General features: G+C 38.4%; 7 protein-coding genes across 25 annotated transcripts; 6 read left to right on the plus strand and 1 right to left on the minus strand.

The window, feature by feature from the left end:
• Positions 1-1,680: 1,680 nt before the first annotated feature.
• On the minus strand, positions 1,681-10,164 carry letm2 (leucine zipper-EF-hand containing transmembrane protein 2). Of its 2 annotated transcripts, XM_039677097.2 has the most exons (12): positions 9,733-10,065; positions 8,748-8,784; positions 7,634-7,704; positions 6,831-7,278; positions 5,583-5,726; positions 5,146-5,283; positions 4,853-5,056; positions 4,368-4,487; positions 3,454-3,573; positions 3,089-3,193; positions 2,882-2,947; positions 1,681-2,114 (listed from the first exon to the last, which is right to left on the minus strand). In XM_039677097.2, the coding sequence occupies exons 3-12, from the start codon at positions 7,678-7,680 to the stop codon at positions 2,061-2,063; spliced, it is 1,446 nt and encodes a 481-aa protein (XP_039533031.1). In that variant the 5' UTR covers positions 7,681-7,704; positions 8,748-8,784; positions 9,733-10,065; the 3' UTR covers positions 1,681-2,060. The 2 variants fall into 2 exon arrangements, with proteins under 2 accessions (XP_039533031.1, XP_039533030.1); XM_039677096.2 differs by lacking the exon at positions 8,748-8,784 and having other exon boundaries at positions 9,733-10,164.
• A 992-nt stretch (positions 10,165-11,156) lies between these two features.
• On the plus strand, positions 11,157-35,909 carry nsd3 (nuclear receptor binding SET domain protein 3). Of its 6 annotated transcripts, none has more exons than XM_039676478.2 (24): positions 11,157-11,493; positions 12,045-12,088; positions 12,798-13,825; positions 13,940-14,099; positions 14,438-14,592; positions 14,674-15,276; positions 16,453-16,570; positions 16,667-16,758; positions 17,361-17,406; positions 17,529-17,659; positions 17,854-17,979; positions 19,475-19,601; positions 19,820-20,017; positions 20,096-20,275; positions 23,872-24,021; positions 25,876-26,032; positions 27,057-27,259; positions 27,396-27,508; positions 28,964-29,233; positions 30,459-30,575; positions 30,662-30,803; positions 30,882-30,988; positions 31,167-31,371; positions 32,622-35,909. In XM_039676478.2, the coding sequence occupies exons 3-24, from the start codon at positions 12,845-12,847 to the stop codon at positions 32,909-32,911; spliced, it is 4,671 nt and encodes a 1,556-aa protein (XP_039532412.2). In that variant the 5' UTR covers positions 11,157-11,493; positions 12,045-12,088; positions 12,798-12,844; the 3' UTR covers positions 32,912-35,909. The 6 variants fall into 6 exon arrangements, with proteins under 6 accessions (XP_039532412.2, XP_039532418.2, XP_039532415.2 ...); XM_039676484.2 differs by having other exon boundaries at positions 23,998-24,021; XM_039676481.2 differs by having other exon boundaries at positions 12,801-13,825.
• Positions 35,910-36,635: 726 nt separating this feature from the next.
• On the plus strand, positions 36,636-41,187 carry plpp5 (phospholipid phosphatase 5). 5 transcript variants are annotated; one of them, XM_089126374.1, is made up of 8 exons: positions 36,636-36,908; positions 37,970-38,088; positions 38,285-38,393; positions 38,501-38,591; positions 39,383-39,446; positions 39,759-39,883; positions 40,426-40,596; positions 40,676-41,187. In XM_089126374.1, exons 1-8 carry the CDS (start codon positions 36,750-36,752, stop codon positions 40,843-40,845), a joined length of 1,008 nt encoding a protein of 335 aa, XP_088982500.1. In that variant the 5' UTR covers positions 36,636-36,749; the 3' UTR covers positions 40,846-41,187. The 5 variants fall into 5 exon arrangements, with proteins under 5 accessions (XP_088982500.1, XP_039532637.1, XP_039532636.1 ...); XM_039676703.2 differs by having other exon boundaries at positions 36,681-36,843; XM_039676702.2 differs by lacking the exon at positions 36,636-36,908 and adding an exon at positions 36,953-37,201.
• A 1,297-nt stretch (positions 41,188-42,484) lies between these two features.
• On the plus strand, positions 42,485-50,320 carry ddhd2 (DDHD domain containing 2). 2 transcript variants are annotated; one of them, XM_039676700.2, is made up of 17 exons: positions 42,485-42,627; positions 44,543-44,710; positions 44,820-45,016; positions 45,090-45,179; positions 45,265-45,379; positions 46,072-46,161; positions 46,329-46,470; positions 46,558-46,766; positions 46,892-46,956; positions 47,502-47,630; positions 47,726-47,812; positions 48,004-48,141; positions 48,453-48,608; positions 48,683-48,788; positions 48,876-49,019; positions 49,111-49,252; positions 49,329-50,320. In XM_039676700.2, exons 2-17 carry the CDS (start codon positions 44,581-44,583, stop codon positions 49,402-49,404), a joined length of 2,016 nt encoding a protein of 671 aa, XP_039532634.2. In that variant the 5' UTR covers positions 42,485-42,627; positions 44,543-44,580; the 3' UTR covers positions 49,405-50,320. The 2 variants fall into 2 exon arrangements, with proteins under 2 accessions (XP_039532634.2, XP_039532635.2); XM_039676701.2 differs by lacking the exon at positions 42,485-42,627 and adding an exon at positions 42,634-42,727.
• On the plus strand, positions 50,078-80,787 carry tacc1 (transforming, acidic coiled-coil containing protein 1). 6 transcript variants are annotated; one of them, XM_089126486.1, is made up of 14 exons: positions 50,078-50,214; positions 56,372-56,408; positions 66,742-66,845; positions 71,065-72,064; positions 73,389-73,449; positions 74,737-74,896; positions 75,546-75,598; positions 75,933-76,055; positions 76,300-76,376; positions 76,486-76,529; positions 76,636-76,796; positions 76,885-76,991; positions 78,706-78,826; positions 78,934-80,787. In XM_089126486.1, the coding sequence occupies exons 2-14, from the start codon at positions 56,398-56,400 to the stop codon at positions 79,000-79,002; spliced, it is 2,091 nt and encodes a 696-aa protein (XP_088982612.1). In that variant the 5' UTR covers positions 50,078-50,214; positions 56,372-56,397; the 3' UTR covers positions 79,003-80,787. The 6 variants fall into 6 exon arrangements, with proteins under 6 accessions (XP_088982612.1, XP_039532638.2, XP_088982611.1 ...); XM_039676704.2 differs by lacking the exon at positions 56,372-56,408 and adding an exon at positions 63,978-64,194 and having other exon boundaries at positions 50,160-50,320; XM_089126485.1 differs by having other exon boundaries at positions 50,162-50,320; positions 56,298-56,408.
• A 23-nt stretch (positions 80,788-80,810) lies between these two features.
• Positions 80,811-84,201, plus strand: LOC120482403 (uncharacterized). Of its 2 annotated transcripts, none has more exons than XM_039676711.2 (3): positions 80,811-81,444; positions 82,532-82,672; positions 83,554-84,201. In XM_039676711.2, exons 1-3 carry the CDS (start codon positions 81,396-81,398, stop codon positions 83,766-83,768), a joined length of 405 nt encoding a protein of 134 aa, XP_039532645.2. In that variant the 5' UTR covers positions 80,811-81,395; the 3' UTR covers positions 83,769-84,201. The 2 variants fall into 2 exon arrangements, with proteins under 2 accessions (XP_039532645.2, XP_039532647.2); XM_039676713.2 differs by having other exon boundaries at positions 80,827-81,444; positions 82,559-82,672; positions 83,554-84,186.
• Positions 84,202-84,514: 313 nt separating this feature from the next.
• On the plus strand, positions 84,515-110,448 carry loxl2a (lysyl oxidase-like 2a). Of its 2 annotated transcripts, none has more exons than XM_089126489.1 (14): positions 84,515-85,162; positions 86,673-86,960; positions 87,814-87,989; positions 96,871-97,079; positions 98,293-98,509; positions 99,591-99,774; positions 102,310-102,461; positions 102,555-102,722; positions 106,302-106,467; positions 107,920-108,160; positions 108,271-108,386; positions 108,683-108,819; positions 108,897-109,008; positions 109,732-110,448. In XM_089126489.1, exons 2-14 carry the CDS (start codon positions 86,693-86,695, stop codon positions 109,794-109,796), a joined length of 2,211 nt encoding a protein of 736 aa, XP_088982615.1. In that variant the 5' UTR covers positions 84,515-85,162; positions 86,673-86,692; the 3' UTR covers positions 109,797-110,448. The 2 variants fall into 2 exon arrangements, with proteins under 2 accessions (XP_088982615.1, XP_088982614.1); XM_089126488.1 differs by having other exon boundaries at positions 84,515-85,157.
• The last annotated feature ends 31,751 nt before the right edge of the window (positions 110,449-142,199 follow it).

The raw sequence follows: 142,199 nt of genomic DNA on the forward strand, positions 1-142,199 counted from the left end.
TGGAGGACAGTGGTGAGGCTTGTAACTTCGTTCCAAATTGATAAAAACACAAAATAAGTAAAGGACCCCCAAACATGATGATTCCTTACAATATAAAAGGCAATTATATGGTTTTATGTAGAATGTGAGCAAATATTGAGTGTAATAGCCTATTCAGATTTTGTTTTTAGTTCACATAACTAAACGCTTCGGAGACCGTCAACGGGTCGTGGTAATTGAAAGATTGTGAAGGAAAAAGGATATTCCATTGCTTTAACATTCGATGACAAAACTTACTTGCAAGTGAATGTTTACATTTTGTGTTCTCTTGCAAAAGTTCTTTGGGAAACGCAAAAGGTTTGCGAGCGAAACTCAAAGTTTCTCGTTTGAACACGAACGTTTTATGAGCAAACGCAGTTTCTCCAGAAGACAGACGTTTTATGTAAATGCAAATCGTGAAATCTTTTTTTTTTTATCACCCCCTCACTCTGGCTCTATAATATGTAGATTTGTTTTCCATTTCTTTCTAATAGCAGGGCCGAATGAAAGTAATATAAAATATAGTAGTTTTTGGAAAAGGACCTTACTTTTTTTTTTTTAATTAAATTATAAGTTTCCAATAATAGCATTAACATGCTAATTTTGATAGCCCTAAAAATGCATTTAGTAAAATCTCAATTTCCACAGACCCCAGTTTGGAAGAAAAAAAAAACAAAACAAAACAAAAAAAAAACAATCATGCATGTGGAGGTCAGTTAAGAAAAATCATAATTTTTTAAATATTTTAAGCTTTTTTTAATTAAATGTTTTTAAAATAAAAAATAACCAATTAATTGCAAATATGTGTAAATTTGACCCTTTAAATTGTCAATTTTGGAACCAAAAATGTAGCATTTGTTTAAATAACACTAAATAAACAAGTGTAATCGAGGAGAGGTATGAACATCTTTACTTCTTGACTGCACAGTGGTCAAAGATAGTAAGCAGCTTTAGGCAAAGAGAGTTGGTTTAACTCAATTTTCAATTTTACACAATTGCTCAACATAAAAAAAAAGTGCACCGGAACAGAATGGGACAACAAATTCAGTTAGAATTACAATCGAAAGGCAGGCTATGGGATAAACAAAGTAAACATCTGGGGGATTCAATGCTTTTTAAATGAAAAATTTACAGTATTGCCATTAAATATTGTTTTCCCTCGCTGGGTTTATCCAGTGCAACATGAATCACAATAATCCAAACATAGGAATCCAAAAACAAACATTTCTCTTTGGGGGAATTTTGAATATTTTTCACCACAAGCGAAACGTAAACTTATGACTCCAGTAGTCATTTGGCTTTTCCGCCAAGGAAAATGTAAATGCATGATTCGAAGAGGGACACAGCATACCAATGAACAACTTAAACACTTAACTTAAACCTTTTTTTGTGCCAAACTGCAGTCTGCTGTAGGCAGCCCTGGCGTAATTACTACACCGCTAATTGCATCCCCTGAGGGAGTGAACGTAAAATTCCCTTGGGAAAGGGAATTTGAAAATTTCAAATAAAAAAAATACCCTCATACTTGGCCATTTACAACTCATCTGCCAAACTAAATCCAGAATGCAAACATGTGCATTCCTCATATTAAAATAATGATTTCTTTCATCTGTTAGCCAATGCACATGGCACAGCCGACTTTATGAAGCAGTAGCACTTATGTAATATGCAGGTATTGTACAATTTATTTACACATTTACATAATGAAGTTAAGCATAAGGAGGCAAATCTTACAAGTTCCTTATTCTTTTCCTGGCTGGTGTGAGTCTTGATGCTTTTTCCATTGCAAATGTACAGAATTCGTCAAATCTTCAGATGTAAACATGTCACGGATATCAAGATGGAGTGATGTCTAAAGTCTAACATGAACCATTTTACTCCTTTTTGGAGGACCAGATGTCGATGAAGAATGTGATGCGGCCGGTCCATCAGGTCCGTGTGAAAGTTCCTGGACTGCCAGAGAGATGATTCCTCAGCAGAAGAGGACAAACACGAACCATCACCCTGTTCTCCGACAGAATGATTGGAGCATGGAGCACCTCTCATATCCCATTGGCGCTCATCTTGGATTTCTGTGACAACTCTGCCTCTTTAGCCTGATGGGAGAGAACAGAAAGCGTTGATGTCCAGCAGCTTATAGAACTTCTGAACTCCTTTCTGGTCTCATTAAAAATCACCGTAGAAGCTACTTTCACACTAAATCTAAGTCTAAAACAGTTAAATATGAGCTATTAAACATTTATTTATATATATATTTTAATTAAACATTCTATGGAGGCCCAAACTTGTAGGAGAATATATATATATCAGAATAAAACAAAAATAAACAACTTTTAACAATTTAATTCCTGAATTTATTTTGGTATTGCTTCAATTTTCTGTGATTTTGAAATTATGTAATTTTTTTTAATTTCCTGTATTTTTGTTTATTTCTTATATTTATTCCTTTATGTAAAAAAAAAAGTTAAAAACAATACATATAAACACTTAATACATATAATACATAAACACAGAAAAAAGTAATAACAATAAATTTTTTCCTAATATTAACATTTATTTATTTGTGCGTGTGTATATATACACAAATGTTAAATTAAACCTCTTAGAATATTACAAAAACTGCAAACTGCCATTGAAAATATTATGTTTTAATAGTTGATAGAAATTCTAAATTATTTCCCAGAGGAAACCTTTTTTTAAAACATCTATAAATGAAACTTCTGCCTAGTAACATAAAAGCAGGAGAGTCCAGTAAAATATGCATAATATTGAAAGTTATCTTGCAAAAACCACACATTGATGACCCTTCACCAATCAATAAACACGCATATTTATGTGTTCATCACAACATCTTGTAACTTACATGTATTAACTGAGCTTCGGGTGATGGCATGTCCAACCCTCTAGGTTTCTCCAACAATTCTTCTGACTGCAATACAAAAGAAGTTTTAGAAATATCATAAATTAAACCTTTTTTGTAAGCATTTCTCCTCTTGGTTATTGTTATGCAATTCCTGATTGGCTTAGATGTATTTGAAGACATTGATTGGTGACATAATAAGAGTCCTACCTTTCTGTCTTTGATGACAGGAGCGGAGTCCACCAGCACCTCCACTGAGGAGGACAGTGGGTTCCCTTTGGCAGTGGTTTCAGCCTCCACAGGAGGAGTGGCTTTCTGTGAAACAGACAGAGAGACAGTGGTCAATGCACATCAATCCATAACAACCATTAGCATACAATGATAACATATCAGCCGTCGCTTATGCAGCGTTTTGCCAGTCTGCATTTCCTCCCGATTAAGGTCCAAGCATCAATTAGTTAAGGTTTCAAAGGTCAAAGGAAATTTGTTGCAAGAACTGGGGCCACAGCTTTTAAAGCAGATAGTGAGCAGTTGACAACCTCTGGTTTAGATATACATGTATATTGAGTGTTCACCTCCAATTTGGGCACCGGTGGGATGATCGGAGGTTTAGGAGTGAGGTCCGTCAGGTACATTGCACGGGAGAGCAGCAAGAGGGACGGTGGGACATTCTCTTTCAAGTGCAGGTCCAGCCACTGAGAGACGAAGAACGCAAAAAAAGATGCACAAATCATCAATGATTCAAAGCAAAAAGAGAGCAGTGACACAAAACAGTATTTGAATGGAAAACATCATACATTTTGCTGTGAGCATTGCAGCATTATGATACCATGCCATCCATTCTATGTCAAATCAACCAAATTTAGAAAACTGAGGGCCTTTAAAATGAAGATACAAAAAAAAATCTATTTGTTAAGAACCAGAAACTAAAAGGATATCAAGATAATATCTAATACTTCTTGAGTTACAGGCATGCAAACTAGAGGCAACAAACACAAGTGCTTTTTGCAGATTTTGAACTTTTACCGTTGGCATTTAATGAAAGATTGCTAGAGTTAACACATTTAGATAACAGACCTACCAATTTCTGTGCAAAAATAAAATAATGATGCTGCCATCTTTCTAAAGACATTTTTACTTTCCCTTTAATTTGGCTCCAAATCTCAGGAGAAATATGTCATTTTGACCCCAAAATAGTGGATTACCCAGTAAATATACATATGTGACATTTAATATTTTGGCTTTCATTACCATTTATGTTTTTCTTTCTAAAGAGAAAATATTGACAAAATACAAAAATTTGGCACAGTTGACACGGAATGATCCAATAAGGAACACATTTAAGCGGGTAAATATAAGAGGATTATTTCAAAATCTGTCATATGTTTCACACTTCCAATTGGTCTACACTCTTTAGTTGGAACACAGTCATACATATCCTCCAGTAGGCAGTTTTATAACCTAGTCAGACTGGTCTGTGCACACACACCTGCTGTAGCTGCTGTCGGAGCTGATCCGTGGTCAGACCCAAAGACCTCATGCCACGACTCCTGCAGGCAGCTTGAAGCTCTGCTACATTCATTGCAGGCACACCCTCTGTGGCAATTACCTACACAGACAAACAAACAGCTGAGATCATCTCCTTAACATACTCAACCCATTCCTTTAAGGTCTAAGTGGCCATTTACACTGAACGTGTTCCAAACCTGTATGAAGAATTTCTTTTGAAGAATGTTGGTAACCAGACAGTTTACCAACATTCTTCAAAATATATTATTTTGTGTTTAACAGAAGAAAGATCCTCATTCAGGTTTGGAACAACATACAGCTGAGTACATTTCTGGGTGAACTATCCCTTTAAGACGTATGGCTCAGTCACTCACAAGCCTAGAGGTCACAGCAACATGTCGAGTCATAAATTCAGCTTCACAACCACTGTAAAGGGTCAATAGCGGTTGTCTGTGTTTGTCTCACCTCATCGTCCGCCTTGATGGTGCGCAGCTGCATCATCAGCTGGAAACGTAGCAGGTTATTGGTGCCGATTGGCTGCAGCTCCAGAAGTTTGCACAACGCCACCAGCTGCGGCCGCTCCAGATGCTCCAGCGTCAGCTCGTCCTCAAAGAGCTTGGAGAACTTCACGATGTCTTTAGTGCTGGGCTGTTCACCCGTGTGCCGCACCTTTAGCAGACGAGTTAGAAGAGTCAATCGCATCCAGAATAATTTCACTACATAGGAAATGGAAAAATGGCTTTGATGGTCAAACTAACCTGCTGAACGTAAGTGGAGAACCTCTGAGTCTCGTCTCCTACAGCTGCTTTATTCCTCCTGGCCATCTCAGCAATGGTCTCCTGCAAGAACTTGGCCAGCTCCAGTTTAGCAGCAAGTCCCTTCTTCTGTTTTTCCTCCTGGAAGAGCAAAAACAAAAAAATCAGCACTAACAGTTGCATTTTGAATCAGCAAAAAAAACTTCATGAAAATGGTTACTTTGATTCAATGGTTTACAAATCAATTACATCAATTTATGTTTACTGAAAGAGGCCCGATAAATCAAAACGAAGCCGTTTCATTAGTTTATTTGCAGATTCATTTTACACATGTTATTGTTATTCATGCAAGATTTGTTATTCTCGTGTGTCATGATTGAGGTCCAGTTAATCAAACTGAAGTCCTCAACTTTTGCTGTCATTTAAAAAATAAGACACACCTTCTTGGACTCGGTCTCAAATGTGGAAGGCAACATTTCTGGGAAGAGTTTGAGGAAAACGGGGAGCAGAAACTCCATGAACGGAACGATGATGAAGACCATGAAAGGCAGGAGCCGGAACAAGTCGGCACATGTTCGCATCAGCTGTGGAGACAATTGGGAGAAGTTTTATTCGAATAGTCAAAAACAAAATCAATATGGGTGAGAGAGACTGAGAAAAGCTCTTCCGGCCTAATCCAGCTGAGCTTTCTCTGAGGTGTAAAGCTTCTTGGTTCTGCAATCCTATGTGTCACCTTACATTATAAATCCTTGACCAAGCCCTGGTTTGTTCTAATAGGATTACCAAACAGTATTACTTTGTCATAATACTCTAATAACTAATGACACACTTTCACCTATCAAAATACTTACATCATCTTATATAAAGTAGTTGAGACTCACCAGAGAAAAACAAATAATTTGTTACATTTGTATAGCTTTTTCTGGGATCTCAAAGCGCTTCACATATGAAAGGGGGGAATTTTTATTCTTTATTATCTGGAATGCTATGCAAGTTAACATTTAGAACCATATTATAGATATCAGACTGTACCAAAGTCATTTTCTTTTTTATAAGAGCAGATAATGAAAAATATAAAAATATTTTTGTTGCAAAACCATGTTTTTTTTTTTTGGCAACATTGTAATACCATGATGATATTCTTTGAAGTACCATGGCATATTATGCAAATAGCATGGTGAATAAATATGGTAATCATGGTATCATTTCTGTACATGAAACATTGTTGTACCCATTATACATTGACATTTATGCATTTTGCAGACGCTTTTATCCAAAGTGACTTGCAATGCATTTCAAGGTACATTTGCATTCTTAGCAGTTCTTGCTTCCCCAAGGAATCAAACGCATGACCTTGGTGGTGCACTCAACTGTTTGAGCTACAGGAAAGCCTATGTTATTTATTTCTTTATATTGATGTGGATTTATTAATTGTGAAGTTAGTAAGTGTAATATAAGATGTAGCCTAAGTACCAAAAACTTAATATTCCTTATGATGGTGCCAATTTCCCACAATGACTTCATCTCTCAAATCTGGAATTTCAAAACCATAATTTTGTTTCCAGTTCATTTTGTTATCACTGTTATTCAAATTCAACTCACGCTTGTATATCATGGCAGTGCAAAGAAATATGACAAATCGGACAGATTGCTTTTATTTAAATTCCAATATTTCGTCCCAAACGTACCCTCCTCCTCTCCCTCCTGGTGAGCAGCTGCCCGTGCAGTAACCTCCAGACCATCCTGCCAGCGATTTTGGTGTCGATGCCAAGAAGACGGAAGCCATGATAGTAATGCTTGAGCTCATCCAGAACTCTCTGTCCCAGAGACTTCCTTGGCACTGCCGGTGGGGCTGGCAGTGGTTGAGTGGCGGTGGCAGCCGGGACAGCGTCACCCTTGATGGGTTCAGAACCCCCAGCGGTGTCCTTCGCCTCTTGTAGCCACACACAAGAGCTGTGGAGGGGACGTGCAGCTACGCACCCAGGGCGGATCAAGCTGGATGTGTAACAGGGGTACAGAGGCCTTGGACACCTGGGTGTGACGGCAGCCTGTCCGACGAACTCTGAATGATAGCGCACGCATGCAGTCGACCGAAGCGAAACACTGCCATGTCTTTTAGAAAGCAAGTAGGATCCTCTGAAAGAAAACGAGAACGGTGAGGTGTTAAAGCATGGAAACTTTTTCATGGTAACTTTATAATTACATGCCCAAGAACGAAAAATCCAGCTTCAGGAACAACATTAATCAACCTAGAAAAGTATTCACATGCCTAAAATGACTTTGCTAACTTTACAGGTCAAATATATTTTGAATGCAATAATTAATATATATGCTTGAACAAAAAAAAAAGGCGAAATAATTGTCTATGGTAACTGACAGCGCTGTTTTGAGCCAGAAAATTACTTAAATCAGATGACTTAGACATGTGAAGTGATTGTTTTTGGGATAGGACACAAATGTTTTGTACCAATAACATAAATGATGACCTCACCTTGATCTTGTTACAGCGAGAAGCACTTGTGAGCTGAAAACTGCCATGTTGTGACTTGAAATTGGGGTGTTCTGCAGAGAGAGAGAGAGAGAAAAAAGGGCCAATTTTAAAATTTCAGGATGTGTGCTCTTTTCTTGGATAGTAAAATACATGGCTAAATCTTTACAGGTATTAATGTAACGTTATATTTTGTATTATTTTAATGCAAACACTAATGGTAAAGATTGATTGTGTCTGTCAAAATAAAATAAAAAACACTTAGGTGTAATCTAGACTAGTTCAATTGTGAGATTAAAAACCAATGAAATGGTTGTCACTATAAGAGTTATTGTTGCTATATTCATGAATTTACCAATAGAAAATAGCAGATTCACAAATAAATGTAAAGTCATGAATGTAATGTATACAATTAGATTTACAAATATTTAAGAGTTTTAAAATCTGATAAACTTGGGGGACAAATCCTGTAAAACTTTTTATTTTAGTTTCATTTCAAATATATATATTTTTTTTATTAAAGCACATATTCACAATGTTATATTATCTACATCATACACAGGAGTATAATGTAGAACCACAAGGAAATGTGTACAGTTTGGACATAATGTGCTCTTTTTGTTTTGGAACATACAGCAATAACAAAACAAAACACACACACACACAAAAAAAAAAACAAAAACAAAAAAAAAAAACAATCCCTCTTCCCTTCCTACCCAGCCTTATCCTACCGTTTAAACTTTTTATTTTAGTTAATCTACTTTGTATTTTAATGCTTGTCTTTCTGTGGTGCTTAAAATGTTTTCGTGAAATTACATTTTATTACAAATAAGTGTAGGTAGGGAGTTTCACAAAAGAGATTTAATGAGATGTGCACCTACTATCAGGCTAACTACGGATAAAATCTGATTGTCTGAAGTATTTATGAGGAATAGATTACCTTTAATTTTTGTGAATTTGGTTCATTTATGTGAAACTTATAATTGCTATTTTTACTTGTGAATCTGTGAAAATTAATTCACAAAAACTGAAAAAGGTCATGCATCACTGCTGTATCAAAGGGATAGTTCACCAAAAAAAAAAAAAAAAAAAAATCTAAGTTTTCTAATTTACTCACCCTCAAGTTGTCCCAAATCTGTATGAATTTCTTTCCTCTGTTGAACACAAAAGCAAATATTTTGAAGAATATTGCCAGACAGTTTATGGACCCCATTGACTTACATAGTAGAAGAAAAAAAACATGGAAGATACCGTCCACTGTCTGGTTAGCACAATTATTTAAAACATCTTTTTGTGTTCAACAAAAGAAAGAAATTCTTACAGGTTTGGAACAACATGAAAGTGACTAACTGAAAACTTTTCATTTTTAGGTGAAGTGAACTTCTCTGCTGCAACAAAGCACGCTGTCGTGACGAAGCGGCGGTCGCGAGCACTGCACACAAATACTGACTCACGTGTTTCTCTTCGTCGCTAAAACAGAACACAAACATGGAGACCGACCAAAGTCACAGGCCATATTTAACTCAATACAAGTGACGTTTCATTTTACCCAAAGTTTAGATCTCAAATAGCAAAGGAATATGCATTGTAACGTTATAATATTTAGGTAACATTTACGGCCATTATGACACGGACTCGCAAAATTAAACTGCACTTAAAAAAATGCGTATGTCAACATTAACTACCGTCTCAACTTCCTAATATAATTACTCAAGAAATGTAACGTTTTAAACTATCCTAACTGTTATATAAAAAGTGTTGCGTAAGTAAAACAATGAACTTTTATGACAGGCGCTGAAGGCCACAGTAACGTTAGAGGCCACAGATTCACGATCATCAGCTCTAAACAGTAACGTTAACTTACCAGTCCAGAACCACTTCAAACTAACGTTATTAACTTACGCATTCTGATCTATGGAGACAGTCGACATACACAACATCGATCAACTTCACCACTAAAAAGCGAGAGGTTGCTTAAAAACAAATAGTTAGAGACAACGGATGGACTCGATAGGGTAGAGATGGTCTACGTGAGACATTACTGCATTAACGTTAAACAACAACGTTAACATTAACGTTAAATTACTAGCAGCTACAGTTACCTGTGAAAGAGGGTCCGTGTAGGGCGTTGTGATGGATATTAGGCTGTAACCATTGAATATACTGTCAGATCGGATGACGGGGGAGAAAAATGCTCGGCTCGACAGCGCTCCTCCTGCAGCTGAGGGTCAAATTTCCTCGGAAGCGATGGTACGGGAGAAAAACGGACCTTTTGCGGGATGTGATACTCCATTCACGACGGTATGTCACTCCTTTACGTTTAAATCTAAATAGACTTATAAATTAATACATCCGAGGCTTCCGAGTACTGTAATGTTTTGATCGGAATATAAAATGGCCTGTCGAGTAGCCTCTGACGCCCCGGTGATGCCGAACGTCCTAACTGAGGAGGATCATCCGATGAGAGGAGCAGCGTGATAGACATCCACAAGCACAAATAAACGAGCTCTACGCAATGGCAAAGCTGGCCAATCCACTGCACGGGGCGGACAATGGAACTTCCCATGACCTCATCCGTGATGACGAGGGCACAAGAGCTTCCACACCACCTGATCTTAGTTCAGCTATAGTGCAGAGTTGCCATGGCAACAGTCATGTTCGCAGTACCTAGATCAGTGCTAGCAAGGCGTTTTTTTTTTTTATTCACATGGTTGTTAGGTATTTGTGCAGAAGATGGCGCTACAATCCTTATGGGAAGGAAAATAAAATCCTAAATAATATTGTTGTTTGTTCTTATTTTTAATTGTACGATCACATTACATTACACATTTACGGTAATACAATCTGACTACTTAGTGATTACTTTTTGATTACTTATTTAGCCCTACCTCGTTTATCACATTCATTTGAATACTAATCTTGAACCATATATTTATAAAAAAAAAAAAAAAAAAAAAAAGTCAAGAGTGTGAAGTGCATTAATTATTATATTACGTGTGGGTTTCCCAGACTGGGGGTTATTTATATATACAAGTATTTAATTTCTGGAATCTGATTATGTAATACAGATTGCATGTAATGCGCGCGCATGTGTGTGCAAACTGCCCAAGATTAATTAACAAAAAATCGGTAAAATTAAACTGGTAGTTATAAATAGTCTAGGCCTCATTTAATGAATAAAAGTATTTTCCCTTTCTTTATCCATAATGCATAAAAATATCTTAAATGTTTATATAAATTCACATGTTATAATAATGTGCAGTGAATTATTGTATGCTCTAAAATAACAAATATTGTCAAATAGTTCTGCTATAATATTAAAATTATAGTAAAATTGAAAATAAAAACGATATTATAGTTTAACTCTGTAATTCGTCCATTACAGCTTAATGCTTTGGTGTCAAGTAATAATAGTGTAATCATCTCACTTACGTGGTTTTATTTTGTTGTTATCATAACATAAGAAAAAGAAAAAACTACTCGTCCCAACATGCCCCTCACATCTTGCTGCACAACCAATGGGGGAGATTTTATTTTGGCGCTGAGACAGAGGCCTCAAGCAGAGGGGCTTTTGTTACAGCTAGAGGGAGGGAGACGGCTATAATAAAATATATGGGAGCCAAATTTCCCTAGGTCTGCAGGAGCATCCCGCAAAAAAACGGGGCCTCTCCCGATTCCACAGCCACACATCCTATTATGGGGATCGACATACGACTGATCTAGCCCCATTTTCTTTCCAAACAACGGAATAGACTAAAAAAAACGTGGAGTCATAGGTCTTTGTGTTGATATATTTATGTTAGCTAACTGCTGCAGGAATCCAGTTTATTTGGTGTATTTGTTTAGAATGGAACACGCTGAAGGTACAGACGCTTTTATTCTACCGCTGTTTCAATGCTTCGTTTCATAATATCGCGTTGAAACCAAACAAGCGCTGCATGCATTTCTGCTTTTGGTTACAGTAAAGCAATGGTTTTCATCGCACCTTTTTCCTGATGGGAATGTAATATGGCCAATTTGATTTAAAGGGGCACGGGCAGCCATGTTGGCATGTTCGCATTCACTTCTTCAGTTTTTGAGGCTCTCCGCTTGATGCAATTGACTAAGAAACATACAATTTTGCATCAAAACGAATTTTTAAAATATTCCCCAGTGATAAACCATAGATGTACGTGTGTTAATGTTTCCCCATGTAGCGTTACACACATTAGCACATCCGCTAACGCCGCCTTTCATGTAATGCAGCGACATAACACGGGTCCGCTTTACAATGCTGGGAAAACAGGATTTGTTTCTTTAACTACACAATAACTTAATTTTGTTTATTCGTGGCCCATATAGCATTTACACTAAGTTGTGTGTGTGTGTGTATACATTAACAGTATGCTTATATCGGCTCTGTTTTGTTATCCAGAAAACGCTAGCAGGCTAATGTTAGCCAACTGCTGGTCATTGCAGGTTTGTTTCTTTGACATGAAACACAATTTTACAGTATGGTTTGTTTATAAACAGTCTTTTATTGTTATGTGGCATTAAGTGGTGTGGTTTATGTGCTAAATTAAAGTATTAAACTGGTTTTATTTCTGTTCTTACTGGACAGACAAAACAAGCAAAATAGACAAAATAAACATTGTTTTGATGGCAACGTTAATTATTTTTGGCCAGCTGGCATAGTGTACTTCTAATTAAAGAGAGAGAACCTTATAAGTTAATGAGAAATTCAAAAGATGATTTAATTACATTCAAATTATTGTAATGCATTGTTTACAAATAAATAGGGAGTAGCGGGAATGTAGTATGAGGAAAATGGTATTGGACATGTTTGATTTGAAATACATATGCCAAACAGGCTGTGTGATTTCAATATAATCTTTCTAATTTAGGTTTCCTCTCTAAATTCTGGGAAAGGCATAACTTGGAGTATACTAGTCTAGTAGAGTAAACTTTATCCCTTGGGAGGGAGATTGCAGCGTTGCAGAAGCACCTAGTTTTTTGCATAGCATTAACCACAAATTCTTGACCCATTTTGGCTTAAAATAAACATATTAAATAGTTTAGTAAACATTATTGCCTGGAGCAGTGTTTCACAAATGTGATAAGATGAGGTAAAGTTTTTTTTTTTTATGTGTCATAAACACATTTTGTCTGTTTCTCCTCATTATATCAGCAGGCCCTGTAAGAAAAAGGGAAACTTAAGGATGCTGGAGCAGAACAATGGATTTCTCCTTCTCTTTCATGCAAGGGATCATGGGAAACACAATTCAGCAACCCCCTCAGCTTATTGACTCCGCCAACATCAGACAGGAGGATGTCTATGAAGCCATCAGTGACCCAGGAGATGATGGAGGACAGCAAAACTTTGAGTCTCCTTTGGAGCCAGGCTTTTCTTACCCTGCTGAAGACCTCCCAGTTATTACAAACGGTTACCCAACGGGCGTAGGTACCTATGAGCAACAGGCCAAGTTTGCCTTGTACTCTCAGTTCCCCAATGGCTCAGCCAATGGCTACGGTGCCATACGAAACTATGGCGATCACAGTTTGCTGCTCGGTGAGGGCACTGTATTGAGACCCCCAGTGGTCCAGGAGAAGCCACCAACACACATCTCACCTCCGCCTCATCCCCATCATCATCACCAGCCTCATCATCCTCCTCACCATCACCACCATCAGCAGCAGCAACATCACCCACATAACCCTTCACTGTTACCTCACCACCATCACCCGCCTCCTGTCTCTCACTTAATGCCTCACGTGTTGCCGCCCCCTCCTCCCTTGCTTTTGCCCTCTTCTCCACCCCTCCTGTCACCCCAAGAAAGCACCGTCTCCAACCCCACTGTTCAATCTACCAACACTCCAAAAAAGACCAGCTCCCCAGAGATCAAAATAAAGATCATTAAGACCTACCAGAATGGCAGGGAGCTGTTTGAGTCCTCACTGTGTGGGGACCTGCTGCAAGAGTTTCAGTCCGGCGAGGCTTCAAGTAGAAGACATGAGCAGAAGAAAGAGAAGAGGAAAAAGAGAAGCAGCAGGCATGGTGCTTGTCACGAAGAGGAGGTCCAGCAGCCATGCAAAGTGGAAGAACGTTCCAGTGTTGTCCACAACCCCGCACAGCTCAGCGAAGGTCATGTTGCTTTCAGAGAAGAGCAACCTTCTTCAACCCTCAAAAGCCCCAAAGCAGAACCCAAGGAACAGAAAGTAAGTTTTATATTTTTAACATGTATATAATTGTTTCCACTTAGGAAGATGTGGAAAACGTCTTGTGAATCTCTTGTTTACGTTCATCCAAGACGTTCTTGTGTTCTTGTTTAGGTTGAAAAGCACTTTCCTTCGGTCATCACTAGCACTGGCTCTTGTCAAGAGTATGAGATCGGTGACTTGGTGTGGGCTAAGGTCGGGACGTATCCTTGGTGGCCGTGCATGGTGTCATCAGACCCTCAGTCAAACGTTCATATACGTCTTAATACGAGAGGTAACTTATCTACTACAAGTACATATTGTTAAGGTTGTTATACTCTACATAAATCTATCTGAAGAGATTTTAAAACACTTGGTATCATACACTTGCCGACTTTGAAAATGGTTACATAGAAAAACTGGGCTTCGTAAGGCTAATTCACACTGTGAAACCTGCCAACTCTGATTGTCTCAAATCTGCAGACTGGCTCTGAATTTCGCAACTAGTGTCAACTCCTTCAGACTGTAAATGGGGAAATTTGAGAATAGTCATGTTGGGCATTTCAATTACTAATTCTACTGGCTTGCTTAAAATTTATGTTTCTAATATCTTGCTTCTATGGTTCCTGAAAGGTGTTAAGGAATTCCATGTGCAATTCTTTGGGAGTGTCCCTGAGAGGGCCTGGATACATGCGAAAAGAATTGTGGTTTACCAGGGTGAGAGCCAATTTGAGGAGTTGCAGGCAGAAACACTCCGGAAGACAACCAACCCAACGGAGAAACAAAAGGTATCCCATACCTCTACATTGGGTGCCCTCCTCTCTATGGTCCTTTCAGAGTGCTCATTCTTTGGTTTGTTTATTTTATAGTTGCTAAAGCCTCAGTCACAGAAGGAGCGTGCCCAGTGGCAAGTGGGTGTGGGTCACGCTGAAGCCGCACTGCAGATGACACGAGAAGAACGCAACGAGACCTACACCTTCATCTACATTGACAAGGAACCAGGTGCTGCTGCTGGTGCTGCTGGTGCTGCTGCTGCTGAAACTGAAAATGAAACTGTGACCTCACCTAGGGCGACTGGTAAAAACCGGCCTGAACGCAAGCAAAGACGCTCTAAAGGCAGTGCCGGATCCAAAGAGGAGCCTTTGCCTCGTCGGCAGCAGCCGCGGAGGCAGTGCAGCATCAATAGTAGTGGGGAACCATCATCTCCCAATCAGAGAGAGGTTGATATGGACCAAGAGCAACCCCGTAGCCCACCAAAACCAGATCCCCACCCACAGGAACCCACCCCACCTCCAGTCAGGACACCTTGGAGGACCGCTGCAGCCCGCAAGCTCCTCCCACTCTCCATTACCATGAAGAAACTCAACGTGGAGATCATAAAGTGCGACTGGCAACTCCCAAAGCAAAAGGTGGACTTACCTAAGACAACAGAGAGTGAGGAGAGGCCCAGCGATCAGGTTCAGTCACCTGAGGTAAGAACGGAAAAAATGCTCATGAACGTGAGGAACTCTGCTACTACAGGAAGTAATATCATGGCACCATCAATCACTGTCATGTCAGTTTCATAAAGAAAAGTGTCAATCAAACGTTGAAACGTAAATTAAAAAATGTGTAATTTAAATAGCTACAATTTCTTCAGTCTGAACACTAGTTCCCCACAAGTTACTACCACTATGCCATAAAGTAAAAATGTGAAATGTCTAATGAAATGTATGTTTGGTCACTTTAGTTCAGGGTTCAATTCTTACTACTACCTATTAACTATGACTTGAGCCTCAAACTCCTAATTTCAGCTTATTAATAGTTATTTAGGTAGTTGTTGAGTTTAGGTATTTGGAAGGATTAAGGGATGTAGAATATGGTGATGCAGAATAAAGTATTAATATATGCTTTAGAAGTTTTTGAGAATTGGGCCTTAAAGTTTTACCGGTTTTTTTTTTTGTTGTTGTTTTTTTTTTCCACAGCAGATACTTGCAGATATTGTGACTCTCAACAAACTAAAACCAATCAAAAAAATGTGTAAATTAAAATAAAGCTTAAATAAAATAAATATATATAATAAATTAAATATATATATATATATATAATATTTGACTTAAACTCAAAGAAATAGATGAACTAACTAAAATAAATTGAAATAAAAATAAAGCTTGCTAAATAGAAAATAAAAATAACATAATCATCAAAAATTAAAAAAAAAAATCTGAAAATATAAAAACAAAAGGGAACAGAAAATATTAAAATACTATAGTAAATGAATACTAATATAACACTGGCTATTTGCATACTAAATTTATAAGTTGTTATTGCACATTTTGCACCCACATTTGCCAATATACAGTAAGCTAGCTTGCACATCTGACTCATTCAAGCCAGGGTATTAAATTGAAGCTAGTCTAGAATAAACGTCCACATATTTGCTTTGTAACATTGCTTATCCAGTATAATGTATTAAAAGTTTGTTTTAAAATGTTGTTAATGTACATGCAAAGCTATTATAGCCTACAATTTAGTTAATTACTAAGCTGCAACTAGCTAACCCGAAATAATGGCTCTTTGCGCTCACTCTTCATGCATGCTGCTTAAGAAGAAATTGCACCTTTTCTGACAAGCAGTCGTTGGTAAATTCTCAATCTATTCCACAATAGGGCTCCAGTGATAAAGCAGAAGCAGAGACGTGTTCCAGTGAAGAGGAGCGAGCTGCGTCTCCCTCAGGCTGGAGTGACCAGGAGAGATCTGAGCACGCTTCAGCAGAGCAATCCACAGGTATTTGAGTTACTCAAACTCCCTTTGACAGTGATATTCAGGTGTCCTTCAAGTTCAAGTCTGATCTATGAAAACATCCTGTGTGTGTGACGCCAGAGAGAAAACAGCAGCGCCGGTCTGTGCGAAGCCGTTCCGAGTCAGAGAAGAGTGTGGAACCAGTGCCAAAAAAGAAAGTGAAGAAAGAACAGGTAGAGTGCATACATTTGTACCATTATTTAAAATTGAAGAATGCAACAAACCCAGTGCATTTATTTAGTTTCACTAAAGGAATGATCCAAATCAGATAACGATGCAAACCTGTTATTTATATATTTCTTATCTATTATATGTTTTTTGAAGAACATTATTTGCACAGAACAATTCCCCGTCTTACGGGCAAGTCATGGATAATACAGCAGACTACTACAGTCTGACTGACTGTAGTCAGCGTCACAGCATCACTCCACCACTACAATCCAGACACTTGAATTGGCTCTTAAAATAATGAAAGAATTTTGTACAATATTATTACTGATGTCATGACTGAAAGAAAATTTAAACAAACACCACTTTTAAAGAAAACGAAATTTTTGCAACATTTATTGTGTCTGGTAAACAGCCCTGACTTTTGTTGTAATTGGCTAAACTTGCAAAAAAGATGCAGTTTGGGCTAAAAATATGCACAATTAAATTAAATGCAATTCAAGTGCAGTGCAGCGATAACTCTGGTCATAATACCAGCAGAAAAGTGACATAATTAAAGGGGAAAATCTTATAACAAACATGCCTTATGTTTTTTTTTATTCTGCAGGCTGAAACAGCACCTCAGATGGATTTCAGAACAGGGTCGCAAAAAGGTGCTTGGCACTGCAAGATGAATTTTACATTTGTTTTCTTAGATGTAATGTTTTAAATGGTCAGCCTATAACTTCTTCATTTCTATCAAACCCCCACCACTAACGCTACTTGAATCCTGTAGGTGCCAGTGAGATCTCAGACTCGTGTAAACCACTGAAGAAACGCAGCCGAGCATCTACTGATGTGGAGATGGCCAGCTCACTCTACAGAGATACTTCTGATTCTGACTCCAGGGGCCTCAATGACCCACAGGTCAGGCTAGACTCAAAAATGCAGTCACAGTACTAGCAGGACCTGTTGATTGACACCTGAGTGATACTTTTCATCTTGGGTTACACAGTTGTTATGACAAATTTGTTCAATTAAGTGTTTGGCATGTTTAACCAAATGTCATATGGGCTTTGGCTTTAAAGTCACATTTTTGCATCCATTTGCATCCCTTGTAGACCGGATTTGGGAAGCGCTCGGACAGTCCGGCTACAGTAGATGCTGACGGATCTGATGCGCAGTCCGTGGACTCCAGCCTGTCCCGTCAGGGAGGAAATTCCTCAAAAAAGGACACAGTCTGCCATGTGAGCACTATATACACTGTTTATATAACATTATATATAATGACACAATATACTGTTCAAAAGTTTGGGGTCAGCTTTAAAATTATATTGTTTTTTTTTTTACATTTTTGAATGAACTCTCTTTTATGCCCACCAAGGCTGCACTTATTTGACCAAAAATACCGTAAAAAAAGAGTAATATTGTGAAATATTGTTACAATTTAGAGCTGTTTTCTATATTAATTTTTCCGCATCATTTGGCCGGATTCACATATAGCGCCTAAAAACGCGTAGAAAACGCTGGGCGCGCCGCATTCTCCTTTTTCCAAATAGCTTGTGTGGTTGCGCTCCGGTTTGGTTCTTGTCACGTGACCTACTGTGCACTTTTATCTCAATGCGGAGCGGTGCAAAAACGAGTGCATCGCACCGCGACCACGTCGCTTCCATTATGAGCGCTCATACCGCGCGCCTACATTTGAAATAACAAACTTGAGCGCGCAAAAGACGTGAAATGTGAGCAGGCCCTTACTCCAGTCTTCAGTCACATGATCCTTCAGAAATCGTTCTAATATCCTGATTTGATGCTCAAGATTTATTTCTTCTTCGCATCAATGGTGAAAACAGTTGTGCTGCTTTCTATTTTTGTGGAAACTGCGATGCATTTTTTTTTTTCTGTATTATTTAAATAGAAAGTTCAAAAGAACAGCAATCATTTCAAATGTCTGAACTGTTGGTCAGTTTAATGCATCCTTGGCCTGCTGAATAAAATACTTAATTTAGAAATGGACTAACCCCAAACTTTTGAACAGTACATTATATTTTATTTTACTGTCACTGTATCTCATCTAAAATGTCTTTAGGTGATACTTTAATTGAAAGATGACTTCATTCTGTTGTTTATCGGTGCTTTAAAAAGTTATCACTAGGTTTTGCAACAGCTATTTTTTGTGGCTTTGAGTTAGAGGTCGCAGCTGATCAGCATCCTATGGAAGCTTGTTTTCACCATGGAATAGAAATTAAGTAATTGTGACTTTTTTTTGTCTCGCAATTTGTTACTTTACATCTTGCAATTCTGCAGTTTATCGCAGTTTGTTATTATATAAGTTCGGTCACTCTTTAGATTAGGGTTAGTTGTTAAGTTTAAGTATTGGGTGGGATTAAGGGATATAGAATATGGTGATGCAGAATAAAGCGTTGACATGTGCTATATAAGAACTAATAAACAAACATCCTAGTAATATGCATTCTAATAAGCAACTAGTTAATAGTGAGAATTGGAATTGCAAGGGAAACGTCAGAATTGGGAAATACAAACTCTGAATTACTAAAAAATAAAGTTGAGCGATATAAACTATTAGCAATTGCTTAAAAAAAACATAATGGTTAAATTTAACAATTGCAAAATAAAGTAAATTTGACAAGCTTGCATAGAAATGTAAAATAGTATAAGATTTTGAGTGACTCTTTCAGGTGTGATAATAATCTGTTGTGGTGGTGCTTCTTTACAATCTCATAGGTGTGTGAAACATTCGGGGATTCTTTGGTGAGCTGTGAGGGAGACTGTAACAGGCTGTTTCATCCAGAGTGTATGGGATCTAACAGTGGAACAGAGGGTGAACTGTTGTGTCCAGAGTGTAAGACAGGTGAGCAATACATCTGATTTGTGATCAGATTTTCAAAAGCTGTAATCATTTAAACAACCCACCAATAACATTGACAAAAAAGAACTCTGTTGCAATACAATGTCTTAATGTGAATAGATTCAAAAGGTTATTATGTCATGCATTTAATTTTTCTCTGAGAATTCAAATTTTAGTTTTCAAATAATTTTTAATCTGTTTTTCACCGTCACTTTCTCCAGGTTCTCACCCTTGTTTCTCCTGCAAGGGCACGGAGGGTGATGTTAAGCGGTGTTCGGTGAACGGTTGTGGCCGTTTTTACCACGATACCTGTGCCCGCAAGTTCACTGGCACCACCACCGATACTAGAGGCCTCCGCTGCCCTCAGCACAGCTGTGCCACATGCTGTCTCGACAGAGACCTTCACAAAGCTTGCAAAGGTACACCACATATATATTGAACTTATTCACTGTATTTTACAGAAGCATTTTTCTGAAACATTTTTCTTTTCTTTTAAGGCCGTATGATGCGATGCATCCGCTGTCCGGTGGCGTATCACACAGGAGACGGCTGCGTGGCGGCTGGCAGTTTGTTGATAACACCCCACATCATCATATGTAGCAACCACTCCAGTTCCAGGAAGAACGGACACTTTTCCTCACCTGTAAACGTAGGCTGGTGTTTCATCTGCGCTCGAGGTACGTTTAGCCTGACATTCTCCAGTCCTTGCATAATAGCTAATGTCAGAATTACTGAGTTGATTAGATTTGTGTGTTAATTGCATTACACTTTAAATGACATTTAAATGAGCTTGTTAAAACATATATGCACTTAGGGAATGCAACACTTTTTAACAGTCTTCACACCACATTAGAATTTTAATGTTCTCTGGTGTCATCCTTTGCAGTGTTCAATGTTCCTTCTCTTTAAGAGTAGGACACTAATGTGACCTCTGACCTTCTCTCTTGTCATCTAATCCTTTACTGTTAGATGTACTGTGTGTTTGTGATCCATCAGATCTTGTTTGTTTCCTACTAATTAATAACTTCTGGGGAAGGACTGATTGAGTTCAAAATATAATATCTAATTTTGAACTTTTAACATAAAAAAATTAAAAATCATTAATAATTTAAGACATTCCAGTTAAGACATTCCATCTGGCGAAATATGTCTGCCGTCGCATCATCCAGGTGGATGCTGCACAATGGTGGTGGTTGAGGAGATCCCCCCTTCCATAATATGTAAAAGCACTTTGAGTACCTAGAAAAGTGCTATATAAATGTAACTTTATTATTATTTATTATTATGGTTTAATTTAATAAATGGGTATTTTTAATGCACTGATTTTGAATAGTGTTTTGTTGCACATGTAAATACACTCAGCGTTGGTTTCTTAGAATATACACAATAGTGAAAATCACTGATTGCATCTTCAAGTTTTGAAATTATCAGATTCAGACACCTTCCCACTTTTGTAGAAAATATCTAACACTAATTTCTCCAGGAACTAATTGGTAATGCTAAACTGAATTTGTATGTGTTGGCATGGGAGCAGCTGCATGTCATTTGATCTTTAAAACCAATATTTGTCCATTATACAACCTATGTCATTTAAAGGAATTAAATCTGTCATTTACTCACCCTCATGTTGTTCCAAACTCGTTTCACTTTATCTCTGAAATACAAAAAGAAGAATGTTGTGTTTGTTGTTTTTTACCCCCTTGTTACTTTTGCACACAAATAGAGTGCCGAAGTGATGACGTCACTTTGTAGGACAACTCAGAAGCTAGCAGCGCATAATCACAAAAAATAAGATCTGTGTTTAACAAAGAGTTGTGACCCTTACACGTTTTGTCTATCAAGATAATCTTTACAAGTTAATCCAAAATGTATACATTTTGAAGCCTATATAAAGTTTTTAAAAAACACAAAAATACACAATAAAGTTTAAAAAACCACAAGCAAATTATAACTGTGTGTTCTATGTCATAGATCAAAACGTGAAAATATGTAGAGGCTTTGTTCACCACAGACCTTATTTCAGGCGATTTAGCAAAAACCCATTCAAAAATCCCATAGAGTTTAGAGTGCGGGAACCCGGAGTCCTAAAATGTTAACTCGCGTCCGCGTTTTGGCCTACAGAGTGACATCGTAACTTCGGCACTCTATTATGTTTATGGGAGCGACAAGGTCGCCTGTAAATTTCAGGACTCACAACTAGAGCCAGACCGATTTATCGGCAGGCCGATATTAGGGATTTTCCAAACTATCGGTATCGGCACTTATAATAGTGAGTATTAAAAAAAAATTCGGATAAATGAATATTAAAAAAATAAATAAAATGGACGAAACATGCTTCAACCATGTCATGAGTGTTGGGGTTGTATAGTTTGTCCACCAGAGGGCACTCTACACTGTCCCTGTGGGCAACACTCGTTGCTTGAATAACAATTATAAAAACTGATGGGGATGTTAGGGAAATCTGTTAATGTTTTGTTGCGTTTTTCTGAAATAAAAAATAAAATAAAAATATCGGCCGATATATCGGATTTTAAAACCAACAAATATTTTTTATCGGTATCGGCCTTCAAAATCCTTTATCGGTCGGGCTCTACTCACAACTAGGCTTGCCGTACACCGATTACATCAGTGTTTCCCAACCCTGTCCCTGGCGACACACCAACACTGCGCGTATTCTTTGTCTCCCTAATCGAACACACCTGATTCAACTCACCAGCTCATTAACCCATCTGATTATGAGCTGATGAGTTGAATCAGGTGTGTTTTAGATTAGGGAGACAAAGAACACGCGCAGTGTTGGTGTGCCGCCAGGAACAGGGTTGGGAAACACTGGATTACATAGGCCGTTTCTCAATATGCCTTCTTGTCTGTACTTGTGTTCTTGTGGACTTGTAAAACGTCATCAGTCGCGGCCCAAGTACTGTCCCAATACACAAGTTTGCATTTAGGCAAGAACGGTTAAAAATCCCGGATGTGTTCTTGACACTCCCATTTTACCGAGGATGCATCGGTTGGTAACTTGTGTGAACTTGACGGCAGAAATATCCCATAATTCATTTCGTCATTCGCGGAAGGAGCGGGAAGGAGAGAGAGGCAGGTCAAAAGTTACCTGAATATTACCGAATATTACCAGCGTTTTTTTCCCGCCGTTGGCTAGTGATGTACACAAACAAACAACAGAAGCAGAATTAAAATGAGACAGGTGTTGCTTTATTGTTATGAATATACATTACATTGTAGTGTATGTAGAGTAGGCTTGGGTGATAAAGCCTGGCTGTATAATAATTCTCGTTATGTTTGGGCACTGCAGACGACGTCTGTGCGGGGGTACTATTGCGCAATACCAGCATGAACACATCGTCTCAAACTGTCAGCAGCGTTCTGTGTGCTCGTCACCTCGTGAGTTCGTTCTTCCAAGAACAACTAGCAAGAGCTTTCTTCCCAAGAACACAAGTCCATTCTTTGCATTCTTGGTTTTGAGAAACGGCCATAATGTGGCCACCGCAGCCCCGCCCCCTCTCTCATTTGGCTTTTTTATAAAAAATAAAAACCATTTTGTTCAGTTGGACAAGAAACTCAACAATTATAAACTGGTAGCATCTGCTCCACACAGCACAAGGTGCAGAGTCGCAACTGGAATCCGATTTCACTTATCATGTGATGAGAATAAGGAGAGAGATTACTGACAAAATGATGGCAGAGGATTTGCTGCGCAACAGATCCTGAGCATCGTTGACAAATATCTTATCTTGTAGCCTAAAATGTGTGGTCAGTATTGGCGTTCCCTATACACAGAGGACGTGTTATCGGCAATTTGAAAGCTAAATCGATATCAAAGATATCGGCTCCTTGATACCCACAAATGGTTATAACAGTTTGAATGTAGCCCTAGTTTCCCAAGTCTCCTGAAGCCATATCTGTGCGAAACTGGCTCAAATTTAAGTCTTTATTCACTGAAAGATAGGTTTGGAGCAACATGAGGATGAATAATTAACTCAATTTACATATTTAAATGAATTGTTCATTTAACATTTGGCTAGCATTTGAAAGCAGAAACCTGCCAGAAAGAATTGTTTTTCCAGAACAAATTTTATCCAGCAAATCCCTAAAGCTCCCACTCTAACACTGCAGTATTCCTCTTTAGACTCTCCTTTTTTGTGTTCTCTTTTCAGGACTACTTATTTAATCACGTGTCATTTTTTTTCCTAATGTGTGTTTTCTGGAATCATGGGTAGTTTCATTACTCATGACTTTTCCTGTTTGTCTCGTGTAGGGCTTTTAGTGCACGACCATACTGACACCATATTAAGTTCATATACCTTTAAGTCGCACTACCTTCTGACTGAGTCAAATCGTGCTGAGTTGATGAAATTACCTATGATTCCTTCTTCTTCGTCAGCTACCAAAAAGAATATTGGGAAAGGTAAAATCATGTTTTCTTGGTTTATGTAGTTTGCCATCTGTATGCTTTCACAGCTGTCTTATTGCTACTTTTTATTTTTGGGGTCATTTTATTGCTTTTTCTTTTACACCATCACGCTGCTTCTAATGCACATAGTGGGCTTGAAATAACACACAGCAAGAAATATCTTAAATTTTCATAGTTCTTTACTTTAAAATCAGATTGCAGCCTTTTAAAATTAATTTGGATTGACATTTTTTGGGATAGAAGGAACCGTAAGTCAAATCTTTGTCTACCTATAAATGCTTCTAACAGACTCATGGGAATTTAACTAGGTTATGATATGTCATGTAATTCATGTTATTCTGAGTCCGTAACACAGTTTTGGCTCAGCATTAATTGCTTGGCTTGTTTTGCTTGAGCACAATTGTACCCTACCACCCTCTGAACATAAACATATTTTGGATGGCAATTTTAATAGAACCAACGGCAGGGTCCCGGAAGTAAAAAAATCCCATTCATTTTTTCCATAGAGAAATTTATTTTTTTAAAGATAACTTCTACATCTTGAGTTCCAATGATGCTTCTGTTAAAGCTAGTCAGTGAGATATCAGTTTAAGTCATTTACTCACCCTGGTGTTTTAAAGCTGTCTGGCGTTTTTCCTCTTTGTCGCCATCTCTGTTTGATATCTGCAATTTCAGTCATTCGCATCAACTTTACGTGAGTACTTCAATACCCTTGACACGGCACAGCGTGGATGAACACAATATTTGAGGAGAGTGGGCAGCTGTCAATCACCACGCCGATGTGGATACTTGCATTCAGAATCACAGATTATTGTTTTTGGAAGTATGACAAACATAAGAATTTTCACCGGAAAATCTAAACTAGTAGGAAACCACTTTTGTTCTGGTTCTGACATTGCAGGAAATCGCACTGATTAAATCAAAAAATCGCTTATAAGTTATCATTTCACGCAAAACCATGCAAATTATACTTTGTTCTCAAATTGGTAATGTTACCAACGTCAGCATTGTGTGCGAGAAAGAAAAAAGAGCATACTGCATTAGAACAACACTAGGGTGAGTAATGTGAATGTAAAATGTATAGTTTTTGTGCTTTTAATTAGTTTGTATATTGTACCTTTCAAAAATATATATGTAATTTGTGATGATTCATGGGATGAGTTGTTCCATTCCCTCATAAATTAAATACTAAATCTTTTTTTTTTTTTGCTTAAGTGAATATGATGTTGCGATTCATTTAAAGCTGGTTGGTTTAGTAAGGTTCAGAACTCTTTAAGATTTTTTTGTTTTAAAATCGATCTGGAGAAAATGAATCGGAAAAACACTCCCGGAACCAAAGCGGCTGGAAAAGTGGACACTCGCCTTCCTTTGCTGTCCATCAGCCCTATTTTTCTTGTCAGTCAAACCAAGCATTTTAAATGACACCATCCAAAATACATGCTCTATTGTACGGCAGGTGATGTTAATGCGGACAATCAGTCAGTTTGCATCACGGCATGTTTCCCATAGTTCCCCTCCCCCTCTGATCATTCACTATTGGCTGCTTATTTAATCACCTGGCACAAAAAAGCACATTAACAATGGTGAAAGGTGTTAGTCATCAAACCCTGTCTTATGAGCCTGTCAAATTAAACTTGAAATTGGCATTTAGAATCTAAACGTATGCGTTGAAGCACTTCAGAGACGTATGTTGATCTCAGAGGAAATATAACTGTCTGATTCTGACATGCTCATGGAATGAGGTTTGTGGAATACCGCCTTATTGGGAATGGACAAGCATGTGGTGATACTGTGGGCCCGTTTATTCGATTCTGTGTTTATGTGTGTGTGTGTGTGCTTGTCAAAAAGGAGGAAGACTGTTGTGTTGTGAGGCCTGTCCCGCCTCATTCCACCCCGAGTGCTTGAACATGGAGATGCCAGAGGGGACGTGGCTGTGTGGGGAATGCAGAGCGGGAAAGAAGCCTCACTATAAGCAGATAGTCTGGGTCAAGCTGGGCAACTACAGGTACGTCTGTTCAGCTGTTGAAAGTCTCCGTGTCTACTTCAGTGTATTTTACTAAACTAAAGGCATGCTCATGGCACAAAAATATATATATATTTTTTTAAATTGCACCAAAGATATTCACACAAAATCAGATGCACAATAATTTATAATATAGTAAATAAATTAACATTTTTATATGCATAAAATGCATAAAAAAAATCTTGGGTTCACCACGATTTTAGTTTTTAAAATTTTTGTTTTTAAAATTTAGAATTAGTGTGAATAGGTCCATAAAAATGGCTTAGTGGAACCATTTTCTTTTTAAACAGTTCCTATCTTTTAAAATAACTGTGTTTCACAGGCACAGCTGTGATATTGCTATTGAAATTTGCTATTGCTAGTCAGAGGCACAGGCAGAATCCTACAGGTGCGTCTCAGAAAATTTGATTGAAAAAAATATCTGTCGTCATTTATTTAAAAAAGTGAAAATGCAATATATTTCAGACTCATACCACATTAACTAAACCGCCACCGCATTGAAGACCAAGTATTGAGTCCATAAATGAACATTGTACTTTTCAGAACATTTTTGAACTGTATTGTAAATACTTTTTTTTTTGATTGATTGATTGATTGATTGTTCTTAGGAAATATTCAAATATTTTAAGAGACTGGATTTTTTTTATTTTTAGGATTCTGCAATCCATAATCATCTAAATTAAAACAAAAAAAATGGCTTGATATATTTCACTTTGTTTAATGTATCTGGAATATATGAAAGTTGCACTTTTTTGAGTTAAATTATAAAACAAATGTACTTTTCCACGATAGTCACATTTTTTGAGATGCACCTGTTAAATGTAATGCCCCTCTGCCTATACTCATCCATACACGCCTGTATTGAGCTTGGACAAACATTTGGATACTCCTTCGAGTGCAACATCACCAGTTTTTTGTTTAGTTTCCAAGAATATAATGTCTAAATTTCAACTGTGTGACCAGTGAATAAGTTGTATACTTAATGTTGATGTTGAACCATGTGTAGGTGGTGGCCCGCTGAGATATGCAACCCTCGCCTGGTTCCCTCGAACATCCAGAGCCTCAAGCACGACATTGGCGACTTTCCAGTCTTTTTCTTTGGATCACATGACTATTACTGGATAAACCAGGGCAGAGTTTTCCCATATGTTGAGAGTGATAAGAACTTTGCTGAGGGGCAGGTTGGCATCAATAAGACATTTAAAAAAGGTGAGACACTAGACTAATTCAGTGGAGTTTTATTAGTCTTTTTTATTAATTAGCCATATAATGCATGTAAAGGTGATGACTTGAATAAATGTTAAGCTAAATTGACTTATAAATGTTATTTTTTGTGTGTGTAAAGCACTTGAGGAGGCAGGAAAAAGGTTCCAGGAACTAAAAGCACAGCGAGAAACCAAGGAGGCCCTCGAACAGGAGCGCAACTCTCGCAGACCCCCACCATACAAACTTATCAAGGTACTGGATCTAGCTCAAATACTCTATCTATGCAAAAATGTGTTGCTCTCTTTGAAAAGCTTGCAGTGTCTTTCAGTAGATGTTAGTGATATCATATATAACTATATGATATCACTAATATGATATCACTATATAATATAACTATTTTGGCTGGCAAGTTCTTTTAATTTTAAATAGCCATGTTGTAATAATGTAATTTTTTATTTTTGTTTTGATAATCAAGTGACTTATGAAATGAATTTTTTTAAATTGTATTTAAAGGGAAAGTTCACTTTGAAATTAATTTTTGGTATGTTTTAGCTTACCTCAAGGGCATCCAAGATGTATGTGTCTTTGTTTCCACAGCATTTTCAATTTTTACATTTTTTGGTCAAAACGGTGTTGTCTGTCAGTCATATAATGCCGTTTTAGGGGGTCCACCTCAAAGAGCATGCACAGAGAAGTCAAAATTAAACATGATTTAATGACTCGTGAATATAAGTACACATTGATGGCCTAAGACACGAATTTGTTGTTTACACAGAGATTTCGGAAGTTTTACCTCTCACTAAACATATTTAGATATATATCTAAATATGTTTAGTGAGAGGTAAAACTTCCTCTAAACATATTTAGATATATCGAAATCATCTTCCATTGCGATTACCCATATATCTAAATATGTTTAGTGAAAGGTAAAACTTCCGAAATCTCTGTGTAAACAACACGTGACGTAGACACGCGAGAGGTCACTTCCGTCGTAACGTCTGGAGACGGTTCAGTTCGGTTCAGTTGGACATCTGATTCAAATCAGTTCGACGGCTGTTAACAAGAGGTAAAAACTATATAGATACTGTTCGTTTTCTCACACAAACCGCTCGTTTCGTGTCTTAGGCCATCAATGTGTACTTACATTTACGAGTCATTAAATCATGTTTCATTTTGACTTCTCTGTGCATGCTCTTTGAGGTGGACCCCCTAAAACGGCATTATATGACTGACAGACAACACCGGTTTGACCGAAAAATATCAAAATTGAAAATACTATGTAAACAAAGACACGTACATCTTGGATGCCCTTGAGCTAAGCTAAAACATGTCAAAAATTAATTTCAAAGTGAACTATCCCTTTAAAAAAATTCTATTTTTTTTTAAACATTGTCAAAATATTTAGCTATACAGTTCATAGTTTGCTCCGTAACACTTTACAGTAAGGTTTCATTTGTTAACATTACTTAACTACATTAGTTAACATGACCTAACAATAAAAAATATTTCTAAAGGATGTATTAATCTGTTAATGTTAATCTCCACATTAAATAATACGGGATTAAAATGAAACGTTGTATCTGGTAACATTAGTTAATGAACCCGAACAAACAATGAACAGTTGTATTTTTATTAACTGTACAAAAAAAAGCAAACATCATATAACAAACTAAAGTTCTGTATTCTTGTCCTTGTTTCTTACCTCAGTCCAATAAGCCAGTTGGGAAGGTGCAGTTGCACTTCGCTGACCTCTCAGAGATCCCACGTTGCAACTGCAAACACTCAGATGAACGTCCGTGCAGCCAGGACTCTCAATGCTTGAACCGCATGCTGCAGTACGAGTGCCACCCGCAAGTCTGTCCTGCAGGTGACCACTGCCACAACCAGTGCTTCTCCAAACGCCTCTACCCTGACACTGAGGTCATTAAGACCAGTGGCCGAGGGTGGGGCCTAAAGACCAAGCAGGACCTCAAGAAGGTGAGAGTTTGGATGTCTGAGCATATAGTCGAATAGCACTAATGGCCTGGATCACAAAATTCAGAATTTAATTCAGAGAAGTTATAAGTTCAAATATTAAGAACGTCTGTGAAAAAAATATTTAGTCACTATAGGAATTTACAACAGTTAAGATTTTATTTATAAGTATGCTCCAGGTGTATTATAAACCAAAACTATTTAAACATTGTCAATTGAAATAGTTCAAATAAAATGTTAGATAAAAAAAAAAAAAAAGATGAACAACTAGATTTAAAAGGATAGTTCAGCCAAAAAATATAATAAATATTCTGTAATTTACTCACACTCAAGTTGATGTCAACAGTTGATGGGTCCCATTGACTTCCATAGTATTTTTTCCTTCACTATCGAAGTCAATGAGGTCCGTCAACTGTTTGGTTACCGAATTTTTACAAAATGTCTTCTTTAGTGTTCAATTGAGGAAAGAAATTCATACAGGTTTGGAACAATTTGATGGTAAGTAGATTATGACAGAATTTTCATTTTAGGGTGAACTATCCCTTTAAGTTTAAGTTGAACCACTAAAATGATTACCTGGACAGAAATTCAATTTAATAATTTTTAAAAATTATAATGGTAAATAATTGAAAAACAAAAACAAAGGTCCAAATGAAAACTAAAAAAATAAATAAATAAAAGCTAATGCAAAATATTAATAAATAGTACTATAGTAATAAATAATTAGTAATAGTATGTCAAAATACTAAAATAATACTGTTTTGCTCAGCTCAAAGATATTTAATAGGTCAGAAATTGCTGTTTTTGCTGCTGAATTTGCTGTTTCAGAATTGTGAGTAGAATCTAGTATTTTTAAGTAAATATAAGAAGAATACTCTCATTTTATTTATTTATTTTCGAGATGGTGGCCTGCTTTTCAGCACAAAAAAAACATGGAAAAAACAAACAAATTGCAATTTTATGTATACATCCTTCAAATAGCCCAATATCAGAATATCACATTTTATTATTATTATAATGAATTATTTTTTTGTGTCTAAGATGTAATTTAATTTATGTAGAACAATTAATCAAGGTATTCTTACTTTTTTGGAATGTCAAAAATAATCAGTGTGAAATATTTGATGTGAAAAGCTTTTTGTGAATATTTTCTACTTGATTAGTTTGACCTTCATTATGTGTCAGATGTTTTTAACTGATCTTTTGGGCATTGTTTGGTTGCATTTAGGGGGATTTCGTCATGGAGTATGTTGGGGAACTGATTGACTCAGAGGAGTGCAAGCAACGAATAAGAAATGCTAATGAGAATCATGTGACCAACTTTTACATGCTGACCCTCACAAAGGTACCGCTATTTCATGTCCACTTTGTGCATGTCACATTATCACGTCATCTCAGCTGTATTAAAGTCAACCCTACTGTGTTTCTCAGGATCGCGTGATTGATGCTGGACCCAAAGGGAATTTGTCACGCTTTATGAATCACAGCTGCAGTCCCAACTGTGAGACTCAGAAGTGGACCGTGAACGGAGATGTGCGGATAGGACTCTTCACTTTGTGTGATATCGCTGCTGGTAAGAAATACTAAGTGTTTCCTTTGAAAAAGTGACAATGTTTGTTTAGGAGCTAATTAAAAATCATATTTTCTTCAGACACGGAATTGACCTTTAATTACAACCTGGACTGTCTGGGTAATGGGAGGACATCGTGCCACTGCGGGTCCGAGAACTGCAGTGGTTTTCTTGGAGTCAAGCCCAAGGTACAGCCTAATTGAATTAGACAGGGACACATGAAATCCTTACCCATGATTTCCTATTGCACCTTTGACAATTCTCTAAAGTCTCCAATAGCTGAGGTGTATTTGAGCTTTGTTTGACTCTAGTTTGATGTTTGTTATTCTCTTGGTTCCTTGTCCTTTTCTTTTTCACTTCCTGTAGAGTGCAGTGGTCATGGAGAGGGAAGAGAAGGTGCGCAATGCTAAACTCAAGCCCAAGAAGCGCAAACTGAAGACGGAGAGCAAACAGACCCATGAGTATTACTGCTACTGCTGTGGAGAGGGAGGAGAGCTGGTCATGTGTGACAAAAAAGATTGCCCGAAGGCCTACCATCTCCTCTGCCTCAACCTGACTAAACCTCCATACGGTACGTGCTGTCCGTCACTTCAGCTCTGCTTGTCGACTGTGGGAAATTCACAGTAATGCTTCCTGAAGTCACCATTGCTGCTACATTCTGGATGGACATTGCATTTTATATTTCCATATTCATGTCTAAAATATAGATCATTAATGCTAAAAATATACAACATTAAATTGACATCGTATTTTTGAGTTTAACTATTTTTATTTCAACAATTACCAGAGGTAAATATCAGCTTAGATTTTTTTAATAATGAAACATTTTTGGAGAAAGAACTACTTTACCGGTAGTTTATATATATATATATATATATATATATATATATATATTCATTATTAAAAAAATCTAAGCTGATATTTACCTCTGGTAATTGTTGAAATAAAAATAGTTAAACTATATATAATAGTTAAACTACACCTATTTATGTTTCAAAAATATTTTCTTCATTTTGGCCAAAGCCAATATGCAGGGGGTAAAAAACTAAAACAGAAATGATATCATAGAGTGGACCCCTGCGGACCTTCATGATCGTGTCTAGGCCAATTGTGTCTGAAAATTGCTGTTAAATTGACCATTTATGACAAATAAGATTAGTACAGGTTGTAAAATGTCATGTTTACCCCACTTTATAACTTTATTAGGGATGCACGGATATGACAATTTTGGCCGATGCCGATAACCGATAATCTTTATATTTGAAAGCCGATAACCGATATTTTGGCCGATAAATCTAAATCCAAATTTTTAGACAATTTTTGATTTTCCTCATTAAAAGCCAAGATACAAACACAATTATTATGTTCTCATTTTAATGTTGTGTAGCCGATATGACAGACTTGCGCTGCACATTTTGCACTTTAACTGGATTTTCCTTTTTTTAAAGTGATTTCAATCGTATTTCAAGCAATTTAAAAGCATCATGTTGAACAGTGCACATCTAAATTGCCTCAGCTGAACGAAATAATACATTATTTTATTATTGAAAGAAATATACATTACTAAACGGCTTTTAGATATCGGCTAAATGTTCCTACAACGATAACATTAAAAATTATCATATATCGGCCGATACCAATAATGTGGCCGATATATCGTGCATCCCTAAACTTTATTTATGAATGAATAATAATTCATGATGATACTTGTAAAAAAAGAAAGAAAAAAAAAACACTGCCTGGCCAAAAAAAAAGTCAGCAACAGTTTTCTTGAGCTGCTTTCCTGTTGTGCGATTGATGTGTTTCTTCTGTCTCTCACAGGGCGATGGGAATGCCCCTGGCATCAGTGCAGCGTGTGCCAGCGCGCCGCCGCCGCCTTCTGCCACTTCTGCCCCGCATCCTTCTGCCGAGAGCATGAGAGAGGACAGCTGGCAGTATCTGCCCTGGACAACCGGCCCTGCTGCTCCAACCACGACCCCCAGAGACCCTTAGGGCCTCAGGCTAACACTAGCCAGCTCGCTGTAAAGAAGGAACTGATTGAACTCGGAGAGGAAGGGGACGACGGCAACGAGGAGGAAGAGGACGACGACGAGGGGGGAGAGGGAGAGTGAATGGGCCAAAGCACCAAGAAAGCGTTGAAAGCCAACTTCAAAGTACATGAAAGTTCACAAACTACAGTAGATACATGCAGCTAGCTGGTCCACTTTTCATTCAAAGCAAGTGGACTTGACCAAACTGGTTTGATTCATTCCAAATCTACAGCAGCTGATATGAATTTTTCAAACATGTCACAATTTACGAGCTCATGTCAAATTCATACGGGCTTATATAACAATATAAGCGACTCACTTCTGGTTTTATAAGCAAAAGCTCCCAGCTAATTCTCCCTGTTTTTTCAGACGTGCTCCGTTTCGGCAAAAAAACACACTCGGTTAAAGCGACGCCTTTCGGCGGCAAAGTCAGTTTCCACATCTGTGGTACTTTAAAAACACGCTATAAACACTTTAAACCAAGAACTTTATTTATGTACCTCATGTAAATAGCAAAGACTGTTGTAATATGTTTCAGGCGCAACCATTCGCCCTTCTCCAGTAGGATTTCACTACATGTCTGAATATGAGCCTGTCGTAACATCCAAAAAAAAGAAAAAGAAAAAAAGATTGATTCAAAAGACATACGAGGTTTGTTCAACTGCCCCCCCCCCCTCCCCCATTCCAGTGAGTTTGTGATTTGTAAGATATATAATCATTAATATATTTATGTCGATGTTTACATCCATTCACAATGTACAGTATTATTCATCTGTATTAGTCAATTTGATATCACTAATCGTGTTGTTGTATATGTGCCCTTTTTGTCAGCAAAATGACATAATTGCTTGGCCGGTACTGTATTGCCCTCATCTTTTGGTCCATTGAGTAAAAATTCAGAGGTATAAGTGTTAGAAATAACTATCGGTCACCCGAGAAGATCAGTTCCGACGTGTCCAAACGGTAACATTTGACGGTGTAGTGTTAAGCCACATATACTCCAACACTGCCATGTGTCTTAAACGGATATTTACCATTGTGAGTATTGAACAGGTGCCAGTGTGTTATATCAAATACGAGGAACCCATATGTTTCCGAGCAGCGCTAGTTGTGAGACTGTGAGTACAATCTTAAAATAATGTGATTTTTTTTTTTTTTTCAATTTTTTTTCTTTACATTTGTTTCCGAGTGTAAATATAATCAGACTTACAGTTTTTTGGGGGGGTTTTTCGATCGTATTCGTAGATTGCAGTACTCATTTCAAAGGTATCAAACCGTACCTTAACCGCACACTTTGGTTTATCTCCTTTAGCATCGTTCGGTTGTAACGGCACGCGCTTCTTTGCTAAAAACCGAACCGTCGGATGTAGTGGGAGGGCTGTACGGTTTACGGCAGAGTGTAGCATATTCCTCTCTGTGACTTGTTCTTGATGTGAATCTACTTAACTCAATAGCTTTGATGCCTGTGCTGTAAAGTGGAACTGTTACTCTCGTTACTGGTAGCTGTGCAGTCGTGCTGTGCCACAGTTTGCACGGATGAAGACTCGATCTCGACGGCTTCGGCACATGGGCTTTGTATACTTACTCGTTAGTCATTTCACATGAACGTTTTTATAGACCACAGTGCAAGTATTATACGTGATGGCACCACCAGTATGTTTGTCACTTTACGGAAAGGAGGGAAAGCGCTGCAAGTTTCATTTTACTTGAATCGTGTCCATTTTGCCTTTTGTTCATTTCTGTATTTATTGTTATTTGGTCTCGAAATGGAGCGTTGTTGGTGGATATCTGTACTGGATCCTTGCATCCGACGGCAAATTTAAGGATTTCTGACGATTTGACTGCCAAACTGAGATTTGTATGTTTATGAAAATAATGTGTGCTCTTACTTGCATCTGCGTCTTTGAAACATGAAAGGCATTTTGAGTCTCTTTTGCTTGTTTATCTTCTGATATGCGATATTTTTATAGTTTACATTTATTTTTATATAGCTTACTTTTATTGTTTTTTTTAATTCATAGGCACTTTTTTTCTGAAAATACCAATATTTGCCCTTATGTTGTTGATTAAAAATATCATGAAAATGCAGTTGGCGGGATGCAAAGCACATGTTTGTTTTGCCTGGTTTTGCCATTGTTGGTACTATTTTTACTTATTTTAATTTTCTATATTTGGCCTTTTTTTCTTTCTTTTTTAAATGGATACGGATGATCACTAGAATTTGTTGGTGATATTTCGACGGTTTGTTTAAACCCTCATTTATTTTATTTTTTTCAGCAACATTTGTTTATTCAGTGATCTGACTAGATGATTTGTTGCTATATAGATTTTGCCGCTCAAATGTTAAAAGTGTATTACCTCCATTGATTCCAGTGTTTGGTGTCAGTGCACTGTACTTTGTGTACATTTTTTTTTATGTGTATTTGAAGGTGTCATTATCATTTTGTGCTATCCGAGCATGTTCTTTGTGTTGGTTAACTAAATTTACTAAAGGTGGTGTCCTACCAGCTTACACTTTGATTTCTGTGTACTGATTTCACATTCCTTTTAAATAGACTGTTTACTAATTCTTGCTACTGAGTTACAGAGTTTGTGTAAAGTTAAATGTTCTTGTAATATTTTTCACCATGCGCATTGAATCACATTACACACTCCAACTGAATAAAACTTATCCTAAATGATATGGCTTGGGTAGAATGTATGTCCTCTCCAAGTTTTCTAATGATGTAGAGATTTCTTTGGCTATGTTATGTAGCCTATGTCATTGCATTGTGTAAGAGAATGATGCTTGATCAATTGTACATAGTCGAAAACAAAAAAAAAGAAAGAAAAAAAAACTCCATTGTCATTATATTGTAGTGTCTTAAAGAATGCTTGTAATATTGCTTCTGAATGTTTGTGAACGTAGAAACATTTTGTACATTTCTTTTCTTGTATTTTATTTGACCAACTTTTGAGATGTATTTCTTCAGAATTCATAATTTATTCTGAGAGTACTTTAAGCGACATTCCACAGATTTAAACGTTTTCAGACTTGCCTGGTTTGACTTCAATAAACTGTAATGAATGTTCAACTGTTTCTTTGAATCTACGTTTGAATGAATATGTCGTAATTATGTATTCAAATGGCCGTGGCTCAGGAAATTTGCATGTGCAAAATATTGTCGTGGGTTCGGGCTTTTTAAATGCCTGTGACAATCTTTAGAGGGCGCATGATTCATAAACGTATGACTGAAATGTAAGATTCGTGCGAATCGATTCGCTCGGACCGTTCTTGATTCACTAATATATTCGAGTCATCGTGTTCATTGTTTATCTAAATATTAGATTTTTATCGAAATAAATACTTTTTTACAATAATGTGTTTAATAAGCAAATAACATCTTTGAGTTCATAGCTAATGACTAATGATTTTGCATGATTTTAAATGTTTTCATAAATAATTTCAAAAGTTTGAGTGTATAGCATTGTTTTCAGCAATAGGGTGAATTCCGGGTGATTTAGTACACTTTTTGCCATTGAGATGACATGAAAAAGTGCCCTTATCAACCTGAATTCACCCTATATGATCTAAGGATTGCTGGTTTTAAGTAAGTAAAGAGAAATTATGAAAGTGTAATTTTGTATTAGGAACATTCTTGGGATTATCTGATTAATTTTCACAGCGAAAATTGTATTTTTAAAAACGAATGCCAGAGGCAACATAGGCTACTGTCATGTAATTCACAGGCTCTGCGAATCGATTCTATCGAATCTGTAAAAAAGAACCTGTTCAATCAAACGGCTCCGCGATTCGGACAGCACAGAAAGTACTGACGTGTTAATTGTCAGTGTGCACTGGCTCTGGCTCGTCAGCCAGTCCTCTTTATCGTGGAACTGTACCGCGGTCAGCTTCTGCTGCTGGACATGTCAAATATATATGACCGACAACAACATCGCAAAATTCTGCTCCGGTGGCAGCTCTCAACAGCCGACAAGGCGACGGTTTAAACAGAAAAGGAAAGAATCCGAAGGTCTGTATTCAGCTCCGTGCTGCAGACAAAAGACGGAGGATGCGCGATGTCGTGTTTGCGGAAATGTTCGTAAGCAAATATCACAGATGTGGCGCGCGACTGGGGGCGACTCTCTAGTGATGCTATGGTTTTCGATCCTTACTTCCGCGCTGGAAAAACTACGCTACGTCTAGCTGTGTTTTGGAACACATGGTTGCTGGTTTTTAGTTGTTCTAAACTGTTGAACATCTTAGACTAGTATCAAACCTGGCATCTTGTTTATGCTGGTTTAAAACTGTGGTATCTGCCATCTTGGACTATTATAAAACCAGCCACCAGCTGTTCATATAACATCTTCAGGTTGTTTAACTGGAACATGGTAGGTGGTTTCTATCTGATCTGTTTTGGTGATTGCAACAAACCAGCTCCTAGCTGGTCACAATTAAGGTTGGCATTTGGTCAAACAGCTTGTAATGACCATCATAGACCAGTTAAAATCAAGAGACCATCTTAAACTGGATGTTTTAAGCGGTGATAGAACTGTAGGAAAACTGCTAAATCAAGTTGTATATTTGAACATTGTAGCTGGTTTCTAGTTGGTCCAAGCTGACCAGCAACTTGTTTATGCTGGTTAAAATTGTGATATCTTGGACCACCCACAAACCAGCTACCAGCTTAAGATGGTGAAACTACTTTTTGACACATTGTAGATGGTTTTTAGTTGATCCAAGGTGGTCATTAGTTGGTGATCATCAACAATCCAGCTGCTGTCTGGTGATACTTCAGGTTGACTTTTGAAACAAGTTTTGGCTTGTAATGACCATCATAGACCAGTTAGAATCCAGAAACCATCTTAAACGGTTTATTTTTACTAACAGGGTTTCGTGTCTCGGGCGTAATATAATAAATCCCCTTTTGAATAACATCAATGGTTTATTTTCGAATGATGTTGGATTTAAAATACTAACCAGCTGAAGTGCCACATTCCCTATCATATCTTCTCATTTCATGCTGGTAGAAGGTTGTTGGTAATGAAGTTTATCTTTAATGTTCCTGCTTGGATTCTCAGATATTTAACTCAATGCATCTACTCTATATGACTTCTTGGTTTCAGTTCAATGCAACATCATTTTCCACTTTCTTCCAGGTTTTAGGGGAAGGTGTCTCCATATTCAATGACAAACCAAGACCAAAGATGAGGAAGAGTTTTGATAATGGCTTCATTGCTGAAGTTATTGTACGGCTGCTGCTTTTATGTGTTTTTCTGTAAGTACACTTTTGTATTACTAACCCCAACCCCTCACCTGAACTACTTGTGTGGGTTTGACGGATCTAACCGGTATCCTCTTTATTCATAACCTGTTATGCCAGGTTGTCTCGCTGCTCTCCTGAGCTGTGTGTCTCTGTTTGTTTGCTTTGTGGAGATGAGGATTGTTCTCTCACTGTAATTATGTTCTTGTAGCGTGACTGAGGGGATTCCTCCATTCAGCCGTGAGATCCAACCTGAGGAACTCTGGCTCTATAAGTTCCATCCCGTCAAAAAGGACCGTGTTCCTACCCGCCTTATGTTTGTAAGTGCTTACCACTCATATTCAGCCATGACACTGCAAATATGAAAATGCCATGCAGGTGATTTGATTAAAGGGATATCATTACCATTTTTATCTTATTTAAACAGTCCATCGCCCTCTTCGCTCCATTGGTGGTTATTTCTTTGTTTACCTTCTTGAAACAAGGTGGAAAGGAAGATATGAAAGAGGCATCTTTGGGTAAGGACTCAAGTGTGTGTTTTATAAATATTCACATATATAAATTAATTATATACAAGTAACCATGATTAAATACAGTTCACAATATAATCATTTTACATAATATTTTCTTTTTAATTATACTTCTAAACTGCCAAAGGATGCCAGAAAAACAAATAGATGCTGAGTTAATTACGTTAAATGTTTAGAACTCATTAAACATTAATCGCAGAAATTAAGTTTTCAGTTAATAATTAATTTCAGTGTGTGTTTACCTCTGTGTGTGTTTTGGTTTGCATAAATTTATGAAATATATGGACTCATCATTCAGTTATCCTCATTATCCCACTACACCGCTACTTTGCATGTGAATTTCGACACAAAATTTAGTTTGTATGAAACGAGAGTGAATCCGTAATACTGGATGGCATAATATCTGTACTCAAGATATTAATTTTTAAAAAAATATATTTTATAACCTCACCAAACGCAAAACTACCACGAAGAAAAAAAGTTCCTAACAAAAGTGTATAGTGCTGACTTCAGTGACCCGGATGAGCCTGTTGTTGTTATCGGGGGATAAAATACAGTTAGATGGCGTTATTGACCAATCAGAATCATGTATTCCACAGAGGAATACTATTTTACATATATATAATTTAAATTTACATATTTTATAGAATAGTCAAATGTATACCAGTAATGTTTGTTCGTTTATAGTGAAATCTGTAAAAGTATCAAATGATGATCTCATAATATTTTGTGTTATTGCCAGCTAATGTAAGTCTCTGTATGTCGTTTGTATGACACAGCTGTGACTCTGACCCTGGTGTTAAATGGAGTTTTCACTAATGCAGTCAAGCTAGCCGTGGGAAGGTGAGTGAGTGAGTGAGTGACCAATATTAGCACAATGTTAACTTTGCACCAAGCTGTGTTAATGTCCATCTCAATATCCCGCATCACTGCAGAACTGTACAATTTTCGAAATGTACTCATCTCAATCAATTTACATAACTTTGTTTTGTAAATAATTTCAGATTAACGTGGTGTTTATATATATATATTACATTTTAGATTAGATTAAGATCTCTCATTGACTTTCAGCAAAAATGAAGCATTTGTGGAAAGACTAGAAGAGGACTAGATACTCTCAGGCTTAATTCAACTTAATGTCTCCCTCCATACCAGGCCACGACCGGATTTCTTCTACCGCTGTTTCCCGGATGGCCAAATGAACCCAGAGCTTCACTGTAGCGGTGACCCGGATGTAGTAATGGAAGGCAGGAAGAGCTTTCCAAGTGGACACTCTTCCTGTAAGAGCAGCTGCTGTGTTTATGTAGTGGCATTTTTTTTTTTTCAAGTCAACCTGAAACACTGTCCATAACCCAGTATATTTCTGTTGATTACTTCAGAGGGGATTTTGGTACATTTCATAAAAAATACAATGAGCAATTTGTTTAATTTGGACTAAAGGGCATCCCTGAATCATGCACAAAGCCAGGAAGATGCATTAAAAAAAAGTCAGTCAATAGGGTCAATTTTGATTTCATGTTGACTTTAAACTTATTTTACACACCAAAAACACAAAAAAATCTATAGAAATGTAAATAAAATAAATTAATAATAAAATATTATAAATAAATATTTATTATATACCACTGTTCAAAAGTTTCTGGTCAGTAATTTTTTTTTTTTACGTTTTTGAAGTCTCTTACTCTCACCAAGGCTGCATAAATCTTACAATTTAAGAGTATGTTTAACATGTATGTGTGTTTGTGTGTCTGTAACAAAATATGTCTTTATATTCTCTGAACATTCAGCCACCAACTTTCTATGTTTTTTGTTGTTGTCGTAGTTGCGTTTGCTGGTCTGGGCTTCACTGCCCTGTACGTGGCTGGGAAGCTGCACTGTTTTAGCCCAGCAGGCCGAGGCAAAGCCTGGAGATTGTGTGCCTTCCTCACCCCCCTCCTTTTCGCCATCATGATCGCCCTCTCCAGAACATGTGACTACAAACATCACTGGCAAGGTGAGAATTACATGCCATCATCATCACTGCTCTAGTGACATGTTTCAAGGCAATGACACGGTCTCCCGTCCACTTCCAGATGTGTTGGTGGGATCTCTCCTCGGTTTGGCCTTCTCGTACTTGTGTTACCGACAGCATTACCCAGCTCTCAACGACTCGAACTGCCACAGACCCCTCCGAATGAAAGAGGCAGCGCCTCTTGCACAGGAACGCAAGCCGGCCAACGCAGGCTACCTCTTACCTTTGTAGGAACTCGAATTCTGTTACACCTTAACCTGACCAACAACCGTATACTGTGTGAAAGTTTACCAAGCCAGTTGCTGCGATTATGTAAATGTTCATGATGAACGTTTTGTGTATTGTAGAGCTGTCTTTTTGAAAATGTCTTTAACAATTTGTTACTTCTCAATCTCTTTGAAAATGTATATGTGAACTATCATGGTGAAAGAACTTTATGTATGTTGAAACAGCTTCTAGGTAAGTTTTACAATGTGGCAGACATATTTATAGAGATCTCCAGTAGAGACTGTATGCATATGGGAAATCCCCTGATATCTTTTGTCAATAAAGTTTGTGATGATTTCTAATGTATCAGCTGGAACTTGAGCAGATCATTCGACATTTCAACGTCTGTCAACACTGTAGAAGATTACTTTCTGTGAGGAGACCTTTGCTCTGGATTATCTGTGATCTGATACAGTGTGGAACATCACTCTGGGAATCTTCTGGAAGTGAGTCAGTAAAGTTTTTGTTTTATGTTCTGAGAATTATTAGATATGTTTGATAAACTATGACCTTTATTATGAGGTCCCACCATCTGTGGTCCATACTGAACCAAGCAAGAAGTAGAGGTCATTCTATTCAACCAGCAATCATAAAAATAATGTCAGATTTCCGACAATTTGGTAAAGCTATTTTTAACTAACTAATTTTGTATCAACAACATGTCACAATTTTGCATGCAACCATGTTACATAATTTTCTCAGTTATAAAAATGTAACATCCAAGAAAAAGCATCATTTGGAAACTAGCTACTACATGGAAGATGCATTTCAGCTATTTTAGTTTCTCAATTTTTATACAAAGTGTAGTAATGACATTTGTCAAACTCAAAATCTGTTTAACCCCGTTACACAGATCTATCAATGATCAAATATTTAATTTATTAGAAATTAAGTTTATTAGTAGCTACAAAACAACCTTTGGTCCCAACCAAGCTTCATTTATTCTTGTGTATGTTTTATTTAAATGTTTGTTTTTTAACTGTATACAGTCACATTTTTTTAACAGTCAAATTACAAACTTGAATAGAAAATAAAACCACTTCAAACTGTATGACTATATAACTAAATATAATACATACGTTTATATAAACTTTGAAGCTTCAAATTTTAGGTTTGTATTTTTGGTCACTATTTAATCAGTATTCTTATATTTGAGTTTTTAATTTATTTATTTTTTTACCATGATTCTAAACTTTATTAAACTAGTAATGAAACTTTGACGGTAGCCATTGACTTCCATAGGGGAAAAAATACTATGGAAGTCAATGGCTTCCATCAACTCCTTAAAATATTATTTTGTGTTCAACGGAAGAAATAAACTCGTTTAAATGTCTTGTCAAACAGTTTAAATATTTAAAAATAAAATAAAGTCCATTCTCCAATGTGGTCTTTCTAAAAATAAACTCTAAAAGGACATCTTATGCAATGCAAGAGACTGACTAAAGAATGCATCATTTATCCTGAGATCATAGTGAGATCATTATGCATGAGATTATGAACCCAATTTCAGATTCATTGACTCATAATAACCCATCTCACCATGATGAAATGTAGTTACTGTCGTTGATTTATTATTTCAAAATTCCTCCTATCAGTCGACCTTTAGACTCAAAGAATACGTATGGTTTCAGCTCCCGTTAGATGCATCGCTACTTCGGACTTGACCACTAGTGAATTACAGTGTGGGGTTTGCTCTCTCTGTCAGAAGTCAAATTTGTCCCAAGCGGGCATCCTTACGAGCAGCCGGTGAGTAGATTTCGATGCGATGCATTATTATGGTTTTCCCTCTTATTTGCCTTCATTTGTTGTTGTATCAGATGATAAACGTTCGTAATACTTACGACCAGTAAGTAGTCAGTCTTGACATCGTGTTTTAAATATTTCCAAACAGTATTAGGTGTCATTAAATCAATTGTCCTTGCATGTGATACAATGTGTATTTTCTATGCATTTTTTTCTTTCATATATCGAATCGTCATTTATGTGCTACCTTGAAACGGTCATATAAAATGCAGTTTGTTTATGTTTCATTGTCCTCGCTCATTTCAATGTCGTGCCCTATTTTTGCAGTACAACACAAACGCTGTCCTCTGTCCGCATGACAAAAACACTTTAGTTAGGTAATTTTGTATTGTCCATAACACATTGCCGGGTGAACCAACTGATAATTTAACTAGTCATTTGTTTTGCTCTGCCCTCGTCCAATATTACGTAAGCGCTGCCTGGGCACCATAGTGATGACGTAGCCTACCGCTCTCCTTGATGTTTGAGTAAAATGCAAAAGTCATTTAAAGCACAAAGCATTGAAATTGCCTAAAACATTTTGTGTTAATAACGAAATTAAGGAAGTTTTATACAAAATACTTCAGAGAATGTATCCTTCTAAGCATGTTTTGGAAAGAATTAAGTTTATTTTATCGCTACCTGTGGATGTTGTGGACTAGAAAAAGAAACTATAACTACATCTGTTGTTGTTGTTTTTTTCACTATTTACTCAAGATTATTTTAGAAAGATTTAGAAATATTTATTAATAGAAAACTGAAATCTATGATAGAAATGTGTGTATTTGGTGTGTTTTTCCTTACTCAGAATGATTTATAGTTATTTAATTTATTGGGAAAATACCATATAACGTTACATTAAAAGAAGTGGGCTCAATGCAAACCAAATTTTATCACATTTTAAAAATTGCTAAATTATATTCAAAACTTTTGGGACTTAATTTTTTTATTATTATTATTATTTTTTGTATAAAAATGTACATATTCTGTTTTTATTATTTGTTTATTCAGCTAATTTTAATGTGAATCATTAATAAATAAATAAATAAAGCTAATTTAATATAAAAAGTCATACTAAAAATATCTCAAGTCAAATTGTGCTTTCCAATTTTCTGTAATTTTTGCTTTTCATTTCTTATTGCAAATGGACAATATTTTATGTTATTTTACTCTGTTGTTATTATATTAACAACATTTTATGTTGCTATTCTTTTTTTAAACGATGTTAAAAAGTTATATATACTGTATATTGCAGAGCAATAAAACCCAAAATGTCTTGGTGGTGTAACTAGCTTATAAAGTCTTAAAACCCTGAAAAAAATAAAAACCCTGAAAAAAATATGATAATTCTTTAAAAACTCAGTGAAGCAATATAGAAAAAATAGTTTAATGTGTTTATTTATGTAAATCAACATTTATTCATTTAGTAGATGATTTTATCCATTGTGACCAATGGAATATATAAAGTATCCAATATATAAAGTGTATGTGTGCGTGTTCCTGTTTAACCTATATTGACAGGACCTAACGTGTGTGTGTGTGTGTGTGTGTGTGTGTGTGTGTGTGTGTGTGTGTGTGTGTGATTTAACCGGGATTTAACCTATATTGAAGAGCAAATGTCCCCACAAATATAGTAAAATTAGAAAGTTTTGCCAAAGTGATGTTTTTTGAAAATGTAAAAATGCACAAAGTTTCCTGTGATGGGTAGGTTTAGGGGATAGAATATACAGTTTGCACAGTATTAAAATCATTATGTCAATAGAGAGTCTATGTAAAGATATAAAAACAATTTTGAGTGTGTTTGTGTGTGTACACAAATGAGGTTGCAGAGACCATTAGTGTATTACTAAACAAAAACATGGCAACATTATATTTGCAGTCCGTTGGTCTTGGTGTGGCGTCTCTGCTCTTCTCAGCATGAGTATTTCTGAGCTGTATGAACCCGTCCAGTACCACTGGTTCTACAACAAGCAGGTGGACTCCAAGGACACCTGGCAACCCTTCAGCAGAGAAGACTCACGGCGACTGGAGGATGCTCACAGTCGAGGTCTCCCATTGTCTCCTTCTGGATACTTTAAATCCTATTTGTTGCAACTGCTGAAAGAATAGTCAGTTTATTAGCAGAACGATAACCACGAGATCTGGTTTGTTTGCAGTGGGGAAAAGTGAAAAGGATGAAGTGGTTGTGGCTACAGATGGAAGACGATATGACGTCAAGCTATGTGAAAGAAAGCGTTACTCCGTGTATTGGGAACAGAAGCCCACCGAGGTCAGACGATGCTCCTGGTTCCACAAAGGCAGCAAAGAAGTGACCTACACTCCCTATAGCGAGGAACTCGGTGATTTCCTAGAGGTGAGACGCACAGATTTTCTAGAATAAGTTAAATTTGTATAGTTTTTAATACTTTTTCTATATTCCAAAACAGGACGCCTATATGATTGCAGTTACGCTGGATGAATGGAAGACGAATTTGGAGCTCCCTACAGGGGAAACTGTGATCCTTCACAATCCAAAGGTAGTATTTAAATGTAAAGCTCATGGAAAATGGACACTTTTCTGTTCACAAGTTACATTTAGTCTCTCTCACTGCTTTACCTCAGCTTATGACACAGTATCCCAGTGGTTGCAAGGACTTTCCCCCTTCCCCATCTGAACGAACTCAACCCATAACTATAAAGAGAGGAGTTGAGAATATTCCACTGGAGATACCAGAGGGTAAGTGCAGCTCCCTAAAACTCTGTTCAAAATATTAGGGTGTTATAGTTACTAGTTACATGTTTCTGATACAAATACACTTCCAAATGGTATAAAATACCTAATTTTGGCCAAATTCTAAAGCAGAAATACTTATAGCCTTAATGTAGACAGTCCCAGAATGCATTGTGAGAGGCTCATCCAAGATGGCTATTATGTAGAGAAATGTAGACAACATATACTAGATAAAGATAAATAAAACACTTCAGTAACTGGAAATTGACCATATTGCCCAATATTTCTGTGCTGTGTTTTGTTTTTTAACTTTTAAAGTCACATTGTAAAAAGAAATTTGTGGAGCCTTCATAAGGCCTTAGTTATGTATTTTTATGCGCATTAAAGTATGACACTGTTAGCATAAGAACATGATAACATCAAACTCTATTGGACTATTCCACCTAATATTTCTGTAAACTGTGTAGTTGTATGTGTGTTAAAACGTTGCGTGTTGTCATCTCAAATTATAGTTATGATGACATGGAGTGAACGCATCAAACTCATTTAATTTAAGTCTCTCCTATTCACTTTAATAAGGATGCTGCCTTAGATTTTTAAACAGTAAAGCTCAAGCCTGGCTTAGGGTTAGTGGTTTGGAATGTTTGTTAGCTAACAATATCAGTCTTTTGATATATTTTCTTGCTGTGTTTCTGTAGGAGAACCAGAGATAGTAGACCACCTGGTGTTCATGGTTCATGGTATCGGTCCGGCCTGTGACATACGTCTCCGTGGCATTGTTCAGTGTGGTGAGCTTCTTTATCATCTAAAACTAAAAATGAACATTCTTCCCAATATGTTGGATTGTTTAGCAATCGAGCAGTTCACAAGCCATGTTTTACACATTATTCCATATTATTGTACAATTTTTTTTTAAGCATACTGACAAATTTCTTTTCCCCATTCCCTGCTGCAGTTAATGAATTTCGAAACGCCTCCAACGGCCTCTTAAACAGCCACTTCAGGCAGAGTGATGACTTGTGCATCATTGGAAGGGTTGAGTATCTTCCGGTCAACTGGCACAAAGTCTTACATGGAGAAACTACAGGAGTTGACAAGTAAGACGTTTGACTCCCTCTCTCTCTTTGTGTGTATATGTGTTGACCCACAAGCATTTTTTACTGTTTTATTTCTATTTTAAACAGAGATATTGAGAGAATCACACTGCCTAGCATTAGCCGTCTCCGTCAGTTCAGCAACGACACCGTGCTGGACCTTTTCTTCTACAATAGTGCCACATACTGCCAGACGATAGTGGATACAGTGGCCTCTGAGATCAACCGTCTCCACAGCCTCTTTCTTCAGAGGAATCCACACTTTACAGGACACGTTTCCTTGGTTGGACACAGCCTCGGTACATAACTGTGCATTTCAGAACAGAATTGCTGTTTTGGTTTGGTGACATAATAACCAATACTTACGGACAGTGCAACATTTCTTGTTGAAAGTTTTTCCAATATTGTGTCTTGTTTTATACAGGCTCATTGATCCTGTTTGATCTCCTGACCAATCAGAAGACAAGTGCAGATGCCACAGCTCATGAGGTTCGCACCAGTGTCGCACCAGATTTATTTTGCTAATTTAAATATAATGTAAATATTACATAAAAAAAATGAAATGTTCCCTTGCCAACTCACTTAAATAAAATACTGAATTACTTTAATGTAATTATTATTTAATTAATTATGTAATTAGTGTAGAAGTACTCAAATTATTAAACTTAAAACTGATTTAAAGATAAATTAAAGCTATTTTGAAATATAAAAAAGTAATTGATGCTAATAATAGTATAAAATAATGTTAAAATAACACTGGTTTGTCATAATATTAGTTCTGTTAAAACGATTAACGATTTTCCCTGCAGTCTTTGAACAAACAGTCAGCATGTGGTTTACGCCAACTCAGTTGTCACAATGCTGATAAACAATATTTCTCCTTTGGTTTATAACCACCAACTTGGATAGGAGAAGCACATCCACTGCTAACAAAGATCTATCTGCAGATTAGAGCAGATTATTCTATTGCTTTTATAGATTTCAAAGAATATAAGTGTGATCAATTCAAATCAATGTTTTTGTGGTCTGCACAGCTCCAGGAGGACACTCACGTTGACACGGGCTGCAGTTCCTTTGAGAGTCTGGAGGAGGCGCTGAAGAGCCATGGCTTGGAAGAGCACCTCAATGTTCTGCAGAGAGAACAAGTGGATATGGAGTCTTTGGTCAGTTTTCTCTCCTGAAACACAAACCACACATCTTAAAACACCACATTCCAATTCGTCATTTCACCTTCCTTATTCCAATTAAACCATTTCAGGCGCTCTGCTCAGAGAAGGACCTACAAGATATCGGATTACCCCTTGGTCCTCGCAAGAAACTGATGGACTGTGTCAAGAAATGGAAGGTAATTCCTGAAATTCCTTCTAGCCTCAATGGTTCTTGGCAGAAGTGGAAAAGTTTGCAATGTAGCTTAATTGTGTGAAGCTTCCTCTCCACACCCAGCAATAGAAGGGAAGGCCGATAAGAGTCCATTGTTTTAGATCGAAATGTTTGCTTTATTACCTTTTTACTAACTACTTCTTGAATATCCAACAGAACTCCAGAATCGGAAGTGGTAACGCACCCCAAAATGAGACACTCTCCACAAGTCTAGGGATGAGAAAAGCTCATGAACATCAAACCCCCACCACTAGTGCATTTGATTATCAGCATTTTAATGTTGGCATTGGACAAGTAAGTATTTGTATGTTTTAAGTATAAAAAATAGCTGGCTTTTATTTGAATGTATTAAAAATATATATTACTTTATTCCTGTGATCATCATCACTCCAGTCTTCAGTGTCACATAATCTTTCAGAAACCAGTCTAATATGCTGTATATAATATACAACTTTTTATTTACAATTTTTTTCTGTATGTACCTCCAAGTTAAGACTAGTTTAGTCTCTTGAATCTCCGTTAATATGAATAGAAACATCTTAAGAATTCAAATGATTTCAGTGTTAAAGATACAGTTGCCAAATAACTTGTTCTTTATTCTGCAGGTATCCATTGACTATCCTCAGTTAGCCTTTCATCCTCAGGCTTTCTTTGCTGTCGGTTCACCCATAGGAATGTTTTTGACTGTTCGAGGTCTGAAGAGGATTGATCCTAACTACAGCTTTCCTACCTGCAAAAGTTTCTATAACATCTTCCATCCAGTAAGACACGCTGACTGAGAACCTTATATCTTCCTTAGAGCCATGTTCTTAAACCTTGAATGTAATCTATGCAGTTTGACCCTGTGGCGTATCGGATCGAGCCCATGCTTGTGTCTCAGGATGTGGACTTGCCACCAATGTTGATACCCCATCATAAAGGCAGAAAGAGGATGCACCTCGGTATTACATCACTTTATGGAACGAAATCCATAGTTTGTATATTCAAAAATGTCTCTGAGGCTAACGAAATGTCTTTGATGCCTACAGAACTCAAAGAAGGGTTGACTCGAGTCAGTTCTGATTTACTGGGTTCCTTACGAATGGTTTGGCAGAGCATTTCTCAGGTCCCATCGCCAGCGCTCGCAGAGGGTGGACTCAGTTCTGTGACCCCTACTGATGAAGCAGAAGAAGGTATCGAATTGCACTTTTACTATTCAGATATTTATAAAAATCCACTTCACATTTGAATGTCCCATCTCACGTTTGAATATTTGTGGTGCAGTGTCACCAATGGAGCACGAACAGAGAAACTTCAAGGTGGGAATGTTGAATCGTGGGCGACGTATTGACTTTGTCCTTCAGGAGACACCAATTGAAAGTTTCAATGAGTACCTGTTTGCTATACAGAGCCATCTGTGCTACTGGTAAGAGGAAATCTTTCATGATACCCATATATGCATCATTCCCCGAAATAAATAATTCTCCCTGTTTTGTTTGCAGGGAGTCAGAAGATACTGCTCTGTTGGTTCTGAAAGAGATTTATGGAAATAATCCTGTTGGATGTGCTCCTTTATAAATGCTATTTTGTATTAGTACTGACAAGCTTTAATGCCAGTCCAGTCCACAGTGAGTCGTTTCTCTCCACACCTTAACCATCCAATTCATTACCTTAAAAAAATATGGTTACTCTTTATTTTAAGGTGTCATTGTTACACTGTAATTATTGAGTAATATTAAGCAACTACATGTACTTACTATAGGGTTAGGGTAGGATTTGGTTGAGGGTTAGTTGCGCATAATTTACTGTTATTACTATCATGTAACATATGTAACAAGGACACTGTAAAATAAAGTGTTACCAAAAATAATAAGTCCCAGTTGAACTGTTGCCAGGTATTAGGATATTTTTGCAGTATTCTCAAGGCAGGCTTTGAGGCATTTGATCAACAATACCCTTTTGTGCACTAATGTGCTTTGTAAAAGGAACTTGTATCTAATGTATACTTATGTAGCTTGGGTCAGTGTTTTCTACTTGTTGATTTAATATTGTGTGTTCATAATGTTATATTATTATTATTATTAAATTCCTTACCCAAAATGTTTTTTTTTGTGATGCCTATCTGTTTCCCAGATTCGATGTAGTTGTTGTAATACATTCTTCACATACCAGCACTGTGTCTTTAAGGCAGAATTCAGATCATAACCACCGGGAAGTTCGTTCATTTCCCATTTATCCGTCTGGAATAGTGCGCCACACATTACAAAACATCCTCTTTCCATACAGAGTCATGAACTGCCCTCCCATCCTCCGCCAAGAGGTCCACACACACACAGCCAATGAACACAACAGCTTTACTACCGTCGGGATTTACGAGTCTCTTTAAATGTAAGTTAGGAGTTCCGCTACTTGAGAGAGATTTTTTCAAACTATATATAAAGACTTGAAAAACGAAGTTTGGATGAAGCTGCTGTGAAAAAAAACATCATTAAAGGTGAGGAAACGCCACAAGAATGTTTCAGAAATGTGTCATTTTTTTTCTTATCTGAAGCGGACTTCAACTCCTGCATGACATGAACGCGCGCTCGAGTTTACGCACGCTGCTCACGGAAGAATTTGCTCTCAGTCGAGCGAACTCTCTCAAGATTTCATGGCAGTCCATTAAATCAAATTGAAGAGGTTTAAGGAGAATCGCTTTTTTGAGGAGAACCTTATCATGAATCAGTTGAACCTCTGTCAAGAATGTCTGATCGTAAGCCAGAGATAGTCAGTGCATGACATTTGGAGCGTATCACGTTATTTTTTTAAATTAGTTAATTAAAACCAACTGTTTTAATCGATTCGCGTGATATGAATCATACTTCCAATAACTGATGAATAATGAAATCACGGATTTTACGCTTTGGTTTAGCAGGCCAGAGTATCCAAACTCGGTCCTGGAGGCAAGCTAAAGTGATAGGCTACTTTTTATTATTATTATTTGGAAAAAAATAAAATAATAATAATGATATATATATATATATATATATATATATATATATATATATATATATATATATATATATATATAGCATAACATAGCCTATACACAATCTATTAAACATCAATGGAATGTTTAAATAAGTTTTTTTTTTTTTTTTTTTTTTTTTTTTTTTTTGATAAGGAGATTCAGGTGGGTTTTCACCCGCTCAGTCACTTCGTTTTGTCTCTAACTATAATTAATACATTCAAAGTTAATTTATTCAAATGCTATTGCTTCTTATACAGTAGGCTTAGACACTTTGTTCTAAAGATTGTATATCAAAATGCTTCATAGACTTGAATTGGTTAAGAAAACAAATATGTTCACTATAGATGTCTTTTAGGCTAAACTTTTTAGGCTAAAGTCTTTTTTTTTTTTCTTGGCCATGTTGTCTCTCAAAAAGGTGCTGTTGTTTTCACCAGTATATTTTCCCCTAGTTAAATGGCCCCCACCTAGTTAATGCGACTTACACACATCAGTGCACACATTTTGTAATCCTTGACGTCCTGCGTTCCTTTCATAATCACATGGTTGACCAATTCATGGAAACTTAAATACCTGTCCTGCATGATGATCAAAGTTGAAAACTTTATTTGAGCTGTGCCGAAGGAAATGGAGAGCTGAATTGTCTCATTACCAAGTCAGTCACATGTGTTAACCACATGAGAAAACTGACCTCTATAAGTCAGTACTGTAAGTGTGTTCACTCTAACAAAGAAAGACACACAACAAGTCTCCAAACTGCCCACGTTTGGAAAACTTTAATCAGAGACCCTCACTGTTGACTCACTGTTGGCAGATGTTTTTTCAAATGCAGAGGCACTGAATAAAGATGTGAAAATCGGTATTTTACAAAAATATTAAATGATAAATGCCTGGCTTGGTTGTCAGAAACAACTAAGTGACCAGCTGTCTCAAAAGACCTTTGCATGTAGATTGCATCATCTTTGGCTTGGTTTTCTCTTTCTTTCTGGTATTTCCAAGTTTCTTGAGGCTGAGGTCACACCTAAAAACTCTCATTGCTTGGAAATGTGGAGTCTTGTGCCCATCAGTTGAGTTAAAATGCTGGAGGGGGAAACTTCTAGTCTTCTGAATCAGTATCTGTCATGTTCAGATACTTGCACCCCTACAATGTGGAGTGGACTATGTAATTGTCCCTTGTGGAAGAAGGATGTGGAAATATGTTGAGTAAACAATGGGAAGTTTCACAGACTGAGATCACTCATGGTGCTGTGCCTCTGAAGAGAAAGATGATAGAATTCACAGAGACCCGACTGAAAGAATTTCTCATGTTCCGCACGCTCTAGTTCTAGTTCTGCTTGTTGCATGGCAACTATGTAAATACATGTAAGCACATGCTAGCTGTCTCATTTGGCCACATACGTCATCAAGGATGTCTCATTTTAAAAAAAAGAAACCATTATAAATTTGACTTATTCCTACTGAAGCATAAACAATTGCTGCCGACAAATGCGACCCCTGCAGCTTTAAAATGAGACACAGCAGCTGTCTTACATTTGAATTTTCTTCAGCATGTTGTTTGGTTATTCTTTTCTGAAGAACTTTAAAAATGTTTGTCTTTGGGGTCATCTGAGTGAAGCAGAAATTGTCGTACCAAGTATGCTTTATGTTGAAGAATTCTCTATAATGAGGTTTTCTGGCATCATTCTTTGTCTATTTGCTCTCCCCCACCACAAGAGGGCAGTCTTTACCTACCAGATTGTGTCATTATAACACAGTCGCATCAGAAGTCATATAACTGACGTCTTGGGACCTGCTGGGACGTCTTTTGACCATACGTCAATATCCGCCTTTTTAGGGCCACCTTAAACGTCGGTAGATGACGATCCCGGGCCCTCATAGAACTGACGCTTTTACCTTTAACGTGAGTTAGGTGATGGGGTAGGTTTAGGGGTAGGTTTAGGTCTGGGGTAGAGTTAGGACCCGATAACCATCTACCGACATTTAAGGGGGCCCTAAAAAGGCGAATATTGACGTATGGTCAAAAGACGTCCCAAGACGTCAGTTATATGACGTCTTGGGATGAGACTGTGTTATTACCACTTTACTAAAGCTTTTGGTAATACATGCACATCCTAATTCAGAGGTTCGGTTTGAGGTTTCAAAGTCATGACATGAGTGAAAACCCATTTGTTTACGTCAACAATGTCCAAATTTGATAAAAAAAAAAATTATTTTTTTATTTTTAGAATTTTAATTATTTTAAAGGCACCATGAAATCAAAATCAACATTTTTTTTTAATGCAGTATTACAGTGTTTAGTAGGCTGTTTATAAGGCTTTAAATTATTTATTAACCACTTAACTGTCACCGTCCCACAGGTGGGACGTTTGCCACTATATTTTTAAAACAATAATATCTTAGTAAATACCTTAAATAATATTGACAAACTATATATCATTTGAAAGCTTACAATCTCTAGTTTCCATATTTGGTGACTGATTTTCAAAATATATTACAGAGGAGCCATAATTTATCAATATAAAACAAGAATATTTTCATACTCATAAGGCGTGTTCAGACCTTTATTTTAAAATAGCAGTAAACATGAAAAATCATGAAAAAATGGTAGATACCTCAGTTTGTTTTCATGCCAAAAGTTCAAAAGATAGAATCCATTCAATTATTTTGGAAAAAAAAGGTCTGAAAAGTTTGAAATATCAGAGAAAAAAATAATAAATTCACCATTTGTGACGTGGCAGCTAGCTATGACTTACATGCGTGTTCTTTGTATGTGTTTCTTAGAGGTTCAATTTATATCAAAATCTGCCAAACTTCCCATACTACTTCTGAATAGGATCTCTACTTCAGAAATTGTATGAAAATTGTGAAAATAATGGTTCATATCACTCAAAACACGAATGGAAATGCAGGCGCCCTTATATGGGCAGTAATGGAGTCTGATTGTGCCCTAGTGAAAAAGTTTGGTACTGCGCTCAAACAAAATCTTACTGAAAGCTCATTTTTTGAGATATCAACCTAAAATTTGAAACACAACTTGTTCAGATTTTTGGCTTTGATTTTTCTGCCGTTTTAGAGTAGCCCAGGTTTTGAAAATATATATTTTATGTAAAATATGAATAATTAATATTTTTGCATTGTACATTTCCATAAACTCAAACCTCTATAACTTTTTTTCTGTTTCACTTTCTTAATTTATTTCACTTCTACAAAAATCTGCCAAATGTCTTCTTTAAAACAAGACCAATCATATGTCTATATTCCAAAGCATTCTTGAATTACAACCATTTAAGTTCGAAATGTGCGTTTTCATGTCTATTCAAAAAAGGGGGGGTGACAGTTAACAGGTTAATGCACATAATTTTACTTTTCAAAAGTTAAAGGCACCATGAAATCAAAATCAACATTTTTTTTAATGCAGTATTACAGTGTTTAGTAGGCTGTTTATAAGGCTTTAAATTATTTATTAATGCACATAATTTTACTTTTCAAAAGTTACTAGCGACTCAGTATTTTCACTGGCCACAATTTTGATATTGATATCATGGGGAAAAACTGACATATACATATTTTTTTAAATATGATCTCAGAACTTGGCAGCAGGTATATATTAGGCTGCTGTCACTTTAAGACAGTGGCAGCAGCCTGTGACTGCATTTTGTTTTTCAACTGTTTGTGTTCACTTAAAGGTGGCTTATAATACATGTTGTGAAAAGGGGCATAATACATATATGGTTTACCTAGAATGTGTCTGAAATTTCAGCTCAAAATAGTCCCCCAAATCATTTGCTATAGCTTGTCAAAGTGGCCCCTTTCAAAATTTCTCAGTTTTTGTGTGTGTCCCTTTAAATGCAAATAAGCTGCTCTACGCACATTTCTGAATGGTTAGAGGATACACGGATGTAGTTGTTGTGGAGTTACATTTTGTTTAATTTAATCAACTTACAAGTTGACAATTGCCTGAGGTCTTTATAAGACAGAGACATTTTTTATTATTATATATATATTATTATATATTATTTGTATGTGTGTGTGCCCCTTTTTATTATTATATATTATAGGTGAGGTTAGGCATCAGGGGGTGGAGAGATGGGTAGGTTTAGGTATACTTAAGGTGGATTTCGTGTTCTGCAGTGAGGACCATCTCAGTTGGTGGGATGGCTTGTAATGTCAACCCACTTGTCAACCCAGGCACAAGGGCGGGACAATAGCAAACCCTGACCATTCAACCATTCAATCAATTCCCCATGAACAAAAGTTGTTGTTGTTCAAGAAGCCTTTGCACTCGGATACATGAAATGCAAAGAATTTGAAATCTGCATCCGAAATCACTTCCCAACTATACAGTAGGCAAAAAACAGTATGTGACAAAAGAAATATGTCCGAATTCACAGTTTTTTTCCCGGCAAGATTCGGAAGTGTGCATACAATGGATTCTTTACTATCACTTGAGGCCATGGGACAGGATTTATGATTGACAGTGAAGCGACGTAACTGACGCTGGTAGGTCACATGATAATGATAACATGGCGAATATAGTATAGTGTGTGTGTGAGACTTGGTTTAATGTTGTGGAGTGGTTAACTGCCTTCGGGAAGAGGTGTGTCGTCAGCTGCTTTTTTAATACTGAGGCATTCTATTGCTTTGAAACCAGTCAACCACACGTATCTCAGAACAACTTCAGTTCAGTGTTCAGACAGTGTCAGCGTAGTGTGAGATCTGCAAATGTGGGTAAAAATGTGTCAGGTATATGTGAGGAACTTTTTTTTTCCTGAAGTTTTTACCCTAAATTTTAAGCAGTTTAACAACATTTAAAGGTACATAATTGGCTTTAGTTCCCCAATAGATTAAACGCTATATGCACCAAACTATTCAGTTAAGCTAATGAAATAACACCGTTGCTCCGTGTGTTTATTGGGGCTGCAGAAGTTTTCATTTAGTCACGCACTTAAGACTGAAAGCATTTTCAATGTGAAAGTAGACTTTGCTTGTAGAAAGTTGACTGTTATTTTAACTAAATGCTTTTGCATATCTGTCCAGATCTTTTTAAGTCATTTTGGGGGGTTGTAGAGAGAGAAACAGGATTTGGCAAAGGACCTCGAGCCAGGAATCAAACTTGTGTTACCGGAGGCGCAGTTGTGCTGAATGTTGAAGCACTGCTCACATGGTTATCTAGTCCGACATCAGTCCAGATCTTAAAGGAACTTATTCTATAAATCAAAATCTGTCATCAGTCACCCACGTGTATTTTGAAACATACTTCAGTGGAACACAAACATGTTAGGCAGGATGTCCAAGCTGCTGTTGAGTTGTTCTATATGAGTTGAATCTGTAATAATGTTAAGTGAATTATGACTTAAACTTCAATCTGTTCCCCATTCCAAGTTATTGTATGGCTTTAAAAGACTTGAATTCAGACTACTTTTATGATAATCTTATTGTGCTTTTTTGACCTCGACATCCCCAGTCCCCATCGACGCCCATTGTGTGGAAAAGAGCAGCGTGAACATTCTTTGAAATATCTTCTTTTATGTTCCACAGAAGAAAGAAAGTCGTACAAGTTTGGAATGACACGAGGGTGAGTAAATGCTAACAGTTTCAAATTCTGAAAAGTTACTCCCTTAAAAAAACAACCCTACCACAAGCACTGCTGTTCTTACTCTTATCTGCACTCGGCCTTTTTTTAGAACATCACATCACGTCATTTTTACCTCGATATGGTCTAAAAAAAGAACAGCTAATCAGATTCGACCCACATATGAAGTTGAACCTTAATTAGACTGTCTCATGAGATCGCAGCAACATTTACAAGAAACTGTTGTTAACTGAACTTTGTCCAAGTCCACATGTTGTTGCTTGTCAAAAAAAAAAAAAAAAACATGATCACTTTAGATCATCAATGCAGGTCCATTCAGAACGCAGTAAGATAAACCTGTCGGGATGGATGCCTGACGCGTATCCCTCCCTACCAGCGTTCCGTGGAATCTCCCATATCTGACTGACAGCTAATGTGTGTGTGTTTAGAGGTCATGTGCTACTGTAGGAGTGTGTGTGTGCTGAGATAGGAGGGGCGAGCAGCGTAGAAACAAGCAGTGTTTCAGCATATCTGACACACTTTGCACCGTCACTGCTGTAGCACTGGGCTGTATGACTCTGACTGTCGGACAGGAGCCAAGATGAGCCAACTCCACCTGCTAGGGCCACCTTAAAAATATATTTGTATATACGCTCTAAACAGACCAACATCATGGGGGGATCCCAAAGCAAAAAGGGCAGTGGGTCAAACTCCCTAAAGCAGAAGAGCATTAGCATGTAAGTTTGACTTGTATTTCATATTTTAAATTCATATGATAGATACGTGCATATACATGCATGCTGTAAATCCCTGTTAATATTTCACCTGTTAGGACATTATTGTCAGTGTTACTTACCGATCATATGCACTTACCGATGTGACAGCAAAGGTGTGGTCATAGTGCTGGTGAAGTTTTTCATGGAGTAAAATTAAGTCTGGGAGCTGAAAGGGTTAAAAGGTGTCTTTGTTTAATGCAAGCCCTCCATATAAAGAGTTCCAGGCTTCAGTCACAAACTTTTTAGAAATAAACGCAATGCTTTGTTTAACGCAAACCCCAGCTCTAGTGTAAATACCTTCCACGCCTTTTAAATACACTGACAATTTTCAGGATTTTTTAACAGGCTATTTGAACATCTTTTATTTAACAAGGCGCTCCTGTGAGTGCTATAATATATGGCATGTCAGCTGTGTTGAAGTGTTTTTGTAAAGTGTCTGAAGTGGTATCATTCTTGCATTTGTTTATATACTAAAACCATCCATAAAACTGATGACCGATTGCATCACCATCTATGGGTTGTAAAGGTGTAAAAATGACACGTCAGCTTGTCATCAGTTCATAATGAGGATTAGATTAATTTAACTCATTTTGAATGAGTTGGTCGACTCAGTTTGGCATGTGACGTAATTTGTGTAGCCTTTTTGCATATGCAAATGAATGGAAGATTCATACCCTCTTCAGGTTCAGGTTGTGTGTATTGTAATGCATTACACTTACAGTATACATGGCGTTTTGTGGGAAATTCACCTTATGTTACCCTAGTTCATTGAGTTTGTGTTTAATAAATTGCATTTGGATTTGAAAATCTGACACGACGCATCTGATTAGGTTCAATTTACAGAAACTATGGCAGATCATGTCAGGAAGGTTTGGGTGATTGATAGTTTTCATTACAATAAGGTTTCATTTGTTAACGTTAAAGGGATAGTTCACCAATTTACTCACCCTTATGTTGTTCCAAACCTGTATGCATTTCTGTCTTTTGCTGAACACAAAAGAAGATATTTTAACAAATGTCGGTAATCAAATAGTTGACAGCACCCGTTTACGTCCATAGTATTTTTTCCCCCATTTATTAATTTTAGTCAATGTTAATTTCAATATTTAGAAATCAAAAGTTGTATTTTTAACATTAATGCCCTGTGAACAATGAAAAATGATGTTTTTACTAACTAACATTAACAATCATGATGCTTTAAAAAGTATATTGTTCATTTTAGTTTATGTTATAATGCATTGTCTAATGTTTAGAAATTAGACCTTATTGTAAGGTGTTAATAAATGAAGAGTTCAGATGCAAAAGCCTCTAAATGCCATTTGAAATTTTCTTCTAAAATGACCATTTTTATCAAGCTTGTATATTTAAGTTCAGTAATTTCACTTAAATGACAATTAATAGGTAATCTTCATTGCCATTTAAGTGAAATTACTGAACTTTAATATACAAGCTTGATAAAAATCATCATTTTAGAAGAAAATTTCAAATGGCACTTAGAGGCTTTTGCATCTGAACTCTTCAAATATTCTTGTCAGGTTTTCATGCTTTGTACTGCTTGTTGTACAAACACACACCCTAAAAATAGCTTTTCCATGCTGGTAGCGCTTTCTTAGAAGGACACTTGAATCAATGTTACCGTTTTTGATCCTAGCAGATCAAAAAAAAAAATGCCATAGTTGTTTATAATTTTGAAGTTAGTACTGTTAGAGCTTTTGTTAGATTTTGTTAAAGAGAGACCGTCTGTTCAAAGAAACATTCCTGTCGTTTTATATGGATTGGTAATAAGGAGGTCCTCTGATGAATGTTTGGAGGGGGTCGAGTTTGTGGTTTTAGGTTAGAGGGTCAGCGCTGAAATGATATTCTGCATTCATGCATGTGATTAAGGCTGCACATCTATGGACAATGGCATATTTGTGTTGAGATTCTGTATTGTGATGTATTATGTCAAGTGTGCTGGAGCGTGATGATGTATACAGTACGTGGGAGTAGTACTGACATGCCTCAAAAAGACTTTTATTGAATTAAGAAAATATTGTAAAACATTATTATAATTTACATTTTCATATACTGTATTTTAATATGTAATTTATCCCTGTAATGCAAAGCTGATTTTTCAGCATCTTTTCTGCTGTCTTCAGTGTCGCATGGTCCTTAAGGAATAATTCCAATATGCTGTTTTAGGGCTCTAAAAACATTTATTATTGTCAATGTTGGGATATGTAATATATGTTTGTGGAAATAGTGATGCTGTTTTTTCAGGATTCTTTGATAATAATAGAAAAAAACTTAAAAGAAATAGAAAACTGAAATAGAAATCTTTTGTAATGTTATTCTTGCATCCTTACTGAATAAAAGTATTAATTTATTTCAAAACAGAACTTTTTTTAATTTATAGTCATTTTTAATTTTAATGTATAGATTTAAACTATAAACTATACTATTGAAAACATAACAATATAAAAACAGTTATTTTAGGCCTGTTATGGTATTTAAATATTTTAGAAGTAACTCCCACATTTGTTCACATCTGCTTGTATATCTGCATTTGTCCAGCAGATGGAGCGAATGTGCTTTATTTACAGCTGCTCAAAATATTTACTGAAATTATTATTCAATGATTTTAATGTGAGCTATTATATGCTCTTTTCCATTATCTGCAAAGGACAACATATTAGCTCCTAATAGTTATAGGTAACAACTTTTCTGATTTTTTTTTTTTCAGCTTTTACAAAAATGTTGTTATTTAAAAAAAAAATCTAATTAAATATGAAAGTCAATTTTTTTTGGTTAGATTCTTTTAATTTTAATGAAGTAAAAAAATACCAGTGCTTTAATTAATTTCTTTGTATTTTTTACTCCCCTGGCTAGTTAAAACAGTTATTAGTATGGATGGACATACATAAAATGAAAGAAATTCTCAAAATAATAATAATAATAATAATAATAATAAGTAAATAAAAAATCCAAAATAATTACTTTACAGTTTGTGTGATGGTGTTGATGGATCATGGTCACAACAACACGATGTGAGCACTATTATTATTATTATTATTATTAATAACATATATAAAAAATTAAAAATTAAGCATACTAATGTGGATACTAATGTATGTTAAAGTTGTTAAACATGTTCTATTTCTTACGAATCATTTAAGAATATAGGCTATACAGGGATGAAGTTGATATAGTTCCCTTTTCTGAATACACTCACTGTAGTTTTATTAGTAGTTACATTTTTCACCACAAGGTGGCTCTGTGACTTTAGACTAACAGACTAAAGGCGTCCAGGGCCTTTGGATTTGACTGCAGTGTTTGTATGATAAAAGTTCTTAAATCTACATCAAAAACACACCAATTTGCAGTCAATAGAAAATTCTAGAATTCAGTCTATCGGATAATTTTGGAACTTTGTCATCTTTTCAACTTTGCATCTTTGTTAACTTTATATCACCCAACAGTTTGGATAACTGGGTTAAATACTCATTGTAAAAAAAAAAAAAGGTAAACGATTGCTAATGCTCCACTTATGCTCACTTATATCATAGCAAACCTCCAGTTAATCTCCTGTGTTATACCAAGATTAAACATCAAACTGTTCATGGACTCATGTTGAGATAGTATGGCCTACCCTTACTTTGAGGGGAGTGGTTTTTCTCATGTGAATTGTTTTTGGACAGCTGTTCTCCCTGCCTTGTGACTTCAGTAAAAATAACAATGATTATTGCTCAGCTGCAAATAGATATGGCTTCATAAAAAGCCGATAGGATAGACTATTGTCCATCATGTTCCAGTCTTTTCTGGAAATGTGAAGTGTTAGCTGATCGACCTATTTAGCGCCTGTTAGTACACAATGACTTGCCACCGTGTGAGATTGTTCTGGAGGCGTGAGCTCAGTTCTGATATGCTATTTCTCACATTAGTGAAGATTGTTTATGTAATGGCTCTGCCCCCCATTCATGTTCTCAGTGTAGCTCTGTATGCCTGTTATAATTACATTTCATATTCTCTTACTGTATGTAGATCTAATTCCTTCAAGGCTGAGTAACTCGGAAAACATTGCTTTTTAAAGGCATAAATGAAGACATAAATGATACTTTTTACAAAAAATGTTCTTGAAAAATATTTGAAATCCTGCACACTTTTTTATTTTATTTTGTCATATCAACTTAAATATTGAATGTTGTTCAGATACATATTTTTAGTTACTATTTATTAAACCAATCTCCATTGTATTTACTCAATTTCAATTAGACAATTAGGTAAATTAACCAATAATATTTTTAATATTTTTTTACAGTGCAGTTACATGCATTTTGTGATGATGCAAAAATGACGACTGGATTTCTAGTCTTATCTAACACAGTGAAGTCTCCCTAGTAGCAGATGTCATCATTCACACTCAAGCAAGATTGGATGCTGGGAGCTTAGGAGATCTCGTGCAGCGTCTGGCACTGAACACAGGAATATGATGCTTTGAAGGTTGTCTGAGAGTATCATTGTTATGATGTGTTAAGCTGGCCTGACATCACAAGTTCATAGGCCATAGCAGCTGTTCAAGAAATAAAAGTAGCCTGAACAAAAAATAGTAAGTGTTGATTAGTCAAATTCCCTTTTAAGTCTTTGAACTAAACACATATCATATCATTATAAAGAAACCCTTTTTGAGTTGCTTCTCTAAAAGATTCATGTGCATCAAAAGTATTTACAGAGCAAAACTGTGATTATGAAAATCCCATATATTGGAAACTCATCTCAAAGCGGTACTTTTGTGTTTGGTGGAAGTGGGTTTTAAAAAGCTGAGCTTCAGTGTACCTTAATTCTGTAAATCAGTGTCAGGTGTCGTCCAGGAGCACCCAGGACAAACTGATTCAAATTCTTCACATTTTTCATCCCTTTTAGAGACTCCTTTGTTACAAAGAACGGAATTTTGTCTTTCTTTGAGTCCCAATCGTGGCTTTTAGTCATAAGCTGTTTTGGCTCCAAACACAGAGCTTCAACTACTTGAGTCTGTTCGACTGCAAATGTGGAATCTGTAATTAGAAGCACAGACGCACACTCCCTTTGGACTTTTCTCTTGAACCAAAACTGTCTGAGAACCCATCATATTTAGGTCTGTTTAGTTGGCTTAACGTCTTGTTACCGGGAAATGTTCTAAAGCAGCGTGTGCCCAGTCATTGTTTGAGGCATTGTTTTTTCTCTTACTTTTTTGAGAAGCACTTTCTGTGGCCTGGTTTTCTTTTATGTTGTGTGTTTTCTTTTATTCCTGCTTCTGGGGTGTCTCTTGCCAAGTTTTTGTTGTGTGTTTGAAATGTGAGACCTCCTTGTAAAGTCGCCCTGAACTTCATATTCTGAGCATGTGGAATTAAAACCTCACAAACGAATAGGGTGGTCTCCTAGGAAAAGTCAATGAAAACCAACTGTAGTTTTTCTGTGATAATGCAGCCAGTCACCAAAACATGATACACTCAATTACAAACAAATGTTTGTAACATGGCTAGCAATGACATGTATGTTACTATTCTCTCCCAAGCTTCTAAGAAAAACCTAAACCTTGATGAAAGATGCATACATTTTGTAATTAGCATTAGCAATTCTGCTAATATCATACAGGCTTTCTGTTCCCTTAGTTAACTGTGTCTCTGATGTGCAGATCTCTGATGTGGAATGACCCATCTTCTTAATGAACATCAGTTATATAAGTCACCCCGAGCCATTGAAGAACATCTGGTTTCATAAAGATTTGAGTTCATTATCTTAGCACATTAACATTGCTCAGGACATTTTGTCAAAGCTAAGTTGCGTGATGGCTTCAAGAACCGTTACTCTGCTTGTGTGGGTAGACTTTGTGATGGCAACGACGAGCAACACAGCCGCACTGGGGTTATATTTTTAGACCGTTGACAGTGATCAAAGGATGTGGTTGTGATATGGAGATGCTTGGTTTGGTATCCATCAGCTAAATCCTTGAGCATCTTTTCCTGATTAAAATTATGTAATGTGGACACCGAGTGTACTTTGGTTTCGTTGGAACGCTTTATATTGTGTTTTAGGTGTTAAAGGCAAGCTCCTGACTTTTGTCTAGATTATATTGTGGTCACAAGCACAGATTAGTCATGGGAACGCTGACTTCCCCTGGCAATCTGCTAAGGCATTCCAAACAGGTAACAATGTGTGTGTGTGTTTATGTGAAAGGACAAGTGAAAGAACAGGTTTCCCTGGTTGTGAGCCGGAGCTCAAGGCTAGAGATGGTTAATGGAAAAAAGACTGAGGAGGAGCTCAGCTCTGCATTCCACAGTCTCCCTACCGAAACCACGGAGCCCCTCTCTCCCTTCCCTTCAGCCTCGGTTGTGTTCCTTTCTTCTGCTTTTCATGAGAGAGAGAGGCAGTTCTGATTTGGAAGCTACCATTTCTGTTCCACAGGGGCTCCCGGACAAGCTGGACCAGAGATACAGGCACTCTCAATTGTCCTCCCCCCATTAGTTTCTTCTCAATAGTCTGATCCTGAAAAGGAGGGGTGGACGGGGGAGTTATCTGGCAGCCAGCTGATCTTTGCTGTGGTATTCTGCGAGGGAAAGGAGACTGCAAACTCTTAGTTACTCAGCTGCACTGAGATAGAGGAAGCCACGAGAGAACTCAACATCAACACTCACGTAAGAGGAAGGAAGCAGTGAGGCTTTTGCGTCAAAAACATGAAGCTCGGCTTCAAGACCACGTGAAGCGTTGCCCTCCGTTGAGAAAAAACATCTATAAGAGAGAAAAAGAGAGATTGACTCATTTGTTTGGATTCGCCCACAAGGTGTTCCAGTAGACGCTTGGCATATCACCAGTGAGAGGTTGAAGATGTCTTGGCTGTCACCAGTGCAGTGGGCCAAATGGACCTGGTCAGCCGTTAGAGGAGGAGGGGAGGAAGAAGAATATGAGACCGATTCTGGTATGGACGACAAACCCTTCACTGAAGGGATGCGAGCAATGTCAGGAAATCAGGAGGACGACGAAAGGTCTCATGGCTGCAGGCAAGTCTAGAACCTTGTAAACTTCCCAGTGTGAGAAAGGAAATTACTCTGAAGATGTGATGTATGGAAGTATGAAGGACGTGAGGTTGCTTTTAAGAGAGGAAGAGTGGGGTATCTGTTTCTTTATAATCATGTTCTTATCTTGAAAATGAGTCCAAGATCAGCAGTGGAGGCCAACCTGAGAAAAACTGCCTTTAGAGCCACCTGTTTGAGTCAGATGATGGTGTACTGTTCTGAATGCTGTGCAGACAGCCGTGGCTTAGCAGTCAGCCACATGGATCAAAGCAACCAGAGATCAGAGGCTCTGAATGTCCATGTCTGTTGGTGCTCTTGTCGTGGTTGGGAAAAGTGCCAAGTAAACGTTTGCTCATCTGAATGCGTGTACTCAGTGTGTTTGTGGGTGTTTTCAGCATAATTTCCTTAGGAAGTGTGCATGGCTCAGGTTCTAGCTGTTAGTCTAATGTGTCCCTATGCTTAGATAAAGATCAGAATTTAGCCGCTCCTCTCCCAACCCCCAACTGTGTCATGGCTAATTTCCTTTGCTAGTAGAACAGTCTTTCTTGGCACTTTCGATGCTTTAAAAGAGCAAACGTATTTGTATATTACCCTAATTCATTAGTAGTGCATGGTAAGACAATCATCACCATTTATATTGGCTATATTAAGGATTGAGGATTTGACTATTAACCTTTGGTGCTGCATAATTTGTTCCACATCTTTATGTGACATACATGCTGTTAAGACTAACTCTAATTAACTTTAACTCTAATATGGCTCTATTATAATAGGGGGGCCCAAGCCAAATCTAGAGCATCCCAACTACTGCAAAGCTTTGTGCTGCTAACATCTTAACAAACACATAGCAACGCCCTGGCAACCACCCACAACAGTTTAGCATTGTAGCAGCAGTTCATATTTTTTTTATAGGCTAGCACCACTCATACAGTATATTGTTTGAATATGCAAAAAAATCTAGTTCATTTATGTTTAATTCATATGTGTCATCCGGGCAAAAAATAATGTTTTGGTTTGGTTCCCCTAAGCTGTGTTGTTGACATCCTGTCTGTGCTGTTGAGCTGTCTGCTAACATTCCTTTCCAGGAAGAAACTTTTTCTTTCCCAACGCCTCGCAGCCTGAGAGACTGTTGCAAATTAATCACCACACAGACCTGAACAATGGCCCAAAAGAGTGTTGGGATCATGAAAGTTGTAAATATGCTTAGAAAAGCACACAGTAAGCCACCCACACAGAGAGCTACTCATTTCTCTGGAGCTCAGTATGAGTTAACACAAGCAGCATGAGTTGTGCAGGCAGGGATTTGATGAAAAATGCAGTCATTTAGTGGAGTTGTTTGTGTTGGGTACAATAGAATGAAATTTATATTTTTGCAAGTTCATCTTTTCTCTCGTCTGTTGTGTTTGTTTGCTGGGCTAGTAATGATTACTTCCCTAATGGGACTGCAGGTGGCCTATAGTGCAAAAAGACTGGGCAGTCCTCCCAGATTGGGTACCGATCATACACACACACACACACACACACACACACAAGAGATTAACAATGCTTCCCTTTTAGCTCAGGCTCATGACTGTTATGCTCTGTTGTGAATGTAAAAATTATAGAACACCCAAAAATGAAAATATTGTTTTAAACCTGTACACTGTTATATATATATATATGTGTGTATATATATATGTATGATCATTACGTTATGACAGCATACGTTTTTACATAACTTTTACTCAACTTTAAATTGAGTAATTTTCAACTTTTTTTATACAAGTTATACAAGATTCAACTAATTTTTAAGTCAGTTTAATGTAATTTAAGTCGAAATGACTTAAACATTCAAGTTGATTGTTCAAAAAATTTATTCTTTTTTTGCAGAGTATGTCTTTCTTTCTCTGCAGAAGACATTTTAGGAAACCTAATTATTCCCTTAAAATCTTTCAAACCCTCACACAAAGCTATCACATAACCCAAGTAGACTTGGAAAATAGTGCGTAGGTAATCTGGTCTGCTTTCATGACACTTTTATGTCTTTTCTGAAACTTGAAAGCCTAGTATCATCATAATGCTTCTTTTGTTTTCTACGGAAGAATTAAAGTCATATGGGTTTGGAACAACATGATGCTAAGTCATTTTCCATTTTTTGTGGGACAATTCATTTACCTAAAAAGCTCTTCAGTTTTACCTCACACAAACACACACGTGAGCATATAAAACCACCACACGTGATAAACAACAATTTGCAGAAAGTATTGGTGTCACAGCTATACATAGTTATTATTTAATGAGGACATGATGTGCTCAGTTCAGTTTTGTTTCATCCAAGGCTAAAGCTTAAAGCCGCATGTACAAAATGTTTCATTAAATATTGATGTAATTTGATGATCTGATGAGTTTGAATTTTATACTGTTCAGCCCTGATCTGACATCAGCATTATCCATCTGATTAAAATCAAGCTAAGCCAAACTATGTCCAGTGTCCTTTTTTTCAACATAGTACTGTCCTGTTACTAACCACAGTTTTTCTTCATTTTCCATCAGTTCGGACTCAGAGGGCCAGTTTGACACACCTGAAGCTGAGTCACCTGTCCATCAGCCATTTAAAGAACCATCAGCACTGGATCAAACTATAGCAGAGAGCACAGGTAAACAAAGACCTCATAATAACTGAGAGCCATAGAAACAGAACATAGATTCAGAGATGCCACATAGCACCTGTCTCTACATATGCCTCTATTCCTCTTATGCAATGTGATGTTGCCATGGCAACAGGGGGAAAGTATGTCTCCAAGTGGTTTTGTGTGATCTTTTAGTATTACTTTTGTATGTAATATATTGTTGGTATCATTTATTGTAGTGTTGGCTACAGGGGATAGTGGATCAGGCCCATTAAAAATTACTATAAATTATACCTTATGGAATGCAAGTAAATGGGAAGAATTTTTTTTTTTTTTTTAACAAAGCAACAAAGTTCTTCCTTTTATGATCGAGTAATTTACAGACATGAAGGGAAAAGGACTGTTTTAAAAGAATGATTTGTTTGAAAATTGGGAACCACTATTCATAAGGCCTGGCTTGCTTGAATACAAGCTAGATTTTGACTTACACATAGAGTCCAATTCCAGTTCTTTATCTAGAAGAGTTTCTTTTACTTAAAAACATGCCTTGTTTTCTTTAAATTTTCCTCTTAAAGACACGTGTCCAAATTCAAGGGAGTGTACCATATCACTAACTGAAAACAGCTGCACTTCCCCAGACTCTTTTTGAGGAACATATCTGCCCATTAAAATCTCATAAACGCTCTAAAAAATGTGAGCTGCCACTACCGTTAAGCCTACATGAAAACGTGTATGTTGCTATTGTTTTGCACTTGAATTCTTATTTACGTCTCAAGGTGTACTGTAGCTCTGGTAAAGTTTGCCAGTGTTTTCCTCAGTAAAGATGAGTTTCTTTGTTTTGTGTTTCAAAGATTCAACTACAGTGACGCATTTTGACCTCAGCTTGAATCAAAAATGTGCAGACAGTATTAGTTACCATTAAATGTAATGGATTAGAAGAGGTTTTGAGGTTGGAAAATAGAGGTTTGGGTAAAGAGAGGCCCCTGACCCAATGTGGGAAAAGCTCACAGCTTGGAATTCAGGAGTTTGGATTTGAACAAAAGCGTCCGCTCCTCTCAGAGCACGTTTATCAATGGAAAAAGGTCAAAGGCCTGCAGCGAAGAACGTCATGTGATTTAGTTATTTTCTCTAAATGCCACACACAGACGCTCTAAAACGCACATTTGCACTCAATGAAATTGTGCTAGGCTTGCTAGCTCGCTTTCATCATTTTGATTTATTATGATTTATAATGAGTTTGTATCTGTTACTTCACAGGAATAAATCTGTAAATGAGACATTTTTGGATGAGTTTTATGACAATGTTGTCCGGAGAAATGCATAATGCTTTAGGCTAATAGAGCCAGCCTTTCCAAGTCTTCGTGACGTGGTTTGGATTGCTTGAGCAGACAGACAATCTGCTTCCACAATCCAGTTTCCACTACAGTCATCCTCAACCTCACATGCCATCGCTGAAGAACACGTTTCCGTGGCTATCCGTGCATTAGCCAGAATTTGTGGTTTTGTAAACAGAAGCCTTCTTGTGTCCTCTCCACCCCAGGTACTAAATCCTGCAGCACCATCAATGTAAAGTCATACATAAATACAGTTGCTTGTTGACTAACCGAAAAACTAGTATTATTTACTGTTTGATAGCCTTTTCTACTCTATAACAAACTCAGTCATGTATACAATGTTATTTTTATGGCTCTTTTGTGCAGTATCTTTATGACCGTATTGACAAATGGGTTGTGACAGTGTTATGCATTCGCCTGGTATGAGTGTTCTTATTATTTTTCTGTAGTTATATAATCAAAACCGCTCTGAAACATTTCCCAGGAGGGTGGAGATGAAGCATTTGTGTTTTGAATTTATTAGCTCATCATGTCCGAAGCTCTCTCTGCTCTTTTTTGATGAAATAAACATTGTCTATGGATCACACTCCCACCACAAAGAGGAAGCTTAAGTCACTGCCACTAGCGCTGGCTGCATAACCAATACCATTGTGTCTGATGATGATTCTCCATCACTGGTGTTGCATGTTTAAACAGCAACAGTTACTTTCATAGCCTGAAAGCTTCTGTTCATGTTTAACATTCATGATAACATTCAAAATAACATTTGTCATAGAAACAGCTTGAACTCAATTTATAGTAGCCATACATTTCGCAGATACCTTAATTTGATGTACAAACCTACATTTCAGATACTACATATACCCATTATAAGGTCCGATTTCAAGGCCCTAAATTGACAAAGAGGAAATATGACATTCAAAATTTCCTATTCTTAAATAAAAGTCATAGAATGCATAATTACATTGGATACTTCATATCTGCCAAAAGGTGTATTTATTGCAGAAATTTGCTCGCCCTGTACACTTTAAAAAAAAAAAAAACCTGAATTACAACTTAATAACTGAATTTAATAAGTATTCGTGCTGCTTTCAAATTTTAAGTTTAATCAACTTGAAATTGTACTAAGTGACAACTTTGATATTTGAGTTGACGAAACCTAAAATTAAGGCAGAACACACACTTACTTTTAAGTTAAAACAACAAGTTGAGGAGGAGCCTCGACCTCTGGAAATGATGACAAGAGCAGCTGTAGAGAAAGTGCTGATCAGAGTGTATTGTGTCCTCGATGGGAGGGGCTGTCTGTCATCTCATTTAACAGTGAAGGACATCGTAGTACCAGATGTGGAAAAGACACAAAGAGTAAGACATAGCATGAACTTGGTGAAAGGGGGAGGAAGATTGGGCGTATAGACATTGGAAAGGACTCATGGAAGGTCTGTGCTCTGTGAATATTGTCATTACAATGCTGAAGGTTGCAGTTGTGTTTATTTCATACATGAAAAGAGGAACTTGAGCTTCACAAACTTGTATTTATAGTTCGTGAGGCTCAAGTTCTTTTTTTTTTTTTTGTCCAGTAGAAATCATTGTTTCAGTTAAGACATTACTAGCCAAAAAGTTGTATTTGTTTATGTGATTTTTCATGTGATGTTCCCCTAGAACAGTGCTGAGAATCTATTAGTCAGGAGCAGTCTTTCGTTAAGGTATACTAGTCCTTACTTAAGAGAACAATAGTTAAAGCTTATGGCTTACTCATTCTGGGGATCAAACTTTTAACCTTTCAGATTGCACCCTTGAGTCTTAACCACTACAGAAAATCATTCGAACAGACTCAAGACTCATGTTGCCCACATTAGCACAAATGTCAGAATGTTGGAAAGCTAACAGAATTCACAAATTCAACTCTGAGACAGTCACCTGTTGGACATGTTCTTTCCTGCATCTAAATATTTTGAACAGATAACAGCTAGTACTTCTCAAAGCCATCTCAATTTGAGGTCAGCACAAAGTCGTAGACTGTGTCTTCCTGTCTCTTAGCAACAGACTGATGCATCAAAACTCAGTGATGACTGCTAGCAAAACTGTTGGTCAAAGGGAATTCAAAATGACTACTTTAAGACTACTAACAATTTCAATGTAGATGATTGAATTGTCACTTGTTTTTTTTTTTCTTTGTATTTTGGCACAGAGGCACTGAACCTGATTTTACCAAGTACCACATGTTCCTGGATCAACTTCTTAGTTGATCCTGGAACAACATCCCAATTAATCAATCAGATTTGAGGGACGAGTTAAAAGTTTATGTCAAGTATAAGGCTTACAATCAGGGTTATCAACATTGTTCACCATTTTTCTCTCTGATTTTAGGTATAACTTATGGTTAGGGTTAGGTTTATGGGTAGGGATATGGTTAGCATTACATTTTCTGACGGGAATGTTGTTCCAGGATCAACAAAATATGTTGACCCAGCCAGGAACGCGTCTAACTCGGCAAAACCAGGACAAATCCGAAAGGCCAAGTCTTCTTTTCAGTAAATCAAAAATGGGTGTGATGAAACATCTAGCCCACTTTTATGGCTGATTGTTGCTTGAGGTTGAGTTATTTGTGCCTGTTGGAGACAGGGAAGAGAACACTATTGTTCAACTCTTTGCAGCCCAAGTGAAGCATTTCCTGTCTTTTCTGACGCAAGGAAGTCTGTTCTTCAAATATCCTCCATAGGTTTAACAATAGAGCATACTGTATGTATGTGCTCTAAGAACATATGAAAGGAAAAGTGAAAACACTCAGAAAATACAAGAAAGATGATTTTAGAGGAACATATTGCATTATTCTGTAACACATTATTGCATATTTCACAGGATAAATCTATAAACCGTGTTAATTTTTTTTTTACCTCTTCTACTCTCAACAGGTTTCCCTGAAGATTATGTGAATCAGTTGACCTCCATTACAACCGAAGCCCAGAACTTGACCCTGGATGAGCGTTTTCCTGAGGATGCACCTGCCCTGGTCGTACGCCAGAACAGTGTGGACCCCAGCCCGGCCCTGAAATCCAGGAACCAGCTTTTCTCTGCTGACATGGATGTGGACCAGCCTGATCCTGCTGAAGCTGTTACAACAGATGATGCCAACATCTGCAATGGTCACATTGAAGAATTGTCCTCCAAACCACACACTAATTCCCTCAAGCTTAGACCTCCTTCCCTTAAGGTGAAGGCCCCACTGAATGGCGTAGACCCCAACGAAGTAGACGACAATCCACCGATACTTCCGAAGGGGAGCTGCAACTTTGACCCTAAACAGTTCGATAACACCATGAATACATTTGCAACTGAAGAGACCAAGTTGCAGAACTCTCCACCTGCCAATCCCACTACTAAATCAGAGTTGGAGGAAATGCCTGCACAGCCAGTGATGTTGGAGTTTGGACTTGATGATGTTGAAGCCAAGAGACCCAAGAAGTTTGGAAAAAAGACAAGCAGCAAGTTGATTACTCCAAAAAAAGTGCGACCAAAAGCTGCAGAAACAGCAGTTCTACCACCGGAGACTTCATCAGAAAAAGACCAACCACCATCTGAGAATGTGACTCCAATGAACGTTGATGACATTCCCATTCCTAAGAAATCCTACAACTTTGACCCAAGTCAGTGGGATGATCCCAACTTTGATCCTTTTGGTGGGAATGGTAAACTTAGCAACTCGCCAACACTCCCTAAAGGATCATATAGTTTTGACCCTAATCGTTTTGATGACTCTGTTGATCCTTTTAAGCCGTCAAAGACCTTAGGTGAAAGTGACACAATTAAACCAACGACTGAGAAGCTAATAGACAAACACAAACCAGATGAAACTCTGGAGCAGAGGAAGCAAACAGGACAGCCTCAGAAGAAAAACAAAGAAAGGATTATCACGTGAGTGGCAGTTATGCTAGACAGACAGGCAAAAAGTATTGTGTGTTGCGTCTTTGGCTTTCTGTTGTGTCTATTAACAAACGAGAGTGATTTTCACCCACTAAGCATGATAAACACATCAGTCACACCTACTTTTCACTTTTGTGTTTATTGTTGGAATGCTACCCTGCCTTTTCAACATCTCAGTTGTTGTCTAATCATGCATCTTTCATGTGGTGCAATCGTATGTGACAGTCGTAAAATTTATGGTAGTCTTGTTTACTCTGTCCCCCACTTTCCACTTAACTATGGCATCCCCCTCGACAAACTAATTCATATTTGTTTGTGAAAGTCAGGAAGCTTTTTCTTCATGCTTCTATCTCGGCCTCTAATTTCTTATGGCACGTCCCCTCTCAACATCCCCTCCTCTCTGTGTCTGCTCCCTCCCTCCCTCCTTTCCCTGTCCCTGTCATACTGTCCTCAGGACCACTGAGCAAGTGCGGTTTCTCTGTTTTCTATTGTAAGTATCCTCTCCTGCCCTCTTTTCCTGTACTTTCAATGTTATCTCTTCTGTCCCATTGCATGTCATGAGCACAGTTCAAGGCTGAACTTCCCTCTCGCTAAAAAATCATATGCAGTATCAGTCCTCCAAACTAACTAGGGCAGAATGTGTACTTATTTATTTTATTGTATTCTGACTGTTCATGTAGACAGTATTGATTTAGTCCAAGGGCATTTTGTAATGATTTTCAGATTGTACCCTCTCATGGTGCTAAATATATATTAAACAGTTGTTATATCAAGCACAATGTAGATATACAGGCTCTGTTTTAAAATGGTCTAAACTGTTTTTAGTAGAATACAATGACTATCCCTATTTCTGAATGGTTAACCATAGCCAATGAGTTGTTCAATAGGCTAGATGCTAACACCAAGAAAACAGGCTGGATGGCCAACATAATGTTGATGTGTATAGGCTATTTAGGATTTAGTTTTTAATCTGATGTTAGTGTGCATAATTTTAAACACGTTTATCTCTAAAACCTTTGCTGGAAATAAATGAAAAATATTTAGTGCTCTTTTAATTATGCCAAGATGTCAAGAAAATTGCTAAAAGTAAGTTAGTTCACTCAAATGTTTTAAAGAATGAAATGTGCATTATGCCTTGACGAAATATCTTAAACGTGTCGTGGGCAAAATATCACCAAATGGTGATTAATCAGCCTGTGTTTTGGTCTCTCTGATACTATCTGTATTACTGCAACTATAAGGGAAGCTTTTGTTAAAAATTATTCCAATGTTTCTTGGTTGCATATTCTGATGTTGTCAATATTCTTTTCTGCAGGAACTCGTGTAAAGTAAACAAGTATGAGAATCAGTCCCTAGTTCTGGACGTCTGCAATCAGGTAAGATTTCAGTACTGCCCAACAGATAAGAGTATCCATCTTGTTTTGTGTGGGCATGCGTGCAGTGCCGTCGCAGGTGGGGTGCAAGGCCCTGTGCAAACTTGAAATGCAAGTGTAATGGAGGCCAGCTAGTAGTTCGCTGTGCAAGTAAACCTCACTCCTCTGATCTCAATAGGGGCTCATGCTGGAGACCTGGGTTTAAGGCCCGCTCGGAGTGGGTCGAGTAGGTCCCGGGTGGAGGGGTTACACTTGATGAAATTAACACGCTGAAAGATCGACCAATCAGAATTTTGGTTAATCCAGAATGTATCGACCAATTAATCGATGAGGAGATTACAGCACTATGAAAAACCTGCAGGGAGGATTGCGAGGCCCCCTAGTGGCACAAGGCCCTGTGCGGTTGCACAGTTCGCACAGCCCTTGCGACAGCTCTGCATGTGTGCATCTCTGTATTTGTATGTGTGCATATTACTATGTGTGTGTGCTTTTGTATGTACATGACTTTGTGAAAGCATAAGCACTATTACCATATAAAGCCTCTAGATTTGCGGTATTGTTTTGGACCTTGTGATTACTGCAGTGACTCAGCAAACACCCTCCTTCATGTTCTCTCACAGTCTCTCTCTTTCTTCCATTAACCCACTCTGAACTAACCTTCCTCTTGAAATACAATATCTCTATGTTATTGCTCTCTCTGAACCAGGACTCTAGTGTGCGTCATTGTTTGTGTGTGTGGCTCAGGTAAACCCTAAGTTATGGGGACGAAATGTCCCCACAAAGATTGCATCCAAAGTCATTGACCTTGTTTGGAAATGTTTTAGACCATTATGAAAACAGCTTCTAAATCATTCTAAGTGATGTTTTTGAAAATATAAAAATGCAGAAAATTTTCTGGATATGGTTAGTGTAAAGGGATAAAAGATATTGTACAGTATAAAACCATTGTCTATGGAAATTCCCTCTTAAACATGAAAACACAATGTGTGTGTATGTGTGTGTGTGCAGCACTCAAACAGAAATGCTGTTCCCAAAACAGGTCACGGTGTCCGTCTACACTTTTGTCCCAGGGAGTTTAAAGCCCTATGTGAAGAACAGAGTCTGAGGGGCTGTAACTAATTTTTTAGAGTGTTCAAATATCGTGCCTGTTTAAAGCTGAATTACAGTGCTATTTTTTATGCAGCCAGGGAAAATCGCTGTTCAGTGAAAAATCTGTTAAGTATTGCCATTACATAAAGTGTTTTGTCAAGTCTATATGTACAACATTATTATCTGCTTTCTTATTCGCAGGAGAAGGATGTGCAAGAGGATCCCGAATCTAAACTTCCTCAACGCGTCCATCACGCCACAGATGAGGAGAAGTTAGCCTCCACCGTCATGGGCCAGAAGGACGAGCAAGAGGAGTTTTCAGACTGCACCAAAACAAACACCTGTACCAAGACTGCAGATGGTGAGGCTTGTAACTGCTCATTCTGTTCTACTTTTAGTACTGTAGTACTGCAGTGTTTATTCTCAGATAATAAATCAATAATCATTAGAGACTGGGTCAATCTGTCACTAATGAGGTTAACAAGCACTGCTCTGTTAGATCAGACAGTTTGGGGGCTGAACTTACTTGTTCAGCTCTCTCTCTCTCTCTCTCCACCCCCCCCCCCCCCCCCCCCTCTCTCTCTCTCTCTCTCTCTCTCTCTCTCTCTCTCTCTCTCTCTCTCTCTCTCTCTCAAGAAGAGTCCTCTGAACTGCCATTTTAATTTGGCCAGTAAACAAAAACAGTTCCAGACAAACCTATTTTTGAGCCACCAGAGAGCAGCAGTTTGGCAAGATTATGAAGTTTGTTATTAAGTTGATTAAACAGAAGAATAAAGAAGTGAACACTGCACTAGCTTTTGATTTGAATGCAAGTATACCATTTCACCATAGTAGCCTGTGCTGCCCTCTAGTGGCTACTTTATGAATGATTTGTAATCTTACTATTTTCTTTAAGAGAGACCCTTACAAACGGTTTACATATTTTCAAATAGGGCTTACATTTTTATCCACTGGCAAAGAAATTTCAAAATAAAATCAGTGATAATCTGCCTATTTTTTTATCTAATCAGATCTGCCAGTAGTGATAACAGACCGGTTTGATAAGAAGGACCTCTCCTCTTCGGTAAGTTCTGATTGATTATTATCTATGGCATTCCTTTAAATTCTGTATGACTATCTTCAACACACGAGGCTACTAGCAGAGGTGCCATATCTGCATGACAGAGATTCATAATTATAAACCCTTTAAGGGGATTAGTGATGTCCACAAGATTTAATCTGTTCAAGGGCAAGCTAATAACTGGGTCAGAGGAAACTAAAAAGTGTAGTCATTGTTTCATATCCTGGAAAAATTTGGTATTTTGTACAGTATGATGTCACATTATTATTATTGATAGGAACATTTGGTATAATAAATCAATTTCAAAAGTTTTTCTCTGATTTTGTTTGTTCTCCAGAGTGAGTGTCATTCTCTGAGCTCTCCAGACAGCGAAACCATAGTGAAGATGAGTCCAGGGCTGGATTCAATCCCTCTCAGTGAGATAGATAAAGCAGCAGTGCTCACACTGATCAGAGAAGAGGTAACACTCAAACACAGATATACTGTCCTGAGATCAGTCCGGCACAGTATTCAGTACATGTAAACACATTAAATGACAAATAAACTAAATAAAAATGGTTACATTTATTCTGATTTTAATGACATTTTTAACTTTATTCATTGTAATAATTAAACTAGTTGGATAGTTTAATGTGGCATTGTAATGTAGTTTTTAATTTAATTTAATAGTCTAACTGGATAAAGTTGCATTTTTGTAACTGTAGATCATCGCCAAAGAGATCAAAGCCAATGAGTGGAAGAGGAAATGTGAGGAGGGTAAACTGGAGGTCATTGAAATGAGGTACATCCTTATCTAGAACCCTTCCCAGAATGCATCGAGTTTAATCTGACAGTGAAACTGACACTTCACTGACAATGAAACAATCTAACATTATTTACTGATTTTATAGGAAAATAGTTGATGAGTATGAGAAGACAGTAGCTCAAATGATAGGTGAGTGATCTACCTCTCAAAACCGTTCAAAAACATAATAAATAAAAAGTTTCTGCACATTTCTGCAATGACTAATCTTTTTTTGGGTCTCATTTCCGCAATACAGAAGACGAGCAGCGAAAGAACATAGGATCTCAGAAAAGTGTCCACCAGGTAACCCTGGAGAGAGATCAGGCCCTCGCCGACCTCAACTCGGTGGAGCGCTCGCTGTCCGACCTGTTCAGACGCTACGAAAACTTGAAGACCGTCCTCGAGGGCTATAAGAAGGTAAGATGTCTTCCTCAGTGTCCGAAATTCTGAATATATAAACGATTCATCTGAATGTATACAGATGATTCTGCTGCTCTCTTATCAGAATGAGGAAGTGCTAAAGAAGTGCGCTCAGGATTACCTCATGCGTGTGAGGCAGGAGGAACAACGTTATCAGACCCTCAAAATCCACGCAGAGGAGAAACTTGACAAGTAAGAACCATTTTCACTATTAGGGTACATTTACACGACAACAATGTGCTAAAAACAGATTTAAAAAAAAACCAACTTTGGACAAAATGACAAGGAACCTTTAAAGGATTAGATCACTTTTAAAAAAAACTTTTCCTGATAATTTACTCAACCCCATGTCATCCAAGATGTTCATGTCTTTCTTTCTTCGGTCGAAAAGATATTAAGGTTTTTGATGAAAACAGTCCAGGATTTTCTCCATATAATGGACTTCAATGGGAACCAAACGGTTCAAGGTCCAAATGAGAGTTTCAGTGCAGCTTCAAAGGGCTTTAAACGACACCAGACCATGAATAAGGGTCTTATCTAGGACAAAAAGTCTTCAGTTTTTAGCTGAAAAAGTTGTCGTGTAAACAGCCCCTTAAAATGATGCGTCATTTTCCCCTACCCGATCTCACGACCAAGTCGTACGAATTCAACGAATGATTAAAAAGTGGCTAATTCGTAACAATTCATACGACCTCACTCGTACGAATTAATACGATTTTGCTAAATCGTACATATTTTACGAATTGGCCAATTCGTATGAATTCGTACGAATGGCCTACCCCTTACCCCGCCCCTAAACCTAACCATCACGTGGGTTTAGACAAGTCGTACGAATTAGTACGAGTGAGGTCGTACGAATTAGTACGAATTAGACACTTTTTAATCATGCGTCGAATTCGTACGAATTGGTTGTGAGATAGTGTTGGTTTCCCATGTGCATGTTTTACCTTTTTATCCAATTTTGCACAATTGAGGGCTTTCGCAGCCTTTTCCTACCTAATTGCGGGAGTACCAGCTTTTTGGGTGTATTCGCACCACAGGAACTGAAACACCAGCACCCACCATTTCACACAGTTTATAGCTTATATATTTACTCCACGACCATACTGTACATGGAAAACAGTGATAGATGGACATTTCGATGTTAACACTAAGGAGAAAATCCAACGCAACCATGAGGGGACTAAGCGAAACCTGATTATGTACTTCTGCTCAGTTAGCAAAACATCAAACGCTAATACTTTTTCATATACGGTCTACTTTCTTTGTATAACAGCTCTATTAACGCATTAAACAGGACTGTTAAACTAATAAAGATGGAGAATAGAGTGGTTCAGGTATGACATCACTTTGTAGGCCATCGTCCCGAAGTCAATGTTTTAGTGTTGACGCTGAATTCGTGGGACCGTGGTGTAGGCTGGTTAATTTATAGCCTACTTTTTGCTTTTCACTTCTGCCGACTGCATTTAGGCTTCAACATTCCTAAAAGTTGTGTCCATCTGTGAAAATTATTTTGATGGACAAAACGTGTCAGTATCATAAACTTTTGTTGATCACAGAGCTAATCCAAAAGCCTATGGGAAAAACCTATTGTGTTTTTGTCAAAGGAACCAGTGTGATGCTAACTGCTGATTGGCCTACAAAATGACATCATACCTGCACCACTCTGGGAGCGCTGTGTGCTCAGGCTCTGCCATTCTCAGTGCCATCAAAATAAAAGTCACAACAACAAGCGCGGCTTACGTCACTTCAGAGTTCATATTGGCGGTGCGAATACGTCCTAGGGGAACCTTTAGTGCTCGAAAAACCACACCAATGGCTAGTTGCTATAACTAAGTTCCTATAGAACTGCCTATTGCGAATTGGGCTATTGAATGATTTCTGACCTGCGTTCGTTTTTTTGCAGAGCGAATGAGGAAATAGCTCAGGTGCGAGCTAAGGCCAATGCAGAGAGCGTGGCGCTGAACGCCAGCCTTAGAAAAGAGATGATGAAGGTGGAGTCCCTGGAGCGGGCGCTTGAACAGAAGGTAAACTCTCACACATTCATCCTCACCCACATCTGATGTGTATAACACGCGCTGTAACTCATTTTTTCCAAGAAAACCTTATTTAACACTCACATTATTATTTACAGAATCAAGAGATTGAAGAGCTCACTAAAATTTGTGATGAGCTCATTGCAAAATTGGGCACAACGGACTAAAAGGAAGGGGAACCTCACCATTTTTGACCCAAACCCACCCCGACCAAGAACGCCTCTGGATCTCGCATTGCTTTTTTCCCCCCTTTTTGGAAAGGAGTCACTTTTCCATGGGTCTGGCTCAGGCACTGGAAGAAACAACAAGATATGAGTCCCAAATGTTTTTTTTTACAGATTCAGAAAATGCTGACGTTGGACTTGAACCTATATTTTGGTGGTATAAAATGTTTCATTGGTCCTGAAGAAAGTGGGAAAACCACCCACATATCTCATTCTGATGACTTTCTGCTGGCTGTTATTGCAGCTGTGTGTTCGGGAGAGACTCCGGGTGTGTGTTTAGGTGTTTGTGGATAGGCCTTGTTCATAGTTTACATGATTGCACTGCTGCTATTTTTAACGGAGGGAGCAAATCATATTATTTACAACTTTTTTAGTTACGTTTCTTGCATTGGATAATACTGTAACCTGTGTAATTATTCGGTTATATATAAGAGATCATAATACAAATGTAAAGGAATTACGGGTTCAGAACAAGTTCAAGATCAATTGACATCACTAATGTGGATTACCACAAAAATGAATGAATCAATTAATTTTCTTTTTTCTTTAAAAAAAAAGCAAAAGTACAGGTTTACAGTGAGGCTCTTAAAATGAAAGTGAATGTTAATTGTTAAACGTTACAATATTAAGTATTTCAACTGTATATGAGGGTTAATATGATTTTAGTGTGAAAAATCACTTTTCTATGTAAAGTTTAATGCATTTTTCCTACTTTATTGCCACCCACAAAGCCTAAAACCCTAAAAATATATATATATATTTTAGAGCTTAAATAATATGCAAATATTCGCAGAAGAATAAATCTAAGTACTTCCATACAATTGAAAGCATATTTCTGCTTTAAAATTGGCCATACAAATCCCTCACTGTAATTTCGATGGAAAAAAGCATGGATTTATATTACATTGTATGGATTCAAATGTCATTTTGTGTTACTCAACACAAATGCTGTCGAGTTTAACTTGCATTGAACCCGCAATAATCTTTTACAGAGTGGATTTTAGCATATTCAAGACTTCTGTTGTATGAGTTTGTAGACAGTTGTAGTTCCATACATTGTTTTTCTTACTCTCTGGGTGTTTATAGGTGCCAAATTATCATAAATTAAGCAAGCTCTGGTGTTGCCAGATGTTCTGATGGGTTTTTTCTAGATTTGAGGTCATAATAATCCGATCGAATGCTTGCTTCGCAAAATGTAACGGCACAAAAGCAAACCTAACTGAAAGCACTTAAACTTTTTGTATGAAACACTTTGTAGTCTGCATGAATTACAGAGAATATCACAAGTTACTCTCTGTCGCAGAGAAGCTGTCCAAAGTTATGCCTGTGGACCGAATCATTTTCAAAACATTCAGAAGTCAATTCGAGGATTGACAATCTTTTGCCTGACTATGATACGTGCCTAATGCTGAAGTGATGCTTTCTTTTGGATGTTGTTGTTGTTGTTTTGTTTTTTTTTTACCCACAATTCCTCTGTGCTATCTTATGCAACATTTTTGCTCATAATATTCAACTGCCAAATGAATCCGCTATCGGTGTGCCAAGCGTTTACGGGTCGTGTAGAGAAATCGAGCCTGTATTTCACAAGCGTCTACAGTGACCTGTGTATATTTTTATGAGAAGTTATTTTACTGTGTTATTAATGTTTGTAAAGTGGAAGAGAGAGTTGCGTTGACTAATATATATTTTGTGCATAAATGCAATCCCTGAATAAATACGCTTGTTGAATGATTGCCTTAAGAAGTGTTATTGGGTGCAAAGATGCAAGGTTCAGTCAGTACCGGGATATCTTTACAGAAATGATTCTCAGGTTGTGAGTGTGTTGCATAGCTAATCTCTTCTTAAGAGGGATATCTGGTGACAGGGTAATATGTGCACTCGCAAAGAGATTGTCCTTATGTTGAGGACAGATAGCATACACTGCAGTGAATTCAATCAAAATAGTGTTGTGCTGCAAATAACCCACAACAAATGCAATGTTTGAATCATTGAAATGTACAGTACACTGTTAATAATAAGTTCTCGGATGTCATTCTATGGCCTTTTGGTAAATGTAATTGACTTATGGGCCCTGGAGTCATTTTTAAAAAGGAAATCGGTGTTGAGATGTTCAGAGAAATGTCCAGATCATGAATCATTTCTCCTCTTTAATGGCACAGCCCTGTCCGTCCTCGTTCTCGGCTGGTTTACAGTTGATTATGCAGATGAATGCGTCGTGTGTGTGTTAAGCCGGTGATGAATGCACACTGTGGGATTATGGACAGGCGCTGAGGTGTTTTGTAGTTTAAGACTTCCACACTGTCTCAGCACTTCTCTCCATACAGCATCTCCTCAACATGAAGACTCTCCTCGCCGCAATAGTCCTGTTCACCGCTGTGTTACACAGTGAGTATCTCTATAGAACCAATACCAAACACATCAAGTGTTGTTTTTTTTCTTTCATGTTTCGTTATGGTTCGTTTTAATGCTGAACTTACTTTGAATGTTGGTACTCCCGTGATGGAGATTTTATAAATTGTTCAAATATTTATCGAATATTCATTTTCTTTCCCCACACATAATAAGTGTGCATGTAGCCTATACAAATATAATATACATTTTGTTATTGCTATTATTTAAAATAAACATAAATATTAAAATGGATAGATGTAGGCTATTATAAATATTTGTATATACATTTTGTAACAGCAGTAAGTGTTTCTACATTAAATGAAATTATTATTTTATTATTATTGACAACACGTTGCTGTTACTAAATGTAGCCTATATAAAATGGTTCGTTCATTTATTTATTTACTGTTCATTTTGTTTATGATTTAAATGTAGGTGAAATTATTTTAGATGTATCATAATCACATTTTAATATAAATGTTCTTTATTAGTTTTTGTGTTAATATTGTAATGATACAAATTAAATATGATTATATATATATATATATATATATATATATATAAATTTATTTAATAAAAAATCCAGTAAAAACAGTAATGTTGTAAAATATTATTATGATTTAAAATATATATATTTTTTCTATTTTAATAAATTTAACTAAAAATGCAATATATCCCTGTGACATGAATTTAGCATCATTACTCCAGTCTTCAGTTGACACTTCATGATCCTTCAGAAATCATTCTAATATGACTATTTTCTGCTCAAGAAATATTTCTTATTATTATCAATGTTGAAAACAGTTTTTGCCGCTTAACTTTTTTGTGGAAACAGTTACCATTCAAACATTTGTGTAAGATTAATACTTTTATTTTATATTAAATTAAAAAAACAATGCTTCCAAAAACTTGACTGGTACTGTATAACATAATTACAACATATATATAAGCGCTTTGGGTACAAAGAAACCCGCTATATAAATTTAATGAATTATTATTATTATTAATTATATATTTAATACATACATCCTTGTAAATGACTAGTATTTGCATAGTTTGGAGTGGTATAATCTCAGATCAGTGGTGTTGTCTTGTTCGGTGTGTGAAGGTGAGGGGTTGAAGTGTTACACCTGTGTGGCTAAGAACATGGACGAGTGTAACCGCCAGGGATCAACAGTGTGTCCTGCTCACTCAGATGCCTGCTCTACTATCACAGGACCCAGTGAGTGTACACACACACACACACACACACACACACACACACACACACACTCAGATCACTGTTATAGTTCTCTTAGTGACCACATGGTGGAGACATCCCTCTTGACCGTCTGTGGTGTTTCAATTTCATATGGTGGAGAAAACCAGGGCTAGTTGTCACAGTTTTAACCCAAGTGATTATTTCCGAGGGTGTGATTATTTAAATTTATGAAATACAATTAATGTACTTGGTTGCAATTAAAGCTATCAAACATTTACACATTTACTGCACAGTTAATTGAACTTGTTGACCTATTGTGACAACGTGCCCTGATATTCTAACCTATGTTGTTCAAATTTAACCATATATATATATATATATATATATATATATATATATATATCAATTGAATTAAATCACTGAAATAACAATAAAATTAAAATGAGAAAAATATGAAACAACTTGACAAGACCTGATATTTAAAGTATGAAAAGTACTAGTCTGAATGTTTGTTATGTCACTGATTCCAATTGTTTACCCACCATCTATAGCAACAAACAAACAAATATATTTTTTTTTATTTTTATTTAATTTTTTTGGAGGTCAGAATTCATAAAAATGATGCTGATTTAAGACAGTTTTGAACTGTGTGTTTAAAGCCAATAAACAAAAACTGCTAATCAAACATTCAAGTAAATTATCTTCTGACTTAAAACCTACAGTTCTAGTGACAACTAGCCCCGGTCTGCAATATTACTAACATAATACTGTGTGTCTGCTGGATTTCACACACACTAAACCAACAGCACAGTCCAAACGAGGATTATCTGACGTGTCCTTCAGCAATGCTCCGGACTGAGGGTGATGTGTTTCTTTAAACATGTGTGTTTTGTTCACCGCAGACTCTGTGATGAAGTCATGCGCTTACAAGTCTTTCTGTGACAAGTCTCACATGAGCAATGGTGAGGTGAAGCTGGAATGCTGCTTCAACGACGACTGTAACGGCCCGCACCGGTCCCACAGCCACGGGGAAAACAACGCCGCCCCGCCCCTGAGCTCCTGCCCTGTCCTGGTGCTGGGGGTCCTGCTCACTACACTGGCTGTCAGTTCCCTGTGAACCCTTTAGTCTTGCATGTCAAATAAAGCCTCCTCTGATCTATTTAATGGAACTGATAGATGAGCTTTTGTCTATTGGCCAGCAGCATAATCTGTGTGTGTGTTCATGCTTTTACACACACTGGGGTTAGTTAAACACTGCTTAGATTTTGTGTTGATCTCTGTTATTGTACTTGAGCTCAAATGAGCATCTGCTGAACTAATGAATAAACTAATAAATGACCAGGTAAAACAAATTGTCAATTCTATCTATCTATCTATCTATCTATCTATCTATCTATCTATCTATCTATCTATCTATCTATCTATCTATCTATCTATCTATCTATCTATCTATCTATCTATCCATCTATCCATCTATCCATCTATCCATCTATCCATCTATCCATCTATCCATCCATCCATCCATCCATCCATCCATCCATCCATCTCTATCCATTCATCCATGTCTATCTATTCATTTCTATTCTATATCCTTCCATCCATCTGTTTACATTCCCTCCATTTCTATCCATCCATCCATGTCTATCTATCCATCCATGTATCCATCCATGTTTAGCTATCCATCCATCCATTTCTATCTATCCATCCATCCAGGCCCATTCAACAGTCTGTCCTACGCTGGATGTTGACGTAAACCCAACTTTCGTTTCCAACCAAAATGCAACCCCTGCAACCAAAATCATCCCTTGACTGGCATTACTACTTCGATGACCTTGACAGAAATGTAGAGGAGTAAAAAAAAAAAAAATGTAGTTAAGTTAGGCCTACAGTAAAAATTTTCCAGAAAAAATAATACACAAGTAAAGTACAGATACTCAAAAAGTGTATTAAAGAACTCAAGTTTGTTATTGTCCAACTGTAAATCCATACTTGTCTATATTCATCCATCCATGTCTATCCACCCATCCATGTCAATCTATATACTGTATCTATTTATTTATCCATCCATTCATTCATGTCTGTCTATCAACTCTATTTATTTATCTATCCATCCATCCATGTCTGTCTGTTCTATCAGACGGAAAAGTGGGTGTTAGTCGTGAGAAGCCTCACGTAGGTCCCAGCCAAGGTCTAAATCTGAATCATCGTTGCGCTTTTTCATTGGTGGAAGCCTCACGTAGGTCGACAGGGCATCCCCAGATGTATGACGACAGTCATGTGCAGCACGCACACTCACACGGGACGTCTGTAACTTTCATAACGTGTCAGCGATGGCTGGTTTCATATTGCACTGGTGGTGGGAGGTGGTGAAGCGCGTACTGATTTAAAAGTGTTGCAGGAGACAGACAGAACCAGCGCTGCTGCACCAGATCCAGAGACCCATTCCAGATCCAGCTGTGCGTGTAACTGGGCAGAGTTTCTTCACTACAACAAAGTTTGTCCAAAGGTAAGGTAAGGCGCAAACCAGAAATTATATTTAATATTTCATGATTTGTTTACCACTGAATCGAATTCTGTTTGAAACTTCAAATGCTGACATAGTTGTGATGGATGTCTTTATTAATAACGGAATGTGATTATAATGGTAATTGATATCTAGACATGAATTTAACCCCAATATGGATGCAGGAACAATCGTTACAAATTTTGCAGTCATGTTCTTAGAAATGTATTCGTTGTTCATGTTGGTTTCGGCATAGACTTGAATGAAAATGCTTGTATCTATTGTTTTATTATAACATTCTTAAGAAGTGTAATCAGATGAGGTAGGCATTACGCAACTTTCCTTGCGCCTCAAACACATTATGTTTTTTTTTTTCCCAGTATTTTTTTTTTTTCAAAACTCAGCAATGTTTAATTTTTTTAATAGCCAAATTGCTTTTTAAATCTTAGAAATATAAATAATGACACACACACACACACCCTACACCCTTTTTTAAGTATACTTTTAAATGTAGGCTGTGTATGTAGTATTAATCCATTATCAATGTGTACAAACTTATTTGGCTCTGAATATTAGCATATTGTATAAGACAATTCATGTGAAATGAATGAAACAAAAGAGAATATCAAGGTTTTAACAATGATGTAATGAATCTAAGTGTGCTGTCCTGCTGCAGCTTGCTCTGCAACACTGAAACGGGTGAGGTTGCATTGTTCGGACAGTGATTGACATCACGTTAAAGTCTCTTTAAATTAATAAAGTGACTCACTGTAAAAGCAGCTATTTGTTTTAGTGAATTATTTGGGAACAGAATCCCTAAGGGAATAAGTCAGAAAATGGGATATTGTGTTACGGGTAATTGTCCTGCTGGGTGGATAGATGTGGAGTGTGCTAAATTTTAATCCAGTCACTATCGTAACATCATATCGTGAAGATAAAAGTTTAGTTAGCCTACTTCACACAAAGTACATGAATGGGAGTTAAACATCTTGACAATGTTGATGATATCTATCATATGAATATGCCTACTGTGGTTTTGGCGGTTAGATGTGTATGAATGAAGGAGGTTGTAATGTCATGCTGCCTTTTCTAGAAACTAAACATCCCGGAAACCATTTGACATAGTTTTTGTTTGAATGCTGAGCTGTCTTTTTTGAGTTCAGGGTTAATGTGCACATATATGCAGCTTTTAATGCAGTACATGCATTCCTTTGTGAGACATCAATAATGTCTGTATATAGGTCTTATTCCTACAAATAAAACCTCCGACTGACAGAGATGATTGGGATTTGGGATGATTGATGGAAAAGGTATACACTAGACACCTGTCTGCATGCTAGCCTCAGGAAGGACCTTTACCTCCCTTGTAGCCATTATCTAATCAGTTTTTGTGGCCATTATACGCTAAATTTAATTTGCTGAATCTGTCATGAATAATGTCCCAAATTGGTTTTGTAAATTAGGTTATTTTATGTTACATTATTAATCTTGTGTTTGTTCTGTTTAATGGTCTCGCAGGTCTTTGTGGAAGTTTAGCCATGGCGGTCTCTTCTGCTTTGTACATCTTCAATCTGTTCGTCCTGGTTCAGGCCCAATCTGAATCCCAGCAACCCAAGATTCAACTCCGCCTAGCCGGTGATAAGCGCAAGCATTACGAGGGTCGTCTAGAGGTCTTCTACAACAATGAATGGGGGACTGTCTGTGATGATGACTTCTCAATAGAAGCGGCCCATGTTGCGTGCCGGGAGCTTGGCTACCTTGGCGCTGTGGCTTGGTCGCCATCTGCAAAGTTCGGACAAGGAGAAGGTAAGCAAGAATTACTCCAAAAACTCAGTGTGATGGGCATATTATAAGCGTATGGTCCATTGAAAGATCCACTATGTTCATATATTCTTGGATTACATTAGTAATCCATCATGTTTTAGTCATTAGCAGTAATTGATACCAATCAGACAGTTGAAAAGGAATGGAAACAAGATTCAACGTGAAGAGCAGACATAATCTCATCTCTCTGTCTCTTTACTAAAGAAACATGATGATTTGTTTCAATAAATCTGTCCAAAGATTGTAAATCAAACTCCAGAGTTCAGTTGGTGGTTATGATTGAGCCCTATGGAAGAATAACCACTGGCCTTCTACTTTTATTTCATTTTCCACTGAGTATGCAAAATCATATGCAGATATGTAATGCACAGTGAGAGGACTAGGTCGGTTAAAGATGGTTTACCAAGGATGTTTTGCTGTGTTCACTTTAAAGCTGTATGACATTTTTAAGAAATGTAAAACAAAGAATTGAGACTGGGACTTTAAAGCTACAAAGAGCATCATAAAAGTATTTTCTCATTGGATCAGTGAAAAAGCTGGTCATGAATTAGTAGTCTAAAATGAAAAGTTTTAAAGAAAAATGTCTGATAATTTCGAACTTTATCCGTCAGGTTAGATGTCTCCCTTCTGCCAGAACTCGACTTTCTCATGAACACACGAACGGCCATTGCCGGAAGCCAGTGATTACAGTTTATAAAGTTTTAAATATGGATATTTTTTCTAACAAAACCCAATCGCTTCGCTTCAAAAGGCCTTTATTAACTCACTGGAGTCATATGGGTTTTGAATATTTGCTGATGATTGACAAAACCAACAATTGTTCTTTATTCCACAGGTCGCATTTGGCTAGACAATGTCCATTGCACAGGAAGAGAAAAATCTTTAGCCGAATGCCCCTCGAATGGCATTGGGGTGTCGGACTGCCGGCACAGCGAGGATGTTGGGGTGATGTGCAATCAGAAGCGCATCCCTGGCCACCGGTTCATCAATACCATCAACAACAATGTTGAGGTACGTCAACTCACTCTGGTCTCATAGAACATTGTCATTATGGTAGTTTATTTACCTAACTGACGTTGACAGTGGTGAGTCACTTAGATTTTACTGAAATGCAGTGCAGATGTGAATTCAGAGCTAGTAAACCAAGCCTGTGGTAATTAGATTTGAAACAGAACAGATATGCCTTTGAAATGCCCTTTTAGGATGACAATATGCACACTGAATCTACAAAACCACACTGTTTCCCATCGGAAGAATCAGGAATCCTACCCAGAACCTTCCTCAAAAGCATTATTTCTTAGAGAAACAACCACATATCTTTGTCATATCCGGAAATTCAGTTGAGTAGAGGTTCTGCTTCCACCACATTCCCTCATTATTTTATCTCTTGGATAAAGGGAAGTGAAGGTCTGCTACAACTGGTCACGCATTCCTCTCCAAAGTTTGCCACTCTAGAATAGTTTTTTAACCATTCCTTTTATGACGTGCCAGCTGTCCACACACACCCGTTTTCTTTGATGCAAAGGTGTGTGCCAGAATCATGATATTTGTATGTTTGCCATGTTACTGTGGCAACCACAGTAAGCAGGTTTAAAGATGGGCATTTAAGAGCGATCAAAGAGCCCATGGTGTGCTTTTCCATTTCCACAACCCTGAGGTTTAATGACATTACCACATTGTGTGTCTCTCCCCCAATCCTTCCTGTCCCAGAGCCGCTCCCCCACTCTTTCAATGGCTTCTTTGGGAATTGCTGACTAACGGAAGGATCGAAAGCAAAACGGAATCCCAGCCGTCAAACGTGAATTCTTTAAATATGAGACGCAAAAAGACTGCGCTGGTTAATAGGTTTCAATGAGGGACAGTGTTTTTCTTGTCTGGCATGGAAAACACCAGTATGTTCAGAAGTCGTCATAGTTGGGTAAACTTCTATGGTGGTGAATGGGATACGGCAGCAAATATTAGTTTTGTATTCCCATTTTCACCAATAGCAATGACTTTCCAAAAGAGGGAAAAATAGATTAATTAGAGCAGTCAGAAGAATGTCAAAATTGTCGTCACTCCCTCAGCCGTTGTATTAGAAAAATACAAAAATACTAATACCAGCCCACATCCGGACCATGTGGAATCCACGTGTACCAGATGAGGGCCAGATAGGCCGACACTATGTTGCTGTCTGGTGTTAATCTGTTTTACAATTTACTGCAAAGGTAATGAATATAACACACAGTGTGGCATTATAAATGAAAATATGATAACTGTGGAATCGTGTTTGTGAAAAAGGTTCCACTGGTCACTTCAACACCTCAAATGTCTGTGATGTAACCAGTCAGGAGACAGTGAATGAATGTGAGAATTGGTAGGTGTTATCGTGACTTTTCCTGCGTCACATACCAGAAGTCTGAGACACAGGCCGTCTCTGTGAACCTTGTATGAGTGAATTCTCAAACAGCGCAGCAGGGTGAACTGAACTGAGACAGACGCCCAGATTCCCCAGGCTTCCTTTCACAGCCAATGTTTTCATAAGCAAGATTCCATCTTTTTGTGTATTTTTTCTCATCAATGGACAACCTGATGTCAGAAATGACAAAGAGTGGCCAAAACTGGCTGCTGGACCGTGCTAAATTCTTAGCGCGTCACGAGCAGTGGATTATGAGATCCTTTCACAAATATTAACCTTTGCCAAAACTGTAAAATTGCTAAAAGGGTTTTTTCTGTCATATACATACAAACAACATCATTTGAAAGGCTGTTTGCCTGTTTTATTTACCTTTCCTGGGCGTCAGCACAGCTAGCCAGTGTGTGCTCCACCCAGCAAACATTACCTCTTAAAGACCTTTTTTAAAGATTTAGAAGAAGATGACAGATAGACAGATAACTCCGTTGCATCCATCTATGATCATATTAGCTTATTATTTCCATGTAAGGAGACACTCCATTACCCTGAAAACATGTTGTGGTTAGCGTCAAACGTTGGTGTTAGCATTTCAGAGCTCAAACGTGCAGTTCATACACTACATTTGACTCGGTGGGTTTAATGACTTGTGAAACAGTTTAGAAAAGTCATTTAAAGACTAATTGGATGACCTCTAGCAAAAGCTCAAAATATTGGATCTAATGAATTAAATTTGTTTTCTAAACTAATAAGAAAGACAAAAGACAGTCTCTCAGAACAGACAGCGGGGGGTAACTGAATGAGTGAATGGTTTGTTTGTATTCTTGTAAACATTCAGTGGAACAGAAGAACAGCTTATCGTAATCAAATGAATCTCCACCACACACAATCTGCCACAACACACGGAAACAATCAGAGGTCCACAGAATGGTCACCAAAAGTTCAGAGCATAAAAGTTTGCTTGGATTGAGTAAATGGATTTGTTGCAATTAATCAGCTAATGATTATATAATGTATTTCCATGTTTGTCTGTAGCAGATGTTTCCTACCAATACAAATTCACGTGCATGGCATATGCAGGACTAGCAAGCGAAACCTCAGACAAAATTTAGTTACAAAATGATTCAAAATCATTAAATATTGAGTAGTACCTACTTTATTTGTTGTGGAGAGTCAGCAGATGTTCAGCAGTCTTTAGGATAGAACATTGTAAGGTCATGTTCATAAGGCAAAACGGGAGGTCAGGACCTGAAGAAGATTTAATGCGATTGCACTCTTCTTGTGGTGATTGATGAAAAAATATATAGGCCTATATATTCATCTACAGACAAAGCATGGTCTTAAGTCAACAAACCAGTGTCTGTCTCAAGTTGTCTCAACAGAATGTACCAGGAGTGAATCTAAATTCTAAATGTAGCCTGAAGAGGTCAAAGTTCAGGATTTTCCACCAGGCTAAGAGGTGTTGGCTTTCTCTCACATTCCATTTTCAAACAAGAGTAGGAAACTCAAGATTCTTCATGATTTCTAGACAATAAAAGCTGTGATATTCAAAACCAGGAAACCAGGGTGTATAGGGAGGGAAGGTCAGTTGTGAGGTTAGGATGCCTTTAACATCAATTCTTTAGGAATAGCAAGCATGAAATGTACTCTAAAAAGGGTATTTTGAGAAAATACTGAAACACATCTTATTTGGGACTGGACTAGATTTATCCAAACAATGAATTTTGATTTATCTCAATCCACAATTGGACTTGCGATGCAGTCTGGAATAAATCACATCATGTTTGTTCATTTGGCCTGAGGAAAATTTGCCTCCTGACTGATCCTAATTTATCCCAAAGTTTATTTCTCCATATTTGTCACTTGAAAATGTAACCAAATTGGCTGCAGTGACATTGGATGAAAAAACTTCAACTGAATTGTCAGCTTTATAACTGACTTTGAATCGATGAATTTTGCAACATCGATACTGTTATTATTGAAGTTGAATCAATGCTGAAATGACTCAAGGTGAATCATAGCACTAATTGTCTTCTATAAAGCCTCTTATAGCTTAATTGAACTCATTTCATAACTGATGAACTTTACGGTTTAGAACTGAACTGAACCAACAACACTGAATTGGCTTGAGTTGAATAATTACACAATTGTCTATTTAGAGCTATTTACAACAGAATTAGAATTTGCTAATATTTTATGAAGTTTGCATCACTGATTATTGTACTAAGCATTATATACAATAAAAATGATTTGATCTGACAAAGGTAAGATGGGTGATTTTTGGATAAAGTAATTATTTTGGCAATTCCATTTAGTGCCACTAGTGGCAAAGAAAATAGTCAAGTGCGAATCCAAATGCTCCTGAAATGAGTCCATGACAAGACCAAGACCATAGAAATTTGGTTTCGGACAAGGAATCGAGTCTAATTTATTTTAAGTCAAATCGATATTTGATGTCTAATTATTATTTATTTATTTGATTAGTAACAGTGTTGTAGTAGGCTACTCAAGATAGAAAGGGGAAATAAAGTGGTTTTCAGAGACAATGGTCTCTGGTCCCATAGAAGTTTATGGGTCATACAAAAGTTTATTCAAAAACATTTGACCACAGAATATTGTCCAATCAGTATCATGTACTCTATGAAGTGACAAGATGTCTTGAAGATTGACTTTAAGTTCTTTTAATTGTATTGCCGCCTTTAGTTTTTAATATAAAGACTCATGCATTCCTCCTAAAACTCAGACAACACTCTTGTTGTCACGGAACCCAAGACTTGTTTTGACCTGTGTCTTTGTCCACAAACGGTTTTGATTTTCTCCCTTTTTTATGAAAAACCACTCTTGTGGGAAGAATGTGAAGGTTGAACATAAGTATGCCCAGAGATGCTCTGTGAAATGAGAGTTTAGGGATAACGCTAAACTGGAGCGTTTCCTTGGAACCGACATGTTCATGGGACCCCTGTGACCCTTTACTGCTCAAGAGTTCACCATTAGTTCTATCATACTTTGTTTCTTGTCCATCCACCCTCTCTTTTCTTGCCTGACACAAAAATGACCCTGAAGACAAAAGCCTGTCTGAAAATGGCATTCCTCGCAGATAGTTGTAGACAGGCTAGCTTTGGTGTGGTGGTGTGAATATGTGTTATTTGTTTGAGAGAGCGTCACTGATGACACACTGAGCTGTGGAAACATCCTGCTTTTTGGGTGGTGGGAATGATTGTTTTTTTTATGCATCCCCTTTCTCTGGAATTACTTCAGCAAAAATCAATATATCAGCTGAATCCATCCATCCCTCACATTTGTTCCCCCTTTATCCTTTTACTTCCTCAAAAAGTGCCTACAACCTGGACAATCAACAACTGTTTTCACTTCAAGTCCCTGAAGCAGGCACGTGGAGGCCCAACGTGAAACACAAGGCAGGAAGTGAATTAGAGAGGAGATTTTGACTTAACGTCTGCACTAGACACCCTCGCCCACCGCGAAAAGCCCTGCAGAGGAACATTAATGGCATGTAAATATTTTGATATCTGGATTCCATGAATGTAAAAGAAGGTGCTCCTGTCCCAGCTGGCACCTCAGCAACTAAGGAATGTCTGGACGACGAGAGGCTTCCTCCCCCTTTAGTCTTGCTGCTACCGTTTCCATCGCTTAAACGTGCTCTTAAACGCAGTCAGATGTGGGATTGGTTTCTCACTTATATAAATGACTGTAAGTGCGTATGTCTCAGACGTACTGCTGTATATGAGCTGGCAGACAGCATTTACAATCTCAAAGACCTCTTTGTCGGGTTTTATTACTACTAAAAAGCCACATGCCACGAAGGAAAGGTGACGTGATTTAGTCGTACACTTACTTTAAGATTAATAGCAGTGGGCTAGTCACTTCACAGTTCATTTAAGCACTGTTCCATAACCACTGTAGTCGCGTTTGGCAAGGGGTTTGTACATATTGACAAAAATGCATACCTATTTTGTTGTGTATAAAAGCACCTGTCAAACTCATCAACTAACTGTGTTTACTCATCAACTGTCTAGAAATGAAAGCAGTTGGTTTTATCCTGAAGACATTTCTATCAAACCTCAGGGGGTCACCATGTCTGTACGGACAACATGTCTGTCAAGGCGGGTGTCAGGTCAGGCGACCTGATTGCTATGGCGAGAGACGTCCTCTTATGTCTACAGAACAATCTAACTGCACATATCCAGGGCATCCAGAATTTGGGTGTGGATATGCCCTCATGGGGCAGCACTCCCCTCTGCGAGTGGTCCCTGAACCCACAGACAGTTTGGTAGAGCCGAAATCGACCTGTACGCCTCAAAAGACAACACCCACTGCAGAATGTTCTTCTCGAAAGATAGGGACACATTGGCCCACGTCTGGCCCAACCGCCCCCTGTATGCTTTTCCCTCCGTCTTGATAATTCCACAAGTCATCAAACAGGTCAGACAGAGCGAGTGCCCAGTCCTTTTGGTGGCTCCTGTCTGGAAATCCAGACCGTAGTTTCCAGAGCTGCTTAAGTTATCGGTCACAGCTCCATGACCAGTCCCGATGAGGAAAGACCTCTTTACACAGGCGAAGGGAACGTTGTGGCATCCGCGGCCCCATCTATGGATCCTCCATTTGTGGCCCCTAAACAGGTATCCGGGGATCTTCCTGTGAAGGTGTTAAGCACTGTATCTGAAGCTAGAGCCCCGTCGACTCTGCACCTCCATGCTTCGAAATAGACGGGTTTTTCCAGTTGGTGCCGAAAAATAGACCCAGAGTCATGTGAGATATCAGTAGTTCTCTCATTCCTACAGGAGCTGTTGGATGCGGGCCGCTCCCCCTCCATGCTCAAAGCGTATTTGGCAGCCATTGCAGCACACCATGTTCTGGTGGCTGGCCAATCACTGGGAAGAAACGACTGGTCGTGAAATTTCATAAGGGTGCTAGGAGGATCAACCCCTACAGACCTCCCTCTGTGCCATCATGAGACCTGGGGGGCTTTGAGGGGTCCAGCTTTTGAACCGCTCCAGTCGGTTGATCTCTCTCACTGAAGACCGCTCTCCTGTTGCCACTGGCATCTATCAAGCGACTGGGGGATCTGCAGGCTCTCCCTGTCAGCCCGGCATGTCTGGAGTTTGCTCAGGATAACTCTAAGGCCATTCTCAAGCCCAGGCATGGGTATGTACCCAAAGTGCTCTCTCTTTGGCCGGTTATATTTACACATACTGTATACTGTGTATATATATGACCGGTGGTATTGTCATAGACTATTAACCCCGACAGTGTCTGGGCCTATTAGTGTGATATGTTGATATGTAATTACTGACTTGCTGAGTTGTATTATTTTCGACATGAAGGTGTCTGGTCTGTGGTATACATGTTAAGAGGTTACTTCATTCCTTAACTCAGGTAACTGAGGTTGTGTGAGCAACCAAGTAGATTAGCTTTGACCTGAACTACAATGTTGATAGCTAATGGGTGTCTGGCACTAAATCAGTATTTTATTTATATAGCAAAGTCAGACTTTTTTTGCATTAGATAAAGAGGACTGTTATCTGGAGTAATTTGCTTCATTTCATTTATTTTAAAGGCACTTATACAATTTAGGTTCACATTTCATCACCGTCTGTATTCACTGGGAAATGAACCCACAACCTTGCCATTGCTTGGGCTTTTGAGCTACAGGCAAACTAAAAGGCATTTCATGTACATTCACAGTGTTTTAGGGTGAAGGTCAAAGGGGGGCATTTTCCTTTGAAACCTTAGATTTGAAGCAATGATTGCTCCTGTCGAACTTGTCATCCTATCAGTCAGAGAGATTTTAACATTGCCTTCATTATTAGTTACTGCATGTTGGGTCTTGGACCAGACATTCTTCAAGCTTTACAAGGCGCAAACTGTTGGTTCAAATATTATGGATTGCATATAGATTTATAAACATTCCAACTGTATTTTGTTTTATCAGTATGTTGAAAAAAACCCCCCAAAGTACCTGTGCTATCATCGTAGCTCAACATCTAAAATTTGACAAAGCCTGAGATTGATTTAGCAGGGCGTCTCTTTGGTGTAAAAATATGCTGTGGAAGCGTCTGGTTTATTTAGGCGGAGGTCACACTATCGGGCAACAGGCGTGGACTCTTCCTCACATATGGCTGGATGACCCCGTCCCAAACCCTCAGCTTCAACAGTCAGCTCTTTAGTTTCTTCTAGACTTCCAATGCTTAAGAAAACAGGGATGTGTCTGACTTGAGAGCCCACTTCAACTCAACCCTTCGGTCTGGCCTTTATATAGTAATATTTACATTTAACTCAGTTCTGCTCACTCTGCGTCTAGAGCATTTAGGTCCATGTGAGGCTGCCACATTCCTTTGGTTTTAGCCTGCTGGCCAACTTTCTCTCTCTCTCTTTTCTTTCATGCACACACATGCATATCAAATTGAACACATGAGGACTCGCTGAAATTAAATTAGAAGCCACAGTCTTCGTCTTATGTTTACCCTGGTCACTTAAAATATCCTGGTGGTTTTATACATCTAAAACATTCCTTTTAGATGATATAACGGTAAACAGCCCTTGTGAGAACACGTGAGCTAGCAACAACACTGTAAAAAGTGATCAGTTGACTTAAAGGATTATTAATTTGCCTCAAAATGAAAATTTCCCGATAATTACTCAATTTACTCAGACATTTATGTCTTTCTTCCTTCAGTGGAAAAGAAATATGACTGTTGAAATTTAGTTTACTGTTTAAGACCCTATTCCCTGGGAATATGCAGAGCCTTTTGAAGCACTTCATAGCCCTTTGAAAATGCATTGATTTGGACTTCAACATGTTGGTTGGTTGCAATTGAAGTCTATTGTGTGGAGAAAAATCTTGAAATGTTTTCCTCAAAAAAAATTAATTTCTTTTCCACTGAAGAAAGAAAGACAGGAACATTTTGGATGGCATTGGGGTGAGTAAATTGGATTGGATTGGATCATTGTGAGGTGAACTAATTATTCTAATCTGTAATTGAAAAATTAAGTTATGTGGAATTGTCAAGTTTATTTACTTAATTTTGGCAGCTTATTTCCTCACTTTTTGTACAGTAAGTCAACACAGTGAAAGTGCTTTTGAATAATTATTTCTCAAAGCAATAACATTCCTTCAAACACAACCCCTCAAAATCTAGGTTAACCTCCACAAGACTAGTTAAGAATGTTTTGAGGGCATTTCTGAAGTGACATTGAACTGATGTTTAAATACCAACGTTGACCTTGTTTCAGGAACCATATCTGATCAGCCTTGTCAAATGTGAGTAATGGTTTATCTGGCTCCTCCTTATCTGGCTCCTCAGATTCCACCCTGCATGAGTGGAAGACACTCTTAAACAGTGACTAAAACATCTTTCCCCAAGTGATCTACTGCTACTTGAGGAAATGACCTGAATAAATATTTAATCTTGGCCATTCTGGTAATATTGTGGGAATTCTGCTAATGAACTATAAAGTTATTTTTTGTTTATTCCTCTTAAGACTCTCGAAGAACGGGTGGAAGAAATCCGTATAAGACCCATATCTTCTCACCTCAAGCGAATCCCAGTAACAGAAGGCTATGTGGAACTGAAAGAACGGGGTAAATGGAGGCAGATCTGCAATGAGGAGTGGACCCCCTTTAACAGCCGAGTCGTCTGTGGAATGTACGGATTCCCCGGAGAGAAGAACTACAACAACAAAGTCTATAAGTAAGGAAAAGTCCCCACTGTTTTTGCTTTGTGTGAGAAATGGGCATGAGCCAGACATGAATTATAGGACATAATGAGAATCTCCCTGTAAAAAAAGATGAAAAGATTATTATGATATAATGAAAAATGAAGAAAAAACAGACAACAAGGCAAACACACAATGTCAAAAACACTTTAAGGTTTCCCCTAAAGTAACATTAACTTAGTAAAGTTTAAAGTTACTTTGCAAACATGCGGCAAGAGTTATTTCGTCCTCGGATGTGTGTGAACTCCTCAGAAGTGCCAGATTGTTTCCCAACATAATTCTTGGCAGTTTCCCATCTTGCAGAGAACATTGTGTTTCCTCTGTAAAGAACATTTAACTGTAGAACTCCCTAAATTATTATAGTTTTGGTGTGTTATAAACACATCGGTACACTAAAATACGCTATTACATAAGTTTATAGCCAATGTCCTTATTTTGTACATGTTTCCAAAAATGAAGCATTCCAGGAAATAAGAGGTATGAAAAGTTTTATTTTTATTAGATGTTTTCATGGCTTTATTTCTAAACTAAGCCATATTCTAAAGAAAGTAATGCCTGGTGATATTTAAAGTTGAGGTTTGTATTTGTTTTGGAATATTTTATAAAGGAACAGTGTTTAAGCCACTGGCAATGTGACCTCACTTTTTCTCAGTGGCAGTCAATGTGTTTTAAGTCTAGGCCTATATTGTTATTCATGCCATTGAGAAATATACCTAGCAATGAATAGGACCCTATGGACATCATAAATTGCATTGCCTTCATCACAGTCAACATAGAACCAAAAAGAATATTGACACTTCAAAAAAACAAACCAAAAAAAAGATTCTCACAAATTAAGCGTGAACCCAGAACATGTTGTACTTATTAAATTAATATTTATTTATTGGTTTCCTAATCTGGAGGAAAGGAAACCTGCAGGCTTCACAGCTTGTTTGAGTCTTGATTGTCTGGTTTGGGATTTTCTCTTGACTGAAGAAGCATGGAAAATGTCCTATTTTCTTGGGTTAGCACAACATTACTGCTACAGGCTATGTTGGATCATTAGAATAATCATAACAGATGTTCCTCTGAATCATTGTTGTGATATCCTCCTAAACAGGAATGAATTACTGAAATATGTATATTACTCCATAATTTAATTATTATTTTATAGCACAAGTAAGGTTTCTCTGTGGCTCTGTTTTACAGATCACTGTCCATGCGCAAAAGAAAGAACTACTGGGGTTTCTCAGTGAACTGCACAGGAAATGAAGCCCACCTGTCCAGCTGTAAACTGGGAAAACCCCTAGAGTCCAAGAGGAATGGTACTTGTGGACGTGGCCTGCCTGTGGTGGTCAGCTGTGTGCCTGGAAGAGCTTTTGCCCCCTCATCCTCCACTGGCTTCCGCAAGGCCTACAGACCAGAGGTTGGTAGTGTCAAATTTGCATCAACAGCCTGAAGATTTGAGAGGTTGTAGCTATTGGCACGGCTTTGCGCCAAAATAAGAAGTGACACTGGACATCTACAGAATCTAATGTGCATAAGCTATGATGGAAACATATTTACCTAATAAATTCCTCAATGCGCATCAAAAAAGTCACGTGACTGCGCGATAGGACATCATACCTGGACTAGACCGATCTCGTTGCACAGCATCCGAAATGCCTTAGCAAAGTCTGTTGTCAAAGTGGTTCGGTATAATTAAATCCCATACTTCATTCCCAAACATCAGGCATCCCCCACCGAAAGCAATGGATGGAACGGTGCTTTATTTGCGAATGTTTTATGCGATCGATATTCCAACTTTAGATGGAAACAAAGCTATTGGCATGCACAACATTCAGAGCATGAAGTCAACATTAACAGCCTCATGATTATGGTGGTAGCTATAGCACTGTTTAGCTGCAAAGCAAGGAGGAAATCTGGAATAAAAATAGCTCTCCTAAGAATCACACAGTCATCTGCAATGACATCATGAAGGAAAATTATCTTTGGACTGTCTTCCATCAGCTGTTTCCTGGTAGCATTGTGTTAACAGACTTTTTTTTTGTACTTTTGCGCACATGAAAATTGAATTAATTTTCAATTTTTCCTTCTGTCTGTCTGTACATGGTTGTATGTTGAACTCGAGGGTTACACTCCCTCAGAGATGATTTGTGGTTGTGGAATGTTTGGCGAGTCTGTTTTTTCTCATCTATCGGCCCCTTGCTCACATTTCTGGAAAGATTTGCTTCTTCCAATATTTTATTGTGGATTATCATGTTCATTCAGCCTGGATTTCATAGATACATTGAAAAGTCAGGTAGTACACTAAATCACGTTTCCTTTTGAATGAAAAGGAAATTACATAACATTCAAACACGGCACGGAAGTGAGTGTGTTTATACTGTGGATGGGAAAATACTCAGGCTGAATCATCTGCATCAGATCCGCAGGTGGAGAAAGCTAGACTGAACAAACACTGGTCACTGAGCTTTTGTGGATTTACTCCCTGTCTGATTTCCCAGCAACCCCTGGTTCGTCTGCGGGGAGGTGCGAATATCGGTGAAGGGCGAGTGGAGGTGTTGAAGAATGGTATTTGGGGAACGGTCTGTGACGATAACTGGAACCTGAGGGCCGCTACCATCGTATGTCGAGAGTTGGGCTTCGGGAGCGCCAAGGAGGCTCTCACTGGAGCAAAGTTAGGGCAAGGTTAGTATGTCTTCTCTTGCATAATACATTATATCAGTGGTTCTAAAATGGTGGATCACAGGGAGGATTGGGAGTTGATCCTAAAACAACCAGATTTAGATTCCGGAGCATTTAGAATCCAGTACCTTGATTTCCAAACTACTACATGCCCCAGGAGGAGAGCCTTAAGAAATAGTAGAGGGATTTTTTATTCATTCCATTGTCTCGATTGTGTCAGTTCACCAAAATGACTTCACTGATTCATTTGGTGATTTTTTTTCTTTTTACACCATTACACTATTAGGTGGTTATGATGAGTGAGTATCTTTTATCAGTGATTCCTTCAATCATTCACGTATTCTTGGAATCTGCAATCTGCAAAAATTCTGAAAATTCGAATAATGCTTGTATACTATAATGCATGCATAGATTATATTTCACAACAGGCTCTCAGAAATCTCTAATATCTACATTTCGGAAACAAAATAATGATGTTAATCCATTAAGCAGGAAGCAACTACCGGTCAGTCACACATTGTTTTTTTTTTTTTCAAAACAACAGCATCTACGGCAGCCTCTGTCTCTGGCATTTACCAGAAATTCTGTTCTCCAGCTGGATATGCAGATGTTTGTACCAGGTCCTTAGTTGATTACTCGAACTTTGCTGAGATAATTGTAAAAAACAATTAAATGCGTGTTTGTACACTTTTATTTTACACCTACGCATGTGCAAACACTGTTATTAAAGGGTTAGTTAACCCAAAAATAAAAATTATGTCATTAATTACTCACTAAACCCGTAAGACCTTCATTCGTCTTCGGAACACAAATGAAGATATTTTTGATGAAATCTGATAGCTTTCTGACCCCCTTATAGACTGCAATGATATTACCGTATTCAAGGCCCAGAAAGCTAATTAAAAAAAAAAAAAACATTGTTTAAAATTGTCCATTTGACCACAGTGGTTCTACCTTAATGTTATTAAGTGACAAGAATACTTTTTGTGTGCAAAAAAACAAAAATAACGCCTTTTTTCAACAATTTATTCTCTTCTGCGGCAGTCTCTGACTATTCACGTGAGCACCACGACGCATGCGTGTGATGTTGAATCAGGAGCCAGTCAATACTGAGCTGGCGTTATGAGGTAGAATCCGGAAGCGCTGCCGTGTGTTTACAATGTGAACTCGAAACTCGAGACTCTAAACTAGGAAACAGGGACAATAACTTGTGATGGATGGCAAAAATAACATTGAGAACAGAATTTCGATATGAGAACAATGCATTATTCTTTGTTGTTTTACGGTTTTACGGTTGTTTTATTCAATAATGCTGCCTACAGATCTTCAATCTTCTAATTTACTTCAGCCTTCAACTATGAGAACTACTTTAACAAGGCTCCCAAACTGTTTTGATTCATGTTAAAATACTTCCTTCAATAATTCATGTTAAAAGTATTTGTGTGGTATTTTAAGGCAGCATTTAGTCATGTTTTCAAAAATTGACAGTGAAGTCAACAACTCTTCTGCAGTTCTCCCAAAACATCCTCTTAAAATCCATTTATTACTGTCATCAGATGTGGTCAGAAGAGAACATGAGATAAACAAAATAGTTTGCTTCAACTAATGAAAAAAATAACATGTTTCATGTGACTCCAATGAGTGGCATTTGGTTGATACTTTTCAAGCTCCGAAAGCTGCTTATGAGCAAGTCAATTCACCCTAGGTTACTTCAAGAATTGATTTGTGTGAGTGCTATAAATTTGTGCATTAAATGTGCAATATATGTGTATCTGCTTGGTTCTGAATGGTCAGTCATTGCATCATTTAGTGGTCAAGTCACAAGTCACAAAAATAACTACTTCCAAAGATCCTAACTATGTGAATGTCTCAGTTGAGCATTATTTATTTATGTTCAGTACATTTCACTGTGGATCCTTTGGTAAATCAGTCGCAATTTCGGCACAGGCTTTGCAAACAGACTTTTACGAAATGGACTCAACAGTAATCCGACAACATGTCAATCACTGTGCCTGATTCGTGACCAGTAATTTCTGATTTGTAATGATTCATGTACAGTCAGATGTTTTTTTGTCCATGTGTCAGTAAATCAAACCAGTGACTAAATGGTTAACTTCACATTGATGCTCTTAGTAGAATGAAAATAATCTGTTATTTAAACTGTGATTCAATTATATATAGAAAGCGATCAAACAACTCTCCCTTTACAATTGATGGAGCTGTCAATCAAACAGCACAAGTTCTCTTGCCACCATTATAATCAACAAATCTCTTATTTTCATAGTGTGTGCACTTTCTCACAGCAGACATGCCCCTTCAAACAGAGCGTTAGAATCAGAGGGCTAAAATCAGGGTTGGAAAAATGCTTTTTATTTCTAAATTTTGAAGGAAAAAAAACATTCTAACATTCTAAGTGCACCCCAGGAAACATTATAAAACAATAAAACAATGCAGATCATGTCCCCTTCAGATAAGACAATACAATTATTTAAACTCAAATTTCCTGTCCATTAACACCCTATTTAATGATTTCCTTAGGAATGGGTCCGGTCCACATGAACGAGGTGGAGTGCTCTGGATTTGAGAAATCTCTCACTGACTGCTACTTCAATAATGATGCGCTGGGCTGCAGTCATGAGGAAGATGCTGCTGTACGCTGCAATGTACCTGCCATGGGTTTCCAGAAGAGGGTGAGGATTCTTAAACGTTTACTTCATATTAAATACTTAGAAATTTGTGAATCAGTAAGATTTTAAAATGATGGATACTTTTGACAACAACAGATACGTCTCAGCGGAGGAAGAAACCCCCTCGAGGGACGTGTGGAAGTTCTCGCTGAGAAGAACGGTTCTCTGGTTTGGGGAACCGTTTGTAGTGAAAACTGGGGGATTATAGAGGCCATGGTGGTCTGCAGACAGCTGGGATTAGGCTTCGCCAACCATGCGTTTCAGGTAAATCTACATCACTCTCAAACCAAGCAGCTTTCTGTTGGTCAACACTTCAAATCTGTATGACAAACTTGAATCTGTACACAAAACTCATGTTCCCATGGAGTATTATTAAATTATCCAGATTTCACCCATGCGAATTAATTGAACAACACGTCCCCTTGGAATTATAAGGTTCTATCTGCGTTCTGAGCAGTTTTGAGATATTAAGCTTCAAAGTTTTTGCATTATATTTTGGAAAATTTATATGGGGAACAAATTTCTTTCAAACATGAAACAGGGACCCTAAATGTATTCTAAATATACAATATCACAATCCTCTCAAATTTGTAAATGGGAATTTTTTGAATGGGTCAAATGCAGATAAAACCTTCTAATTCTAAAAAAAAAAAAAAAAAAAAAAAAAAAACACTTGTCGCTTAGAATAATAAGGTTCTATCTTCCAAAACATTATTTGAACATTAAATTTCAAATTAATGTAGTAACAATCTCAACATGTGTTAGAAAGTAAAATTTATCCTTTCTATTACATTTATTTCATATTTTTAGCACTTCCATGTATTTAGGACATTTCAAATTAAGCAAGTATATAGGTCTAAATATTTTGTCCAGGGCAGATGTTCATTTTTGGTCCCAATTTGGTGGGTAAGTAAACACATTATTGCAGATATTGTTACTTTAATCTTTCTTTTGTTTAGACAGAAAGCAGCTACTATAATATATCTGAGCAGTACTTTATTCCACCTAAAGTGGGCCAGGTAAAATGGCTTTCTCTCTAGACATGAGTGTGGCTGAAATAATATGCTAACGTATGTTGTTTTAAAATGCAGACTTATAATACTCTCTATCTGCTAGTTGCATTAATTTTGATTGGTCCTCTTCTGTGCATCAAAGTGCTGATTGGCCCACACAGATAGAACCTTATAGAGCCAAGTTAGAGTTCGACTTTGTAGATTGAACCTTTATGTTTTTTTCAATAAAAAGTCACACAATGTACACAACTTCACGTAATGTAAATAAGTTGTCACAGAATAAGAATATAATATGAATAACTCAATTTTGACAAAAAATGTCTGATAGAACCTTATAATTCCAAGGGGATGAATAAAACCACAACTTGATTTCCACACTCCAACCTTTTCACGAAGGTCCACCTAACCATCAATATCCACAAGGCATCGTTTGAGTCATCATGATAGTGTTCATAGAATGTGGGACTATTTTGGAGTGTTCGGTGTAGACGAAGTACTAAAGGCAAGGCACACCCCGATGGTACGGAGCCAGTGTGTTAGCTGCCAAAAGTTAGCTGGATGCCATAATCCAGTTAAATCCCATTCATTTAAATAATAATTGAATGTGTATGTAAGATCACACTGACTTTCAAGAGCTGAAATGGCAGGACTGGAGACAGATCATTACCAGCCCAGTGACAAAGTCATGGTGATATAGGTCTGGAAACTATTATTGCATTATAAACGGCATGGAAGGAATAGCTTGATGGGCGGTTTTATGAGTGGAAATTGGAAAATGCTTCTGCAGGCTAATGCCATGATTAAGTGTTATTATGATGATTGACTGAAATGTTTGACTAGCCTATGCACATGGCCACATGTCAAGACATTATGGCCGTAATGGCTTCGACCTAGGGACACAAAGCAGTTAAATATAATATCACTCATGATAGTTCTTAGAGCGTTTACAAGAGTTTATGCTTGAGTGGTGTTGATTTAACTGTTGCCCTGCTTAAGAATAAACACCTTAAACCAGCTTAAACATTTTGCTGGTCTTATTTAGTCTCCCAGCCTAGTCAGACAGTCTTTTTGCTGGTTTTAAAGGGTTTTTATGCCCATTTCAACTGGTTAGGCTAGGAGAACCCGTCTAAACTAGCTAAGACCATCTTAAACCAGATTAGGCAGGTTTAATTTTTTTGTTTTGTAGCTAAATGTAGCAGGTGAAGTTAGTCAACTATCATCGTCTTCCTTGTTTATTGGTTGACCAAGAAAAATAATCAAACTGACCTCCAGTGAGGGCTTTTTCTTCAAATGAACTTTAGTAATTTTAAATAAAATAAAGTCCATACTGTTCACTACCAATCAAAATTTTTGGCTTGGGAAGTTAATACTTTTATTCAGAAAGAACACATAACTGATCAAATGTGACACTAAAGACATACAGTACTTTCAAATAAATTCTGTTCTTTTGAACTTTCGGTTTATTAAAGAATCCTGAAAAAAAAAAAAAAAAACAATGACGTTTTACAAAAAATATTAAACAGCACAACCATTTTGTGCTTTTATTATAATAAGAAATGTTTCTTGAGCATCAAATTAGCATATTATAATGCTTTCTGAAGGATCATGTGACTCTGAAGACTGGAGTAATGATGCTGAATTTGCAGCTTTGACATCACTGGAAGAAATTACATTTTAAAATATATTAAAATAAAAATTGTAATAATATTTCACAATATTGCTGTTGACTGTATTTTTAATCAAATGAATGCAGCTGTGGTGAGCATAAGAAAAAGCATAGAAAAATATTTTTAAATGATGCATTAACTTAATAGTGAGGTTTGTACACTCTGACATGCTGTTGGTCACGTTTTCAGACTGTTACAAAAGCTCAAAAAGTGCAAGAGACAACTTCCAGATGTCTGAGTGGTCATTAAACATGATTTGCCTGACAGTCTGGAGTGGTGGGTCTTTCCAGACAGCATGTGTGGAAGGTTTTCGACAATACACATGGAAAGTCTAACAGAATGTGCCCACGCTGGGAGTCCTGAAGGCTTATCTATCAAAGGAGGCTGTGACTCAGCCCTGCTCAGCCTAGGACACAACACATGGAAAACAGAATATAACACTGTTTGATTAGTCATCACGAACATATGTTTGTGCAGTCATGAACACTGACAAAGACTTCCCCGATCTTGTGGGGTACGGGACGTTTTGTTTCAAACCTCTAAACTTATGTAACAACTCTAATGTTGAGAGCAGATGCTCAGGAACATGCAGTCGATCTTTAAAATGTGACCTAACAGCCCTCCTTTGGTGATAAGGTGTAATGACACCCAGATATCTATCTTTAATTTTAAGTTTCCAAACACTAACATGTTTCTTTCCGATTTCATTGAAAAACATAAACAAAAATCAATTGACCGAATCAATTGTTTGTCAGTTTTTTCAGTAAACTTGTTGAATTGCCTCACAAACCGAACTGATTCTTTTACAAATTGCTTTCTTCCCTATTGTGACGTATATCCGAGTGAAATGACTTCTCGAACAAGAACAAATGTAGAGCAGGACTTGATTTTGTCCATGTGGAATTTATTGGATGGTCGGATGGTTGTGGTCTGCTATTGGTCAATCTCATGTGAGTGACAGGTTGATCCCGCCCTTGCATCAGAGAAGAGAATTGATTACATTACAAGAGTGAGGGGGAAGTTATTGTGATTGAAGATTATAGATTATGAGGACAATTTTTTTATATATATGTGATTTCATTGTGACTTTAAAATGAGAATGTTGTGACTTAAATTTCAGCTATAATTCATATGATAATCTTAATATTTATTTGTTTGTATAGGAGACGTGGTATTGGGCTGGAGATGCAAATGCAGATAATGTTGTGATGAGTGGGGTCAGATGCTCAGGAACTGAGATGAGTCTTCCTCAGTGTCTTCATCACGGCAAACACATCAACTGCCCAAAAGGAGGAGGACGTTTCGCAGCTGGGGTTTCCTGCTCTGAAAGTGAGACAATTACCTCTTATTGATTATCATTCTCTCAAGAATAGTGATTTTACTGCATCTGTGTCGAGCTTGATGTGATAGTAGACTAAACAGCAGCTCCAAAGTAATTGTAGTTTCCCACAATGCAATGCACTCCAGTTAACCTTTCATTTCCACTGTGACAATTAATATTCAGTAATAAATTATCTGAAAATGAATGTTTAACTCTTTCCCTGCCACAGTTGCGACCCACCACTAGCATTTTTGATAATATTAAAGCTGTAGTCCGTAGCTTTTTGGGGGTTATAAATTATCCAAAATACATATTTGAGAAAATACATAACCAGCCAGTGTTCAAAACTATCTGCTTGCCTTATCTCAATTCAAAGACTTTCATTCATCAAAGATGCATTAAATTGATCAAAAGTGACAGTAAAGACATGATGTTGCAAAATACTTCTATTTCCAATTAATACTGTACTGTTCATCTGAACTTTCAAGTATTTTAAGAATAATCAAATAAATGCAGTCTTGGTGAGCATAAAAGACTTTCAAAAACATAAAAAAAAAAATCAGACTTTTGAACAGTAGTGTACTAATAATAGAAAAATGTGTACTGCTGTGCCATTTGTAGTAAGCAGTATGCTAGTGTTCCATTCTGAACATGTCTAAACAGATTTAGTATGACACCCAAACAATTATCTTGTGAAACTAAACATAATTTTTTTATTTATTTTAAGTTTATTTCAAAAGGGACAAGTATGTCACATAAGCTCATGTTCTATACTACAACATTTTAGCCGAGGCTAATTCTCAATGTTAGTCCCTAGTGGGCCTTTACATAAAATTACACAACACATAGTTAAAATAAACATGATAAAACAATATAACACAATATAAATGTAAATGCAGCGGACGATCTGTGGTCACATTTCTGACCTCTGATTAAAGAGTCTTTAAGATTGTTTTTAAAGAGGACCCAGTTTGTCTCTCCCTTCAGTTCAGTGGGTAACCAATTCCAGGCTTTAGTGCCTTGTACAGAGAAAGCTGTTTGTCCAAAAGAAGTGTTACATTTCGGGATCTGACAGTTCCCATTTTTAGATCCTCTAGGCCTTGAACCCACAGCCCTGAGAGCAACTACGGGCTCACTCAAGACCTGTGGGGCTTGCTGATTTAAACACTTATACATTAGCTTAAACACAGAAAATTTAATGAAATTTTCAAAAGATAAAATTTTCATGTTTCTCAAACTAACACAGTGATGCGCCCTAATGGGCTTCCTATCTAAAATGTTAACTGCTCTGTTATAAATCATTTGAAGTGGCTTAATTATGTTAACCGTTGCCTGTGACCTGATAAGATGGTGGATCCTCAGGACCAACTAAGCCCAACTGACCTGGTTGTCTAGACAATAGTCTGAAATTTGCTAGACTGGAATTTGCTCTGTCTGACCTCTGATCTCATCGCTCACAGCGGCTCCTGACCTGGTTCTAAATGCCCAGCTGGTGGAGCAGACCACCTATCTGGAGGACCGGCCCATGTACGCTCTAGAGTGCGCCCTAGAGGAGAACTGCTTGTCCAGCACAGCGAAAAAGAATGACCACAGCTCATACCGCCGCCTGCTCCGCTTCTCCTCCCAGATCCACAACGTCGGCCAAGCTGACTTCAGACCCAAAATGGGTTACCATTCCTGGACCTGGCACGAGTGTCACAGGCAAGACCATAAACACCTTAGTAAACGACAAAGATCCACACAAAGACTTCAACACATGATGCCAATATGGCGGCGTTCTAATTATTGTTGTATTTTGTCTCTGTGTTCAGGCATTATCACAGCATGGAGGTTTTTACACATTATGACCTGCTGAGTCTGAACGGCACCAAGGTTGCGGAGGGTCACAAGGCCAGTTTCTGTCTAGAGGACACTCAATGTGACGAAGGTGAGAACTTCTTACGAGATGGTCCAATAGCGCTAAAGTTAATCAACACTAGTACAAAGGTGCGTTCACACCATGTCGTGGTTACAGTAATAACTGCTCTGAGTAGAATCCCAGACAGCAACATAGTGTCGGCCCAGATCCGGCCCACATCTGGTACACTTGGATTCCACACGGTCCAGATGTAGGCCGGATCTGGGCCGGAGAAACGAGTTCTATTCAGCCATAAACAGATCTACAGAAGAAGATAGTGTCATTATTCAGCTCGAAGATCTAATTGGTTGTTTTCTTTGATCCAGGTATTCAGAAACGGTATCTTTGTGCCAACTTTGGTGAACAGGGCATCACCGTTGGCTGCTGGGACACTTACAGACATGACATTGATTGTCAGTGGATCGACATCACAGATGTGAAACCAGGAGACTATATTTTCCAGGTACCGGTTTATCTGAAGTGAACTAGAAGTAAAAATAAGAATTTTCTTTTTTTACTAACATGACTCATGTCACATAGGTCGTAATCAATCCTAACTATGATGTAGCCGAGTCGGATTACACCAACAATGTCATGAAGTGCAAGTGCCGCTATGATGGATACAGGATATGGACGTACAACTGTAATATAGGTGAGTTGGTTAGAAAAATACTGTATTGAATGTCTGCCAGGACAGTTTAACAATTTTCCTGCTATTGATGGAAATTTTCATCATTTGTGTGACAACGCTTTCCCGCCATAGACTAAATTTTCCCAGTTTCTGTGTTTTCACTGTTATACAGTAGGGAGTGGTATTACACATCTTCTGAAAGGGTACAGAATCTCCTGGTAAAAACAATGAAGAAGATGCATAAACATGTCATATGTAATCATATGCATATATAAAATAATGCAATCACCAACATTAAACAGCATATAATCAAAACTGCCTAACTGCCTAATGTAACTCCATATATGTTAGATCACCGTTCTGAATCCCATCCAGACGTACTTTGACAAAAACTTGATTTTCTCAGTTTTATCTTTTATTGTCTCTTAAATAAGTCTCTTATTGGCCTGTTTAGCCAAGCCCTCCATAAAACAATCAAAACATTTAATAAAATAACGCACATTATGCAGAATATTCCTATTTAATGGTATTAGTATGTTAATTGCATGTAATATATTACACTTTCAGTAAACTTTTGCATTTAGTTCGTAAAAGAGTTTTTATGCGTGTTTTTGTTGCATTTACTCCCGAAAAAGTGAATTATTTGCGAAGCAATTGGTTTAATGGATTCAAAGTTTCGAAAAGGTTTGTTTCCCCAATCAGTAGTTAGAAGTAAATAATAATACCACCTCTACCACTTTCCAGGTGGCTCGCGGAGTTCAGACATGGACGAATACCCTGGAATGAGCAACCAGTTGCACCTCAGATAGGAGACAGTGAGGAACGGCAAAGCTCTCAGTGGAGGAAGCTGCAGGCTGTCACTCAAGACTATTGAAATACGACTGACCACTAGTGAGACTCCAGCACTTCAATTGGCAGAGACCACTGCTCTGTAACCCACCTCAAAATATAGATGCAGTCGCTAGGTTGAAGTACATCTTGTGTCCTTTTACGGCCCTCGCTATATCAAGCTTGCTTTGTACAGAAACTATTTAAATTCTTTAAACGTACTGTACTTGCTGCATTTATGTGTTAGAAATGCTAGTTAATTGTTGTAGTGGCTACAAACTCGTGCTTTAATGTTCAAAATTGGATCTTCCATAACGTTTCGATTCTTTTTGTATTACAACTTAAGGCATCACAAAGTCTGCAGTTTCATGAACCAAACGCCACTTTTTTGTGGTTAATTCATCAAGCATGTCGAGTAATTTATTGTGTTCAGTCAGGGATTATATTTTGTCAACTTTTGTGTATGCAATGTGAAACTATTTGTTGCAAATTTGTGAAGCATCTACCCTCCGTTTTACGAGGGTACCTATGACTAGTTCAATGGTTTCCAAATATACTGTGTTTATGACTGAACAACACATTTGGTCAAACCATTGCATTGTTTTCTATTATTAAAGCAATTAATGTTTGTTACTTGATGGTGTTTTTTATGTTAACCTGATAACCCATTCAGCATCTGCGAACTCAGACAAGTGTAAGAACCAATCTTTTATACTGTGACTGTTAACACCTGATTGGATAGGAATGAGGTGACGTGCCGAGTCTTCCTGACAGAACTTAATCTAAAGCTTTCATTGGCATAAATGCTACGTGGGATCTCAATATCTCAGCTCTGGAAGGGTCTAGAGACTCCATTTTTGCACTCAGGTCTAAGTCTCATGACCCTCTATCAGAATCCAGAGTTTTGAGAAGATTGGAGAAACTTATTTTTTCGCACCGAAAAAAACAAAACAAAAAAACACTGGGGTACCAATGTCGTTTTTTTCTTTTGGGTCGAAATTTTGAGTTTCTCTGATCTTCTGGAAAACTCTGGAATCTGATAGAGGGCCACGAGACTTAGACCTGAGTGCCAAAATGGGGGCTCTAGACCCTTCCAGAGGTGAGATATTGAGATTTTTATAATGGAATAAATGCTACGTGGGATCTCAATATCTCAGCTCTGGAAGGGTCTAGAGCCTCCATTTTTGCACTCAGGTCTAAGTCTCATGGCCCTCTATCAGAACCCAGAGTTTTGAGAAGATTGGAGAAACTTATTTTTTCGCACCGAAAAAAAAAAAAACCCGACAGGGTCGTTTTTTTTTTTTTTTTTTTTTTTGGGGGGGGGGGGGGGGTCGAAATTTTGAGTTTCTCTGATGTTCTTGAAACTCTGGATTCGAATAGAGGGCCAACAGACTTAGACAAGAGCGCAAAAATGGAGGCTCTAGACCCTTCCAGAGCTGAGATATTGAGATATTTATAATTCTACCAGAAAGACTCGGGAGATAATTTGAAAAGCAGAATACATTTATTGACAGCTCAGCAAGCATACATTTATGAGTTCTTTGGCATAGGCCCCGTCCTTAGCGAGCAAAGCGAGGTTAGCCGAATCTGCATGTCCCGCCTGAGATGAAGGCAGGGGCGCAGCCGACCCCCTGGAGGTAAGGAAGGGACCATCCTGGTGGTGGTGATGGGGAGGATGGAGGGGAAGGTACCATTTTGGTGGTGGTTGGGGAGGATGGAGGTGAATGGCAGCATCAGCATCTGTGAACTCAGACAAGTGTAAGTACCAATCTGTTATACTGTGACTCTTGACACCTGATTGGATAGGAATGAGGTAATACATGACACGCTTATTGAGTCTTCCTGACAGAACTTAAGCTAAAGCTTTCATTGGCATAAATGCTTCGTGGGAGCTCAATATCTCAGCTCTGGAAGGGTCTAGAGACAACATTTTTGCACTCAGGTTTAAGTCTTATGGCCCTCTATCAGAATCCAGAGTTTTGAGAAGATTGGAGAAACTTAATTTCTCACTCCGGAAAAAAAAAAAAAACGAAAGGGGTACCACTGTCGTTTTTTTTTTCGGGTCGAAATTTTAAGTTTCTCTGATCTTCTCGAAACTCTGGATTCTGATAGAGGGCCACGAGACTTAGACCTGAGTGCCAAAATGGGGGCCATAGACCCTTCCTGAGCTATTATATTGAGATATTTATAATGGCATTAATGCTATGTGGGATCTCAATATCTCAGCTCTGGAAGGGTCTAGAGCCTCCATTTTTGCACTCAGGTCTAAGTCTCATGGCCCTCTATCAGAATCCAGAGTTTTGAGAAGATTGGAGAAACGTAATTTCTCGGCGGGAAAAAAAAAACCGAAGGGTACCACTGTCGTTTTTTTCGGGTCGAAATTTTGAGTTTCTCTGATCTTCTTGAAACTCTGGATTCTGATAGAGGGCCACGAGACTTAAAGGGGGGGGGGGGGGGGGGGGGGGTTGACTGCGATTTCACTTTTTTAATTTTAAATAGTGTGTAATGTTGCTGTTGGTGCATGAACAGTATCTGCAAAGTTGCAGCGCTGAAAGTTGAGTGTAAGCAGAGATATCGTCTTTTAAAAATCAGGAAGTATATTGCCTACAAAAACGACTGGATTGGGACTACAGCTGGGTTGTGGTACGTCACTAACCCACACATTTGCATCAACCACTCCCTCCGGAATAAGCAGAAAAGGGCATGGCCATATTTCAGCAGCTCCATCAGCTCGTCGAGTGTGTTGTTCACGCAGCTGTCAGGTCTTATGTCTTTGAAATTCCTACGGACGCTGTACTTCGTCAACAATGGATACAATTTATGTTTGATTATGTTCCTGAAAATACGATCGTAATCTAGCTCTCTGTGCTGCGCATTTTACGGAAGACAGCTTCCAGAATCTCCACGAGTTCAACACCAGATTCAACAAGAAACTATAAACATGAAGCAGTTCCGACTTTAAAACCAGAGGCAGAAGTTGTTGGGCCACAACGTAAGTAGGCTAAGACTTAACCATTTTAAATGTATTTGCATAATTCCAGACGTAGCCTTTGTGTTTTTAGTTTTTTTTCAAATGCCAGTGCTGGCTTTATTGCCACTAGGCTATTAGTTATGCTATTTTGTGTCTACGACAAACGCGTACAAACATGCATTTTGTATAAGTGCTAATGTTGTAAATGTATTTTTCATGTTATGTATATATGTTTTATGACGTTATTTTCGATTTGATCAAGAACGTAAACTTGCCACCGCTGACTGTTTGAGTATAACATTAGTAGCCAGTCAGTTGCTATTGTTGCCAGTCAGATGCTATTGTGTTAAACAAACGTGTATAAAGTTAAAAAATGTAGCAAATTATCATTCAGAAACGTTTATTAAGAGCCGTGTGTGGTGTGGTTCTGTTTGACTCGCTTCATCGCGTCTTTCTCGGTCTGAATCTGGGTCATACTGATACTGCAGTTCGACGCATATTTACTTCTGGACCGGAGCTCATGACGTGCCCGTAAAGGTAATGGGCGTTAAGTTTCCGGAGAACGTAAGCGACAGTTTAGCCAATCACAACACACCGGACCAAGCTAACGAATCTGACGTGTTTCTGAGGGAGTGTTTTCATAGAATCAGGAAGTCAACCGCTCGTTCGAGGACAAAGGAGAGCGTGGCTGACAATAAACGTGAAGTTTATGAAAAATAAGACTTTTTGAAAAAAGAAAAAACACGAATACATGTTATATTGCACCCCATAAACACAATGATGCAAAGAAAAAAAGCAGTCAACCCCCCTTTAACCCTGAGTGCAAAAATGCAGGCTCTAGACCCTTCCAGAGCTGATATCAAAACTCAAAAATTCGACCCGAAAAAAAAAAAAACGACAGTGGTACCCTTTCGTTTTTGTTTTTTTTTTCGGGCGAAAAATTAAGTTTCTCCAATGTTCTCAAAACTCTGGATTCTGATAGAGGGCCATGAGACTTAGACCTGAGTGCAAAAATGGAGTCTCTAAGTCTCGTGGCCTTCTATCAGGATCCAGAGTTTTGAGAAGATTGGAGAAACTTAATTTTTCGCCCGAAAAAAAAAAATATGAAAGATGTACCACTGTCGTTTTTTTTTCGGGTCGAATTTTTGAGTTTCGATATCTCAGCTCTGGAAGGGTCTAGAGCTTCCATTTTTGCACTCAGGTCTAAGTCTCATGGCCCTCTATCAGAATCCAGAGTTTTGAGAAGATTGGAGAAACTTAATTTTTCGCCCGAAAAAAAAAAATATGAAAGGGGTACCACTGTCGTTTTTTTTTCGGGTCGAATTTTTGAGTTTCGATATCTCAGCTCTGGAAGGGTCTAGAGCTTCTATTTTTGCACTCAGGTATAAGTCTCATGGCCCTCTATCAGAATCCAGAGTTTTGAGAAGATTGGAGAAACTTAATTTTTCGCCGAAAAAAAAAATATGAAAGGGGTACCACTGTCGTTTTTTTTTTCGGGTCGAATTTTTGAGTTTCGATATCTCAGCTCTGGAAGGGTCTAGAGCTTCCATTTTTTCAGTCAGGTTTAAGTCTCATGGCCCTCTATCAGAATCCAGAGTTTTGAGAAGACTGGAGAAACTTAATTTTTCGCCCGAAAAAAAAACCTAAAGGGGTACCACTGTCGTTTTTTTTTTTTGGGTCGAATTTTTGAGTTTCGATATCTCAGCTCTGGAAGGGTCTAGAGCCTCCATTTTTTCACTCAGGTTTAAGTGTCATGGCCTTCTATCAGAATCCAGAGTTTTGAGAAGATTGGATAAACTTAAATTTTCGCCCGAAAAAAACAAAAAACGAAAGGGGTACCACTGTCGTTTTTTTTTCGGGTCGAATTTTTGAGTTTCAATATCTCAGCTCTGGAAGGGTCTAGAGCGTCCATTTTTTCACTCAGGTTTAAGTCTCATGGCCCTCTATCAGAATCCAGAGTTTTGAGAAGATTGGAGAAACTTAATTTTTCGCCCGAGAAAAAAAAACGAAAGGGGTACCACTGTCGGTTTTTTTTCGGGTCGAATTTTTTAGTTTCGATATCTCAGCTCTGGAAGGGTCTAGAGCCTCCATTTTTGCACTCAGGTCTAAGTCTCGTGGCCCTCTATCAGAATCCAGAGTTTTGAGAAGATTGGAGAAACTTAAATTTTCGCCCGAAAAAAAACACGAAAGGGGTACCACTGTCGTTTTTTTTTTCGGATCGAATTTTTGAGTTTCAATATCTCAGCTCTGGAAGGGTCTAGAGCTTCCATTTTTCACTCAGGTTTAAGTCTCATGGCCCTCTATCAGAATCCAGAGTTTTGAGAAGATTGGAGAAACTTAATTTTTTGCCCGAAAAAAAACAAAACGAAAGGGGTACCACTGTCGTTTTTTTTTTTTCGGGTCGAATTTTTGAGTTTCGATATCTCAGCTCTGGAAGGGTCTAGAGCCTCCATTTTTGCACTCAGGTCTAAGTCTCGTGGCCCTCTATCAGAATCCAGAGTTTTGAGAAGATTGGAGAAACTTAATTTTTTTAAATTTAGTTTTTTTTATCTGAGATTGGAGAAACTTAATTGATTGGAGAAACTTAATTTTTTGCCCGAAAAAAAAAAAAACGAAAGGGGTACCACTGTCGTTTTTTTTTTCGGGTCGAATTTTTGAGTTTCGATATCTCAGCTCTGGAAGGGTCTAGAGCCTCCATTTTTGCACTCAGGTCTAAGTCTCGTGGCCCTCTATCAGAATCCAGAGTTTTGAGAAGATTGGAGAAATGTAATTTTTCGCCCGAGAAAAAAAAAAACGTAAGGGGTACCACTGTCGTTTTTTTTTTCGGGTCGAATTTTTGAGTTTCGATATCTCAGCTCTAGAAGGGTCTAGAGCCTCCATTTTTTCACTCAGGTTTAAGTCTCATGGCCCTCTATCAGAATCCAGAGTTTTGAGAAGATTGGAGAAACTTAATTTATGGCCAGAAAAAAAAAACGAAAGGGGTACCACTGTCGTTTTTTTTTTTCGGGTCGAATTTTTGAGTTTCGATATCTCAGCTCTGGAAGGGTCTAGAGCCTCCATTTTTGCACTCAGGTCTAAGTCTTGTGGCCCTCTATCGGAATCCAGAGTTTTGAGAAGATTGGAGAAACGTAATTTTTCCCCCGAGAAAAAAAAAACGAAAGGGGTACCACTGTCGTTTTTTTTTTCGGGTCGAATTTTTGAGTTTCGATATCTCAGCTCTGGAAGGGTCTAGAGCCTCCATTTTTGCACTCAGGTCTAAGTCTCATGGCCCTCTATCAGAATCAAGAGTTTTGAGAAGATTGGAGAAACTTAATTTTTCGCCTCAAAAAAAAAAAAACGAAAGGGGTACCACTGTCGTTTTTTTTTTCAGGTCGAATTTTTGATTTTCGATATCTCAGCTCTGGAAGGGTCTAGAGCCTCCATTTTTGCACTCAGGTCTACGTCTCATGGCCCTTTATCAGAATCCAGAGTTTTGAGAAGATTGGAGAAACTTAATTTTTCGCCCGAAAAAAAAACCGAAAGGGGTACCACTGTCGTTTTTTTTTTCGGGTCGAATTTTTTAGTTTCGATATCTCAGCTCTGGAAGGGTCTAGAGCCTCCATTTTTGCACTCAGTTTTAAGTCTCATGGCCCTCTATCAGAATCCATAGTTTTGAGAAGATTGGAGAAACTTAATTTTTTGCCCAAAAAAAAAAAACGTAAGGGGTACCATGTCGTTTTTTTTTTTCGGGCCCAATTTTTGAGTTTCGATATCTCAGCTCTGGAAGGGGCTAGAGCCTCCATTTTTGCACTCAGGTCTAAGTCTCATGGCCCTCTATCAGAATCCAGAGTTTTGGGAAGATTGGAGAAACTTAATTTTTCGCCCAAAAAAAAAAACATAAGGGGTACCACTGTCTTTTTTTTTTCGGGTCGAATTTTTGAGTTTCGATATCTCAGCTCTGGAAGGGTCTAGAGCCTCCATTTTTGCACTCAGGTCTACGTCTCATGGCCCTCTATCAGAATCAAGAGTTTTGAGAAGATTGGAGAAACTAAATTTTTCGCCCAAAAAAAAAAAAACGTAAGGGGTACCACTGTCGTTTTTTTTTTCGGGCCCAATTTTTGAGTTTCGATATCTCAGCTCTGGAAGGGGCTAGAGCCTCAATTTTTGCACTCAGGTCTAAGTCTCATGGCCTTCTATCAGAATCCAGAGTTTTGGGAAGATTGGAGAAACTTAATTTTTCGCCCAAAAAAAAAAAAACGTAAGGGGTACAACTGTCGTTTTTTTTTCGGGCCCAATTTTTAAGTTTCGATATCTCAGCTCTGGAAGGGGCTAGAGCCTCCATTTTTGCACTCAGGTCTAAGTCTCATGGCCCTCTATCAGAATCCAGAGTTTTGGGAAGATTGGAGAAACTTAATTTTTCGCCCAAAAAAAAAACGTAAGGGGTACCACTGTCGTTTTTTTTTCGGGCCGAATTTTTGAATTTCGATATCTCAGCTCTGGAAGGGGCTAGAGCCTCCATTTTTGCACTCAGGTCTAAGTCTCATGGCCCTCTATCAGAATCCAGAGTTTTGGGAAGATTGGAGAAACTTAATTTTTCGCCCAAAAAAAAAAAACGTAAGGGGTACCACTGTCGTTTTTTTTTTTCGGGCCGAATTTTTGAGTTTCGATATCTCAGCTCTGGAAGGGGTTAGAGCCTCCATTTTTGCACTCAGGTCTAAGTCTCATGGCCCTCTATCAGAATCCAGAGTTTTGGGAAGATTGGAGAAACTTAATTTTTTGCCCAAAAAAAAAAACCTAAGGGGTACCACTGTCGTTTTTTTTTTTCGGGCCGAATTTTTGAGTTTCGATATCTCAGCTCGGGACGGGGATAGAGCCTCCATTTTTGCACTCAGGTCTAAGTCTCATGGCCCTCTATCAGAATCCAGAGCTTTGGGAAGATTGGAGAAACTTAATTTTTCGCCCAAAAAAAAAAATGTAAGGGGTACCACTGTCGTTTTTTTTTCGGGTCGAATTTTTGAGTTTCGATATCTCAGCTCTGGAAGGGTCTAGAGCCTCCATTTTTGCACTCATGTCTAAGTCTTGTGGCCCTCTATCAGAATCCAGAGTTTTGAGAAGATTGGAGAAACGTAATTTTTCGCCCGAGAAAAAAAAAACGAAAGGGGTACCACTGTCGTTTTTTTTTCGGGTCGAATTTTTGAGTTTCGATATCTCAGCTCTGGAAGGGTCTAGAGCCTCCATTTTTGCACTCAGGTCTAAGTCTCATGGCCCTCTATCAGAATCAAGAGTTTTTTAGAAGATTGGAGAAACTTAATTTTTCGCCTCAAAAAAAAAAAAACGAAAGGGGTACCACTGTCGTTTTTTTTTCGGGTCGAATTTTTTAGTTTCGATATCTCAGCTCTGGAAGGGTCTAGAGCTTCCATTTTTTCACTCAGGTGTAAGTCTCATGGTCCTCTATCAGAATCCAGAGTTTTGAGAAGATTGGAGAAACTTAATTTTTCGTCCGAAAAAAAAAAAACGAAAGGGGTACCACTGTCGTTTTTTTTTTCGGGTCGAATTTTTGAGTTTCGATATCTCAGCTCTGGAAGGGTCTAGAGCCTCCATTTTTGCACTCAGGTTTAAGTCTCATGGCCCTCTATCAGAATCCATAGTTTTGAGAAGATTGGAGAAACTTAATTTTTTGCCCAAAAAAAAAAAAACCGTAAGGGGTACCACTGTCGTTTTTTTTTTTTCGGGCCCAATTTTTGAGTTTCGATATCTCAGCTCTGGATGGGGCTGGAGCCTCCATTTTTGCACTCAGGTCTAAGTCTCATGGCCCTCTATCAGAATCAAGAGTTTTTAGAAGATTGGAGAAACTTAATTTTTCGCCCCAAAAAAACGTAAGGGGTACCACTGTCTTTTTTTTTTCGGGCCCAATTTTTGAGTTTCGATATCTCAGCTCTGGAAGGGGTTAGAGCCTCCATTTTTGCACTCAGGTCTAAGTCTCATGGCCCTCTATCAGAATCCAGAGTTTTGGGAAGATTGGAGAAACTTAATTTTTCGCCCAAAAAAAAAAACATAAGGGGTACCACTGTCGTTTTTTTTTCGGGTCGAATTTTTGAGTTTCGATATCTCAGCTCTGGAAGGGGCTAGAGCCTCCATTTTTGCACTCAGGTTTAAGTCTCATGGCCCTCTATCAGAATCCATAGTTTTGAGAAGATTGGAGAAACTTAATTTTTTGCCCAAAAAAAAAAAAAACCGTAAGGGGTACCACTGTCGTTTTTTTTTTCGGGCCCAATTTTTGAGTTTCGATATCTCAGCTCTGGAAGGGGCTGGAGCCTCCATTTTTGCTCTCAGGTCTACGTCTCATGGCCCTTTATCAGAATCCAGAGTTTTGAGAAGATTGGAGAAACTTAATTTTTCGCCCGAAAAAAAAAACCGAAAGGGGTACCACTGTCGTTTTTTTTTCGGGTCGAATTTTTTAGTTTCGATATCTCAGCTCTGGAAGGGTCTAGAGCCTCCATTTTTGCACTCAGGTTTAAGTCTCATGGCCCTCTATCAGAATCCATAGTTTTGAGAAGATTGGAGAAACTTAATTTTTTGCCCAAAAAAAAAAAAACGTAAGGGGTACCATGTCGTTTTTTTTTTCGGGCCCAATTTTTGAGTTTTGATATCTCAGCTCTGGAAGGGGCTAGAGCCTCCATTTTTGCACTCAGGTCTAAGTCTCATGGCCCTCTATCAGAATCCAGAGTTTTGGGAAGATTGGAGAAACTTAATTTTTCGCCCAAAAAAAAAAAACATAAGGGGTACCACTGTCTTTTTTTTTTCGGGTCGAATTTTTGAGTTTCGATATCTCAGCTCTGAAAGGGTCTAGAGCCTCCATTTTTGCACTCAGGTCTACGTCTCATGGCCCTCTATCAGAATCCAGAGTTTTGAGAAGATTGGAGAAACTAAATTTTTCGCCCAAAAAAAAAAAAACGTAAGGGGTACCACTGTCGTTTTTTTTTTCGGGCCCAATTTTTGAGTTTCGATATCTCAGCTCTGGAAGGGGCTAGAGCCTCCATTTTTGCACTCAGGTCTAAGTCTCATGGCCTTCTATCAGAATCCAGAGTTTTGGGAAGATTGGAGAAACTTAATTTTTCGCCCAAAAAAAAACGTAAGGGGTACCACTGTCGTTTTTTTTTCGGGCCGAATTTTTGAATTTCGATATCTCAGCTCTGGAAGGGGCTAGAGCCTCCATTTTTGCACTCAGGTCTAAGTCTCATGGCCCTCTATCAGAATCCAGAGTTTTGGGAAGATTGGAGAAACTTAATTTTTCGCCCAAAAAAAAAAAACGTAAGGGGTACCACTGTCGTTTTTTTTTTCGGGCCGAATTTTTGAGTTTCGATATCTCAGCTCTGGAAGGGGTTAGAGCCTCCATTTTTGCACTCAGGTCTAAGTCTCATGGCCCTCTATCAGAATCCAGAGTTTTGGGAAGATTGGAGAAACTTAATTTTTCGCCCAAAAAAAAAAACCTAAGGGGTACCACTGTCGTTTTTTTTTTTCGGGCCGAATTTTTGAGTTTCGATATCTCAGCTCGGGACGGGGATAGAGCCTCCATTTTTGCACTCAGGTCTAAGTCTCATGGCCCTCTATCAGAATCCAGAGTTTTGAGAAGATTGGAGAAACGTAATTTTTCGCCCGAGAAAAAAAAACGAAAGGGGTACCACTGTCGTTTTTTTTTCGGGTCGAATTTTTGAGTTTCGATATCTCAGCTCTGGAAGGGTCTAGAGCCTCCATTTTTGCACTCAGGTCTAAGTCTCATGGCCCTCTATCAGAATCAAGAGTTTTTTAGAAGATTGGAGAAACTTAATTTTTCGCCTCAAAAAAAAAAACGAAAGGGGTACCACTGTCGTTTTTTTTTTCGGGTCGAATTTTTTAGTTTCGATATCTCAGCTCTGGAAGGGTCTAGAGCTTCCATTTTTTCACTCAGGTTTAAGTCTCATGGTCCTCTATCAGAATCCAGAGTTTTGAGAAGATTGGAGAAACTTAATTTTTCGTCCGAAAAAAAAAAAAACGAAAGGGGTACCACTGTCGTTTTTTTTTTTCGGGTCGAATTTTTGAGTTTCGATATCTCAGCTCTGGAAGGGTCTAGAGCCTCCATTTTTGCACTCAGGTCTATGTCTCATGGCCCTTTATCAGAATCCAGAGTTTTGAGAAGATTGGAGAAACTTAATTTTTCGCCCGAAAAAAAAAACCCGAAAGGGGTACCACTGTCATTTTTTTTTTCGGGTCGAATTTTTTAGTTTCGATATCTCAGCTCTGGAAGGGTCTAGAGCCTCCATTTTTGCACTCAGGTTTAAGTCTCATGGCCCTCTATCAGAATCCATAGTTTTGAGAAGATTGGAGAAACTTAATTTTTTGCCCAAAAAAAAAAAAAACGTAAGGGGTACCACTGTCGTTTTTTTTTTTCGGGCCGAATTTTTGAGTTTCGATATCTCAGCTCTGGAAGGGGCTGGAGCCTCCATTTTTGCACTCAGGTCTAAGTCTCATGGCCCTCTATCAGAATCAAGAGTTTTTAGAAGATTGGAGAAACTTAATTTTTCGCCCCAAAAAAACGTAAGGGGTACCACTGTCGTTTTTTTTTCGGGCCCAATTTTTGAGTTTCGATATCTCAGCTCTGGAAGGGGCTGGAGCCTCCATTTTTGCACTCAGGTCTAAGTCTCATGGCCCTCTATCAGAATCAAGAGTTTTTAGAAGATTGGAGAAACTTAATTTTTCGCCCCAAAAAAACGTAAGGGGTACCACTGTCGTTTTTTTTTCGGGCCCAATTTTTGAGTTTCGATATCTCAGCTCTGGAAGGGGTTAGAGCCTCCATTTTTGCACTCAGGTCTAAGTCTCATGGCCCTCTATCAGAATCCAGAGTTTTGGGAAGATTGGAGAAACTTAATTTTTCGCCCAAAAAAAAAAACATAAGGGGTACCACTGTCGTTTTTTTTTCGGGTCGAATTTTTGAGTTTCGATATCTCAGCTCTGGAAGGGGCTAGAGCCTCCATTTTTGCACTCAGGTCTAAGTCTCATGGCCCTCTATCAGAATCCAGAGTTTTGGGAAGATTGGAGAAACTTAATTTTTCGCCCAAAAAAAAAAAACGTAAGGGGTACCACTGTCGTTTTTTTTTTCGGGCCCAATTTTTGAGTTTCGATATCTCAGCTCTGGAAGGGGCTAGAGCCTCCATTTTTGCACTCAGGTCTAAGTCTCATGGCCCTCTATCAGAATCCAGAGTTTTGAGAAGGTTGGAGAAACTTAATTTTTCGCCCCAAAAAAAAAAAAACGTAAGGGGTACCACTGTCGTTTTTTTTTTTCGGGCCCAATTTTTGAGTTTCGATATCTCAGCTCTGGAAGGGGCTAGAGCCTCAATTTTTGCACTCAGGTCTAAGTCTCATGGCCCTCTATCAAAATCCAGAGTTTTGGGAAGATTGGAGAAACTTAATTTTTCGCCCAAAAAAAAAAAAAAAACGTCAGGGGTACCACTGTCGTTTTTTTTTCGGGCCGAATTTTTGAGTTTCGATATCTCAGCTCTGGAAGGGGCTAGCGCCTCCATTTTTGCACTCAGGTCTAAGTCTCATGGCCCTCTATCAGAATCCAGAGTTTTGGGAAGATTGGAGAAACTTAATTTTTCGCCCAAAAAAAAAAAAAACGTAAGGGGTACCACTGTCGGGTTTTTTTCGGGCCGAATTTTTGAGTTTCGATATCTCAGCTCTGGAAGGGGATAGAGCCTCCATTTTTGCACTCAGGTCTAAGTCTCATGGCCCTCTATCAGAATCCAGAGTTTTGGGAAGATTGGAGAAACTTAATTTTTTGCCCAAAAAAAAAAACGTAAGGGGTACCACTGTCGTTTTTTTTTTCGGGCAGAATTTTTGAATTTCGATATCTCAGCTCTGGAAGGGGCTAGAGCTTCCATTTTTGCACTCAGGTCTAAGTCTCATGGCCCTCTATCAGAATCCAGAGTTTTGGGAAGGTTGGAGAAACTTAATTTTTCGCCCAAAAAAAAAAAAAACGTAAGGGGTACCACTGTCGTTTTTTTTTTCGGGCCCAATTTTTGAGTTTCGATATCTCAGTTTCGATAAAATTAAGTTTCTCCAATCTTCCCAAAAAAAAGGGTCTATGTCTCATGGCCCTTTATCAGAATCCAGAGTTTTGAGAAGATTGGAGAAACTTAATTTTTCGCCCGAAAAAAAAAAACCCGAAAGGGGTACCACTGTCATTTTTTTTTTCGGGTCGAATTTTTTAGTTTCGATATCTCAGCTCTGGAAGGGTCTAGAGCCTCCATTTTTGCACTCAGGTCTAAGTCTCATGGCCCTCTATCAGAATCCAGAGTTTTGGGAAGATTGGAGAAACTTAATTTTTCGCCCAAAAAAAAAAAAACGTAAGGGGTACCACTTTCGTTTTTTTTTCGGGCCGAATTTTTGAGTTTCGATATCTCAGCTCTGGAAGGGGCTAGAGCCTCCATTTTTGCACTCAGGTCTAAGTCTCATGGCCCTCTATCAGAATCCAGAGTTTTGGGAAGATTGGAGAAACTTAATTTTTCGCCCAAAAAAAACTGTCGTTTTTTTTTCGGGCCCAATTTTTGAGTTTCGATATCTCAGCTCTGGAAGGGACTAGAGCCTCAATTTTTGCACTCAGGTCTAAGTCTCATGGCCCTCTATCAGAATCCAGAGTTTTGGGAAGATTGGAGAAACTTAATTTTTCGCCCAAAAAAAAAAAAAACGTAAGGGGTACCACTGTCGTTTTTTTTCGGGCCCAATTTTTGAGTTTCGATATCTCAGCTCTGGAAGGGGCTAGAGCCTCCATTTTTGCACTCAGGTCTAAGTCTCATGGCCCTCTATCAGAATCCAGAGTTTTGGGAAGATTGGAGAAACTTAATTTTTCGCCCAAAAAAAAAACGTAAGGGGTACCACTGTCGTTTTTTTTTCGGGCCCAATTTTTGAGTTTCGATATCTCAGCTCTGGAAGGGGCTAGAGCCTCCATTTTTGCACTCAGGTCTAAGTCTCATGGCCCTCTATCAGAATCCAGAGTTTTGGGAAGATTGGAGAAACTTAATTTTTCGCCCAAAAAAAAAAAAAACGTAAGGGGTACCACTGTCGTTTTTTTTCGGGCCGAATTTTTGAGTTTCGATATCTCAGCTCTGGAAGGGGCTAGAGCCTCCATTTTTGCACTCAGGTCTAAGTCTCATGGCCCTCTATCAGAATCCAGAGTTTTGGGAAGATTGGAGAAACTTAATTTTTCGCCCAAAAAAAACTGTCGTTTTTTTTTCGGGCCCAATATTTGAGTTTCGATATCTCAGCTCTGGAAGGGGCTAGAGCCTCCATTTTTGCACTCAGGTCTAAGTCTCATGGCCCTCTATCAGAATCCAGAGTTTTGGGAAGATTGGAGAAACTTAATTTTTCGCCCAAAAAAAAAAAAACGTAAGGGGTACCACTGTCGTTTTTTTTTCGGGCCCAATTTTTGAGTTTCGATATCTCAGCTCTGGAAGGGGCTAGAGCCTCCATTTTTGCACTCAGGTCTAAGTCTCATGGCCCTCTATCAGAATCCAGAGTTTTGGGAAGATTGGAGAAACTTAATTTTTCGCCCAAAAAAAAAAAAAAACATAAGGGGTACCACTGTCGTTTTTTTTTCGGGCCCAATTTTTGAGTTTCGATATCTCAGCTCTGGAAGGGGCTAGAGCCTCCATTTTTGCACTCAGGTCTAAGTCTCATGGCCCTCTATCAGAATCCAGAGTTTTGGGAAGATTGGAGAAACTTAATTTTTCGCCCAAAAAAAAAAAAACGTAAGGGGTACCACTGTCGTTTTTTTTTCGGGCCCAATTTTTGAGTTTCGATATCTCAGCTCTGGAAGGGGCTAGAGCCTCCATTTTTGCACTCAGGTCTAAGTCTCATGGCCCTCTATCAGAATCCAGAGTTTTGGGAAGATTGGAAAAACTTAATTTTTCGCCCAAAAAGAAAAAAAAACATAAGGGGTACCACTGTCGTTTTTTTTTTCGGGCCCAATTTTTGAGTTTCGATATCTCAGCTCTGGAAGGGGCTAGAGCCTCCATTTTTGCACTCAGGTCTAAGTCTCATGGCCCTCTATCAGAATCCAGAGTTTTGGGAAGATTGGAGAAACGTAGATTTTCGCCCAAAAAAAAAAACGAAAGGGGTACCACTGTGTTTTTTTTTCGGGCCGAATTTTTGAGTTTCGATATCTCAGCTCTGGAAGGGGCTAGAGCCTCCATTTTTGCACTCAGGTCTAAGTCTCATGGCCCTCTATCAGAATCCAGAGTTTTGGGAAGATTGGAGAAACTTAATTTTTCGCCCAAAAAAAAAAAACGTAAGGGGTACCACTGTCGTTTTTTTTTCGGGCCGAATTTTTGAGTTTCGATATCTCAGCTCTGGAAGGGGCTAGAGCCTCCATTTTTGCACTCAGGTCTAAGTCTCATGGCCCTCTATCAGAATCCAGAGTTTTGGGAAGATTGGAGAAACTTAATTTTTCGCCCAAAAAAAAAAAAACGTAAGGGGTACCACTGTCGTTTTTTTTTTGGGCCCAATTTTTGAGTTTCGATATCTCAGCTCTGGAAGGGGCTAAAGCCTCCATTTTTGCACTCAGGTCTAAGTCTCATGGCCCTCTATCAGAATCCAGAGTTTTGGGAAGATTGGAGAAACTTAATTTTTCGCCCAAAAAAAAAAAAACGTAAGGGGTATCATTGTCGTTTTTTTTTCGGGCCCAATTTTTGAGTTTCGATATCTCAGCTCTGGAAGGGGCTGGAGCCTCCATTTTTGCACTCAGGTCTAAGTCTCATGGCCCTCTATCAGAATCCAGAGTTTTGGGAAGATTGGAAAAACTTAATTTTTCGCCCAAAAAAAAAAAACGTAAGGGGTACCACTGTCGTTTTTTTTTCGGGCCCAAATTTTGAGTTTCGATATGTCAGCTCTGGAAGGGGCTAGAGCCTCCATTTTTGCACTCAGGTCTAAGTCTCATGGCCCTCTATCAGAATCCAGAGTTTTGGGAAGATTGGAAAAACTTAATTTTTCGCCCAAAAAGAAAAAAAAACATAAGGGGTACCACTGTCGTTTTTTTTTCGGGCCCAATTTTTGAGTTTCGATATCTCAGCTCTGGAAGGGGCTAGAGCCTCCATTTTTGCACTCAGGTCTAAGTCTCATGGCCCTCTATCAGAATCCAGAGTTTTGGGAAGATTGGAGAAACGTAATTTTTCGCCCAAAAAAAAAAACGAAAGGGGTACCACTGTGTTTTTTTTTCGGGCCGAATTTTTGAGTTTCGATATCCCAGCTCTGGAAGGGGCTAGAGCCTCCATTTTTGCACTCAGGTCTAAGTCTCATGGCCCTCTATCAGAATCCAGAGTTTTGGGAAGATTGGAGAAACTTAATTTTTCGCCCAAAAAAAAAAACGTAAGGGGTACCACTGTCGTTTTTTTTTCGGGCCGAATTTTTGAGTTTCGATATCTCAGCTCTGGAAGGGGCTAGAGCCTCCATTTTTGCACTCAGGTCTAAGTCTCATGGCCCTCTATCAGAATCCAGAGTTTTGGGAAGATTGGAGAAACTTAATTTTTCGCCCCAAAAAAAAAAAACGTAAGGGGTACCACTGTCGTTTTTTTTTTCGGGCCGAATTTTTGAGTTTCGATATCTCAGCTCTGGAAGGGGCTAGAGCCTCCATTTTTGCACTCAGGTCTAAGTCTCATGGCCCTCTATCAGAATCCAGAGTTTTTGGGAAGATTGGAGAAACTTAATTTTTCGCCCAAAAAAAAAAAAAACGTAAGGGGTACCACTGTCGTTTTTTTTTCGGGCCCAATTTTTGAGTTTCGATATCTCAGCTCTGGAAGGGGCTAGAGCCTCCATTTTTGCACTCAGGTCTAAGTCTCATGGCCCTCTATCAGAATCCAGAGTTTTGGGAAGATTGGAAAAACTTAATTTTTCGCCCAAAAAAAAAAAACGTAAGGGGTACCACTGTCGTTTTTTTTTCGGGCCCAATTTTTGAGTTTCGATATCTCAGCTCTGGAAGGGGCTAGAGCCTCCATTTTTGCACTCAGGTCTAAGTCTCATGGCCCTCTATCAGAATCCAGAGTTTTGGGAAGATTGGAGAAACGTGATTTTTCGCCCAAAAAAAAAAAAACGAAAGGGGTACAACTGTGGTTTTTTTTCGGGCCGAATTTTTGAGTTTCGATATCTCAGCTCTGGAAGGGGCTAGAGCCTCCATTTTTGCACTCAGGTCTAAGTCTCATGGCCCTCTATCAGAATCCAGAGTTTTGGGAAGATTGGAGAAACTTAATTTTTCGCCCAAAAAAAAAAAACGTAAGGGGTACCACTGTCGTTTTTTTTTCGGGCCGAATTTTTGAGTTTCGATATCTCAGCTCTGGAAGGGGCTAGAGCCTCCATTTTTGCACTCAGGTCTAAGTCTCATGGCCCTCTATCAGAATCCAGAGTTTTGGGAAGATTGGAGAAACTTAATTTTTCGCCCCCCAAAAAAAAAACGTAAGGGGTACCACTGTCGTTTTTTTTTTTCGGGCCGAATTTTTGAGTTTCGATATCTCAGCTCTGGAAGGGGCTAGAGCCTCCATTTTTGCACTCAGGTCTAAGTCGCATGGCCCTCTATCAGAATCCAGAGTTTTGGGAAGATTGGAGAAACTTAATTTTTCGCCCAAAAAAAAAAAAAACGTAAGGGGTACCACTGTCGTTTTTTTTTCGGGCCCAATTTTTGAGTTTCGATATCTCAGCTCTGGAAGGGGCTAAAGCCTCCATTTTTGCACTCAGGTCTAAGTCTCATGGCCCTCTATCAGAATCCAGAGTTTTGGGAAGATTGGAAAAACTTAATTTTTCGCCCAAAAAAAAAAAAACGTAAGGGGTACCACTGTCGTTTTTTTTTCGGGCCCAATTTTTGAGTTTCGATATCTCAGCTCTGGAAGGGGCTAGAGCCTCCATTTTTGCACTCAGGTCTAAGTCTCATGGCCCTCTATCAGAATCCAGAGTTTTGGGAAGATTGGAGAAACGTAATTTTTCGCCCAAAAAAAAAAAACGTAAGGGGTACCACTGTCGTTTTTTTTTCGGGCCGAATTTTTGAGTTTCGATATCTCAGCTCTGGAAGGGGCTAGAGCCTCCATTTTTGCACTCAGGTCTAAGTCTCATGGCCCTCTATCAGAATCCAGAGTTTTGGGAAGATTGGAGAAACTTAATTTTTCGCCCCCCAAAAAAAAAACGTAAGGGGTACCACTGTCGTTTTTTTTTTCGGGCCGAATTTTTGAGTTTCGATATCTCAGCTCTGGAAGGGGCTAGAGCCTCCATTTTTGCACTCAGGTCTAAGTCTCATGGCCCTCTATCAGAATCCAGAGTTTTGGGAAGATTGGAGAAACTTAATTTTTCGCCCAAAAAAAAAAAAAAACGTAAGGGGTACCACTGTCGTTTTTTTTTCGGGCCCAATTTTTGAGTTTCGATATCTCAGCTCTGGAAGGGGCTAGAGCCTCCATTTTTGCACTCAGGTCTAAGTCTCATGGCCCTCTATCAGAATCCAGAGTTTTGGGAAGATTGGAGAAACTTAATTTTTCGCCCAAAAAAAAAAAACGTAAGGGGTACCATTGTCGTTTTTTTTTCGGGCCCAATTTTTGAGTTTCGATATCTCAGCTCTGGAAGGGGCTAGAGCCTCCATTTTTGCACTCAGGTCTAAGTCTCATGGCCCTCTATCAGAATCCAGAGTTTTGGAAAGATTGGAAAAACTTAATTTTTCGCCCAAGAAAAAAAAAACGTAAGGGGTACCACTGTCGTTTTTTTTTCGGGCCCAATTTTTGAGTTTCGATATCTCAGCTCTGGAAGGGGCTAGAGCCTCCATTTTTGCACTCAGGTCTAAGTCTCATGGCCCTCTATCAGAATCCAGAGTTTTGGGAAGATTGGAAAAACTTAATTTTTCGCCCAAAAAGAAAAAAAAAACATAAGGGGTACCACTGTCGTTTTTTTTTCGGGCCCAATTTTTGAGTTTCGATATCTCAGCTCTGGAAGGGGCTAGAGCCTCCATTTTTGCACTCAGGTCTAAGTCTCATGGCCCTCTATCAGAATCCAGAGTTTTGGGAAGATTGGAGAAACGTAATTTTTCGCCCAAAAAAAAAAAACGAAAGGGGTACCACTGTGTTTTTTTTTTCGGGCCGAATTTTTGAGTTTCGATATCTCAGCTCTGGAAGGGGCTAGAGCCTCCATTTTTGCACTCAGGTCTAAGTCTCATGGCCCTCTATCAGAATCCAGAGTTTTGGGAAGATTGGAGAAACTTAATTTTTCGCCCAAAAAAAAAAAAACGTAAGGGGTACCACTGTCGGTTTTTTTTCGGGCCCAATTTTTGAGTTTCGATATCTCAGCTCTGGAAGGGGCTAGAGCCTCCATTTTTGCACTCAGGTCTAAGTCTCATGGCCCACTATCAAAATCCAGAGTTTTGGGAAGATTGGAGAAACTTAATTTTTCGCCCAAAAAAAAAAACGTAAGGGGTACCACTGTCGTTTTTTTTTTTCGGGCCGAATTTTTGAGTTTCGATATCTCAGCTCTGGAAGGGGTTAGAGCCTCCATTTTTGCACTCAGGTCTAAGTCTCATGGCGCTCTATCAGAATCCAGAGTTTTGGGAAGATTGGAGAAACTTAATTTTTCGCCCAAAAAAAAAAAACGTAAGGGGTACCACTGTCGTTTTTTTTTTCGGGCCCAATTTTTTAGTTTCGATATCTCAGCTCTGGAAGGGGCTAGAGCCTCAATTTTTGCACTCAGGTCTAAGTCTCATGGCCCTCTATCAGAATCCAGAGTTTTAGGAAGATTGGAAAAACTTAATTTTTCGCCCAAAAAAAAAAAAACATAAGGGGTACCACTGTCATTTTTTTTTCGGGCCCAATTTTTGAGTTTCGATATCTCAGCTCTGGAAGGGGCTAGAGCCTCCATTTTTGCACTCAGGTCTAAGTCTCATGGCCCTCTATCAGAATCCAGAGTTTTGGGAAGATTGGAGAAACGTAATTTTTCGCCCAAAAAAAAAAACGAAAGGGGTACCACTGTGTTTTTTTTCGGGCCGAATTTTTGAGTTTCGATATCTCAGCTCTGGAAGGGGCTAGAGCCTCCATTTTTGCACTCAGGTCTAAGTCTCATGGCCCTCTATCAGAATCCAGAGTTTTGGGAAGATTGGAGAAACTTAATTTTTCGCCCAAAAAAAAAAAAACGTAAGGGGTACGTACCACTGTCGTTTTTTTTTCGGGCCCAATTTTTGAGTTTCGATATCTCAGCTCTGGAAGGGGCTAGAGCCTCCATTTTTGCACTCAGGTCTAAGTCTCATGGCCCTCTATCAGAATCCAGAGTTTTGGGAAGATTGGAGAAACTTAATTTTTCGCCCAAAAAAAAAAAACGTAAGGGGTACCACTGTCGTTTTTTTTTTCGGGCCCAATTTTTGAGTTTCGATATCTCAGCTCTGGAAGGGGCTAGAGCCTCCATTTTTGCACTCAGGTCTAAGTCTCATGGCCCTCTATCAGAATCCAGAGTTTTGGGAAGATTGGAGAAACTTAATTTTTCGCCCAAAAAAAAAAAAAACGTAAGGGGTACCACTGTCGTTTTTTTTCGGGCCGAATTTTTGAGTTTCGATATCTCAGCTCTGGAAGGGGCTAGAGCCTCCATTTTTGCACTCAGGTCTAAGTCTCATGGCCCTCTATCAGAATCCAGAGTTTTGGGAAGATTGGAGAAACTTAATTTTTCGCCCAAAAAAAACTGTCGTTTTTTTTTCGGGCCCAATATTTGAGTTTCGATATCTCAGCTCTGGAAGGGGCTAGAGCCTCCATTTTTGCACTCAGGTCTAAGTCTCATGGCCCTCTATCAGAATCCAGAGTTTTGGGAAGATTGGAGAAACTTAATTTTTCGCCCAAAAAAAAAAAAACGTAAGGGGTACCACTGTCGTTTTTTTTTCGGGCCCAATTTTTGAGTTTCGATATCTCAGCTCTGGAAGGGGCTAGAGCCTCCATTTTTGCACTCAGGTCTAAGTCTCATGGCCCTCTATCAGAATCCAGAGTTTTGGGAAGATTGGAGAAACTTAATTTTTCGCCCAAAAAAAAAAAAAAACATAAGGGGTACCACTGTCGTTTTTTTTTTCGGGCCCAATTTTTGAGTTTCGATATCTCAGCTCTGGAAGGGGCTAGAGCCTCCATTTTTGCACTCAGGTCTAAGTCTCATGGCCCTCTATCAGAATCCAGAGTTTTGGGAAGATTGGAGAAACTTAATTTTTCGCCCAAAAAAAAAAAAACGTAAGGGGTACCACTGTCGTTTTTTTTTCGGGCCCAATTTTTGAGTTTCGATATCTCAGCTCTGGAAGGGGCTAGAGCCTCCATTTTTGCACTCAGGTCTAAGTCTCATGGCCCTCTATCAGAATCCAGAGTTTTGGGAAGATTGGAAAAACTTAATTTTTCGCCCAAAAAGAAAAAAAAACATAAGGGGTACCACTGTCGTTTTTTTTTTCGGGCCCAATTTTTGAGTTTCGATATCTCAGCTCTGGAAGGGGCTAGAGCCTCCATTTTTGCACTCAGGTCTAAGTCTCATGGCCCTCTATCAGAATCCAGAGTTTTGGGAAGATTGGAGAAACGTAGATTTTCGCCCAAAAAAAAAAACGAAAGGGGTACCACTGTGTTTTTTTTTCGGGCCGAATTTTTGAGTTTCGATATCTCAGCTCTGGAAGGGGCTAGAGCCTCCATTTTTGCACTCAGGTCTAAGTCTCATGGCCCTCTATCAGAATCCAGAGTTTTGGGAAGATTGGAGAAACTTAATTTTTCGCCCAAAAAAAAAAAACGTAAGGGGTACCACTGTCGTTTTTTTTTCGGGCCGAATTTTTGAGTTTCGATATCTCAGCTCTGGAAGGGGCTAGAGCCTCCATTTTTGCACTCAGGTCTAAGTCTCATGGCCCTCTATCAGAATCCAGAGTTTTGGGAAGATTGGAGAAACTTAATTTTTCGCCCAAAAAAAAAAAAACGTAAGGGGTACCACTGTCGTTTTTTTTTTGGGCCCAATTTTTGAGTTTCGATATCTCAGCTCTGGAAGGGGCTAAAGCCTCCATTTTTGCACTCAGGTCTAAGTCTCATGGCCCTCTATCAGAATCCAGAGTTTTGGGAAGATTGGAGAAACTTAATTTTTCGCCCAAAAAAAAAAAAAACGTAAGGGGTATCATTGTCGTTTTTTTTTCGGGCCCAATTTTTGAGTTTCGATATCTCAGCTCTGGAAGGGGCTGGAGCCTCCATTTTTGCACTCAGGTCTAAGTCTCATGGCCCTCTATCAGAATCCAGAGTTTTGGGAAGATTGGAAAAACTTAATTTTTCGCCCAAAAAAAAAAAACGTAAGGGGTACCACTGTCGTTTTTTTTTCGGGCCCAAATTTTGAGATTCGATATGTCAGCTCTGGAAGGGGCTAGAGCCTCCATTTTTGCACTCAGGTCTAAGTCTCATGGCCCTCTATCAGAATCCAGAGTTTTAGGAAGATTGGAAAAACTTAATTTTTCGCCCAAAAAAAAAAAAACATAAGGGGTACCACTGTCATTTTTTTTTCGGGCCCAATTTTTGAGTTTCGATATCTCAGCTCTGGAAGGGGCTAGAGCCTCCATTTTTGCACTCAGGTCTAAGTCTCATGGCCCTCTATCAGAATCCAGAGTTTTGGGAAGATTGGAGAAACGTAATTTTTCGCCCAAAAAAAAAAACGAAAGGGGTACCACTGTGTTTTTTTTCGGGCCGAATTTTTGAGTTTCGATATCTCAGCTCTGGAAGGGGCTAGAGCCTCCATTTTTGCACTCAGGTCTAAGTCTCATGGCCCTCTATCAGAATCCAGAGTTTTGGGAAGATTGGAGAAACTTAATTTTTCGCCCAAAAAAAAAAAAAACGTAAGGGGTACGTACCACTGTCGTTTTTTTTTCGGGCCCAATTTTTGAGTTTCGATATCTCAGCTCTGGAAGGGGCTAGAGCCTCCATTTTTGCACTCAGGTCTAAGTCTCATGGCCCTCTATCAGAATCCAGAGTTTTGGGAAGATTGGAGAAACTTAATTTTTCGCCCAAAAAAAAAAAACGTAAGGGGTACCACTGTCGTTTTTTTTTTCGGGCCCAATTTTTGAGTTTCGATATCTCAGCTCTGGAAGGGGCTAGAGCCTCCATTTTTGCACTCAGGTCTAAGTCTCATGGCCCTCTATCAGAATCCAGAGTTTTGGGAAGATTGGAGAAACTTAATTTTTCGCCCAAAAAAAAAAAAAACGTAAGGGGTACCACTGTCGTTTTTTTTCGGGCCGAATTTTTGAGTTTCGATATCTCAGCTCTGGAAGGGGCTAGAGCCTCCATTTTTGCACTCAGGTCTAAGTCTCATGGCCCTCTATCAGAATCCAGAGTTTTGGGAAGATTGGAGAAACTTAATTTTTCGCCCAAAAAAAACTGTCGTTTTTTTTTCGGGCCCAATATTTGAGTTTCGATATCTCAGCTCTGGAAGGGGCTAGAGCCTCCATTTTTGCACTCAGGTCTAAGTCTCATGGCCCTCTATCAGAATCCAGAGTTTTGGGAAGATTGGAGAAACTTAATTTTTCGCCCAAAAAAAAAAAAACGTAAGGGGTACCACTGTCGTTTTTTTTTCGGGCCCAATTTTTGAGTTTCGATATCTCAGCTCTGGAAGGGGCTAGAGCCTCCATTTTTGCACTCAGGTCTAAGTCTCATGGCCCTCTATCAGAATCCAGAGTTTTGGGAAGATTGGAGAAACTTAATTTTTCGCCCAAAAAAAAAAAAAAACATAAGGGGTACCACTGTCGTTTTTTTTTTCGGGCCCAATTTTTGAGTTTCGATATCTCAGCTCTGGAAGGGGCTAGAGCCTCCATTTTTGCACTCAGGTCTAAGTCTCATGGCCCTCTATCAGAATCCAGAGTTTTGGGAAGATTGGAGAAACTTAATTTTTCGCCCAAAAAAAAAAAAACGTAAGGGGTACCACTGTCGTTTTTTTTTCGGGCCCAATTTTTGAGTTTCGATATCTCAGCTCTGGAAGGGGCTAGAGCCTCCATTTTTGCACTCAGGTCTAAGTCTCATGGCCCTCTATCAGAATCCAGAGTTTTGGGAAGATTGGAAAAACTTAATTTTTCGCCCAAAAAGAAAAAAAAACATAAGGGGTACCACTGTCGTTTTTTTTTTCGGGCCCAATTTTTGAGTTTCGATATCTCAGCTCTGGAAGGGGCTAGAGCCTCCATTTTTGCACTCAGGTCTAAGTCTCATGGCCCTCTATCAGAATCCAGAGTTTTGGGAAGATTGGAGAAACGTAGATTTTCGCCCAAAAAAAAAAACGAAAGGGGTACCACTGTGTTTTTTTTTCGGGCCGAATTTTTGAGTTTCGATATCTCAGCTCTGGAAGGGGCTAGAGCCTCCATTTTTGCACTCAGGTCTAAGTCTCATGGCCCTCTATCAGAATCCAGAGTTTTGGGAAGATTGGAGAAACTTAATTTTTCGCCCAAAAAAAAAAAACGTAAGGGGTACCACTGTCGTTTTTTTTTCGGGCCGAATTTTTGAGTTTCGATATCTCAGCTCTGGAAGGGGCTAGAGCCTCCATTTTTGCACTCAGGTCTAAGTCTCATGGCCCTCTATCAGAATCCAGAGTTTTGGGAAGATTGGAGAAACTTAATTTTTCGCCCAAAAAAAAAAAAACGTAAGGGGTACCACTGTCGTTTTTTTTTTGGGCCCAATTTTTGAGTTTCGATATCTCAGCTCTGGAAGGGGCTAAAGCCTCCATTTTTGCACTCAGGTCTAAGTCTCATGGCCCTCTATCAGAATCCAGAGTTTTGGGAAGATTGGAGAAACTTAATTTTTCGCCCAAAAAAAAAAAAAACGTAAGGGGTATCATTGTCGTTTTTTTTTCGGGCCCAATTTTTGAGTTTCGATATCTCAGCTCTGGAAGGGGCTGGAGCCTCCATTTTTGCACTCAGGTCTAAGTCTCATGGCCCTCTATCAGAATCCAGAGTTTTGGGAAGATTGGAAAAACTTAATTTTTCGCCCAAAAAAAAAAAACGTAAGGGGTACCACTGTCGTTTTTTTTTCGGGCCCAAATTTTGAGTTTCGATATGTCAGCTCTGGAAGGGGCTAGAGCCTCCATTTTTGCACTCAGGTCTAAGTCTCATGGCCCTCTATCAGAATCCAGAGTTTTGGGAAGATTGGAAAAACTTAATTTTTCGCCCAAAAAGAAAAAAAAACATAAGGGGTACCACTGTCGTTTTTTTTTCGGGCCCAATTTTTGAGTTTCGATATCTCAGCTCTGGAAGGGGCTAGAGCCTCCATTTTTGCACTCAGGTCTAAGTCTCATGGCCCTCTATCAGAATCCAGAGTTTTGGGAAGATTGGAGAAACGTAATTTTTCGCCCAAAAAAAAAAACGAAAGGGGTACCACTGTGTTTTTTTTTCGGGCCGAATTTTTGAGTTTCGATATCCCAGCTCTGGAAGGGGCTAGAGCCTCCATTTTTGCACTCAGGTCTAAGTCTCATGGCCCTCTATCAGAATCCAGAGTTTTGGGAAGATTGGAGAAACTTAATTTTTCGCCCAAAAAAAAAAACGTAAGGGGTACCACTGTCGTTTTTTTTTCGGGCCGAATTTTTGAGTTTCGATATCTCAGCTCTGGAAGGGGCTAGAGCCTCCATTTTTGCACTCAGGTCTAAGTCTCATGGCCCTCTATCAGAATCCAGAGTTTTGGGAAGATTGGAGAAACTTAATTTTTCGCCCCAAAAAAAAAAAACGTAAGGGGTACCACTGTCGTTTTTTTTTTCGGGCCGAATTTTTGAGTTTCGATATCTCAGCTCTGGAAGGGGCTAGAGCCTCCATTTTTGCACTCAGGTCTAAGTCTCATGGCCCTCTATCAGAATCCAGAGTTTTTGGGAAGATTGGAGAAACTTAATTTTTCGCCCAAAAAAAAAAAAAAACGTAAGGGGTACCACTGTCGTTTTTTTTTCGGGCCCAATTTTTGAGTTTCGATATCTCAGCTCTGGAAGGGGCTAGAGCCTCCATTTTTGCACTCAGGTCTAAGTCTCATGGCCCTCTATCAGAATCCAGAGTTTTGGGAAGATTGGAAAAACTTAATTTTTCGCCCAAAAAAAAAAAAACGTAAGGGGTACCACTGTCGTTTTTTTTTCGGGCCCAATTTTTGAGTTTCGATATCTCAGCTCTGGAAGGGGCTAGAGCCTCCATTTTTGCACTCAGGTCTAAGTCTCATGGCCCTCTATCAGAATCCAGAGTTTTGGGAAGATTGGAGAAACGTGATTTTTCGCCCAAAAAAAAAAAAACGAAAGGGGTACAACTGTGGTTTTTTTTCGGGCCGAATTTTTGAGTTTCGATATCTCAGCTCTGGAAGGGGCTAGAGCCTCCATTTTTGCACTCAGGTCTAAGTCTCATGGCCCTCTATCAGAATCCAGAGTTTTGGGAAGATTGGAGAAACTTAATTTTTCGCCCAAAAAAAAAAAACGTAAGGGGTACCACTGTCGTTTTTTTTTCGGGCCGAATTTTTGAGTTTCGATATCTCAGCTCTGGAAGGGGCTAGAGCCTCCATTTTTGCACTCAGGTCTAAGTCTCATGGCCCTCTATCAGAATCCAGAGTTTTGGGAAGATTGGAGAAACTTAATTTTTCGCCCCCCAAAAAAAAAACGTAAGGGGTACCACTGTCGTTTTTTTTTCGGGCCGAATTTTTGAGTTTCGATATCTCAGCTCTGGAAGGGGCTAGAGCCTCCATTTTTGCACTCAGGTCTAAGTCTCATGGCCCTCTATCAGAATCCAGAGTTTTGGGAAGATTGGAGAAACTTAATTTTTCGCCCAAAAAAAAAAAACGTAAGGGGTACCACTGTCGTTTTTTTTTTCGGGCCCAATTTTTGAGTTTCGATATCTCAGCTCTGGAAGGGGCTAGAGCCTCCATTTTTGCACTCAGGTCTAAGTCTCATGGCCCTCTATCAGAATCCAGAGTTTTGGGAAGATTGGAGAAACTTAATTTTTCGCCCAAAAAAAAAAAACGTAAGGGGTACCACTGTCGTTTTTTTTTCGGGCCCAATTTTTGAGTTTCGATATCTCAGCTCTGGAAGGGGCTAGAGCCTCCATTTTTGCACTCAGGTCTAAGTCTCATGGCCCTCTATCAGAATCCAGAGTTTTGGGAAGATTGGAAAAACTTAATTTTTCGCCCAAAAAGAAAAAAAAACATAAGGGGTACCACTGTCGTTGTTTTTTTTCGGGCCCAATTTTTGAGTTTCGATATCTCAGCTCTGGAAGGGGCTAGAGCCTCCATTTTTGCACTCAGGTCTAAGTCTCATGGCCCTCTATCAGAATCCAGAGTTTTGGGAAGATTGGAGAAACGTAGATTTTCGCCCAAAAAAAAAAAACGAAAGGGGTACCACTGTGTTTTTTTTTCGGGCCGAATTTTTGAGTTTCGATATCTCAGCTCTGGAAGGGGCTAGAGCCTCCATTTTTGCACTCAGGTCTAAGTCTCATGGCCCTCTATCAGAATCCAGAGTTTTGGGAAGATTGGAGAAACTTAATTTTTCGCCCAAAAAAAAAAAACGTAAGGGGTACCACTGTCGTTTTTTTTTCGGGCCGAATTTTTGAGTTTCGATATCTCAGCTCTGGAAGGGGCTAGAGCCTCCATTTTTGCACTCAGGTCTAAGTCTCATGGCCCTCTATCAGAATCCAGAGTTTTGGGAAGATTGGAGAAACTTAATTTTTCGCCCAAAAAAAAAAAAACGTAAGGGGTACCACTGTCGTTTTTTTTTTGGGCCCAATTTTTGAGTTTCGATATCTCAGCTCTGGAAGGGGCTAAAGCCTCCATTTTTGCACTCAGGTCTAAGTCTCATGGCCCTCTATCAGAATCCAGAGTTTTGGGAAGATTGGAGAAACTTAATTTTTCGCCCAAAAAAAAAAAAAACGTAAGGGGTATCATTGTCGTTTTTTTTTCGGGCCCAATTTTTGAGTTTCGATATCTCAGCTCTGGAAGGGGCTGGAGCCTCCATTTTTGCACTCAGGTCTAAGTCTCATGGCCCTCTATCAGAATCCAGAGTTTTGGGAAGATTGGAAAAACTTAATTTTTCGCCCAAAAAAAAAAAACGTAAGGGGTACCACTGTCGTTTTTTTTTCGGGCCCAAATTTTGAGTTTCGATATGTCAGCTCTGGAAGGGGCTAGAGCCTCCATTTTTGCACTCAGGTCTAAGTCTCATGGCCCTCTATCAGAATCCAGAGTTTTGGGAAGATTGGAAAAACTTAATTTTTCGCCCAAAAAGAAAAAAAAACATAAGGGGTACCACTGTCGTTTTTTTTTCGGGCCCAATTTTTGAGTTTCGATATCTCAGCTCTGGAAGGGGCTAGAGCCTCCATTTTTGCACTCAGGTCTAAGTCTCATGGCCCTCTATCAGAATCCAGAGTTTTGGGAAGATTGGAGAAACGTAATTTTTCGCCCAAAAAAAAAAACGAAAGGGGTACCACTGTGTTTTTTTTTCGGGCCGAATTTTTGAGTTTCGATATCCCAGCTCTGGAAGGGGCTAGAGCCTCCATTTTTGCACTCAGGTCTAAGTCTCATGGCCCTCTATCAGAATCCAGAGTTTTGGGAAGATTGGAGAAACTTAATTTTTCGCCCAAAAAAAAAAACGTAAGGGGTACCACTGTCGTTTTTTTTTCGGGCCGAATTTTTGAGTTTCGATATCTCAGCTCTGGAAGGGGCTAGAGCCTCCATTTTTGCACTCAGGTCTAAGTCTCATGGCCCTCTATCAGAATCCAGAGTTTTGGGAAGATTGGAGAAACTTAATTTTTCGCCCCAAAAAAAAAAAACGTAAGGGGTACCACTGTCGTTTTTTTTTTCGGGCCGAATTTTTGAGTTTCGATATCTCAGCTCTGGAAGGGGCTAGAGCCTCCATTTTTGCACTCAGGTCTAAGTCTCATGGCCCTCTATCAGAATCCAGAGTTTTTGGGAAGATTGGAGAAACTTAATTTTTCGCCCAAAAAAAAAAAAAACGTAAGGGGTACCACTGTCGTTTTTTTTTCGGGCCCAATTTTTGAGTTTCGATATCTCAGCTCTGGAAGGGGCTAGAGCCTCCATTTTTGCACTCAGGTCTAAGTCTCATGGCCCTCTATCAGAATCCAGAGTTTTGGGAAGATTGGAAAAACTTAATTTTTCGCCCCAAAAAAAAAAAACGTAAGGGGTACCACTGTCGTTTTTTTTTCGGGCCCAATTTTTGAGTTTCGATATCTCAGCTCTGGAAGGGGCTAGAGCCTCCATTTTTGCACTCAGGTCTAAGTCTCATGGCCCTCTATCAGAATCCAGAGTTTTGGGAAGATTGGAGAAACGTGATTTTTCGCCCAAAAAAAAAAAACGAAAGGGGTACAACTGTGGTTTTTTTTCGGGCCGAATTTTTGAGTTTCGATATCTCAGCTCTGGAAGGGGCTAGAGCCTCCATTTTTGCACTCAGGTCTAAGTCTCATGGCCCTCTATCAGAATCCAGAGTTTTGGGAAGATTGGAGAAACTTAATTTTTCGCCCAAAAAAAAAAAACGTAAGGGGTACCACTGTCGTTTTTTTTTCGGGCCGAATTTTTGAGTTTCGATATCTCAGCTCTGGAAGGGGCTAGAGCCTCCATTTTTGCACTCAGGTCTAAGTCTCATGGCCCTCTATCAGAATCCAGAGTTTTGGGAAGATTGGAGAAACTTAATTTTTCGCCCCCCAAAAAAAAAACGTAAGGGGTACCACTGTCGTTTTTTTTTTTCGGGCCGAATTTTTGAGTTTCGATATCTCAGCTCTGGAAGGGGCTAGAGCCTCCATTTTTGCACTCAGGTCTAAGTCTCATGGCCCTCTATCAGAATCCAGAGTTTTGGGAAGATTGGAGAAACTTAATTTTTCGCCCAAAAAAAAAAAAAACGTAAGGGGTACCACTGTCGTTTTTTTTTCGGGCCCAATTTTTGAGTTTCGATATCTCAGCTCTGGAAGGGGCTAAAGCCTCCATTTTTGCACTCAGGTCTAAGTCTCATGGCCCTCTATCAGAATCCAGAGTTTTGGGAAGATTGGAGAAACTTAATTTTTCGCCCAAAAAAAAAAAAAAACATAAGGGGTACCACTGTCGTTTTTTTTTTCGGGCCCAATTTTTGAGTTTCGATATCTCAGCTCTGGAAGGGGCTAGAGCCTCCATTTTTGCACTCAGGTCTAAGTCTCATGGCCCTCTATCAGAATCCAGAGTTTTGGGAAGATTGGAGAAACTTAATTTTTCGCCCAAAAAAAAAAAAACGTAAGGGGTACCACTGTCGTTTTTTTTTCGGGCCCAATTTTTGAGTTTCGATATCTCAGCTCTGGAAGGGGCTAGAGCCTCCATTTTTGCACTCAGGTCTAAGTCTCATGGCCCTCTATCAGAATCCAGAGTTTTGGGAAGATTGGAAAAACTTAATTTTTCGCCCAAAAAGAAAAAAAAACATAAGGGGTACCACTGTCGTTTTTTTTTTCGGGCCCAATTTTTGAGTTTCGATATCTCAGCTCTGGAAGGGGCTAGAGCCTCCATTTTTGCACTCAGGTCTAAGTCTCATGGCCCTCTATCAGAATCCAGAGTTTTGGGAAGATTGGAGAAACGTAGATTTTCGCCCAAAAAAAAAAACGAAAGGGGTACCACTGTGTTTTTTTTTCGGGCCGAATTTTTGAGTTTCGATATCTCAGCTCTGGAAGGGGCTAGAGCCTCCATTTTTGCACTCAGGTCTAAGTCTCATGGCCCTCTATCAGAATCCAGAGTTTTGGGAAGATTGGAGAAACTTAATTTTTCGCCCAAAAAAAAAAAACGTAAGGGGTACCACTGTCGTTTTTTTTTCGGGCCGAATTTTTGAGTTTCGATATCTCAGCTCTGGAAGGGGCTAGAGCCTCCATTTTTGCACTCAGGTCTAAGTCTCATGGCCCTCTATCAGAATCCAGAGTTTTGGGAAGATTGGAGAAACTTAATTTTTCGCCCAAAAAAAAAAAAACGTAAGGGGTACCACTGTCGTTTTTTTTTTGGGCCCAATTTTTGAGTTTCGATATCTCAGCTCTGGAAGGGGCTAAAGCCTCCATTTTTGCACTCAGGTCTAAGTCTCATGGCCCTCTATCAGAATCCAGAGTTTTGGGAAGATTGGAGAAACTTAATTTTTCGCCCAAAAAAAAAAAAAACGTAAGGGGTATCATTGTCGTTTTTTTTTCGGGCCCAATTTTTGAGTTTCGATATCTCAGCTCTGGAAGGGGCTGGAGCCTCCATTTTTGCACTCAGGTCTAAGTCTCATGGCCCTCTATCAGAATCCAGAGTTTTGGGAAGATTGGAAAAACTTAATTTTTCGCCCAAAAAAAAAAAACGTAAGGGGTACCACTGTCGTTTTTTTTTCGGGCCCAAATTTTGAGATTCGATATGTCAGCTCTGGAAGGGGCTAGAGCCTCCATTTTTGCACTCAGGTCTAAGTCTCATGGCCCTCTATCAGAATCCAGAGTTTTAGGAAGATTGGAAAAACTTAATTTTTCGCCCAAAAAAAAAAAAAACATAAGGGGTACCACTGTCATTTTTTTTTCGGGCCCAATTTTTGAGTTTCGATATCTCAGCTCTGGAAGGGGCTAGAGCCTCCATTTTTGCACTCAGGTCTAAGTCTCATGGCCCTCTATCAGAATCCAGAGTTTTGGGAAGATTGGAGAAACGTAATTTTTCGCCCAAAAAAAAAAACGAAAGGGGTACCACTGTGTTTTTTTTCGGGCCGAATTTTTGAGTTTCGATATCTCAGCTCTGGAAGGGGCTAGAGCCTCCATTTTTGCACTCAGGTCTAAGTCTCATGGCCCTCTATCAGAATCCAGAGTTTTGGGAAGATTGGAGAAACTTAATTTTTCGCCCAAAAAAAAAAAAAACGTAAGGGGTACGTACCACTGTCGTTTTTTTTTCGGGCCCAATTTTTGAGTTTCGATATCTCAGCTCTGGAAGGGGCTAGAGCCTCCATTTTTGCACTCAGGTCTAAGTCTCATGGCCCTCTATCAGAATCCAGAGTTTTGGGAAGATTGGAGAAACTTAATTTTTCGCCCAAAAAAAAAAAACGTAAGGGGTACCACTGTCGTTTTTTTTTTCGGGCCCAATTTTTGAGTTTCGATATCTCAGCTCTGGAAGGGGCTAGAGCCTCCATTTTTGCACTCAGGTCTAAGTCTCATGGCCCTCTATCAGAATCCAGAGTTTTGGGAAGATTGGAGAAACTTAATTTTTCGCCCAAAAAAAAAAAAAACGTAAGGGGTACCACTGTCGTTTTTTTTCGGGCCGAATTTTTGAGTTTCGATATCTCAGCTCTGGAAGGGGCTAGAGCCTCCATTTTTGCACTCAGGTCTAAGTCTCATGGCCCTCTATCAGAATCCAGAGTTTTGGGAAGATTGGAGAAACTTAATTTTTCGCCAAAAAAAACTGTCGTTTTTTTTTCGGGCCCAATATTTGAGTTTCGATATCTCAGC

Source organism: Pimephales promelas, chromosome 23, assembly GCF_988280905.1.
Source record: "Pimephales promelas chromosome 23, fPimPro1.hap1.1, whole genome shotgun sequence".
NCBI classification, from domain to species: domain Eukaryota; kingdom Metazoa; phylum Chordata; class Actinopteri; order Cypriniformes; family Leuciscidae; genus Pimephales; species Pimephales promelas.

Bases quoted from the DNA above. Each gene is read 5' to 3' on its own strand.
- letm2 (XM_039677096.2), bottom strand. From the start codon at position 7,680: ATGGCAGTTTTCAGCTCACAAGTGCTTCTCGCTGTAACAAGATCAAG. The intron at 5,284-5,582 runs GTGTGTCTTATT...TTGCTCTTCCAG, and splicing joins TTGAGACCGAGTCCAAGAAG to GAGGAAAAACAGAAGAAGGG. The intron at 3,574-4,367 runs GTGTGTGTGCAC...TTCGTCTCTCAG, and splicing joins TCCGACAGCAGCTACAGCAG to TGGCTGGACCTGCACTTGAA.
- nsd3 (XM_039676478.2), top strand. From the start codon at position 12,845: ATGGATTTCTCCTTCTCTTTCATGCAAGGGATCATGGGAAACACAATT. The intron at 20,276-23,871 runs GTACGTTTAGCC...TGTCTCGTGTAG, and splicing joins GTGTTTCATCTGCGCTCGAG to GGCTTTTAGTGCACGACCAT. The intron at 30,576-30,661 runs GTACCGCTATTT...TGTGTTTCTCAG, and splicing joins ACATGCTGACCCTCACAAAG to GATCGCGTGATTGATGCTGG.
- plpp5 (XM_089126374.1), top strand. From the start codon at position 36,750: ATGACCGACAACAACATCGCAAAATTCTGCTCCGGTGGCAGCTCTCAA. The intron at 36,909-37,969 runs GTTCGTAAGCAA...ACTTTCTTCCAG, and splicing joins GATGTCGTGTTTGCGGAAAT to GTTTTAGGGGAAGGTGTCTC. The intron at 38,089-38,284 runs GTAAGTACACTT...ATGTTCTTGTAG, and splicing joins CTGCTTTTATGTGTTTTTCT to CGTGACTGAGGGGATTCCTC.
- ddhd2 (XM_039676700.2), top strand. From the start codon at position 44,581: ATGAGTATTTCTGAGCTGTATGAACCCGTCCAGTACCACTGGTTCTAC. The intron at 45,017-45,089 runs GTGAGACGCACA...ATTCCAAAACAG, and splicing joins AACTCGGTGATTTCCTAGAG to GACGCCTATATGATTGCAGT. The intron at 48,142-48,452 runs GTAAGTATTTGT...TTTATTCTGCAG, and splicing joins TTAATGTTGGCATTGGACAA to GTATCCATTGACTATCCTCA.
- tacc1 (XM_089126487.1), top strand. From the start codon at position 64,022: ATGTCTTGGCTGTCACCAGTGCAGTGGGCCAAATGGACCTGGTCAGCC. The intron at 73,450-74,736 runs GTAAGATTTCAG...TCTTATTCGCAG, and splicing joins TTCTGGACGTCTGCAATCAG to GAGAAGGATGTGCAAGAGGA. The intron at 76,056-76,299 runs GTAACACTCAAA...TTGTAACTGTAG, and splicing joins TCACACTGATCAGAGAAGAG to ATCATCGCCAAAGAGATCAA.
- LOC120482403 (XM_039676711.2), top strand. From the start codon at position 81,396: ATGAAGACTCTCCTCGCCGCAATAGTCCTGTTCACCGCTGTGTTACAC. The intron at 81,445-82,531 runs GTGAGTATCTCT...ATCTCAGATCAG, and splicing joins GTTCACCGCTGTGTTACACA to TGGTGTTGTCTTGTTCGGTG. The intron at 82,673-83,553 runs GTGAGTGTACAC...TGTTCACCGCAG, and splicing joins CTCTACTATCACAGGACCCA to ACTCTGTGATGAAGTCATGC.
- loxl2a (XM_089126489.1), top strand. From the start codon at position 86,693: ATGGCGGTCTCTTCTGCTTTGTACATCTTCAATCTGTTCGTCCTGGTT. The intron at 99,775-102,309 runs GTTAGTATGTCT...TGATTTCCTTAG, and splicing joins TGGAGCAAAGTTAGGGCAAG to GAATGGGTCCGGTCCACATG. The intron at 108,161-108,270 runs GCAAGACCATAA...CTCTGTGTTCAG, and splicing joins ACCTGGCACGAGTGTCACAG to GCATTATCACAGCATGGAGG.